The sequence below is a fragment of the Falco cherrug genome, chromosome 6 (assembly GCF_023634085.1).
Source record: "Falco cherrug isolate bFalChe1 chromosome 6, bFalChe1.pri, whole genome shotgun sequence".
Lineage (NCBI taxonomy): Eukaryota > Metazoa > Chordata > Aves > Falconiformes > Falconidae > Falco > Falco cherrug.
Window position 1 is genome coordinate 28,854,857 of NC_073702.1, and position 144,179 is coordinate 28,999,035.

The 144,179-nt window shown below is 41.7% G+C and overlaps 3 protein-coding genes across 7 annotated transcripts; 1 reads left to right on the top strand and 2 right to left on the bottom strand.

Moving 5' to 3' along the window:
- Positions 1-29,232: 29,232 nt before the first annotated feature.
- Positions 29,233-82,617, bottom strand: NOL10 (nucleolar protein 10). Its single transcript, XM_055713931.1, has 21 exons — positions 82,465-82,617; positions 81,952-81,997; positions 81,131-81,229; positions 80,268-80,345; positions 78,360-78,397; positions 74,140-74,276; positions 73,312-73,377; positions 71,817-71,877; positions 71,224-71,309; positions 70,797-70,875; positions 69,437-69,586; positions 66,995-67,061; positions 60,784-60,836; positions 43,721-43,847; positions 41,968-42,047; positions 41,711-41,809; positions 40,975-41,061; positions 39,027-39,200; positions 38,381-38,628; positions 33,038-33,140; positions 29,233-29,668 (listed from the first exon to the last, which is right to left on the bottom strand). The coding sequence occupies exons 1-21, from the start codon at positions 82,528-82,530 to the stop codon at positions 29,549-29,551; spliced, it is 2,064 nt and encodes a 687-aa protein (XP_055569906.1). The 5' UTR covers positions 82,531-82,617; the 3' UTR covers positions 29,233-29,548.
- A 5,444-nt stretch (positions 82,618-88,061) lies between these two features.
- Positions 88,062-109,084, top strand: ATP6V1C2 (ATPase H+ transporting V1 subunit C2). 5 transcript variants are annotated; one of them, XM_055713820.1, is made up of 13 exons: positions 88,062-88,178; positions 89,121-89,279; positions 90,838-90,905; positions 96,166-96,251; positions 100,961-101,055; positions 101,725-101,816; positions 104,108-104,206; positions 105,263-105,331; positions 106,272-106,364; positions 106,761-106,854; positions 107,148-107,245; positions 107,643-107,772; positions 108,578-109,084. In XM_055713820.1, exons 2-13 carry the CDS (start codon positions 89,151-89,153, stop codon positions 108,671-108,673), a joined length of 1,149 nt encoding a protein of 382 aa, XP_055569795.1. In that variant the 5' UTR covers positions 88,062-88,178; positions 89,121-89,150; the 3' UTR covers positions 108,674-109,084. The 5 variants fall into 5 exon arrangements, with proteins under 5 accessions (XP_055569795.1, XP_055569797.1, XP_055569796.1 ...); XM_055713821.1 differs by having other exon boundaries at positions 88,133-88,267; XM_055713822.1 differs by lacking the exons at positions 90,838-90,905; positions 96,166-96,251.
- A 912-nt stretch (positions 109,085-109,996) lies between these two features.
- On the bottom strand, positions 109,997-124,586 carry PDIA6 (protein disulfide isomerase family A member 6). Its single transcript, XM_055713819.1, has 13 exons — positions 124,471-124,586; positions 121,503-121,644; positions 120,243-120,300; positions 119,423-119,549; positions 118,836-118,942; positions 117,308-117,441; positions 116,792-116,906; positions 115,836-115,976; positions 114,578-114,662; positions 114,410-114,482; positions 113,170-113,328; positions 111,190-111,286; positions 109,997-110,478 (listed from the first exon to the last, which is right to left on the bottom strand). The coding sequence occupies exons 1-13, from the start codon at positions 124,502-124,504 to the stop codon at positions 110,410-110,412; spliced, it is 1,341 nt and encodes a 446-aa protein (XP_055569794.1). The 5' UTR covers positions 124,505-124,586; the 3' UTR covers positions 109,997-110,409.
- Positions 124,587-144,179: the final 19,593 nt, after the last annotated feature.

Here is a 144,179-nt window from a genome sequence, read left to right on the forward strand (position 1 = left end):
GAGAGGGAAGCAGAGACACAGAGATGACATGACTACCCCAAGGCCAACCAGTAGGTGGTTGGTGGGGCAGAGGTTTTTCAGCACCACACTGCTCTCGAGCCTCAAGAGTCCTGGCTTTGTGCACCAGTGATTGGCAGTGGTCAACCACAAAGCCCTGCTTAGCGCCTGAAAGGCAAAAGTGTGCTTTTGCCTTACGTTCAAGTATCTTTTTGGAGGTGATAGGAGGGGGTTTTTTTGCTTTTCTCATTGATTCAACATTTTTTTTTTTTTGCTAAGAAGTTTTCTGTAACTGCTTACAGAGACAAAATAATTTGATAGTTGTCTGGCTCCATCTTCTTCACACAGTCGGGTGCACAGCCACCATGTGGCCAAAATACAGGTATTCCTCAAGAAGCAATGTATGTCTGCCCACTTCCAGAACGGGACACAAGAACCTCTGTCCTGTGTCTCAGTGCATAAGTACACTCCAGGCATATGGCTGGCTGCATACTGCTCACTAGGCAGAAGCACCTGAATTTTTTTATCTTTATCATAAGTGTGTAAGACCTTCTGGAAAAGAGAACATAAGAAGCAGACTTCAGGCCACCAAAAAGAATGGCAAATGGCTGCATACCCAGCTTCAAGAACCTGCTGGAAAACAGGTGAGCCAGGCCTTGGTGACTTGGAGACTGCCTAGCTCGTCCACCACAGTGTCCAGAGTTGCCTATGTGCTGGAACCATTGCACCAGCCACAGGCAGAACTGGAGGCAGAGGGGAGCAAGGAGCTGCCTTGAGAAACACAACATCGCGGCAGCATCCATCCCGCAGTCATTTCAGCTCATTGAATCATTTCACTTCTAGTAACCAACACTTAAGGAAGCCCGTTCTTGAAAAAACATTTCTACAGTTGTGGACCAGTGTCCTTTTAAGTATTCTTAGTCTACGGGTTCAGGGTCACGAGGCAGTGCCTCACATTACACTAGGCTCACTGCCAAGGCATCAACAGGGGACAAATTAAGGGTAATTGAAAAGCACTGGCTCAGCCGTTTGTAGATTTGTATGGCTTATGCCAGGATTTGGACAGCAAGAATCACCCCTCTGTGTGCAACATAAAATAAGCTGTAAGAGTGTGAGGATACATATTAGTGCCTCTTCACAGCTCAAACATGCCAAACAATTACTGGCTTTCTTGTGGACATAAGCAGTAAACCCAATTAATTGTTACTCCCTCAGTAGGTGCTAACAATACCCTTGGCTTTCTGGCCATGTTCTTTAGAGCATGTTATTAATCAACTACAATCAAAGTATTCATTATACTATGTGGAACCTGGCTGATGCTGCTGTTCATTTTAAATCAACTACAAAATGTGATTATTGCAGAACTTAGCAAGTCAAATGGGTTTCTAATGTAACATAAGGTAATTAAGTGCTCTTGCAAGATTTCTCTGTTCTTGCAATGTCCATATGGACAGCAAACGTGGAATTGCTTACACGAGGATGTGGATAAAAGACAGGTCTTTAGGACTCTAGCCGACAGCCCTCCACCTTAAATAACCCGTGAGTCTCATTATGCTGGACAGATTTATAGGGGTAAGATGCCAAAGTAGCTTGTAGAGTACCTTGCTAATACCAGCCATGACACTGGAGAAATGTCTCATGTGGTGCCTGTTTCAGCTTGCAGCAAGGCAGACCCATGTTTTTCTAGGTTGCAGAATTATAGTGATCAGTTAGAGGGTGACTTGAATTAAAAGAGGGCAAGTCTGCAGCTGCAGATGCCAAGGTAATAATCCCAAAGGGGACAAAGGAAAGAAAGAAAACTAAACAAAGATGGTGAAATTAAATTTTCCTCCCATTAACTACCTTACTTTGAACATGGAGTTGCTGAATATGATTGCTACTAGATAAGGAACAGCAGTTCTTTAGTGTGTTGGTCAAAATTCACTTCCAACACAGGCAGAAAATAGCACCAGTGACAACAGAGAAAAAAAATTAGATAAAATGACTGCTGCACGAATATAGTCTGAATAGTGAAAGCAAGCATTATAGGTTTATTCAACATAGGCATTTTCATAGCAGAATGCAATATGGCATATAAATCAACAACCATACTGAATGCTGGACAGTTGTGGGGTAAAATCCATATTGCCTTGACTCCTGTGATGGAGCCTACTTTACACAGGCAGACTGCCTGCACGAGGGTGACTGGGATCTCAGGCAGAATATTTCCTGGGAAAAGTTGTTTGCTCTACCCTGAATTCTTCACCACATTCAACAGACAACCAGGCTCAAAAACCGAGGAAGACTACTGTTCATTCTTTAAACCAGGGTTTGGTACTTCCCTGGTTCAAATCCACTCTTCGTCTCATTCAGCACAAGGCTTCAAACCGAGGGTCTGCCATCACAAGGCAAACTAGAGTTTGTTACAGGTACCCCTGGTGTAAGTAACCTGCAGTCCCTCCTGTCCACAGGAGCAGGAATCAGTGCCTGAAATTTGTTGTTCAAGGGCTAGAAGATTGTTTTATCTCCTGTGGATTAATCATTATTTAAGTTACCTTCTAGAAAGCAGAAGATCAAACGTGAGGGACTAAGGGTGCTTGCAATATTTTTCTCCAGCACCCTCGAGAGTACGTTACTTCACAGCTGGTGGCTAGGGCAACGTCCTCTCAGGTGGGAGGTGCAGCTTCAGATTCCCTCAGGCAGAGGAATCAGTCAAGCCCTACATCTCCCACAACCCAGCCCCAACCACCTACTCTACTCATTATAGCGAGCGACCATGTGCTGAGCTGTAATACCCGAGTGTAACCTTGCAAAGATCCTTTAGCTCCTCAAACAAAGAAGTTCTTTGTGGATGTCAAAGCATCAGCTTTTCCCGAAAGGTTAAATAGGGCCTTGACTCCTTCAATTACTTGGCTTGGAGACAATGAGCTTTAGCAGGCTAAGCAAGGCTCTGCATGTGAAAACAACTGAACTGACATGTATTTAGTATGTTGCTGGCTTCTCCTCCCAGGAGCTTTGATCAATGTTCAGAAAGCAGGTAAAATGTGCAGTGCATGCCCAGAACTAGGATGCCGGTGGCAGTTCCAACAAGACACACAGACAAAAAAACCCTCCTGATTGGACAAAAAGGGAGGTCCGTGATGCAGATAATGAATACCACACAAATCCTCCCATCTGCTGATCTACAGAACTCTGCTGATGGCTCCCCAATGAGTTTTGCAGCCACAATGGGAATAAAGTATTTTCTGCATTTTCAATGCCAAGAGACTGAAGCTTAGAGAAATTTGGCGAAAGCCAAAAAGCAAATCTGCCACGCCAGAAAAGAGCTCCAAACTTTCAGCTCCTGTTCATGTTTCAGCTCCTTTGGTCTTGCTACCTCTTGGTGCACTGGGAGCAGGGACTCCAGTGAAGCTACCTGTAAATATGACCACAGACCACATTACTCCAGTCCCGCCTGTCTAATCAAGTCCATCTCCTGTGTCTTTTGAGAACACTGGAATGACCGGGTGACCTCTGGGGTGTAGAAAACCCTAAGAGGTGTCTCTCTGGCTATTAAATGACCACTCTTATTTGAGGTCATGCCTTTGTATTACAATGACAGCTTTAGGATTTAGAAAAACTGGGTACAAACAGTGAGGCACGGAGGGGACAGTAATACCATCAAATAAAATGAGCCTAGAGCCATCCTCTGATCCTGAGGTCAATGGCCCACCAAATCACATCTGTCCAGCTTAGCTTTCTGCAGCAGGATGGCCACACCTGAACTGCTTAAGGAGACTGGGTCCAAGCTGATCCCCAAGCCATGGGCTGGATGTTGCCTGAAGATCCAAACTGATTCAGGTACAAACCATGCTAGGCACAGCAGCAGCAGGTCAAAAGGACTCCACAGACACCCCAAGAGCTCCAGCAGAAAACCTCCTCCATCTTTGGAGAAGGAGCCCAGTCCAGTGCTGAGTGCACACACAGGCTGTGCACAGACTTTTAGGGTTATCTCTGCCAGCAAAAGGCATTTTCATTGCCAGGGGCACAACAGTGCCTTTCTACTCACAGTGACCACCCCTGTGATCTACCAGCAGGAGAGAGCCTCCACAGCAGGGCTCACCAACCTGCTGTTGTCAAAATCCGTCAGATTGTTTTAATGTACCAGTGCTGACTGTTCAAACCCATGCAGCTCACTGAAGCTGACCAGAAGTTGTTTGTATGATCTTGTCCAGCATCAGAGCTTTGGAAATGGTCACCCCCAGCAAAGGGACGGTCACCTGCACCCTGAAAAGGCAGTAACAGTTTCAAAGGGCACAGCTGACAGCAAAGGGAGGGTCTGCTCATGCCCTTACTGCTGGGGCACTGACTTGCCTTTTCCAGTTGATGAAAAGCACTGGGTCAATTTTTCTGAAAAAAAAAAAGAACTGTTGCAGCTACAACACAAGCAACAACACCACGAGGAGAAAGTCCAGACGGGGCAGATGCATTCAAAGGCTCACACTATCTTGGTGGTGATTCACCATCCTCAGTGGAGAGCAGGTTAAGCTCAGTTGTGGTGCTGATTTGTGACATATGGGATTGGATTGATATGAACATGAATAAATCATATCAAACAGACCACTAGAAAGCTACCGAAGAACAGCCTATTTCAGTCATGACCGATCCAATTCATAGCCAAATTAGCAACCCAGACAGTGAAAGGCTCGATATCGCATTACCCATCCAGCCCAGAAGCTATCTTTAGACACAGAAGGAGCTCTGTCTTGCCTTCAAATCATCCCAGATCTCTAGGGGTGAGTATGAGGAGGCAAGAACAGGAAGGGGGAAATGTACCATGAAAAAAATAAAGCATGTGGGCTGGAAGGGGAAGAGATCATAAAGAAGCATAAACAAAGTGCACTCACAAAAAGGAAGCCTTGGACCCTGAAAAGATTAACATAGATTTAATGGTGTTGTGAAAGTAATTCTAACTTACGAGGTCTTTCTGCTGCTTTACAGTATTTGAAGAAGGGTGGATATTTTTTGGTTTTACTTCCTGCCTTTTTTAAAGCTCATCTTCCCCAGTTTTATTTGGCATATTCTTAAACAGAACGGACAAGATCTGAGATTTTACCAAATTAATTTTCAAAGTACCAAAGAAGTATTTTGTCTTCTGATTTGAACTGCCACTGTCGTACAAGTAAAAGCTGGTCTAACGCAATGCAAAGAAACAAAAAAATGTATGTATCCTCAGATTTCTGCACCAATGCAGTGACATGCTTTGAAGACTCATTTAGAAAATGGCTTAAGCAAAACCATGTTCAAACTGACTTCAGCAACCTGAGCAACCAATTTGACAATATTAATTAACAAGCTTTAAACTGTAGTAGCTAAATCAGTGCTAAACTGCCTGCAGAAGATGCTTCAGAGTGCCTACAAAAATCTTCCCTGGTTTATCAGCAGGCTGTTGCCATTTACACATGTAGAAGAGCCCTTGAAAACATGGTTTGAGCAAAGCCAAAGCAGAACTGTCAACAGCTAAAACAGAGCAGCTACCTCATTTTAACTATTAACTGCAAAAATTTGTGTTCCCTTTGGAAACAGGAGAAGCAGTTTCAGAAGTGGTTGCCCCTTGCAGCTGGCCACCTCTCTGCCTGTTGGTGAATTCAGCACATTTGTGTCCTCAAAGCACAGAGGAGGCTGCTGCAGCTTGGTCTGCTTGCAGAGGGAGTCCGAGCTAGGATGCCAAACCACCTGCTGAAGCAGCTAACGGGTGTAACATGTAATGCTGGATGGGGCTGATGCTTGGGGAGTGAAGCACCTTGAATTTCTCAGTCAAGATTCACTGGAATACAGCTGCCAGTTCAAACGGAAGGGCCACCTTCATAAATCACACTGAAGTGTCCTCCAGTCTAACTTCTTAGTTATAATGCTTACACTTTAGGAGCCCACTCTAAAGAAAAAAACCCACCACAGTAATTTAGCTTGTTTTCTCAATTCCTAGCAAGTTTCAGAAGAAAATAAAAGTTTTTAAGCTGTTGGCTCCCTCTCCTTAGAGAGACACTTGCAGTCTGCAGAAGAGCTGACTTGAACAGAGCACCAACAACCATGACTGGATGAGAGTATGGCTTTGTAGCAGCTCACTGCTGGTCCCAAGGGTTTTGTGATCCCCCAGCCAAAGCTGCTTACACGCCTTCCTTTCTGGCTTTTTGTTCTGAGGCTCAAACCCTGTCTCTGCAGCAAAGCTCTTCCCCACCCCAGTTTGGTCAGCACCATTTTATCGAACAGGACAGAGGTTCCTGCTTAAAAACCGTTCACTGAGCTAAAAACATGAATGAGAAAATCCTGATCAAACCCACTAATCGTGAAATTCAAATCCCGTCCGAGGCTGCCGGGCAATACTCTGAGGTGCATCCTTGTCTTCTCACCATGTCCTCAGCGGTGGAGCAAATCGGAGCAGACACAAACCAATTGGTCTCCAGCCTGATCATGCTGCAGTTCTGGAGGTCTGTTCCTGAGAGCAGTGTGACCCCAAATAGGTGCTTTTAAACTGATTAGCAAGTGCTGGGCCCATCTGTTGGTGATGGCAACACTGCAGGAACATACTGTGACAGCAGCCTTGCACTAACCACGAGGGACTTTTCTTCATGGGCAAATTTGCCTACACACAGATCACTGAAAGTTATATGCAGCAGGGTAAAGTCGCTTCTTGTTTTTATGCCGTACACTTCAAAGATCTTCCTAACTACAAAAAGTTGGACTTCAGGTGCCTGCAGGAGACACCAAGAAAAACAAGAAATACTAAATTCGCAGTACTCCTGCCACTGTGATGCCTTTACCACCATCAAACAGGATCTTTGAGTGCTACAGCCTACCAGCTTTTTCTCCTTTCTCACACTTATTAGGCTCTCATGACCATGTTCTCCAGATAAGCCACAAACTTTCATGACTGTTTCTCCTCTGAAACAGGAAATCGCTCCTGTTCCTAAAATGCAACAAAATCAAGCAGTTTAACTGACTTTCAAAATCACACGGGAAAGTGCAGGTAGAAACCACAACTGCAGTTCAGTCCTACCAGCCCAGTGTCCTAATTGCGAGACCATCCTTCCTTCCAGATGCTCAGCTTTAACAGGAAGCCAAGATTTAAAAAAAAAAAAGGTTTCCAGTGCTGCTGTGCCCCACCGCTGCCTGCTCTGCAGGGCAGGAAGCACCATTGTTCTGTGCTGGGCAATCCCCACAGATCCATCTCTGCAGTGAAAACACAGCCAGTAGCAGCAGCCACAGCCAAGGACACTATTGATGAAGATGCCACATTGAAACAGATGTCCGGGATGTTTGTGATTATCAGGGTTCGGGGGGGTGTCTCTGCATCTGGACCTATTCCAACACAGAGTTTTACAGTCTTCAGCTGCCCAGATCAGAGCTTGCTCCCTTTCCTGGCTCTCAGCTGCTCTGTAGTTGAGGGTGGCAACATTTCTGCTTGTGTGAGGAAAAGCAGGGACACAGAGGAATGTCCTTTGCAATGCATCACATGAACGGGAACACTCTGCCTTTGTTACCACCTTCCTCAATTGACTTAAATGACATAAATCCTACAGCAACTAAAAAGACACGAGGGCCCTATCTGCTGCTGCAGCCTTGGGAACAGGGAAGGTCTGGGGACTCCAGGATGAGATATGGAAAGCGAGAAAACATCCTGTGCCTGGATGCACATTCATGGTGGCTTCTTGAAGACTGTCGCTGGGGTGCCAAGACTATCCTGAACTTCAGGACTGTCCCAGGCCAGCTTGCGACTGTTTGCACATTTGAGCTCGCACAGGTAGAAATTCTGCTGCCTTCCAGCGCCAGTTGAATTTTTACAGCACGCAAAACAAACAGATCCCCATCTGAATGAACAAGCCTTTCTGCCAAAAGGCTCAATCATACAAGCAGTCTCATCAACCTTGCGGGGGCCGATCCGATGAGTAAGGACTAGTCCCATGAGTAAGACCCACGGGACTGGACGCAGCTTGCCATTTTTTTTTTTTCAAGTGCATGCAGGTCTGGTAAAGCTGACCTGCAAATTGGGAAAGAAAGCAAACATTAAAGGTTGCACTGTCCTTTCTTCTAAGGCAAACCCCGGGATGCCCAAGACACTCTTCTTTCCCATCATACTTCCTTGGTCTCTCCAGACAGTTCCAAACTTGGGGTTACAATCCCCTTGCCTGAAATTAGAACACCGTCTGACAATTTAGACAAGCCCCACCAAATTCCCAAACCTCATTTGCTCTCCTTGCTTTACTTGGAGTCCCTCCAGTGCAGTAGTCAACATGCTAAATCCCCAGCATGTACTTAGGAACAATCTTCTTCCAAAAAATGCATGCAAAAGTGTTGATGCCCGCATGGTGAGAAGGGCCAGAGCAGGGCCTGCGGGCAGGGAATACCACTGACTTTCCTCTGGTCAGATACTCCCCTCCCTTTTCTGGAGTGGGTCTGAACAGAGCTGACCTCTTACTAGAGCTCCTTGGATGACTCATTTTTCCTTTAGAAATGTTTTTACTGATCCTACAGCAACTGAATAAACCCAGACCATGAAAGTTTCCTGGAGGCAGGTGTGCAATTCACATTCCCTTCTAATTCAATAACTCATTCATACAAGTACCTTTACAACAATGTGCATGCATTGCGTGTGACAAGAAACTTTAACTGTAACTTCTGCAGTGTTGGCAGCATCATTAGTTTCCGGGAACAGAGCAAACAAAAGCACATTGTAAATGGTGATTTAGTAGGGAATGCCCCAAGATAGGAGTCACTGGAATTTGCCATGTGCTACATCACAGCAAAGATATATTTGCATTCTTCCTACTCATCTTTGCGTGCTATTCTCAGGTTTGCTAATACCAAATAGCATATGATTGCGAGAAATGTATTAACAGCTGCTGTGTATACACACGATCATTTAATTTCCTGATCTCTCTGAAAACACCTCCTGCTACATAGCTGACACAGGACAAAAGAGAAGAGAGAAAATATCAGTGGTGACAGTGACCTAGTAAAAGGGTTGCTGCAACCTGTCTGTTTATGGGGAATTACTACAGCATGCTGATTTATAAAGAGATTAAGATTATCTCTTTATAAGAGATTTATCTGCTGTGGTTGTGCGTACATAAATACCTCACTGCAATAGGTGGCGGAAAAGCTATAGTCAGATAATACCAGATCCAAGACCAAAGCATCTGGGATGAGTAACAGAAAATCTCTCAGAAAGCAAAGACTGTCTAGCCAAATGACACTAAATCTTGGCTGGGTAATATTTCATCTGACAAAGCCAGTGCCTAATCCCTATATGGCAAGATATAGCAAAGCTCCAGTGACCAGTGACCAGCTGAGGAGTGGGCCTATATCCAACAGAAACCCATCTTTCACTTCTGCTTCCGAAATAAACCAGGCAGAAAGTCAGGAAACCTAGCAAAGTGTCAGAAGTGAGCTAATGGCTGTTACAGGTTGCGGTAGGTTGCCATAAATCAGCTTTCGGATTAGCCTCTGAGAGCCCATCTGGAGCTGTAATGACGTGTTTGCAGTGCAAGCAACATGGCTGTGGTGGGTCATATCAGATCTATAAAGTTGCAGACATGAAGCAGGGTGAAAATCCAGACCCATACCTTTTTACAGCATTATTAGTCCATGTATTATTTCATTTTTAAAATAAATGCTGTTAGAAGATTAAAAGTCACACGAAGGTGATGTCAAGCTCACCTCCAAATAAAAATCACAAGAGATCAATTTGCACCATTGCCAACCACAAAGTGACGGAAGGGCCATCCCAGGTGATGCAGGTGCAGGGAGCCAGAGCAGATTTTGGCAGCAGCTGTGCTGTTCTGTGCTGCCCTGACGAAGCAGCTACAGCTCCGACACGCAAGTCCCTCCTGCAAAGCTTTCCCTGTAAGCAGGACACTTTGCCTGGTTGATTGGTACCCTTAGAGTCACTGGGGGATGAAACTGTTTAAACTAGAGTGTTGCAAACACTGGGACTGCAGACCAGATCAGTGGCAGCCAGTTGTTTGTGATCGTCTCTTCTGGCATGACTACATGGGAAAAGGCCCCTTTTAACTCTGGGCTCTGGCAGAGCAGCTCTAAACAAAACTTGCCACAGTGACTTAAGACATTCCCTTTATCTTGCAGCGCATGCAGACAGATGGGGCTCCAGCTGCACCCTGGCTACCCAGCTCAGGGCACAGGGAATTAGCCTGTCCACCACACAGGCACCGAGGCCAGCCAAAGGCACCTGCACCACTCTGCTACCACGTCACCTCACCCATCGTCTGGGCCAGCATGACGATTCAGGGGGTGACAACGGGGAAGACGGCACTGCAAAGCAATTCAATGACAAAATCACCCTGGCCAAGCCAAGAGCCATGGAACACACTTCTTGCCATTTAAGTTTTGCTAACACAGTGTTGTGGTACCCACAGCTTCTGAAAAGTCCCACTCAGGAGACGTTACCCACAACGGAGATCAGCGATGGCCATAAAAGCAGCAGCCGTGTTCATTACAGAAGAGAAGCATCCAGAGAAAATGCCTCTGAGCACCTTCTGTGCAGCAGTCCTGAGGGTAGCTCACACCTCAGAAGAGACACAAAGACGGATCCTGGGCTCTCACAGCTTCTAGGCTTTGCTCCCATGCTTGTGTCTTTTATCTTTAACACTCCTCACCTCCCGTGTAGCCACATCCAACAGCCCCGGGGACAGGCTCCTCTTAGGCTATGAATCTTGCTGGCAAGAGCAGTCCTACTCCAGCCTTGACCTGAGCACTGGGGTACAAGTCAGACAGGGTGGATTCAGACACAGTCCTCTCGTCACTGCCGATTTGCCTGTCTGCTTGTGTTAACTGGTACAAATGTCAAGCTTAGGTGACCCGCACCACAGAGGGAATTAATGCTCACCTTTCCCTCGGAAGACCCTTTCTGCAGCCTATGCTTTGGACTTCTGGGTCCCCACAGTAAATCCAGCTTTTGCCTCCTTTCATGCTTGTTTCCAGTTACAAGGGTATGAGCAGAAGATGGGAGTGTCCCAAGACAGGCTTGTAGAACCAGGGATCCCTTGGATACGTGCTGGCAGCTCCCTGTGCCGCTGCCCTGGCTGAGCTCCTGGGGTGGGCTGAGGCAGGGCTCGGCTGGCAGACTCTGCTGCAGACCTTCGTCTTCATCAGAGCCCCTGAGCTAGCAGAGGGTCCGGGTAGAGGCCTCGGGCCTGATCACAGCACTGTACCTTATAGACAGCTGCTCAGTCCAGATTTGAAGGCCATCAGGTTTCTTTACCAGAACTGGGAGCTGAAAGGGTCTATGTTTTCTCCAGGAAGCAGGGCTGTAATAGTTTAAAAGATGCTTTAAAAGAAAGCAGTTATTCTTATCTTCTAGCTCAGCGAAGGCAAATGATTTACGGTTGCCTTTGTCTCCTGTATTAATGAGACATGTAATTCCCTATCCCCTTAATTCTTTCCACTTTCCATGTCCAGCGCTCCTCAATTCTGGAATATGGCAACTCTCCCTTGGGCTCCTCCAAATCTGCTGTCCGGAAGACTGAACTGTGGCACTTCCTTTTCCTCTTGCTTACACCGATATAAAACAAATCAACACCTGCCAAGAAACCTTGTGATAAAAGGAGACCCTTACAAAAAGAGTCCCCAAGACTGAATGCAGAATTTTATTAAAGTAAGAAAAAACAAATTATTAACGCTATTCTGCCTTTCTCCATGCTCCAGCCAGGGACATACCCAAATTACTCCCATCTGCCATCCTGCTGCAAATTTAAAAGCAGCAGTAATCCATAGATCCTTGCAACTATGATTAATTCTATCTGGGAAGGAAGAATACCTCAGAATTCAATGAAGAAGTTACCACATCCAAAAGAGATGTTGCCTAATAGTGGCCTGCTTTTATTTTATTAGAACTATAACACTGAAATTAGTTGCTAATGTTTTGAGGTCTGCCTTTGATCTTAATAATATATGTGGTGAGAATTGGACAAATCGGTAATTGTCTCCAGCTGGAGACAAAGCCATTTCGGGATCCTCTGTAGTTGCTTAAGTAAATCCCAGGATTAGGAACATGCAGATTTTACTGGGGAAGGGAACAGAGTTGGGGCTTGCAGTGTTGAACAGAAAAAACAAAAACTGAAAAAGCTTGATTTTCATTAATTTCAAGAAAACAAAAAACTTAGTTTTGGCCTGCTCTACCTGCAGTGAAGCCAATGGCTGAGTTCACAGCTGCAGGTGACAAACCTATCCAAAAGGTCTGCCAGAGCTAATGCAGAGAAGAAGAGACACAACGGAGAACTGGTTTTGGAGGTTTCCTGTGGTATGTGAGAGCAAGCGTGTGGATGGAGAGCTCCTTCTGAACAGTGTTTGTTAATCACTTCCATACACCATTCTGAGTGGAGTTATCCCAGCCTCATCTGATGAGAACATCCCTGGGATCTGCAAAATATTTAGATATTTAATTTGGGTGCAAATGAGTAACGCTTCATAGAGGAATGTTTTTAACCATAGGCTATAGACTACTTGTTTCCTTCTGCAGTCCAAGCTAAAATTCTGCGTAAAGGACACCTGTGCTGCTTGCTGAGCAAGGGGAGCCCTACCCTCAAAATGCCTTGCTCCAGAGGTGAAGACTTCTCTAGTCAGCTTGTGTAAGAGATCCCAGTTAACTTGCCCCTGTTGTGAGTGGTGCCCAAATCCTTCAAGAGTCCTGCCAAAAAAATATGGGAATTCAGATCAGGGTTTAAACAAGCCAAAACTGCACCACTTAACAAAAAAATTGCTCCCTATAAGCACTCATTAGGATCGTGGTTATTATGTTGCAACGAAATCTTTGATTTCCTTAATGCTGGGAGCTAATAAGGACACACAAACAGTAATGGGCTGATACCACATCAACTCCCTCCTGCAACTATCACGCAATGGCTCCAGAATGTGCCTAGCTAAAATAGACGTGATTCCTTTGGTTTATCTATGTTAAATACAGAAGTACTTTTGGAATATCAGAGGTTGTGTCCTGTCAGGCTCTATTTTCCAGCAGAATTGTAGAAATGCCACCTTCAAGACTGGTAGCAATCAGACTGGCATTCTTCCAAACAGATTTTATTTCCACAAACAGCCCTTATGCTTTAACTTTTTGTGTTATGCCTGCATTTAATGAATGCAAATAACATAACAAAAGATAAACAAATGAAAGAAACACCTTCTCTAATCACTTCAGAAGTTGTCAGCAACAGTTAAAAAAACCCTGGAAATATTTACATTTGTCGCTCTGGTTTCAAAAGCATTAGGGAATGATCTTGCCCCATGGGAAAAAAGAGAGGGATTGTGGAGGTGGAAGGCATTTATGGACTGCACAGAGCTGTTTGCAATTATTATCTGTAGGACATACCTTAATGGAAATGGAACTACACTGAAGTGGTTTACTTGTGGTTCAAAGACTGGGTGTTACTCATACTTTATATGTAGTAGACACTATGAGGTTGACTTGGGCAGGAGCCATCAAACACATCTGACTGCTCAGCCTCATAACATACATGATACAGCCATGGAAGGCATCTTCAGGTTACTTCACAATAGCTACTCAGAGCCTGGAAGCTGTTTTCCCTCTAAGGAGGGATTTCCAGGCTTGGGTATTAGCGGTTAGACACAGCTCCAGTTTCTTGGACTGAGGGCTGACGAGCTGGACTGGAAATCAGCAGTTCAGCTATCTTCCTGGCCATACCACTTGTCTGTTAACAACAGAGGACCTCAGAGTCAGTCATTGGGGGGGGAAAAAAAAAGCAAAAAAAAAAAAATGACTGAAGATTTATGTGAGCTACAGCTTTTAAAAAGGACAGAGAGGAATATATACTAATTCACCATTTGTTTATACCTTTTCTTGCATGGTGTGACTTTCAAATGCCAGTTCTTGCTATGTTCTCTGAGTTCCTTCGGAGCTCAATTGATCTCTGTAACTGCAAGTACAAAACTTTGGAATTTTTTTCATGTTTTTGTCCCAGCATAATCTGTTAGCTCTTAAAGTCTATTGCTGTCCATTTTCAATGCTCTCTGCAAGGACTGGTTTTGTTGGGAGAGAAGGAGTAGGACGGAGACTCAGTCAGTGGTAACTTCCACATGGTACTGCCTTGAAGAATGTGCATTCTGAAACGCACGAGCATCAGCATCTGCTGTAGCTGCCCTCCCTACCATCAGCATCACCCTACATCTGGCAATGGAGTCCTGCAGGTCAGATTACGGTCCAAAACCACAATCACCAAAAGGAGAAACTAAAAGCAGTAGGTAGGAATGATACTGCTGTCTGTCCACATTGCCATTCTGTCCTTTTTTCCATGGAAAAGTCATGGGCCAGATGTGCTGTGAAACTGCTCCTTAGATGCTTCATCTGTATCTTCACCCCCTCTGCTGCAATGTTATAACAACAGCTCACACCCACAGGCTCAGCGGCTGCAATTCCTTTCTCCCAGGGCTTGAAACAACCTCATTCTGCCACCGGCACTCCTCCGTAGGCAGGCTGCCAGTGACACAGCAGACTGACACTATGTTGGTTCCAGCACCTACAGACCTGGCTTATGGCTTAGCCTGGCCTTTGAGTCACATCCTGGCGTGTCTTCTCTGCTGCAACTTCAGAGGTGTAACTCACCCTCAGCCTCCACAGTGATTGCAGCAGTGGGAAGACCACATGCTGGCTGCAGGCTCTGCCTTTTTCAGCCTGCCTTTCCCTTTACACACAGGACACCTTTCTGCCGTGTCCTGACGACAGCCCAGAGGTGGGAAGTAGAGAAGTAGACATGTTTATTCACCACTTCCACAGAATTGCAGGAAATGGGATCAAAGCAACGTTTGGAGATCCCCAGAGTCTAGCTTCCTTTCTGAAGCCAGATAAGCTCTACCCACCCCACATCAGAGAGACATTTAGCTGATCTGCTCCTGTGATGGAAACCTCACAGCTTTCAGTATGCTCGCAGCAACATACAAATACAGGCAGACCAAAGTTACCTGCCCCTTTGCATATATGTAAGGAAGGGTACAAGGCACAGGACAAGTACAGAGTGATCTTTTTCCCCAGTGTGTGCTTCCAGCTTCAGGCAATCTCCGATTTAAGGATTTCTTGAGCTAGAGGCAGCATCCAGGTTCTGAGGTACAGTAAATCTCAGTAGATTTATCACCTGCAAGCACATCTCACTCCTTTTAGGACTAGTACCTACATTTGGCCTCCATAATAGCTGAAGATAATTAGCTTCACAAGGTACCTATACAACATATACATAAATACTCCATATGTCTGTCTTAAAGCTGCTACCTGATAATTTCATTAGATGGCACCTGGATCTTACATTATGAAGAATAATGAATAGTAGTTTTGTAATCTTCCTCTCCACACCATTCCAACTATTTTATAGGCTTCTATAATATGGCTGCTCAGCTGTCTTTGTTTCCAGGCCAAAAAGTCCCACACTTTTTAATCTTCATTCACAAGGAAACTCTTCATGTCTCTTATAAAAAATGCTAGAATGCCGTTTCACTTCAGTGCAGTTATACCACACCCTTTCTTAAAGTGAGGTGATAAGAACTAAGCATAACAGCCGTAGTATGGTACTCTGGGGGTTTATGTATAGCACAGATATTTCCCGCCCCCCCTTCCTCTCATTTCCAGTAACATTTGACGATTGCTGAACACTGAATCAATGTTTTCAGAGAACATTCTCCAGTGACAAAGTCTTTCCTACATACCAGTAACAAGCCGAGAGCTCACCGTTCTGTCGCTGCAGCTGACTGGATTTTCCTGCCTCCCTCTATTACTTCGTGCAGCTGATGTGCCACTGCCACATCACACCATGCCACAGTGACAGCCATCGCTTTGTGTTCTACCCAGGTTTACTGAACTCTCCTACAGCTCTTTGCAGTCTTCCTTATTTATTTTCCTGGGTGATGATTTACCTTTCCAAAACGCACATAAATACATGGATGGGCACAGGGTTCCTCAGAGGTCCCTGGGAAACCCCACTGCTACCTTCCTCCTGTCAGGGGAACTGCCCATTCACTGCCACCCTTTCTTTCCTATCTATAACAACATACTAATCCACAGGAGGACCTCTCCTGTTAACGCATGACAATGGACAGAAACCAAGCCTAGTTTCCAAGCAAACCGTAAAATATATCATTAACAGAGTAGCAGAAGCCCAAGTGTTCTGAATTGTTTGCATGTTTATGGAAAACCCAAACAAGGGGCAGCTTCCATACAAGGAGTGACTCAATGGTTCAGGGCTTCGGTCTCGAAAAGAGATGACTTAAAGAGGATCACAAAAGAAGTCTACAACATCAAGAGTGTTGTCGCAAAGAGGACAAGAAGGCAACATCTGTCTCACTGTTTCCTCAAAGCCAAGAATGGGAATGAAGCTCAAGTGAAGCCACAGAGCCAGGTGTAGCACTAGCAATAGGAAGTGTCTCACCACACAGTAGCAGTAGATGTCATGGATGCTAAAATCTGGCGGCTTCAAGGGCAGGCACAAGGAGTACACAGAAACTAAGGTACCATACCAAGGTAGGGAGGTAAGAAGCCAAGGTACTAAGGACACAGAAATCAGATGCAGCTAAGGCTGTCCTCAACCTAAATATTGCTGATAGCAGGGTGACTATTAGGGAGAAGCTGCTACTGTAGAACTGTGTGTCACATCTCCTAGTACACATGGGTTACACTGTAACTATGCACTGCTCAAAGTTTGCAAAAGAAGTACTACTCACCTAAAGCTGCAAATATTCATAGGGTTTCTGTCCCTCCCCAAGTACTCTGACTGCAATCCCACTGCCCTTGCCTAATCCTATAACCACGTAAGAAACCTGTGCAGTTACCTACAGATACGGAACCTGTTCTCCAGGGGAAACTTCAAAGTCTTCTACATACAACACCCAACCAAAAATGGCATTTAAGACTTGAACTGTTCCTGATTGTGGCTGCAGACACCTTTGTGAGCAGGATCCATAAAGTTTCAAGGGCACAAACCACACAAAAGTAGACTCTTCTGGTCTCCCTTAGGTCATCGGAAGTAAAACAGAAGAAGAAAAAAAGGAAATAAAGTGAAATCCTTTATTTAAAAATATTTTTTTAAAGATTTCCACCACCACCACCCCCAATTGCATCTGAAAAAGGGTGTCTTTGGTTTAAATCCTTAGCAACAGCAACTGGGGACAGAGAGGCTTTGAGAAATACTGTCTCTAAGTTACCGATTTCAGAGCAGGGAACGCACCTTTTATCCCTGCCCTCTGTGCAAGGCAGAACTCATCTGCATTTAACCACCTTCCTGGTGTATGATCTGCCATACTGTCAGGAAACCAAACCAAAGCAAAGACGTAAAAGGTCTTGTCCATCAGGGCAGACCAAAACTTTAGCTCCTTCTCGTGCCAGTTAAGACAGTGCTCTGACAGAACCACTCAGTGGATTCAGAAACCTTCATCTTACTCTTCTGAGACACGGTCATCTCCTCACCCCTTCTAATTTTGAGATCCATTACAGCACATATATTAGGAATGGGTGCAAAATGAGGGAGCAGCAGAAATTTTACAGAGCTTCCAGTGTTTTACCACATCCTCCTTCCACTTTGGGAAATTATTGGGCAACTAGGAACTGGGTTTATGCAAAGCGGATCCGACTCCCAGAGGAGGGCACCCTGCTAGAGTTGTGCGTGACTGAGCTTTGGCTTCTGCTGCAGAGCAGGAACCACAGACTACCCTGTGTGGCCACTGTTAGGGGTCAGGGCAGCAGCTGGTAAGAGCTAATTAACTCATTACACCTGAACAGCCACCTTCCCTTACCCCAATACAATATACTCCTTCCCCTCAACTCCACCCACCAGAACAACCCAAACCTGCAGGCGACCGGTAAGCCACACAGGCAGTACCTTGCAATCATCACAGTAAACATACAGCCAATATCACCCCAACACAGGCAAAACTCCTTTGATGTCAATGAGAGTGTGGCTTGTGTCAAGGCAGCAGGATTGACCCTGTTGTTCTGGAGGCTATGTAGGTGGAAAAGACAAGACCGGCAAGTGGAATAAAAGCCCAAAGAAAATGAATTGAGGAATTATTCAGTAACAGTTCAAAGCCCTGCATGTGGGATGAAAGCCAGCTTAATGCTTAATAAACCCAAGAAATGATTCAGTAATAGTTCATCCTGTGTGATGGGTTCTCTGTAATCAACGTAAGCCGTGTCTGTGAGAGCCAATACAAGTTAAGTACCGGTTGTTCAGATTACCTCTCTGCCTTTGGACTGCTTTAGTTATGTACCAAAGAAAGAACTTTTAATTGAGAGAAAAGTAAGGCTTTCTCAACAATCACATGCTCGTCAACCCAAGACCTCTTGTTAAGGGATTTGGAGCATGGTCACCATAACTAGCTCTCACAGTATCACTGCTTCTCCAGTTAAAACACAAGAGATCCCATTGATATAACAGAATTTCTCTCTTGCAATGCCTGAAATCAACATGCAAAATGATGTTCAAAGAAAACTGTTCCAGTAGCTTTCCAATTTCTTGCTTTGAGGCATCAGATGCTCTGAGACACCAACACTGAAATCCCTCAGAACTGTTATTGTCCCTTGTGTATTTATGTCCTTCTGCCTTAGGGCTTAGTCCTCCTTTCTTGGAACCCTGTAGCCAGCTTTGCTTTACTTTCAGAGACTTAATATTCATGGAAGAAAACAGACTCTATGGACAGTTTTGGCTCTACTGCTTTTCAAATTGGCAGTGAGGAACGTTGCGCAGGCCCCACAGGGAGCTTGTGGTACCTTTCTGAAACACCAAAGACATTTCTGGATACATTGGCCTCAAAATGCACTGACACACTGAAGGCTTTCAATAAGGAGCAGGAAGATTGCTCAGAGAATGCAAGGTAGAAAGGAAAGCTAGAAGCATGGCTGTTGCCAAGCTCTCAGGACAGCCTTGCACTGAAGATTTCCGAGCTGTGGTCAAAGCGGTGATAGGCCTATATTCTTAGATTCAAGCACCTTTGAATTCTGAGCAAGCCTGGAGGCCAGTCCAAATTCTTGCCTCAGCCAAAAGGCAGAAATTTTAACCTGTGGGAGTCACACAGCCTAATACAGTACAAGTTTGCTGGCTGTACGGGTACCTTATGCACTGACAGATTCTCAAGCCCATCTGGTTCTTCAGGCTGGTTTGTACCTCGATGTATTTAGCTTAGATGCCCTAAAATGCTTTACTCTGTGCAGTGAGACAAATGAAGTGATGCATGAAGCCAGAAGTAGGGCTGTCTCGAAGTCAGAACCTCCAAAGCTTCTGGTGATTAAGATATTATTTCCACTTAGCTCCTATCAGTTAGTTGTCACCAAATCCCAGCTACACTAGGAAAAGAACCATTAGCACCAATAATAATTTTCATTCCCAATTAGTGCAGAAATTGTTTTGTTGGTTTAACAGCTAAAGACAGCGTGAAGCAATAAAGAGGTTGTCTATCTGTGGTGGGTTGACCCCAGCTGGATGCCAGGTGCCCACCAAAGCCGCTCTGTCACTGTCCTCCCCGGCTGGGCAGGGGAGGCCCAGCTGGCCCTAGCACGGGTCCCCGCGGGGCCACGGGCCCTGCCCGGAGCTGCTCCAGCGCGGGCTGCCCGCGGGTCACAGCCTCCTTCGGGCATCCCCCTTCTCCTCCATGGGCTGCAGGTGGCAAACTGCTCCACCGTGGACCTCCACGGGCTGGGGACACAGCCTGCCTCGCCAGGGGCTGCACCACGGGCTGGAGGGCACCTAGAGCACCTCCTCCCCCTCCTTGTTCACAGAACTGCGTGTGTGCAAAGTTTTTCTTTTCACGTACTCTCAGTTCTCTCTCTGGCTGTAATCTGCTGCACAGGTTTCTTCCCCTTCTGAAATCTGCTGTCGCAGGGGCGCTGCCACCGTCACTGACGGGCTGGGCCTTGGCCAGCGGCGGGTCCCTCTCGGAGCCGGCTGGCGCTGGCTCCGTTGGACATGGGGGCAGCTCCTGCCAGCTTCTCACAGAAGCCACCCCCATGGCCCCTGGCTACCAAAACCTTGCCACGCAAACCCAATACGCTATCAAACTTCCCCTAACTGTTTTGTCTTCTGATTAGTATTCACTAAACCAATTTTCCATCGCTGAAAGGAGCCTGGGAAACCTGTTGCTGACAGCTGCTGTGGGTCGCTTTCTTGATGTTGTCAGTGTCAGAACATGCCCCCCGAAGGGAGGGAAGACAGAAGGGGTTCAGACAGCTCAGCTCTTCAGCAGTCACAAGCTGCGGGCACTTCAGCCTGCTGCTCCACACAGGCACTCACCGATCCAGGCCTTGCGGTTAGACAGTGCCCAATAACTCCAGATGCTGGGGGGTGCAGAACAAAAAAAAAAAAAAAAAAAAAAAAAAAAAAAAAAAAAAAAAAAAAAATGATGGGAAGAGTTTACTTTGCCGTTTCTACCTGATCAGCTCTAGTAACCTTGTCATGCTGGCTGGAGGAATCCAGTTTTTAAAAGGCACTGAAGTGCAAGAAACTAGAGCAGGTCAGGACAGGACTGTACCCTCTAGGAGAAAATTGCAGTAAGATTAAAAGCTAGAAAGTCTTCACTGAAACCCCCAAACCAGAACAGATTAGTTCCAGCTCTTGAAAATTTGACATTTACATTGATCAGCTCTTTTCTCTGTTGGAAAGTGTTTCAAGAGAAACATTTGGCCAGATCTCAAATGATTTTCCACCTCTCCTCTCTCCCATCCTTTCCAGCTGCATTATTGACTGCCTTACTAGACAGTTACCCTTTTTCCAAATTATCTCTATGAGAAATTCCTCTAATTTCATGGGGAGTGGTGGCCTCCTTGAAGGAAGGAGCTCTGCTTCCCCAGATCTTCAGAGGCAAGGGGAAACAGTACATCTAGAAAAAGAAAGGTCAATCACCCTTCTGTGATTAAGGGGAAGCATTTAAGAGATAAAGACAGACATCCACCCTTGGCCATTACTCTCTAGAATTGCTTCAGTAGACATCACGTACACATCACATAACCAGGCAAAGTAAAAAGAGATCCTCTGGCAAAACAGCGGAGAGAAGGAGCTGCCTGCCTCGGCTGTTTGGTTATTTCATCCTCCAGTCCTTGAGGCACAGCGCAGCATACACCCACTCAGGTGTAAAATCTCCCTTGCATTGGTCACATTGAATTTCCACCATATACTAGCAGCCCTGTCCTCACATCTGTCCAAAATGCCACCAGTGAAGGCAGCTTTCATTCCCGCCACTCCGGGGAGGTCAAGCAATACCTGAAATAGCTCCATGCCTCATCTTTGCTCTGGAGAAGATTCCACTTTCCTGCAGTTTTGAATGGACCACTCATTATTTGAGAGACTGACCACAGAAATAAAGGATCATGGCCTTCAAAGTCTCCTACAATAACTTTCACTTATCAGCACATCTAACGTCTTTCCTTAACTGGCTAAACCACAGTTAATTTAGAAAGACTAGTCCCCAGCTACCTGCACATTTTGGGTATTGCACACGATGTTCTTGCTCATGTCTACACTGAATAGTGTCAGGCCGCATCCTGAGTACCGCAGCACAATCATCTATGCTCTGCTTCTAGTAATATTTAAATTGCAGCACTGTAGCTACCATGGCACTGTGCAAAAGTGTTTTGTTGTAACCTGTCTAAAATATCTCAGGTAGAGGATATTTATTTGCTGTGGAGATCTGTTTAAAATATTGCCTCATACTTACAGTGCAAGTGTCATAGTCCCATTAGGCAATCTCCCGTTTACATCTGGGAAAGAAGAAAAACACTGTAGCTATGACGGGAGTGTTGCAAACTTCCCTTTTGATTCAGTTTACAAGAATATTCAGCAAAATCCTAAGAGACAAGATAATTACTTCTCAACATTCTCATTTGCATAAGATGATTAAATCCTTACAGGTAAGCATGGGGTCTCTTACGACTTTTATGTACGCACTCCACAGAAGATCTGTTGGTAAATAAAATGGACATAATATTCATTAGTGAGATGATACATAATCTGAATGCATTTGAATGTTGAAACTTTTGTGTAATTGCACATTATGTAACATAATCATGCATGTATGTAATTGTACACAGCAATTGTACTAATGCAGTAGTAAGATCTTTAAAAAAAATTACAGAACACAACTCCACCCAAAACACCCAGACCCTTACTGAAGCAGAGCTAGCACAGCGGCACAGGCATACAGAACAGTAAGAGGGGAATTTTTGGGGGTTAAAGCAACATTTGCCCCTGCATATCGCCAAGAGCACACGCCAGCTCTCCAAACCCCCACCGTGCACTTTGATGTCACGGCTCTTCACATCTCCAAGTTCATATAGATCTACTCTGCTCAACAGCTGCCTATAAACAACCCGTTACTATTATCATTTTAGTGGTCATTTTCAAAGCCCTGCTACATCTGTACAAATCTGTACTATAGATCCAGATATTAATCGAAAAACTGGAGCATAGAGATAGGCACCCCACAAGAAATAGCCAGATGTTAAAAGAAGAGATAATGAGTAGGAGAGACAGAGCAGCTTTGGCAGAAACTGCTGTAGGGAAGGGAAGGGTGGTTCCAGGAATTGGGAGTATAACTTCTGATTAGGGCTGGGCCGGTATTTCCCACTTCAACTGCCTAGTTTTCTCTTTAATGAGGAAATGGGATTTTCACTTTTGCCCCACTCTGAAGAATTAAATGGGAACAAGGACCTGCCTTCATAGGTAAGCTGACCCTAATGTCACTCATAAAGCATGACCACACTGGGAACAACAGTGTTTTAAACTCATACCTGATTTTGCTGTAACATTATTGTACTTCAACTCTAATTGAATGTAACCATCAAAGGAAATGCAGCACTTCTCTCTGCAATTATTTCTTTCAAATGGTAAGAGAAAAATTACTCCCTTCTGAACATGCTCAGGGTTGATCTTCACTCCTTGCAAATGCACCACAGTCTAAACCACTAAGCAAACAAAGAACAGAAGATGAGATCCTGAAAGAGTCAGCAACAGATACATTTCTGAATTTACACTGTTACAGATGATACACAGTCATTGCAGTTTTCATTCACTTGCACAGAAATCAGCTTACTTCACCTCAACTGATGTGTGATCGTGTAAACTAGTCTGTACCACAGGATGCTCACAAGCATTTCATACAGAAAAGCCACTTACAGTACAAACACAGGGTAACGTGTGATGTATTATCAATAAAAATTTGCCACTAAGCCCCATGTGGGTGAAGGATCTGGGCAAAATTGGAAAACAAGAGGAAGGAACGCAGTTAACGCAAGCAGAGTCATCAGAGAGAGGAATGGGGCAGAGAATGCCTAAATTATAGGTGGGGGAACGGGTGTAGAAATCAGCGATACCCAGTTTTACAGACAGTATGACACAAACCCCAGTGCTAGGTTTATGGTTATCCATCTACAGAGTCTTTAAAATGTGGGAATTCTTTTTCGTCCGGCTGTGTAAACTACAAGCTCTGCTAAATCTGATTGTTTTCTGCAGGCTATACTATAAATTGTTCGTTTTGCTGATAGAATAGGACTACTTCTTCATGTTCATCACAAAGAGTCAGTTGTTGAGTATTATGGGCTTTGAAACACAGTGATAACAATCAAGAGCTAAAGTTTATTAATAGATTTATGTGCTTTCATTCAGCTTAAAAACTCCATACTTCCCAAGATCAGACAAAATATATTAGCTATGGAAACAAGCCAAAAAAGTATTTAATCTTTATGAAAGAGATAAAAAGATAAAGCTCGTGAGTGATTCACTTGAAGGATGGGATAAAGGGGGAAAATTACTCCAGTCAATTAACGCTGCATGCCTCTTCCTTACGCCCTACAAGATTCATAGAGTAATCGGGCTGGAGAGGTTTTCTAAAGTTCATTAATCCATTCCTCCTCCTCAAAGCCGGCTCCACTATACCTGGGGGGCTCCTGCGGATGGTTAATCTGACATTGCAAGCCTTTCAGGGGATGTTGCACAACCTCCCCAGGTATTACTAGTTTTCCCATCCGGAAACATGGAGAACGCAGAGATAAAAGGCTGCTGCAAAGCAAGATGGAGTAATTTGGAAACCGTTGCACCCTCCCTCACAACTCTTCCTGAAGCTGGTTATTTCAAATCATGCCCACTTTTTAAGCTCCATACATAAATGGACCCCATGACCATAAAAATGTGTATAAACATCTCACACACGCCTGCTATTTATGGAGGGGAATATTTTAAATCATACTTCACCCTTTTGTTCAGATATTAAAAACCAGCACTGTGGTACGGTAAATTCGTTCATTGTTTTGTATAATCTGATGGATGCTCTCCATTTCAGACAATTATACAAGCCACAGGAACACAGCATGCTTCTTGGCTTGGTAATAGCATTTTGGAAAGAACATTACATAAATAGTTTTGGTTCAATGTTTGTTCAGTGACTAATAGCCTATCCAAAGTAAGCCATATAGTGGTGGAGCAAGAAAGTACTGAAGCATAGGTGATACATCAGGTCCAGGTCTTTTCTTTATCTTGCTAGTACTTCACTCCCATTTAACCACTATCTGTATATTTATTTATAGGCAGTTTATAAACTGATTCTCACCACTAAATTCACATACATATGAAACAATCAGGGTTTCCACAAGGCTACAGCATCTCACCACTCACCTTAGAGTATGAACTTTAAATGTCGAAAAGGATCCCATCAGCTGCTCAGCTTTTAGGAATGGTAATACTGGATCGATACTGATGCCTGCAGTATGGAAAATGAAGTACTGTTGACTGAAAAAAGGTTGATATAATCAGGCTGATACCCAAGAAATGCCTGCTTTGGTTGCATTATGAAGTTAATTGGTTGCAAGGACGTTGCATGCATGTCAGCTTCTACCAAAACTTCAAATCTTCCCCCAGACAGCTGTTCAAGGACATTAACCTGCTTTATCAGTCTCAAGAATCTAAACATGTTTCACACCCGGTCCCTCCATGGGACTTTAAGGCTCTGCTACCTCTCCCCCACCTTGCCAAGGTTTGGCTGGCTGTGCTGAAAGCCAGCTCTGGTAACAGTACAGCCAGACAGCCGGGGACCAGGCTGCTACGAGAAGAGCTGTGTGCCAAAGAGCTCTGAACAGCCTTGCCAGAGACCTGCCCCTGCTTTGCTAGGGAGCTGCATCAGCCCTGGTCCCTGCCTAAGCTACGCTGCAGGTGTGCCCACGCCCGCCAAAGCACCTCACGGACCCTGACCTGCTCACTTGACCTTGGGCCTGCCTTGTAGTTATGAACTTGCCTGTATTGTGTGCTGGCTGAATCTCACTGCTGTCACCCTACTGCTCTTGTCGTTTGCTAACTGCAGGACTGCACCTCCTGTCAGAGAGGTCACTGCCCCCACCTGCCTTGTCGCTAAGCTCCCAGCCCGCTGAGCTGCCCACTCCTGCTGCTCCCCGATCCCTCAAAAGCCAGGCTTGCAAGGAGCCTTCATCCCTATTTCACCAAAAAGCTCTTGGGTTCACATGCACGCCAGGCAGACTGGCACAGGCCACCCACTATAGCTCACCTGTGTTCAGAGTTCCAGCGCTGGACACCCTGAAGAGCCATGCTTCGCTGTTAGCAAAATGCAAACATCAAACACTTCTCCTGACCGAAGCAAGCAACATGCGAAGAACACCACCTTCTTTCAAGCACTTAATGGTCAGATCAAGGCCAGGAAATACACTTTGCTGGCTACTGCTGGTTCATGGGAAAAAGTAGTATGAAATTAAAAATTAGTTCCACTTCTTGATTTTAAAATTATATACTATCTTTCTGGTTTAGAGACATGCTGAGCATCCATCTCCCTGTATTAGAATGACATGTGCTTCCTTCAGGAATATAGCCAACAGGAGGAAAACACCTTTGGCACCACAGGCCTGTTCCTAGTTAATTCTCTCTGGTCTTTCAAAATCTGCATCAGCCACTGGTTATCTAGTAAAGCACGAATTCAGTTATAGTAAGATGGAGACTGCATAGAGCTTTGCCTCTTCTTCACCTTACACAAATCACGACCTCATGCAAGCCCTCAGCAATCCAGAGCATAAATGAAGAAACTGTAGAATGAAGAACTGGCCCCAGGCAGGTGTTCCCTATCAAAGACAAGCAAATGAATTTACAATCCAGCACAGCCTCCCTCTCCTCAAAGGGGCACATCACAACCAGTCAAGTTACATATGCTGTTCATGAATATTCAGATTCTTGAGCCAACTCTTTAATGTTCTCCTTCACAAATGCTATCTGTGACCTCCAGTTTTCTAGGATTCTTCTCTGCAATGGCTGGTATCTATTACTTGCACTTCTATCTCTAATTTGCCTTACTCTAGGCAGCGGGTGCTGGGGGGTGGGGGTGCTTATATACATCGCACATAAAAATACAGTGCACTGACAGGCAAAGCCTGCAGTGCTTTGGAAACCTCAAGCAGTAGGAACTATCTTCTAAAGACCATAAACTACTAGGTGTACATCAAACCTGTCTTCCAGTTTCCACATTTGCTTCCTATAATATTCAGATTACAGTCACAGTCCTATCTTTCCAGGCATTTCACTGGTTACGCCTAGTATGTTTAAACACTAAAGTGTATCCCAGCTATCTTTTATGCAAAATAAATTGTGTGCTAAGGACAGTTTGCATGTGCCTTCTCTCTAACAGTACAAACTATATTCCTTTAATCATATTACAGGCTCCAACCTAAATACGTGATCAGTATTATCATAATGAGGTACTCTTAAGTGCATAAAAAGCAAAAAAACTGACCTAAACCAGTGTCAGTCAAGAATCTCAAAACAGAATACACTTTTTTTAAGCTGAAAGTTAACATTTCAAACTCAGTTCACTACTACCCTGCAGATCAACCACATTAGTTTTTTTACTGCTCTTGACAGCCAAACAAAATCACTGCTAAAATAAGGATGCCTCAAAACCATAAATGCACCTCTAGCTCTTGATCAAACATAATGGGGTTTAGACCTGCCATGAGAAGGAACAAACTCATCCAAATTCCTGTTCTTACAGTGCCAATTCTGTCCACTTAATCCCCAATTCTCCCTGTATCAGCCAGAACGTGTTAAGTTTCCACCATCAACTTTTCCATGTTCAGTATAGCCCTGTGTATGAAGCAAACACACCTGAACTGCATGCAGAAAATTTCTAAGAGATAACACAATGCTCCAGGGGAAAGATGCTGCACTAGTACAAACTTTAACTTGTCACTGCACTTGGATTTCAAAGGTTTGAATGCTACCAGAAGACAAGACTCCAAAGAAGGACATACCCTGGGGCAACCACAACTGCATTACATTTGGCTAAATGCATTACATGTGGCTGAAGTAGTAATAATGGTACTTCTTGATATACAGCATGGGCAAGACTGACACTGGAATACGGGATAGCTCTGTGTTAAACAGAAAGCATGAGAAACTTATGGACAATGCAGAAATTTGACAGCTAGAGGTAAAAAATAAAAAGGTATTGAGAGACTCATCTTTTAGCTGACTGCAAATGACAGCAACATGATGATTACAATGTATGTTTTGAAGATGAAGATACCAGGTGCAAAAGGCATTTTTAAAGGAAACAAAATAATTGAAAACAGAAGCAAAGAATTAAAGCAGGTAAAATTAAATTGGGGAGAAGAAAATCAGCTTAATCATGTGACTGATTATTCTGCCATCTAAACAAAACAAAAATAAGCATCAGGCAATGAGAAACCAAGGTTTTTACTGAAATAACTACAAAAATTCTATGGTAAATACTGTCCAGGAGACATGATCAGATTATTAATATGTCTGGTTTATAAAGCAAAATGCTGTCCTGATTTTGGCTGGGATAGAATTGATTTTCTTCCTAGCAGCTGGTACAATGCTGTGTTTTGGATTTAGTGTGAGAATACTGTTGATAACACGCCGATGTTTTAGCTGTTGCCAAGTTGTTGCTTGCTCTAAGTCAAGGACTTCTCAGTTCCCCGTGCTCTGCCAGTGAGCGGGTGCGCAAGAAGCCGGGAGGGAGCAGAGCCAGGACAGCTGACCCGAACCGGCCAAAGGGATATTCCATACCATAGAGCATCACGCTCCGTATATAACTGGGGGGAGTTGGTCGGGAGGGGCCGATGGCTGCTCGGGGACTGGCTGGGCATCGGTCAGCAAGCATTGTGCATCACTTGATTTTTCTCCTTTCTTTCCCTCTCTTCTTCATTAACATTATCATTGTTGTTATTATTACCATCATTGTCATCTTTTACTTTATTTCAATTATTAAACTGTTCTTACATCAACCCATGAGTTTTACCTTTTTCCAACCATGCTCCCTGCCCCTCTGTGGGTGGGAAAGTGGGGGAGTGAGTGAGCGGCTGCACAGTACTTAGCTGCCAACTGGGGTTAAACCATGACAAACATCTAAGAACCTCCAAGTCTCTTAAGATTTACAGTGATGAAGGAATTCACTCATTCTTCTTGGATCCAAAATTCAAAGTTTCTTGGAGTTAGCAAAAAGACAATTTATGAAGACATTTAAAAGCAATAAACAAAGTTTCTATAGGATCAAAAGTAAAAATTAATTTAAGTAGTGAACTACTTATGTAAATGATGGGTTTGCAAGATTAAAATAATTTTAAAAAAATCAAGACAACATGCTGTATCCTGGTTAGCAACAAGCATTCTTTTGAGAATCAAACAAAATGACACAGAAAAGAATCCATAATTTCCTTAACGTAGGTTCTAGTTTCTTATATTAAAACTAAACCAACTTTTTGAAGAATAGCAGGCTACTGGCATGGCCTTAAAGTGCTTCTTACATGAACATATACCCTTGGTCTATGTCGAGCCTGGCTTACCAAAACATATTAAATGTGGTCCTAAGGATTCTAAGTAAAGGCAATATTCACAAAATTTAACTTAGTAAGACTAACCTTCTGAGATTCCCCCTTGTACATCGGTGTGGCAAGAGAGGTTTCCTTCCAGAGTGATTTAGAGGAACTTAAATCAGGCATTTTCAATTGCCCTCATGACAACTATTTATACCTCCTCCTGGGTACTAAGGCAACCCAAGAATATAAATCCAAAGTCAGTTTTTGAAAAAACACAATTGTGTGTCATCCTTCAAGAACCATAAAAGAAAAATCTGTTGTGCCCTTGTAAAGATAAGTTTTTGGACAAAATAACTTACCCTTGATCTTTTATCTAAGCAGTCACAAACAAAGATTTCAGAAAGCAAAAACCCACAGCTCTTAAGTTAAATAAAAGACAGGCAGCCTTGCTGTATACATAAATTCTTAAATTCTTCTGTAGAAAACACCCAGAGTTACACAATAACCAGTTGCTGGTGATTCTTGCACAAATACAGTTCACACTGGAGTTCAGAAACACAGCACACTTGTAGTGTCCTTTGGTCAATACTTACACTTTCATAAACTTTTCAATAATTAACACAGGGTTTAGCAAATTCTGGGTTTTGTGTTCATCAATGAATCAAAATACAAATATACCGGTACCATGTCCCAATTTGAAAAAGTTTTTTTCCATTTGAAAAAGGAAAAGAGATAAACAAGTTTCTTTAAAAAAAACCATAAAATAAATCAACGAAACAGTCGTCCTCTTCCACGTTTGCTCTTGAGATGATTAGCAGAACGCCTAAGAGTTTTCCTCTCTTGACGATGTTGTTTCTCAGCTTCCTGCTGTTTCTTTTGCTGCTCTGACTGGAATAATAAAACAAAAATAGTCAGGTTCTTGTAAACTTACGCATCACCTCATTGTTCAAGTACCTATATATCAAGTCAGAATTCCATTAGGAAATTTTACTGTAAATGGTCCCAGGCTATCTTGTCTTATACCATATGTCTTATAACGTACTTGTTAATTCTGGGTATCCCTAGGCACTATCATTCCAAGCAATTCAGAGCAAACATTTAAGACAAAGCTATCGAAAACCAGTTCATAAAATCATGTATTTCAGATCAAAACCGATGTCTAACAATAGACTGTAAAATTACACTCTAGAATTTACGATTTAATGCCCTTAAGAAGGCAGAGCACAATTTGAAGCTATTTAGTTTCCACTTTGGTAAACGAGTACTACCACATTTAATATTTGCACACAAATGGATTTAATGAAGACAAAACAGTTAAGTTTGCTGAAACATACAGGTTTTTTAAAAAGTGTTCTTAAAAGTTCCTGAACATGTTTGATATGCTGTATGCAGTTCTAGAAAAACTTTCCACATGAAAATAATTTAAAATCTCTGCTCACGTGGCACATGTTCTATTAATGTTTTTTCTCTTCATCAAAAAGACGCTGAAAGGGTTTAACTTACATACCACAAGATGAAATGGCTCTTACAGCCATAAACTACTGTTTTCTTTGGAAGACTAAGGCTTGTCTTAGAACTAAGCATAAACGGGAACTAGCAGACTTGAACTAGCCAAGCTCAGGCAACTGTCTATGCTATAAAATACTCCAGCAATTAAAGTAATTTCAACAGCAGCACAGATAACTGCATTAACAGTGTGACAGAATTACTTGATATGCAGCTGCATCCCCACTGCATCTAATTCTGTAATCAGTAGCATTCATATATTAGCCTGTCTCTCCCTGAACCTCCCATTAAAGTACAATTTAAACTTGAGCTAGAGATTTGTATGCATAGACAGCATTTTGGCTGAGGTGAGATATGAAACAATTTACCAAATGTAACAATAAGCTCATACTAGTATTGTAGTAATAAAAGCTAGTGGTCTTTAGACTTCGCTGAAACGTACTGACTCCCGATTCCACTGCAAGTAGGGTAAAAAGAAACCCACTATTTGAAAACTGAGTAGTTTCTCTGTCTCCAGACCTCATCTGAAATGGTCTTAAGAAATCTTAATTTAATTTTGACTGCTACTGCTAGTATGCTGTAACTAAATGATCTTGATTTGCATTTGAAGCTTCGTTGGGTTTTTATTTGGGTTTTTTTTGTTGTTGTTTTTTTAAATGTCCTTCCATACCTCCCTAGTAATGTAAAGCATTTCAGTATTCTAGAAACCCTGCTATTTTGTTACATCTATTTGCTATGATAAAGCATGCTGAAACTGAGAAACAGGACACACTGCGGGAACCATACTAAAATCTCCTGAAAACGGAACTGTGAAATATCAATGCCAAACAATTTCATCACTGGACCTGTCAGTGGCTGCTGGGCATCTGGGAGGCTGCTAACATACCCCAAATGCAGCAGCCAAGCACAGTCTCAATTCCACCGAGTTACAAGGTCAAGTGATAACAATCCTATGGGAGCACAATTCTCTCCCCGCCACTGAGTCTTTCTACCTACTCCTAAATACACCTGTGCTTTAAGGAAAGCGCGTCACAAAGCGGAAGTTGACGATCACAGTAACACTAAAACAAAATCCCTTTTTTGGCTTGCCAACCTCATCTCTTCATCCTCTGAAAAGGAGCGTCAAGACACAGCATACTGCATAGAATGACTTCTCCCTAGCTCTCCCTGCTCCTTTCCCTGGGACTTCAGAATATATGTGCAGGATCTGTTTATTTGAGAGAAGACTTCCAAGTCTCATTTTGCTATTTTGTTGATAGGACAAAAGATCTCCAACTGCAGACGCCTTATTTTTCTTTTAATTACACCTTAAAAAGTATTGTTCATGCAAATGAGCACAACATATGTATTTCAATAAAGCAACATCAGTTAACAGAAAAAAAAAATCCATATATGTTAGCAGCAATGTAATTAAAAAAAACGCAAAGCTATAGCATATCTACTGAAATCAAGTAAAAATGGCTTTCTGAACAATTGCTATGTCTTCTTCTGCCTTACTCCCAAATCTTCACAATACTTTTAGTAAAAGGCGATACTTCATTGTTCACCACCGACTAGAAAAAACTTTGTGGCTTTGCATCTTCTAAGTTAAAGCTACTATAAAAAAGACTGTGCTTTTGAAGCCCTACAAAACCCACTTAATTACAGATGCAAGACACTAACATACCAGCTATAGCAGCTGGTAAAATCTCCAGAATGTTTATCCTAAACAGCACTGCAAAGGAATCTGTGACTTACTCCTCAGTCAACACATTTTAAATTCAATCAGTGGAATCAAAAACAGATGAAAAAGGACATCTGCAAACAGACAGTAGTTAGGTAAAACAAGTAAGGTAAAAACAGTCCCATAAATCTGGTTATTCAAAGAATTTTTTCAGGCATACCCGCATACCCAATGTGATCAAATAACTACTTAGCCATTCTTAGCAGTTTTACCAGTGAGAATAGTATTTGACTGCTGATAAGGAGAAATGTATTATACGAAAGAGGCTTACCTGAAGAAAACCAGTTTCAACTGAAGTACTTTTTGACAGCTCAAGTATCAATATGGGTCTTCAGCATTTATAAAGTGTCCTTTCCTCAGTTGTAAAGCAATTTTCTAGCAAAAAATCCCTAAGTGTTCTATAATAGTAGCAGATGCACATATGCATTTAACTCTGCCCACAATATAATCACCTGTATGCGATCTACAAATTCCTTAGGATAGGAAATCAAAACCCTTTGGGAAAGGCAGCAGTCAACTACACACTTCCAATGGAATTTGGCAAGTAGAAAAGGTCCAGAGCTCATTCTTGTGATGTGTTACACGAGTTCAACGACAAAAGGCGGCTAGGAGCTCTGTTTTTATCATGCTGAGGTCTAGCAACATTATCAACCAAGAGAAAGCCTGTCACCTATGGCATCCTGACTACATTTGGACCTGCAGACCAAGCAAGATCTGATCAGTCCTGGCACAGAAGTCAGGTAAGGTCACGAGCTTCTGATGGTATGTCTGCAAATAAACTATTAAAAAATGGAAGCCAGTATTTTCCACTGGAACATAAGATTTTATGAGTGCTGCCTAAGTTATAAGGGTATAAACACACAGAGTACTACCGGAGGCTTTTATTCTCTTGGCAAGAAGCAGAAGAGTTGGCAGCTTATAAAGAAACGAAGAAGGACATTAGATCGACGGTTTTAAAGTTCCTGTTCTTTCATGCAAAAACTAAAGTTACTTGTATATTATCTTAAAAAATTATATATATAGCTCACCTTCTTTAATTTGAAAGTTGCCTGTTTGCTGCCTACTGTGGTATCAGACACATTGAGTGTGCCAAGTTTTTCTTCAAGCTTTAAACGATCTCCAAGAGTTTTCCTGCAGAGAATAATTAACATTAGTCCCTATTCTTGACATCTTTTTACTGTAATAAAGGCTGATAATGCAGTCAAGGCTAATCTCAGTTTCTCTGAAACTCTGACATGCCATAACTCTAAAAAATAAACATTCAGTAAACAGAAAAGTTCAAATCATTCACTCCAGATACTGCTTTCAGTAGAAACACTTTTAAAATTTAAGTTCATCATTCTTCCGCTAAAAAAGCAACAGGACTCTAGCTGAAAAAGAAACCACACCCTTCTATTGATGTAGTTTTCTATGAAATGTCAGAGAAAGTCATGAGTATTCAGCTGCAGCAACATACATGGACAAATAAAAAATACACAGTTTTCTTGAAATCTTATCACTTCTGAGTTGGAAACGCTTTTAAGGGAAGGAAATAATCTTGCCTATACATCAGAATGAATTCATCCTCAAATGAATCACTTCACTGATGGAGACAAACTACTTAGTCCAAATACAAATGACTCTTCAGACACTGTTCCCACAACAGCCTAATGCAAATAGTGTTCCAAATAAAAGACCAATGCAAACAAACGAATGTGGTAACTAAGTCAGACCCTGACCCCAGAGAGGAGCTCCACCTGAGCATATGCCTTCAAGCACACTGCGCTCATCAGTTTCTGTAAGCAAGCTGGTATAGAGCCTCTCCCTCAGGCACTGTAAGTCTAACAGTTCTATGGAGCAGGTAGCCGTTGTGGCCAAAACTGATGCTGCTTTCAGCTCTCCTCCACTGGAAGTTAATGCCCCTATACAAAGGCAACTCATGTGGACGTGCCCTAGTTGCTCCAGGTCGTGATCTGATATTTAACATCACCATTTCTGAATTCATTTAAGTTGGGTTGTAAACTGGAACAGTTGGGGACTGGAAATATACCTTGTTCCCGCATAGCCGCCAGCACAGGAGTGAGGCCGGCAGGTAGGGATGGCACCAGCTTCAGCCAGCCTCCCTAAAGGCACCTGTGAGTCCTAACATGGCTTGTCCTTTTTCTGTAACGTGGGTTCTACAAGTAGGTAGTGCCACCTGAGAATATGACATGGCTTGTACAATCAAACAAGCTCACTCTGCGATGCACTTAGGAAACATTCCCCTAACTGTAAACTAAATTAGTTTCTGCAATTTGAGATGCTACTGTTAGTGCCTCACTAGATCTCTCTGAAGAGGGAGGGCTAAGAGACATTTTCTGTACAAGTTTTAAAGTGGAAAATAAGTCATCATAAAAATACAGACTATTAGCAGCCACCAGTCAATGCCATTTACTATGGATGAAGGGCTCATGGATCGTGACCTATGCATGAAGTCTCTGAAGTCCGCTGAATTTTGGTTAATAAGCCATTTTATGTAACAAAGACTCTTCAGATTAACAATAAAAAAATTACTGTCAAGAATTACTTTATTTCTCATGACTAGGTACTTTGTACTTTTTTCTGTAGTATATTTTTCATTGAGTACATGTAAAAACTTGTTCCATCTGTGCAAATCGGGAAGACATGCTAAGCCTTAGAGCTAACTATGGCAGAAGATCAGTCACCGACATTGTGGTGGGATTTCTACATTCAAGTGAAGTCCCATTTTTCTCCCCTTTGAAAGTGAACTGGAGAAATATGGCTACTACCCAGCAATTATTTAGCATGACTGCCTAGATACTGCTTCAGTCAGGAGAAAAACGAAAATGAGGCGATATTAGCAAAATGCTGTGGGGTTGCAATTTTACTGAATAAACGCAGGTATGGCTATATCTACCTGAAAATGTGCAGACCTCAAATGATAGTGAACTGCACATGCTGACACACACAACAGCTGGGTTGTTTGGGTTAGTTGTTTTTTTTTTTTTTAAATCATCCTCAACAAATTGAATCAAGAGTTACATTAACAGTGTTATTAAAGGCAACTTCCCCTGCCCTACCATAAAAAAGAAACAAAAAAAATCACACCCAGGCACCTCTTTTTTTCCTCATTATAAAGAGAACAGTTTTTCAGGACTTTTCCTGCTGTTTTACTTCAGCAATACCTAGTAACATCAACCGTGCTTTTCTTGGCTTAGTCATCTCTGAAGATACACATATTGACTGCTGTACTACCAACTACTGTAGTTTTTAATTTTGACATGCTCTAACTCCAATACGAAACTTTTTAAAGGGACATCAAGAAAATCAAAAGAGCTCTTAGCACATTTCCTTTTATGCATTCCTTTTAAGTAACTATGTCAGGAACTTATGCAGTAGCTAAACAAAGCACAAGTTTTGCATGTTTTCATGTGTAAGCATAGGAGTGCAAAAGGGGGAAATGAAATGTAGACAAATTTGAGACAAAATGTTTACAACCATGAATAAATTCTGCAGCTTTCCTGTGCAAAGAATGCATAGACTGTTGGTCTATGAAGAAATTTATAGTACACATCACTGCTTTAGAAGTTGGGCTTGGAGCCGTGCTGAGTCAGGAACATGTCAAAAGAAACACCCAGTTTTATATAAGTCATAAACTGTTTCCTCAGGTAGAACATTATATGATTAGAGAAAAAAAGAACACCTAGCCATTAAACGCATAGTGAAGGTATTAAGGTACTTAATTATATTGGTCACAGACCATCATTCCATAACTTGGATAAATCAAATCAAAGACAAACATGCCAGCCTCACCAGATTGTACATGCCACTACAGTCTTTCCAATTTTCAGTACATTACTTGAATTAATTATTTTTATGCTGACTACTTATCACTGAATAAGGCCAGCAGAAAACATATTTAAATATTTTCTTCATAAAATTCAAATATGTAAAAATGATCATTAACCAAACAAGTTAGCTCACAACACAGACTAATTCATTATGATTACAGAATCATATTAGCTGTATGTTAGAAGAAACAGATACCAGTTGTTAATTTTTAAATTTCTTCTAAGAATTTGAGGCATATCAGACTCTATACTAAGAACAATGCTTGGATGAACACAAATGGGACCAGTAAGTAGAGCGCTAACTTCTTAAACAAAAATAAAAAAAGACATGGAAAGACAGTTCAATGACAGCAACTCAGAAAAACTTAAAGGATGTAATGCTGTCACATGCATTTTTTTATCCTTCTATCCTATCCTCCATTTTCTCTCTCCTTTTCCTTTTTTTTTTTTAAAACATATTACATTCCATTCCACCAGCGCACCTACCACACAGAGGTTATCTAACCTAAGCCACCCTAATTACGCATCACACTTTGCAAAATATTCTGCAGAGAATTAGCAGCAAATCTTAAGACAGATTCTCTTCTCTAAAAGCAGTCAAGTCTTTCCATGGTTTATGTCATCACTGATTATTCCTCCATCCACTGGACAGGTCTGTGGTATTTGCTTTTGTTTTTCCTGAGTTCGAAGCAATGATTTTTCTCCCTCAATACACCAGATGAAAGAATTTACTTTGTCCTGTGTCACACTACTATTTTTTTCTAAATGTTTCTCTTCCTTACACCTGCCTTGGCTTATTTACTTAACTTTCAGTATCCTTGTTCACATTTAAGCCTTCCATGCTTTGAACATAATGAAATCTTAATACTTGAAATTGAGCGTCCTTGAGAATTTCCTTCAGAGGTCAGCAGCTGAATTTGTGTAGAACAATGTACGAGTCTGCTGCAGTCATTCTGCATTTTAGGGAAGTGTTTCAATGGCAATGGGAATACACTGCCATTCGACCGGTGTCTCCAGCTCCTTTTAAGTCACTTGTTAACATGACTATAAATCTAAGTACAATGTAAAAAAAATTCTTAACCTACAACACTCTGTTAGTGTCCAGAGTAGATTTTCTCCTGACAAAGAAGAAAAACTGACAAAAGTAAAAAGTTGCTTCATCTTCTGGAAGAAAGAAAGAAAATAAATCAGAAGAAAGCTGACAGAGATGACTAAGACCGTTAAGAGTCCAGAATGAGTGGGTATATTGAAAATAAAGAACAAAGAAAAAACCCATGTGAAAACAATTGCTGATAAAAAACACCTCAGGAAAACATGGGAATCAGTTCTGCAGAAGTGCTATAAATCCCGATTTATAAAAACCACTACTGCTATTTAACGAGGTCTTATAGGTACAGCATGGAAATCCCAGACTACTAGACTACTGTAGAAACACTGTCTCAGTAATACTTAAAAACCATTTTACATGGTAATTCTAGTTATAAACTTGCAAATTTAATGGACAGGCTGCATTTTTATCAAATGTTTCTTTACGTATCTCCAGAAAATTTCCATCATGAAACAACTAGGTTGTAGAGTCAGTCATTAGTGACATAAAGAAACAGCTCCATTATATACATTATTCACTTCCTTTTCTTTGACTATATCATTTCATTTTAAGTAAAAATGTAACGGCTATTATGAGATCCCTCTGGCCCAGCAACTTGTTTCCAACATTAGTCAGAATTCTGTTCTGCATCCAGCGTGCTTCAAGAACTTTGAAGCTATTGTCTTTAATATTAGTGTCTGCACTTCAAATACTAAAAGGCTATTAAATCTCATTTTCTGAAGGGCTTAACTCACCTCTGAAAAAAAAAAAAAATCAATGAGATTTGCAGGCATTAAGCACCTCAAAGCCAAGTCCTTCAGTTTGATGTGCTCTTTATACACTACTCAATTACTTCAGTTGTGTGCTCTTTATACACTACTCAATTACTTCAGTTGATTATCAGTTTAAGGCAATTCAAATTAATAAAAAGAGAGGGGGTTTTGTATTGCAAAAAGAAAACCAGAAATAGTAAGACCTGACAATATCAGGACAGCATAAGTTTCTGGATGCCATAGAAGTACACAAACAAAACAATTTTTCTCGATCCTATCCCCAGAATAGGGACTAGCCATGCAGTGTTCTACATTCTTTTAGAGGGTCAGATGAAAAACATCTAGACTGTCAACGTCATATTGATACTGGGGGAGAAATTTAACCAGTCTCACAGACACCAGTGTTATTTGTGAGAGCAGCAATTCACCAACACCGAGTAATGGATCCTCATATGTTTTACTAATCTCATTTGTGTTGCGCTCTGCTATACTGTAAACATTACAGTTGTTAAACTAGAAAACAATGTTTTCAACAACTATGTCACTAAGTTATATCCCTGAATCGCCAGATGTGGCTTTACTTGTAAGTGCTTCCAAGCCAAAATGCCACTGGCCTACATTGTAGAGAAATGCTTGAGAATCATCCACCCCCAGCTATTAAAATAGGAACATTAGTCTTACTTCATTAATTTTTGTTTTTTGGCAGAGTCTTTGAAGCTTCTGAATTCCTCTCCTTCTTTAATCTCAAAAAACTGAGGTTTCAGTAATGTTTGCTGATCCTCCTTGAACCTTTCCTGCCGCTTTACTTTTTCCTCTTGGCGTAGGAGCTTGCGCTGTTTCCTGACCTCTTCAACCCAGCCTTTTTCATCATCTGAACTCTCAGAACTTTCTGCATCACTTGCTTTTCCTTCTGGTTCTTCCTCCTCTTCCTGCAGACAAAAATAGTACAAAATAAGAAATCATCAACTCATTTTGTTTTCAAACCATTCCTGCAATTAGAGTATGTGACAGCTTTTACATACATACAGTCAAAGAAAACTAAAATTTCAATAGAAGTAATAACAGCAAATGAAGCAGAAGACATTTTATAGAATTGTTTCCACCTACATATTTCATGTTTTTCAAACCTATATTCATGTAGACACAATATTGTTCACATCTAAAAAACCCTAGGATAACATAAATTACACTTAATTACTTTAGCTGATAAGACATTCCTGCATTGCCTCCATTCTTCCTTCTTTCTAATGTGAAAACTCTGAATGCTTGAAGCCAAGAAAACAAATAAACTATGGATTTTTCCTAACGCAAACGGAAAATATTTTACCTGTTCTTGTGCTTCCAGTTCCTCTAAGATCTTTAGTTTCCTCTTTCTTTTCTCACTTATTTTAGAAACAAGTGGGTTAAGTAGCCTAAATTCTTCACTCTGCTCATCCACCTGGAAATCGGGATTCTCAAACATGACCTTAAAACGATCATCTTTGAGAAGACTAGGCAGATTCTGGAAAAGAAGCAAAGCATGAGTGAGTTATAAGACTCTGAAACAGACATTGGTAAAGTAAGTAACACCTTTTTAATTAAACACACCTCAAAACCAGCATGTGAAATGCCAGTTGCTTTATCCTTCCAGGTCATATAAAAATCAAGATTTATGCTTATTATATTTTATTACTTTCACAAAGATCAAATATCATTCTAAGCTACCTCTAAGCAAGACAGGTTTTCTTAGGCACACTATAGACACCTTAAATACACAATTACTAATATTTTTGAATTAATGTTTCTCATACATTCAGCCAGCTAGTCTGGAGACATGTTGATATCTATTGGCTAATCAGCAGTACCTCCGAGGCAAATACTCTGCCTGACAGGGATGATTCTGCAACATGTGCAACAAATTATCAGGGTAAACATGTCTTTATGCAATGCTACTACTGTTTTACTGTAAATACCTAAGAGCAAGTGTTTCTATACATCTTATGACACTTTTTCCTCACTGCCCTCACATACAGCATGAAAAAGGCAGTTTCATTCATGTCAAAGTAAAATGATCTCTGTGTAAATTATGCTACTGCTGAATTAGGTACAGGTCAAGCTACAGTTCCAGCTTGTGCGAATACTTGCTGTTGTCACTTAAAAAAAACACTGAATACATAGGATTTTTATTATAAAAAGCAGATCTTTGAACATTGCCAAATTTATAGGAGTATATTTGTCCCAACCCAGCACTACATTTCAATTGCTACCAAAGAAGGGGTGTGTGTGTGTGTGTGTGTGTGTGTGTGTGGTACAGAATACTGTAAATTTCAAACACAGGAACTGTTGCAAATGTATGACTTCCACTCACAGCCATCACACAGTCAACAATAAACCCCAAAGCCTAAAAAATACTGCTCTTCATAAGCCTCTAATGCCATTTCAGGAAAATAGCCAGGACATGCCTTTTTATGTATATACTTCTTAGTTCTCTTAACACAATCTATATGTACTCCTACACAAATCAGCCCCCAATTATTGAACTCAGATTTCCATCATAACACTGGCTAATACACTCTGCATTTAAGATTTTACCACCATCGACTTTTTCGGTAGTTCATGCTTCCTACTAACTGTAACACATAGGATTTCATCAGATGCCACATGAAACCAATGTCTACTTTTCAAGAATGCCATAGTCCTGTGAGAATGAGCACCTATGAAGTGCAACCCATAGAAAGTCCCCCCCAACTCGATATTAAACATTAATCATTTTTTCCTTTAGACTTTGCTTAGGATAAAAATGGATTATTTTCAACATCAGGAAGAATTGCTGTTGCATAAGAGCAAACCATTTCGGCTATTTTATAAAATGTAGTTAACTGTATATACAAAGAAAGGCAATTGTATCTTCAGTTTTACAGATAACATCTATATTGTCATGGTCACCACCAAAATAACAACAAATGCAAACAACAGGTCTTATTTGAACAACTTTGGTATTCACTCTGCATTTAGCCAGCTTCTGGAGCCCTGTGAAGCCCCTACCATCTTCACAGTAAGTATTTCATTTTAAGCTTTAAGTTACTACATGGCCATCTTGCTGCTGCAGCTACAGTGAAGTCCACTTTAAAGCCACCGACTAGAGTATGTTATTTATGAGAAACAGACAATGGAATTTTGGATCTGTTTGGACACATAAAAAACCCAAAACCAACCACACCCAACAACAACAAAATTAGTGTTGTAAGCATTACTATTTCTGTGCTCCCAGAGAAGTCTCCAAAACAAAAGCTCACCTTCTGTTTCCTTTTTCTAGTAACCTGTTGCTCCTCCTCTTCTTCAATCAGTTTGAGTGCAAGCTCTTTATTGACTTTTGGAAGTTTCTAAAGAGAGGAAAGCAATTCATCAGTAAATTACTCTTTTACACACGCAAAAACCTACATGTTTTACATATAGGTATGGTGAAGAGAGAATTCTTACTCCTTCCTATAACTCTTAATGAAAAGCTCCTTGATGAGTTCCAAACATTTCTTGGTACTAGTAAAGCAATAGTGCTTACAGAAAATTTAAGCAGAACTTATGTATCATTTTTTCCTTGTAATACACCAGCTTTAGTACTTTAAAAGCAATTATTTATCCTTGTATGTTGAGCAAATTCAATCTAGAAAGCTACTAGTTGTAAACATGATACTTTTTTTATATATCTCCTTCCACAGTATTCTGTTCTAATGGCTTAAATCATTTAGTTTAAAGAGAGAAGTAGAAACTATTAAGTTTTACCAGTAGGTTATCTGCTCAAGTGGCAGATGTGATGAGATCTGCTCTTTACAGCTTGGTATCAGTCTCTCTCATCTGTGGGAATCACATGCATGGGAATTTTACAGTTCCATTCAAAAAGTTCTATACTTTGTGTCTCTGAAGATAAACAGAATCAAATCCTAAGTCACTACATCTCCAGGATACACTTAAGAATATATTACTCTCTGTATGAAAAGTTTTCCCAGAGGTATACTCATTGTTTACGGGATTTACCTTTAGTTGAACTCTCTGGGCACGTGTTTCTTCTATCTTCTGCCTTATTTTCTCTCTTCTATATTCTTCATAGGCAAATGGGTTGGCCATCATTTTTGCCTTTGAACAAGCAGGAGGAAGTAAAAAGAAGATACCATTAATACAGGATACAGTCCATTATTTGGAGTAACAAAACACAAAGCACGTAAAAACACCCCTCAAACACACACACATTTTATTGTTAAAAGCAAAAATTGACAAGAATCAGACTTATTTACCTTATGATAAAGTCTTATGTCCATGAAAAAGCCATGCATATATGCTCTGAGCAATGACGATCCAATGAGATGAGCAAGGCCTGGGAAAAAAGTTACAGAGGATTTCAAAGATCTTTCATATATAAAGAACTCCTATTCCAAGTTGGCCACTTCACTTACCCGATTCAAGACAAGCAAGCACTGCCAACGCAACACATCAAACAGTCACATCTATTACATCAAGACTAAAGTAAAACCACAAAAAGAAAAAGTTTGGCCAGCAAGAAATTCGAGCTTCTTCAGAGCAACAAAATCCATTTTCATTGTCATAATACATGTTACTGTGCACTTTTTAAAAATGCCCCCATGCACTACATTCCATAAAAGTTTACAAGGAAAAATTCAAGACTATTTTTTTGAAAGTCCATAGACGTTTGACAGTCACTTTTTTAGTGTGGTATAGAGATGCTTTTAATTAAAGAGTTTTGCCTTGGGTCATATCTTTGAAGAATCAACATGTTGAAAAAAAATACAGTACCACATCACATCATAAAACTGTCACCCTAGGCCCTAACCTAAGTAAGAATGAAAATACTTAAGAGTTCTCTGATTTTCCTCCCATGTATCTTCACAAAATTCCAAGACTGAGAAAAGGAAAAGCTTTTTGATAGCAAAATATCCTCTACAGACCCCAAATCTTTAGAAATGAAGAATTAACAAACTTCTTCTAAAACTAAATAGAGAAGAAAAAAAAAACCCAAACCAAAAAACAGAACCACTGAACCTCTCAGAAAGTAATGTCCCTAAAAATTGTTTTAACTGTTTCCAGGAAACAATCTTCCTGCACACTCCAAAACGAGAATACTCCAGCTAATGGCTAGTAATACAAAGAATTCATTGACATATGAAATACGAAATACCCTTAAGCTGGTTCTTCATTTGAAAGCTTGCTTGTATGGGGAAATGAATTTGACTAGGTCATAGTTAATTTAAAGCAGAGCTAAGTATTCCAAGTCAAGTCTCTGTGTAGATACTACTACATTGCCTTATTCCCTTACTAGTGGGATAGGGGTCTGGCAGGCTACATCGAGGCCATCATCTACTCTAGAACTCCTAATGCTGAAGATGCAGGTGCTTTGGATGACCTCCTCCTTGTATGGCCTCCTGCCAGGCCAAACCAAACTCCCATACTCTGAGGTAAATTAATTAAACTGGAGCAACACATTGCAATCAAAACATGTAACAGATGGAAAAGGACTACCTACCTTGTGAGAAGCATGCCTACCTTCTCTGCTGTAACTTTCAGCATTCCATTTCCTTGAAACTGTTTCTATTAGCCCTAGAATGATCTGTATTTTCTGGAAATTACTACATTCAAATAGGGTAGCCTTTGGCAGATTTTGCTATGAGTTCCAACGTACTATTTGAAGACCCCAAAAGTATTTTGAAAACTAAAACAACTTCTCTTCCTATGCCTTCCACTTAGTGTCTGAAAGTACACACACATTTCTAGACATATTACATCAGCAAATATCAATCACCTCCTTAGGATAAAAGTCTGAGAAACACAACTATCTACTGTTGCACTGGTTGGGAACCAAAGAACATAAAGCCATCAGTCTGGTATATTAATAACAAAGATGACTGGAATGAACTATTGTCAGTGAACTTCTAACTGTCCCCATACGTCACACTGGAATCACAAAACTTACATGTGTAGATGATCAAAAAATGAACAAGTAAGTCAGATGAAGAGGGTATTCAACTCTTTTACCTAAATTTTCAAGGTCTTTTCTGGTAACGAATTTGTAATCATCATAAACTGTGCTCTCTGGACTCTCTTCCAGCTCTTCAGTCAAGTTGTCTAAGAAGGAACACCATTTTGGGGCAGGTCCTAAAACCTGTGGGTATTATAAAAAGTTATTATATTTTATATCCTTACAGAAAAAAAAAACCAACCCTACAGTTAGGCTCTCTGCTACTGTGCTGTAATGGAATAACAAATGAACCCTTCTGAAATCAAACAGACCTTAAGAGCAACAGCCGTTAGAGAACACAATTAAACCTACTGCTTGCATTAACAATAAGGGGTACTATAGATTATTTAAGCATTTTAATTTAGGTCATTTATTTGAGACCAACAAGCTAGAGGTTTGAAGTTTAACTGTTTCAAGTTGTCCCAGTTCAATTGATTAATTTATCAAAAGCTCAGAGCCAAACATTATAGATGAAATTAACAGCACTAAAAAGCAACTAATCTGTAAAGCGCTATTGAATCTTGGAACTCATTAGGTTCACTATGCAATCACGTTAAATCCTATTCTGCCCTATTTGTTACAACTAAAACACCACAGGCATATTTAATGTATTTTTATTCAAGAATAAACACAGAGTGTATGAACAGACAATGAGAAATACTAAAAAACTTGCATATTTCCACCATGAGGCAAAGGATTTATTTGAACAATATTATGTTGCACTACTAATGTTCTTTTCCATATAAGCTTCCTCCAATTTCCCAAGTTAACAAATTAGCTCCCTTCACTCTTCCCTCCCGCTGTTCGGATTGAAATTCCTCTCTATCCTGATGCATGCACCCGTACTCAACTGTTCCAGTACTATTATTTTAGTAGGCGAGTTAGCTGAACGGAAAAATCCAACACTATAGTTTTCCCTCTAGAGCCAATCAGCTGATGTTTTAGAATGTGAAGTGGCCAGTTAACCCTAAGGCTTCTAACTTGTTTGCCAGAAACACACATTAAAAACTCTGCAGTCAACATGACCATAGGAATGGTTGTGATTCAACAACATTTTAAGATCTTCTTTGATTACAGAGGCAAGTAGAAGTGATTTCATATATATATAAAATACATAAAATTTGTTTTAACATAATAGCGTGGTAACAGTACAAGACAGTGCTGTTCATTTAAAAAGCAGTGTGTTACTACTCATTCAAAAGTCTTCTTTTGAAGACAACTACACATAAAAATTGTAAAATTCTATTCTTGACCATAGTTATTCCACTAATAATCTAGACTGTAACACTCCAGAAATAATATTGTATTCTAGACCACTACCGTCTCTATATCAAGTATGACTTATCTTCACAAGGTATCAGCCCCACCTGAGAACTGTAACATGCCAAATGAAAAACCACACTTTTTCCACATTGCTGCCTTTTTTATTCCAATCAGTAAGAGCTTTCAAGGAAAGACGCAAGATGTCACTAACAGTACAGACTTTACCTACTTAATGAATCAACCAAATCCCTGTGTCTGCTCCAGTAATACACAGTTTAAACCCTATGTAACATTCAGATTGATTTCTTGTCAACACTGCAGAAGCTTGTGTCTTCATCTTATCTCCACCCAGATTTTTTTCAGTTATTTCCCCTAAAACCATTTTTTCAAATCTAAATGCCAAACTTTAATATTAATAAGAAAGCGGTCTAGACATATTAAATGTACCACTGGGTTTCATGCCATTCAATAAATCAGTTATCTGTGCTCCCTTACCAGACCATCAAAGTATAACTGGGATGGAGGAATCTTCTCTAAAGTTTACCTATAGTTTTGTTTTGGATGAAGCAGTTTCTCCTTTTTATAAAAAAACAAGTTGCTTGACTCACATCCATTCCCATTAAATAAAAAGTTCCCCTTCATTCCATCTTGCTGACACATCATGTAAAGATCCCTATCACTTCAATAAACCTTTTTCATCACTTCCATGTCTACGACACTCTCTGCTCCAGCCTTGCAAAGTGCTCATTACTCATCAGAACTCAGGCCAGTCCAACCAATTAGGGTAATCCCCCTATGGGATCTTGACTGGTGTAAATATTTGAACGAGTAACTAAAGCACAAGTCTCACAAATAAGAGAAAACAGTTTATCTGATCTTCAACTGTACCTCCACTCACTGTTCCAAGTATCCCTGCACTCAAAACTTGATATTGGGAGTAAAACCCTTCATGGCACTTAATCAGTGCCGTAAAATACAAAGCCAAAAGATCCGATTATTCACTATACTCTGTGGAGTGAGTTGGATGACCGGCTGATAGAAAAGAAGGGGGGGGGGGGGGGGGGGGGGGGGGCGGGAAATGAGATAATTGACAGAAAAAAGCAGAATACCAGGGAAAAATAGGAAGCCCAACCATTATTCAAATTTCACATGTAAACTGACAAAAAGGAAAATCCTACAGACATGTCTGTGTATGTTTTATTGCCTTATTTCCCGCTCTCCCACCCTACTGAAACCACTTGTCTACCTATTCTAAGGACACCTTAGAAGCTTTGTATACTAAAATGGAACATTTTTTAAACCTTAGCAAGAAATTTTAAAATAGAAAAGGCAAACAACACCAGCCACAACAACAAAAATATAAACAAGAAATGTCCTTCTCTTGCAATAGTAACTCTTCACAGAATTTAATTGCCACTGCATTTTAGCTGCAGAGCCTAATGCTCCTGTCATTCACTGCCAACAACAGACACCCCAGGGTGGTGCCAAGAGCACTGTGAAATGGCAGGCTCTGCCACTGCCGTGCTCGGGTACAAATGCAACAGTTCAGAGAGCTGGTCTGCACCAGATTACTAAGGCTGAGGCAAATGGGTGAAACCTGTCTGTCCCTCCCAGTTCACGGGTTTCCATACAGCGGGTGCGCAGCAGCCAGGTAGGACCCCTCAGAGCTCCTGCCACCACCTCAGCCTGGAGTGCAGTCCCCACCAAAACCAGCAAAAATGCTGTGGAGTTGGGTGAGCTAATTAATACATTTATATATATATATAAAAATATATTGCCAATTTAGATTGGGAACATACAATTCTACCATATCCAAGGGAGAAAAATGCACTGGAATTCACAGCAAGAATAAGAAAATATTGTCGAGGTAGGTAATTGCATGCAACTAAACTGACAGATCTCATTTTTGCAATATGTAGCTATCTCTGAAAGTTTTACAAAAGTTGCACACAGGTAATGGGGAAAACCATTATTAAATGAGTGCACATCTACACTCTGCTTTTACTCAAATATTTCTTAGGATAAGAAACCAGACACCATCACCAACAGTGACTGAACCAGTATTTTTTTCTTTCTTTCACTATTCTACTCTCTCCTCCCCACCCAGCGCTCTCCTCCTTAACTGACTGGACAAAGGACCAAAACACAGTTAACTTACATCGTGTCCCACCACCACACTGCAAGACAGAGCAGCGGCTGGGTCACACCAGGCAGGAGATGTACAGCCAGGGAGCATGGCTCTCTCCCCCCCACAGGTGGGGGGGCTTATCGCAGGGGGCTTCCTGCTGCAATACACAGGTAACAGAGACATCTCACCATTGCCTTTTGAGTCTTATACCAAACCACAAGAAGATTTGGACATTTTAATCATTAGTATCATGCCATCTTAATGCCATACTTCTGTTAGTACACATTAGAATTTCTTTTTTTAAAACTTTACACACAGAAAACACAAAATATGATGAGTAATCTAGCATGCAACTGAGCAGACAGAAGTGCAAGGCCAAACTGTTAAGGAAAAGGAAGAGAAAAACATTGGCAGAAAAATATTTTTTTAATATTGTAAAATAACTTCAAAAAACACAGTTCTTTGTATTCCATTTTATAAGACGTTTAACTGAATAGTCTCGTAGCATCAGAAATCTTGTATGGCACAGCTCTGCAATGCCCAATTCCTGAGCACTTCTGTAGAAAATATCATCCTGCCATTGGTCTGTAATGCCCCTGAAATTAATGAAGGCTAGGACAGAGTAGGTATTATTCTTAACCCAAAACAGATGTTCCTTATCTTCAATCTGGAACATCCGACCACACTTGCATTTTTAAAAGCCACTCAACAATTTGACAGCCAGCTCTGCAGAGTCCTTAGAGCCACAGACAAACTGTGTCTAATCCTAACTAGTATTAAACATGCTCAACAACTTAAAAAGAAGCCCAGGATGTGTAGAAGCTGTCTAGGGAGATGTCATGAGATTTAAATTAAACCTTTGAATGCGCATACAGACAAGTACTGTTAAGTATGTGTTTGAAGGTTTCAGGGACCATTTTTAGACGAGTGAACTGAACAGTTGCTCTTTTCTTCTCAGGGAGTCAAAACGGGTTGCAAAATGTATTTTTCAGGATGTTAAATAGTAAGTCCTTGGAAGATTTCATACAAAGCAGCGATAAACTCTTCAGCTGTAAATAAGATACACACCCAGCAGAAACTCCTCCCAACCTTCATTAATGTATTTTAGCAATGAAAAACATGCAAATGTTCACAGACAGTGTAAATCAGATTTTAAAATTATTAACTAGAATTTGCAAGGTTTACACTGCATGAATTCACTCTAGAAGACTAACAATGTATGTGGACATCATTCAACAAAACACTTCCAGAGGCTTTGGAAAGCATAAGTATTAACAGCCGTGGCTGTACAAAACTGCAACATGTGGTTTCACAGAAACTTCATTTTCACAAAAATTAACACTGTAATGCCGTATCACGCATATCATAGTGTTGACCGAAATCAGGACACATAGTAATACAGTTAGTAACAAGTACAAAAATACATCATATCACTGCTCTTTCATAACATATTTTAGAAGTAAAGCCTTCTTTAAGAAACTTAAAAAGTACCTCTTTACAGATTTTGTTAGACAGTAAGACCTTTACCAGGTAACAAAAATGTATTAGTTAAATAATTCACTGCCATGCTATTGGAATAACGCTGACTACAACAAAAATAACATATTTTTAAAAGCCTTCAACAGAGCTCTGGGTACAGTGTATTGTGTAAAAATAAGGTAAGCGTGTTAATAACTGTAAGGCAAGATCGGAACTGGCTAATGAAAACCTTATGCTGAAAGGAGTGTTACTGCACAAAAAGAAGTTTACAAGTGAAGCTCCAAGGCCTATCCTAGGAAATATTTTCAGTAACGACTGCCACATATGGTAGGAGAATGCCAGTAAAATTTGCTGATGACAAACTGTCAGATAAGAAGGGTCAAATTCTCTCAGGGAAAAAAAGCTACCTTGAAAACCAAAATGCTGGAAACGGGATGAAACGTATAGCTGACCACTATGAGCTGTAAAGAACAGAATAAGAAAAAAAGATAAAAACTGATCATAAGACAACAAAACAGTCATGTAAGGCCAGAATGACGACTCAGTGGAGTCATCTCGTACAACTCCAGGCAATAACGTTCAGGATACATGAATGCAAACTGTAGCAAGTACAGAGAAAGGCTGCTAGGGTGATTTCTGAAATGTTAATGCTTGCATAAGAATAAATACATGCAAAGTTTTCACAGTGACACTGTAAATTTGAAAAGTTAGCTAAGGTTCAGAGGAATGTGACTAAACTAACAGCCTTTTAATGGAGATGAGGAAGAAACAAACAACTAATTTTGATGAAATATGACACATTCATGGAAAAGATTATAGAATGTGATTGCCTGCAATAAGATGGGCCTGAACACCATGATCCCAGGAAGCTCCTCCATTCCTCTGTTCCCATTTAAAAAGAAAGAAAAACAAACCAAAGACTCCCACACTTAAAGCACTTCAAAGAGAGATTCTTTTGTAGATTATAATGTCTTTAAATATATTTTATACATATGAGTCAATGACTTCACATACATATTATTACTATTATTTGTCTCCTACAGATAAATAAAATCTTAGGGTTTTTTTTTTGGGGGGGGTAATAAAATGGCACAATAAAAAGCATTTTAAACTTAACAGGACACATTTGCTGGAGAAAGCAAATGCACATCTACGCATGCATATTCTCAGCTTCAATCACATCATTTAACAGGAGGAGAATACAGAAGGTCTAATGAGGGAGGAGAAAAAAAAATGAGTGATCCCCAGGGTGTGGACAGTGATTGAAATGTGCAATTGTGTTTTAAACATAATTGGCTCCCTAATTGCATAGTCAAGTTTAATTAATGCAATTACATGAGTAATTAATTACTATTCATTTTAAGAGTACTGTTTTCAATGTTTTGTTCTCTAATTTTAAGAATTAGACAGATCTCAATATGTAATAACTTTGAATAGTTTCCATCTATACGCATTGAAAAGGCACCTTGTTAACAGTCAAGGTTACATCAATTGTAACTGGTAACTCTCAAAAAACAGATGGATTATTTCTAGCTTGTAGACATGAAAAGCTGTGGCTCTCCGTTCTTGTTTCTATGCTTTTGGGCTTCAGTCATACCCAGCCCAAGAGATCAGCTGGTGTTAGAAGGGAGCTTTGGGATCGCATTACCTTGTTATGTTTCTATCTACAACATTTCCATATACAGTGTTTCCCTTAGCAACCAACGTGCTCCAAACAGTTTGTGATTTTGAGTTTCATTCTGCCATTTCCTTTCTCATCTACTTTCTTGCTATGAAAACTCTACAATCAACTTCAGTTGTGCCCTGTTAATCAGTAATTCCATTCAATTTACTGAATTCTTTACAATTTTTAGATTATCTAAATTAATGGGTGTTTGGAACAAACTTCAAACGAGACTGCCATGTATTTTCATTTTTCATAGTTTCACGCTTTTGTTCACCCTATGTTATATCGTGTAGATTTTATGCTTTTACAACCATCAAGTAGCTTACTGGAGTACAGCTATGAACAGGAGAGACTGAATAGCTTATTTTTCCTTCTCAGCATACTACTGACAGCAGTATTGCATTTGGTTTTAAGCCCACACACTCATAAATTTCACTGAACTATACAACGAATTGGCTCTTTCTTTCATCCTAACTCCAGCACATCCAGACAGTTTTGGCAGATTCATTAATCAGAGAGGTTGGTTTTCCTACCTTTCACTATGCTATGGAAGCTGCCAAATCAACAATTTGGAGGTTTTACTCCTTAGAGAGCATGTTAAAGGAAATGTTGCTTTTAAGATCTTCCCAGTGTTAAACAAAAAACTGCTGCAGGAACTTGCACACATCTTCTAGGAATGAGATACTAAATCTTTCAGCCCTAGTAGTTATCAGATAGTGAGTACTACTTTTTCTAATCCTAAGCAGTCTGGCTTTATAGTGTTGTTTTCTTAAAAATCTCATATTCTCTGATCTGACAGGTATTAGAGTCAGTTAACCAGTCACGGGTCTAAGCTCACTGTGTCTTCCTGGTGAAGCCACAATCTTTTGAAGGAGACAACAATCCCGTTGCTCAGAGTGTTGGGAAAAAAATGCCCTCTAATCGGAACAGCAAATAATTTTTCAGCAAAGAAAGTTACCTCTTAAAATTGTTAATAGAATTAGAATAGTTCTCTTCTTCAGGAAACATGAAGAAAAAGGGATACTTCTCACAAGACATCTGTAACTTAGCAGCTGTGGCATCAAAAGTAAGGAGTCCGATGCTTTCACCAATGTCCCTGTCATGTTCTGACATGCTGACATATATAAATGATAAACACTTGACACTATTGCTGTGGATCTTCTAATTTAGCAGACTCCCTACACATTTTGGTACATTAATGGTACTCCCTACACATTAATGGTCTTTAGACCATTGGAGCTGAGACAATTTGAGGTCAGAAAAATTGGTAGAAACTTAAGTACAAGAACTCACTACTTTCACACTAAATCAATTAATCAAATGAAGCTCAAGAGGCAAGAAGAGAGTGGCATCTCAAAGTATGTGTTATAAGCATGACAAGCTTCAAGCACTTTCCTGTAAATACAGCTGGAAGTGAATGAAAAGTTCCTGGAAGTCTCTTCTTACTCTCTACAGCTTCTATAGCATATCTGCTGTAATAACAGAGGCACTTAGGCGTTACTTAAATACGGTGCAGTAAGTTCAGCTGAGACTGACTTCACAGGATTTATTTACCTGTGAACATCTGCTGATGGTCTGTTTCTTTATCCATGGAAACAAGGGAGCAGATCAGCAACCACATTTTACTTCAACCATCCACACCTCCCACTCCCTACCACATCTGACTGTGCCCTTACCAGTTCCTTCACATAGGCTCTGGTATTCGTTAAAACCTTCATAAGGCAAATTTACTGTCCAGTGACAATGCCACACAACCCACCCCTCACAAACCAAACACCTCCACACTTCGTATGAAGTCTAACAAGAAGAAAAAAAAACAACCCTATCCTATCATGATACTCTTCAAAGAATAAATCCCTCACGAAGCTTTCCCCCTGCATTTACAATTGTGACTGCAGGGGAGACCGACAAGGCAATGGCAAGTGGGTGCCTTCCCAGCCGCCTTGGCCTTTTTCTTACACAATGAGAGATCTCCTACACAGCTTGTACTTGTTCCAACATGGTCAGAAATCTGTGTCTCAAAACCTAATGGCATCTCTTGCAATACTAAGGCCATGGGCCATCAATGGACAAAACTTCCACTACTAATAGATATAAGAGTAATATGTGCATCGATTTTAGTATATACATAATAGCCTCTGACTGCAACCTAAATCACCAAGTAAGAAGAAGCAAGAATAAGACAGAAATGCAAAATCCCAGCTAGTCCCCTTCTCCATTTCTCTGATGGAACAGGAAAATTCCCAACTGTCACACCGTGTTGGGACTGACTTGTCTCTCATGCTGTTAAGTGGCCAGGAGCAACAGGGCTGTCACAGTACAAGCCAGGGGCCAAGGAACATTCAGAGCATAAATATCTTTACAGCCGTGAAAACTAAACTTACTGGAGTTCAGAGCATGACCTGCATTTTAGGGAAGTTTGAAGTATGCTACAGACATAAAGGTAACAGCAAATCCAGCTGTACGTCTGCCTTACATAACTGACAAGCTACCGGAAATCTAGGAACGTGTGAGCTTCTAGTAACTCCCTGCCATGGCAGCTTAATTGCTGTTTGCAAAGCTGGGAGGAAGGCTGCTCTGGGAGTTTATGCAACTACTGCCAGACAACACAAAGGGAAGGAAAGGCAACTACCTGTTGGGAACGTGCAACTCCTCCAGACAGATAACAAAGATAACCTCAGCATAAACCAATTTACTCTTTACAGAGCATGATGCTAAAGAGAAGAAATTTTATATAACTTATGACACAATTTTCTTTAAGTAGGAAACTTCTTTCAAATATATATTTGAAAGCTTTCACATATTTGATGGTTTTATTTATCTCTCAGGGTTGTGTGACAGAAATCTTAAATCCTCACAACTTTGTTACTGTTGTTGTATAAAACACTCGTAACTCACACTTCGTCCTCACAACGTTGAGTGCAGCACAGAAGATGACAACACAGATAAGCCACAAGAGTCACTTGCCTCTACTTTCAAATACAATGAAATAAAGACTTAGTTGAAATTATCACAGAGAAAATTCTCATGTGCTTTGTCTTTTCTGATCCAAAAGCTAAAAGACACACTAATTCTTATAACATGCTGATAGACCACAGTATAGTACAAAACTTCCTTTCAGCAATTACATCTTTCCGTTATCTGTGACTGCTTCTCTCTTCACTGACTGAAGTTGAGCAGCTGCACCTCTAAATTTTCAGAAATCAAGTGAAGAATAGATGGCCCAAAGGAAGGAACAAGTGCAACTTTAATAATAATAATAAAAAATATCTTTCAGATACTCAAGGCTTAATTTTTCCACCACTTAAAAAGGGGAGCATACTTCTCCCTCAAAACCTGTTTTGAGGGCCCCATACTACCAAGTGCTTAAGATACAGTCACAATGCTAAAAAAACATGTGAGTCTCAAATAGCAGAGCAATTACCTGGTATAATTCGGTAGAACTGCTTTTAAGAGTTTTCTCCTTTGGTCTATGAAAGGTATGATGCGAACTATAAGGAAGTATGGACTTAACAGTCAGCATACTGATATCTATTAAAAAACCAAAAAAATAAATGAAGAAGTGATGCCTATCATACTATCAGCCACAACAGCAGTAAGCAGGGATAATACATCTTCATAATCTATACATGAGGTTGAACTCCTACATCATCTGCACCAAAAAACATCTAAACCAAGTTTTACAGGAAGATCAGAAATTGTTTCCTGATTATCGCACGTTGTGTTTTCCTTCTATGTATGTGTGATAAGCGGTACAGTGTCTCTTAGCCAGTGCATGGGAAATGAAGGATATCCTTTGTTGGGAATAAGCCCAGCATGTTATTTTTCAATTTGAAAGTGTTTAGGTTAAAAGTAGGAAGCTCACATTTCTGTTTGTGAAGATAAACAATTTTTTTTCCTATGCTTGTAAATACTGTGAGACAGGTAAAGTTATCATTCACAACATACTTTTTATATTGTTTGCGCAGTTTTCTGTGTAAAGGCTTGGACTGTTCTGGCTAGAAAACACAGCTCTAAAAGACTGATATACCAAAACTGAGAATTAGCTTAAAGGCCAAAGATGCCCTCAAGCATCTCTTTGTTAATGGGAAGTTTTTTTCTTACAACACTTGGCAGCCCCAAAGCACAACTATGCTAGTTAACAACCCTGCTTTCCACTCATTTCACAGTTCTCAAAAACTGAGCAAACGAAGGCTAAGACCAACGTTTCCCATTCTACATCATAACTACTGTATTTTTATTTTACAACATTTTTTTCCCAGGGAATGAAGCATTTTTCTACACCATATATTGCTTCAGGATAGAAAAGCTCTTAACACAATTCAGTTTCATGGCTGCTTTCCACTTGACCTAAAACTTCTTAGGTCAGGGCTGTACTGAATGAGATTAATAACTGTCTTCTAAAAAATACAGCCTCATCTTACTATCTTCCAGAAGACAGCTGAGGCAGCATTAATCCAGAATGACCAAATACTGCCAATAGGAAGACATGAAAACATCCCAAAAGAAATAAAAATCTCATGCTCTAGTCCTAATCTGTTCTATTATGCCAGCCATAAATACGAAAAGAATTGCATCATTTGCTTCATAGCTTTTGCCACGCAGAAGCCAAAAAACAGTTGAGAAGATCTTGCTTTAACTCCAACGGCACCTGTAAACAACATGAAGAGCACTGACTATACAGAACATTGGTCTTAAAGGTATGAACTATAAGGTGTGGATAGCTGTTTTTCTCCAATCATATCCCCACCACAAAAACTCGAGAGAAAAAAAGACAATTAGTAGAACCCAAAATAAAGAAAGGATAAGAAAGTCAGTCTTAAGAGTGATAAAACTGTTCTAAAAAGCTACGACCATAGAGCTAAGCGTGTCACACGTGAGAAACCACCCACATCTTTTCAAATTAAAAGTGACAGACTAATGACAGATATCTGGTCATCATAACTCCCTGTACAGAACTAGTGAGAGCAGTCACCAGGCTGAGAGAAAACACTAACCTATTTCAGATAAATGCTTATTCTGTCTGAGTGAACTGAACACAACCCTTTGGTCAATTCAGTCAGATGTAGGTTTAGAAGCAGCTAACCTGGAAGCCTACAATCAAACCAAAAGCATGTTCATCATTGATTTACAATCCAGAACTGTTCCAGACTAGTATCAAGAAATAAATACAGGGGGTGAACTAAGGTATTAAAAAACTGTCTTCACTTGTATTTCCTTCAGTACAAGTTCCCTCTACAGATTTGTTTCATCAAATACCCAGTGCATTAAATGAAAACATATAAGCTAGTAGAATTTGGTGCCTTAATCTCTGATTACATTATTTCAGGGTGAGCAACTAAAGAAAAAGTAGTTTGTTCTAAGTTTTTCTAAGAATTTTTTTCCAAATCTAAGGGAAGCATTTTTTTTATTTTTTTTTTTTTTTTAAAGAATGAGCATTTCTGAGGCATATTCAAAACAAAAAGTACCAGGAATGTCTGGTTTAGTTGAAAAGCCACTCAATTTGAAGAGGATAAAATTCATAAATATTTCTAGCAATAAAGAGATCCAAATATCTGAAGCGGGTATTGTATTAGAAACCAGACCCATTATAAAGATATTCTTGGAGAAACTGAATCATTGAGTAGGCAAGAAATACTTGCCCTTGAAACATTTCCAGTTTATAACTCCAACAACCATGAACTAGGAGAGCGCTAGGATATCAAATTATTTTCCAAAACCACCTGAAATGAAGCCAGAGACGCTCCAGGATTTATTTTTTCTTAAAGAGCTTAATATCTTCGCTACACCAAAAGTACATTGCTTCTAGCCTCAACAGGGACTTTTCTGCCAAGACTGCAGGAAAGTAAAAAAATACAGAACACAGAATATTACACTCAATTAATTACACGCTTAATTGCTCTCTTCTTCCAACAGCCTAATGAACAGAGCAAGTTTCAGTTTCAGTATGTATATGCAGCCCAGAGTTTCAAGCCCAATAAAGGAGATGTGACTGATTTGAAATGTCTGTGCTAGGATCAGACATGTTCATATAACCAGTAGTAAACACTCAGAATAAATAACACCTCTGCCCCTTGCCTTCCACTCAGAGCATCCAGGAGCTAATACGTAGGGGGTTTTCTGTACAACCTGAAAAGAGAACACTGTATGTCATGGAAGCTGACAGACAGCCTCAATTAAACTTAAGAGAATCTGGTTCATCTTAGGTCCCAGGCCAGCAGACCACCAGGTTATCAGTGGAGCTTCTTCCTCTCCTTACTTCTTTGGCCAGGACCTAGCTGCGCTACTGACTCAACTTAGTTTAAGCCAGTAGTCTGAAAAGTATCCCAAGGCACACAACAACTTTCATTTCAACCTTCCCGAGGCACACATCAAAGTGATATACTAGGAAGCCAGCTGGCAAGAAGCAGGTTCCAAATGTTTGCATAAACTTCAAGTTAACTATTAAACTGTTGGCAAACAGCCCTATTCCAGTCAGAGGCACTTGCCCTCATTAAAGCCCAACAAAATAAAACAAAAACAAAGTCTCTAAGCTAAGACACTCAAGATGTTACCTATGTAAAACAAACATTTCATTTCAACAGTCAGATTCAATTTGGCTTTTACTCACTGTCTGCACTGTGTACCTGCATAAGGCATCTTCTTGCCATTTAAAAGCAAACCTACCTGTCCTCTCTAGTAAACAAAAAACACCTTCTTTTCCCTGGTGGTGATTTATTTTTTTTTTAAGAAATACATAGTTCTCTCAGACATTCCTAATCTCAAATGTCATACCTATCTTGCTGAAAATTCTGCAGGAAAAGCTGACGCATGCCAATTCATTTACAGACAATATTATGATACCCGTTGTCAACTCTTTTATAATCCTGAAGTTCAAGAGACAGTCATTTTTTGGTTTTGCAATGGAAATTTAGCTTTGGCATTAACAATGGAGAGAATGGGCACATGTACACAGATAATTCAGTCAGACATGAGCTCAGTCAGACCCTACTCCAAGCTGGCCGGACATGAGCCAGCTCCAGTTCACAAGTCATGTAGCTGTGTTAGCACAGCACTGTGCCCACACTAATAAAACCTGCTGAGAGGCAAGGTATATTAGGCTGGGCACAGTCCTACACTGTCTGGCCAACTTCAATCAAGGACAGAGGATGCTGGGTCTGTCTGCACCCATCCGTGTACACAGGCACTCCTGCTCTGTTAGACTGACTTCTGTGCATCTCTTCTTCTGAAGAATTTTTTTCTTATGTTGTAAACTATAAGGCTAGAGCACAGCACGTTTGAGGTACATTTGAGATCTGAAGTACCTGCCTTGACCATAGCTATGGTAATTTCTTGTAGCTGTTCCAATGAAGACTTAAAAAAAAAAAAGAGAATAATTACTAGCACTACAGGGCAATGAGGGGCTAGGGCAATCAAATGGATTCTATTTACACAAAAATACTTCCAAGAGCTCTGAAACACAACTGTCCTTTATAGTAGCAGCACTTCCCCCAGGCATTTATTCTGTTGTGGAATTCAAGAATTATAACTCAATTCTTGTCGACATCTCAAAAACAGAGGGCACATTTTAAGTAGCATTCACATCTATCTCAAAGTAAACAAACAAATAGAAAATTAAGCTATTCATTGGAAAAAACAGTGAATCCAAGTTCTTAGAAAAAGCCAGAAAACAAGACTATGAAAAGGGATCATAATACAGCAAATCACTAGCTCTTTAAAGTTTTGCTCCAAAGATACATGCAACTAAACTCATCTTCGCCTGTGCAAGGAAATTACTCAGTGTTCCAAGGATGGAAAAACCCCATGCCTTAATAACCTACTGACACAGAAACCAAAGGACAGGTGTGCATCTCTGAGCTCAAATAACTAGCCCAAAAGATCAAGGAATAGAACTGTAACATGAACAGGTTAATAACATTGAGTTTTCCTTAATAACAAATACCCTAGAGCAGCTTAAGTCTAACACGACTTCTCCATTTTGTATTCTCTTCATTTAAAAAGAAGATTAAAAAAGCCTAGAACAGCCAACCAAAACAGATTTAGTGAGCTACATACTTGATTTTTAGGAAGTGCAGTAAAAAATACTGCAATTATACAACAGTATCTGTGCCAGCCCTTCAGTCTTGCCCATAAAAAGGCAGACAAGGTAAAAAGGCCAGTTACTACAGTGTGATACTCCTGTCTGTTTCAAAGAAACTTAACTTTTCTATTGTCTAAAATAGGCATTTCATGTTTTTAAATGAACTATAGATTTCTGACTAAAAAAAGTCATGCCAGTATATTTAAGATATCTTCAGCAGCCTTCAAACCCAAAGCCATTGATGCTAACTGGAGTTTAGCTTATTCAAAAACCGAATTTGATCTGGACAGTAGCCTTTGAATGAAATTTTAAGTCTTCTTACACACAACAGTATTTCAAAAATAGAACTCCTATTTGGATTTATGCTCTAACATTCATCATTTGCGTCCATTTTATGATCTAAACATGTTCAGGCAGACTCAGGTACTAACAGTCAAAGAACAGTGGCAAAGGAAGATGGCTTAAGGAAAGATTTAGTGCTAATTTTCATTGGAATAGCCTGCATGCTGCAAAAATACTAGATAATATCAGTCAATATTTGGGTTTGCAATAATGTCTGTTAAGTATGACCTGAGATCTAATATAGTGATTGTATTTCTTAGCTAAAAATTACATATCTGACTTCAGAAATATTAACTCAGTATTCAAAGATGATTCTATAAGAGCGAGATTTTTGAAAGAGTAAAAAATATTTTTCATTTTGTTTTACAATATATGCAAGAATACTCAAAATAATACTGGCTAGAACAAGTTCTAACAAACATTAATTACTAGTGACAATCAAGACAAATAGTATTTTGGATAAGTAGCAATGCTGGATATGCACCTCTAATGTACTATAGCTGTGAAGTTCATACATCATAAACACCTGCATAAAAAAAAAATGTCAGTGCACAATTTTCAGAGAGAAGTTGAACTTTAGCCTTAGTGACAAAAATAATGCTTTTTCCACCTGAACTTAAGGAATTGAGTAACTAGCCCATTCAAGTTTTAAAAACTCAGACTAAAAATATGGGAGTTTGCCTTCCCCATTCCATTAAATAGAAAGACAACAGACAAAAAAAAATAAAATTGAGAGCTACTCTCTAAACCTTACAAAGAACAAGGTAAAGAGAAATAAAGCGTTCCACTTCTAACTACAGCTAATAGTTTTTCTTAAATACAAAAACATTTTTTGTCCCCCTCCCATTTGTTACCCAAGCATGGAATAGCTCCAGTTAATAAAATACAAGTTGGCTAGAGCTGAATTATAGAAATGGATATTTACATCCAAAGAACACAGACATAAATGACACACAAAACACGTGTATACAACTTTTCCTTTCCTTAAATGCAAAAATCTAGTAACAGAAGTAAATACAACCAGAGTACAGAATTGTTGACAGGAATATACTTTTGTGGTTCGACATGTACATACAACCGGTATATAGTGTCTATTCCACAAAGAAAAATGTGAACTGATGAATCTCCATGTTAAACTTAATCAAGATCATGGGGGGGGGATGGGGGGGACATGATGACATGACACAACACACATGTACAGACACAACCCAGAAATAAGCTAAAGAAAATTAAATTTACATTAATTTCAAATTCATTATCTGCATGCAGACTTCTCGGCTGATTTAAAAGACAGTTAAAAATGTATTTTAAAATCAGCAGCTTAGAGTTTGTCCAGAACGTCAATAAAATTACTTCAGAGAAAGTGCACATATTTTTAGAGTCTGGTCAGCTAATCTGTATATATCATCCGCATATATATCCTACTATTTGTCTCCTACGAGGCAAAAAAAACCCTAGTAATTTCAGTGTAGAATCAAAAACAACAGTGAAAAGCAAGTGTAATTTTCTGCATCATTCCCTAACACCGGAAGGCTTGCTTTTGTCTCCCTAAAACCAACCTGCAAAGATACAACCTACAGTTAATTCTTTCAAGCGAAGAGCTTCTCAAGTGAAAAGCACAATTCAAGTAGGACATTGAACATAAGCCAGAGCCAAGAGCCATACCTGAAGCCACACAGTAACATCTTTGTCAGAACAGAGAATAATAATTACTGCCATTACTATGTCACTATATACACCACATATTAAAGACAGTAATGAAATATTTCACAACAAATCAAAATTATTATCTTGGAAGTAAGCTACATAGCTTCTATCTAGGAATTCTTTTCTGGTCAGATATCAAAAAATTACTATTTCCAGCGAAGCTCCACTTGAATTTCCTACTGCCACTAGCCAGTTTTGGAGTCAACAGCAAAAGGAAAATTACAAACTGTTTTTTAGTAATTCAATACATTACATTAATAAATTATGGTTAGCTTAAATTTACTTCATCATGAAAAGTCAGAGAAAGTATAGGTGAATTTGCAGAAGTAATTTTCCAACATGAATACCTGAACAGCACCAAACAACTGATATATATACAATATATCAACAATACAAAACAATTTGTATTACTTACTGGTATATAATAGATATTCATTTTAGGGGCTTCATTGGCAGTCATTAGCATTCCTAAAAAGAGATTTCCATATTTAAAAATACTGCTCACAAGAGGATAACATTACTTTAATAAAAAGTATATATATATACACACTTGAAGCATTTAATTCACATGCAGTAGATTTGTACTTACAATTTAAAATAATCTTTCCAAAAAATAAATGAAAAAAATGGAAAATTTGCTGGCACAAAATGGCAACCTGAGTATTTGTAGGGAAAGAATCCTTCATAGGTTAGGGGAGGAGGGCTGAAATCACATTACTTGTAGCTTATACAGTCCATATTCCTGGCCTGCAATAGAACAGCTATTTGGGATCTATAATAAATTGTTGTGTCAAATGCTAAGGAAAGAAAGGTCTGATAGCAGCACAATTAACAAAGCTTCATTTCCTACATATTCATCCTCTGTCCTCTAACTTAACTGCTTGGCACCACTTCAAGCAACACCGACTCCTGACAACCGTGGGCTGCCATATTTCATAACAAACTTAAACAGTTCATCCCATAATACTATTTAGAACAAATCCAGTCAGTATTGCACTTAAAAGCTACCTTGGGTATAAACTTGTATTATTAATACAAGGGGTTTTGGGGGTTTTGTTTTTGAACACACAACTATAGCCTAATTTATATTTTATACATATATATAACACATATATAATATATAACATATATATATAATTTACATATATAACAAAGTCATAAATCATACATGGCTTACACCTTTACTTGTATTTTATCTTGGGCAATCAAAACAACAGTAGCTTCTCAACACAAAATGAGTGACGGGATATTGTGGCTTCAAGTGCTGTAATATTAGTGATACTAGCCAACCTGGGCAAACTGGAAATTTGAAATATCTACGAATATACCTAAGAAATACCATGATTAAAGCTTGTAAATACTCTGAATATAAAAAAATACTGTAGAAGTATTAAAATCCATGGAAAAATCTCCTACTGCCACAAGACTTCATGTAAGTTCAAAATGAGAAATGCTCTCAATTTCCTTCTACATGAGAGTAATAAGGACATTTGGCATACACTTTTACATTTATCTCAATTTTGTCTTTCCAACATAGCTGTTCACCAGGAATACAAGAGATGGAATATGAAGAAGAAAAGAGCAATCAAGTTAGATAACATTCTGATCTAAAAGCACTGTAACATATGCCACTGAGACTATGAATAATTGGGTCAATTACTATACACCCAGAGGGCAGAAATATAATTTACACCCAACTAGAGGAACGCAATTAACATGGGTGGAGTAATCCTTTCTACCTAATCCTTTTATTAAAAAATACACAATGCAGCTGGACTTATAATGTCAGAAAAAAAAGGGGGCTTGCTTCCTTGGCAAAGCAAGATATTTGTGAAAGCTTAGTCAGCAAACTGAGGCTGAAAACCCTACCTGAAAAGGTTTGCAGGCAATTATAGTACATACATATACACACAATGTACTATAGTGTATAGATTACACACTCTTAACATATCAGTATGCTTACTACTAGTTCAGGAGACAAAGCATTTCTCCATTGACTAAACGTGAATCACTAGAGACAAGAGGACAGAAATAAATTCTGCAGGTGCTTCAAAGATGACAGTAAAAGGAAAACCTCTTTGAGTCTTCCACCAATAATTAAAGGAGGGAAAACAGACTTTGGAACAGCACATGGGCATATACTACAGGGGAAATGAAAGAATACAAAAAAGGAACAAGTCTGTGAAAGGAGAAGTCTACTCCACACATTTTCATAGTTTCAGCTTGTTAGTTTTAACCACTTTTTATGGGGAGACCACACCCTAACAAACTACACAGCAGCCTAGTTTGATCACTTTAAAAGGGAAATAAATTAGGACTCTTTTTCCAGAGAAAAGGTTTTAATAAGACTCATCTTTGGAAAATGGTCCGAAAAACAGGAGTATGAAGCAGTAGTAAATAGGAGAAGCAGTTTGAGAAAATGCAAATTTTTAACTTAAATTTGGGGTTTTTTACAGTAACTGAAACAAATTAGACAGCTTTCTACACAATGAAGATGCTGTTCAACTTCATTTATGTCCTACAACTTAACTGGAGTGAAGGCTACTTCAGTAACTGGCAAGCCTTTTTTCCCCTAGCCCCATTCTGTGCACATATGATCAGCGAAAAGAAACTCATAGCTAGTTTAAGAGATCCACTGAATTTTGTCACCATGTAGTTTGGTCAAAGATACACAAGGATTTGCTTCCTATGAAAGGCAGTAATACTGAAGCTGGTTGGTAAAATAATTTAATTTTTAAAAAAACCCAACTTCAAAAAAATTCAAAAAATACTCTTGAAAAAGAATAATTCACATTATACTGATACACAGTTTACCATAAATGACAGAATCCTAGAATATTTTGGGTTGGAAGAGGTCTTTAAAGATCATCTAGTCCAATCCCCCCCTTCAATGAGCAGGGATGTCTTCAACAAGACCAGGTTGCTCAGAGCCACATCCAGCCTGGCCTTGAATGTTTCCAGGGATGGGGCATCTACCACCACTCTGTGCAAACTGTGCCAGTTTCACCACCCACATTGTAAAACATTTCTTTCTTACATTTAGTCTAAATCTACCCTCTTTCAGTTTAAAACTATTACCCCTATTCCTAGCTCAACAAGCCCTGGTAAAAAGTCTGTCCCAGTCTTTCTTATAGGCCCCCTTTAAGTGCCGAAAGGCCGCTGTAAGGTCTCCCCGCAGCCTTCTCTTCTCCAGGCCGAACAGCCCCAACTCCCTCAGCCTGTGCTCACAGGAGAGCTGCTCCAGCCCCCTGACCATGTCTGTGGCCTCCTCCGGACCCGCTCCGACAGGTCCATGTCTCCCCTGTGCCGAGGGCCCCAGAGCTGGACCCGGCGCTGCAGGGGGGTCTCGCCGGAGCGGAGTGGAGGGGCGGAATGCCCTCCCTCGCCCTGCTGCCCACGCTGCTTCTTGTGCAGCCCACAACAACTGGCTTCCTGGGCTGTGAGTGCACATTGCCAGGTCATGTCCAGCTTCTCATCCACCAGTACCCCCAAGTCCTTCTCTGCAGGGCTGCTCTCAATCCCTTCATCCCCCAACCTATGTACATACTGGGGATTGTGCCAACCCTGGTGCAGCACCTGGTACTTGGCCTTGCTGAACTTCATCAGGTTCACATGGACCCCCTTCTCAAGCTTACCCGGGTCCCTCTAGATGGCATCCCATCCCTCAGGTGTGCCAGCCACACCACTCAGCTTGGTGCCCTCTGCAAACTCGCAAAGCGTGCATTCAATCTCACTATGTCATTGCTGAAGATATCAAACAGTATTGGTCCCAATATGAACCCCTGAGGAACACCACTTGTCACTGATCTCCACCTGTTGACCACTCCCCTCTGAATGCAATCATCTAACCAGTTCCTCCACTGAACAGTTCACGCATCAAATCCATCTCTCCAATTTAAAGAGAAGGATGTTGTGGAGGATTGTGTCAAAAGATCTTACAGACGTCCACATAGTTGAAATTCGTAGCTCTTCCCTTATCCACTGATGCAGTCACTATTTCAGAATATTTTATGTTACAGTGTAGTTTCTCTTTTCCAATTCTTTATTTGTATTTTGTAATTGTGACAATGAAGTGTTAAAACTATTTCATAAGGGTGAGATTAAGGTATGGGCTTTCTGAGCAGCCGTTTCTCATGAAATGTTAAAACACAAGCTAGGCAAAAATCTCTTGGGTTTCCTCAGCTGTGCTGGCTTCATGAACATCCAGGATGCCCTGAGCATGCTGAGGGGCACCAATGAGAGCACTGAGCCATAGCCATACTGGTACTTAAATGATATTTTATTTGCAGATTTCCACAACTGCAAGCTCATATTACTGAAAGTATTTCCTTATTTTCAGATGTTCAATTATTATTATTATTTAGATTCTCAATGAGCATGAGGTGGTGCTAGGTATCTTAAACTCTGGAGCAACAGTATTTATGACGAACATGCAAGGCATCACTCCTACCTTAAACCTCTTAACTTCCACTGCAGCATGTTCTAGGATTCCCCGTCTGCCTCCATATAATCATAAAATACAACCCGGTTTTCATCCCACAACAGTTCTTACCAAAAGACATTAACCTGCCCCCCACCAGACATAGTAAAGAAATAATAAGAAGAAAAGCAGAACTGACTCGAGAAGAGATGAGACACAGGACTGGAACACACTATCTAGATCACAGAAACCTGAAAAGGCAATATCCAATAAGCAACACTGGGGAGATACATGCATTCAAATCTCTGTGCTGCAAGATTCTTCCTTCAGTCTCACGAAAATAATTTCTGCAAAAGTACTTGAGGCACGTCTACACACCCGAGGCTATACAGCATCCACAGCTGAGTGATGTCCACCCCTGTAGGTATTCAAACTTGACTGCTTATGACCTGAGCAACCTGATCAGACTTCAAAGCTGGATTAACCTCAAGTCTGGCCCTGCTTTGAGCAGGAAATACGTGACACCCAAAGCTCCCTTCCAACCTAAATTACGCTAAGATTCTACATTGTCAAATAGCTTGCTTCTGTTTCACTCCCTGTCATGAGCCCTTCATTATCAATGCTGCATGGATGTTAATTCACTCCTGGATTCTCTTTTGGATCAAATCAATAAGCTCAAAGACGAAACCTCAACGAAATACTAAAGATAATTCATTCCAATTATCTCTCTCTGTAACCACTATGGATAAGAGCAGATCAGGTTTGTCCACCTCCACGTTGCACAGTCCACAGTGTTACCACACAGTTATTCTCAAATACACCTAAATGAATTCATACACACAACCAGGGCACATGAGATGTACCCTCAGTGCCATGCCATAAAGTCCTTGTTTTGGCAAGCTTCAATACTCTGCTTGCATTATTTCTGGCACATGGATCTGGCAAAAACAAATATATGGAACATAGATTAAAACGCTATCAATGTCTTTCTGAGGGCTCAGAAAAACCTAGCCCAATTCCTAAGTATTGGAATTCTGTTTCAGAGGGGGCTAAACCTGAGAAGCAAGTTAATATTTTCATCAGCGAGGTCCTGCAGACCACTGCAGTTTTGCTGCTGCATAAGGTCAAAAATGCCTACCATCTCAGCAGGAATCAGTATTTAAGTGCTCATCTTACAGGGAAAAAAAAAAAGACAAAAAAAAAAAAAGACAAAAAAAGACACATTCTTAACTGAAGCTGGCAGAAAAGACAAGATAAGTTTTAACTCGTTAAAAATCTCAAACTCGCTTATCTACAATCTTGAATTTGAGCTGCTAGTATGAAGCAAAGTCCAAGTCGCTCTGTCTTCACTGCTAACTTTCTCCAAAATTAAAATAGCAGCAGAGTTTGCAACACAGGCATTCTCTGGTTCAAGAATTTTACCCTGTGCCATTCTAGTGGCCCTAGTTTTATTACATCTTCTTCAGTACTGCTTTCTAAAAAGGAAAAAGGTGTCACATAGTAAAGAACTAAGCAACTCAGATCAAGCAGGGAAGATTAAGGCCAGTTGCAATCTAAGGTACAGCCAAAGCACATGTGCACACACAACCACCATTTTGTAAAGTATCTTACTTGTAAGGTAGGATCTGGAAACTGGTTAAAAGCGACCCTCGGTTTTGACCTCTGAACATAACGTTATAGGAAATGACAAATTTGAAAACAGTCACAAAAAGCATGCAAATCTGTGCACTACAGAATCTACACTTAAAACCAAAGTCCTCAATCTAAGGGAGGGCACAGTAAATGCTGTATCTAAAACACAGACAGACCACATAGTTGTAAACACTTGTAAAAATACGTAAACTTGTTGTAAAGAGATTTTTCCTAGTTCTAGAAAGCAAGCTCCAATTCATCTGGGACTTAGCTGAGACAAAAGGCCAAAATTCCTATTCTTATGAAATGAAACACTTCAGCTATTTGAAAGAGCAAAAGAGGTCAGTCACTCAACTGACAGCACAGCAACTTCTAACTGCAGAGAGGCTCCGATTTAATACAGATGCAGAGGAAACAATGACACTAACTGACAAGTAACCATTTACTCCTAACTCTGTCATAAGGAGGAAAGTAGAGTTAACTTGTATCACCTAAACAGAAAAAACAAGACCACAGCTTGGGTTAAGTTCAATGAGGGAAAGCTTGTGTTAAGGCATTAATATATCTAACCTACCTGAGTTTGGATACAGGCAGACATCATTGATATCATGTTCTGGCTCCATTGAAGTAAATATCTTCCCCTGAAATTACAGGAAGAAAACATAAAGAACTCCAAACAATATAATTAAATTTAGGAAATCTAAACATTAAGAATAGCCATTATAGAATCTAAGAAATAGATGGAATAAAGATGGAACAGATTTTGCTGTTTATGTATATATTTTTATATAATGTCACATATATATATGTAATAACATTAATAAAATGTTATTAAAGGATCTGAACACAACACAAAGAACTCAATGTTGTATTTTGCCTCTGATCTGATCTCTTAGAAGGAAGCGTAGCCTACTATTTATTGAAGACACAGCAATGTACAGTGGCACCTCTAACTTTTCAACTCACTTCTGTGTTGAAAATATATGTGCTAGATTTACTTTATTTTATGCAAAAGGTGGGGGGTAAGGTCCATAGGTTCTGGGCACATTGGCAGTGTAACCCTCAGTTTGTTCAACTCAAAATTATTTAAAACTACCAAATTCAATTTTAGTAAGTACCATTAGCTGAAATGATGGACTGGAAGTAGAACTTTATTCTGGAGCTCGGTTCCTCCACCTTGCTCACATCTACATGAAAGGAAATATAGCTCAGCACTTTGTTTATAATTTATAAACTCAGTATTAAAGAGGTCTAAATATAAAAGTAGTAAAAGCATCCAGTGGTATCTAGCTTAGATCAGAATTGAAGTTATAAAGGTTATTTAAGAAAGAGGTAAAAGCAGGAAACAACATTCTGAAAAAAATAAGAATTGGAACAGAGTCTGAAAAACCCAGACAAAATACAGGTGCTCTTATAAGCCAACACACAAGACAGCCAGTAAAGGAAGAGTCTCTAAGAACTGGGCCACAGAATCCAAAGCATGAGAGTACATGTCTACACTGTTCTAAATGAGGGACAGGAACAGAGCAAATTTTGATCCTATTCCTCTTCTTTCTTTCCCTGCAGCAATCCCACCTACCTTTCTGGGCCCTTCCTTTCCCTCCCAGTTACATGCTGTTACCCCACCCACCTCTGGTCTCTCCCCGATGATTAATAAGAGTCCTCCCCCACCCCGGTCTTAGCAGACAAAAGCCTCATGCTCCCCACCCCAAGGCACGTCTCAGCATGGGGCTATTCTGGTATCAAAGCCATATGCTCTCCACCCCACAGTCTGCCTCTGCAGTTGGTTCCCAGCCAGAGATAGTCAGGAACCAACATCTGGGAGAGGTGGAGCCAGCTGGAACATACTCTAGGAAAGAGTCCAAAGCTATCTTTGCCTTCCAGCAGTAAGAAACCCTCCCTTTTCCCACTGCAGAGGCCACCTGACAAACCTTACAGTGTTTCACTCTCAATGAGGGAAATATATATACACCTAGGAAAAATGGAGAGCAGCCACTGCAGATGTTTTAAATAATAACCAATAATGTATTTGTTCTTTTAAACAATAAAAAATAACTGCAGAGGAGCTTGCAAAAAACCGCTTGCGATCACAGAAAAAATAAAAGAGGCTGTTGAAAGTTTATGAAGAAGCAAAACAATAGAGAAATGACTGCCTGAAATAGTCAGAAAAAAGGGCCTCTGAACTACTACAACTGTTCTTGGTATGTTTCACTATAAAGCTAGAAAAGTACAGATGGTGCACGTTTTTCAGTCCTTCTAAAATACAATGACTAAAGTTAGCCCCTCAAACCAAACCAAGTTACAGCAGTATTACTATGAACCTATGGGGTAACATTTTGTGCAAGCTTCACTGACAGAAAGATAAGAAAAAGAACTGTATAATGTAATGAAAGGAAGTGTTACGAAAATTAGAGATTTCCATTTCACACAAAGGTGCAAAAGGCAGAGATAAGCCATTGCCTACTGCAACATAACCCATTACAGCATAATACACATTTTGATTTGGATCTAGGCATAGTATCTGCTTCAATCTCCAAATAGGTTTCTATGAAAATAGGAAGCACCTGATTTTAATAGGTCATAAACTAACTGACCTACCTTTCAAGTTAGCCCTGCTTTGAGCAGGGAATTGGAATGACCATTTTTTCTCTGATGAAAATTTGCAAATGGATGTATTCAAGCATACTGTGAGAAATACACAAACCAGGGCAATGGCTAAGGTAGTACCTTTCATGTTTAAACCCTTCTATTGAAAGGAGCATCTGAGGCAGACATGTACAAACAGCTAAAAAAAAATAACTGACATTGTATCTTTTACCTGACAGGCGGTTGAATAACTTCCCAGATGCTGGTTTATTTAGTCAGACTGGACAAAGTGTTATGTAAATTAGGACATATTAAAAATTCAACTTCCTACACTGAATTTCAGCTTTGTTATTCAAGCTGCATGAAAAAAACGTAACAAAAAGGAAGTAAAAATTAGAAAATTTGAATGCAGCAACAAAAAAACACTTACCGTATCTTTGTTCCACATTTTTATGATTCGAGAATCTGCAGAGATAATTAAATCCAACTGATGCTGAAACTGAATTGACTTAATAGGCAGGCCATAGTGGTGATCTTTGACTATTAATGGATTACTAGACCGGAGATCATATAATAAAACCTTGAAGAATAAAAGGGATTAAATTTACAATATTGTAATGCTAAGAGGAAGTCATGCACATCAGATCTTCACTGAAGACTTAACTAAACTTGAGATGTTTTACTGAAATACACGGACAGAATTTACATAAAAGAAATCATTTTAATTTCTGAAAATAGTTTATTAAGTGAGCCTAGTTTAATCTGGCAGTATATTTTAACCTCAGCATGCTTCAGCCTAGAAAAATTAAGAGCAAATTTAAGAGCTTCTAAAGTATTTTTTATTCCTATTGGGAAAATGAGCCATTTTAAAGGCTGTTAGCATTTTTTAATTACTAATATTTCACTTTCAGGTCCTTGTGCTGTTCTCACAAGATTTGAATTTTCAGACCCCCTTCCACATTCAGTAACACTTCCACTCAATGAAACCCCACAGAATGTAATTTTTTATGTTAAAGAAGGTAGAAAATACAGGCCCTGTCTTCCAGAAACCTGCATTTTTATCTCCAGAGTTTCCTATGGAACTTAAGAGACCTTGCTTGAATCTTTCATACACAAAGTGTGAATACTAATAATTTTGGGGAAAAAAATATTACTGGTTTGTTTAATAAAAAAGTATAATCTCCAATAAAACTTGCCTGGTACGTATGCTAACATTATTGTAAATACAACTCTTACATACATACTTGCTCTTGACAGGCTAGTTTTCCAAACCCATGAAAAGACTGATGAAGGCAGAACCCCCCACCCCCCACCATCATTTTATAAATATGATGGCAACAATGAATAAATGAATATAAGTGCTGCTTTATAGAAAGATAAGACAGTAAAAACAATAGTTGAAAGACAATCACTTCTGCTTCTCTGGCCACCATCAAGATAACTGAGAGCATATGTTGCATTGAGATGGTACTGATAGTCTCAAAAAGCAGCAACATCCCCGCATACTTGACTGAAGTCATAAGGAAACTACAGAATTGGAAGTTATCTAGTTATGTAGGTTGTGATGACTTTAAGTGGTCCCTATAGTGTTCTAAAGAGCAAGACCATTTGACAAAATTAATTTGCAGTTTAAGAATGACTATTACTTCTCTATACATATAATTTACACTCTTAATAATAATTTGTGTTAATAGATATTAACATTACAATAAGTGCACTCAATGTATGATATACTTGGACTGGCAATTGCAAGAACTCCTAAGAACTGCTGTAGATGAAGTTAAGCCTACCTGCCCAGTAGTTGTTCCAACAGCCATATTCAAAGCTCCATCAAACTTCAGGGCTGAAACAGATGGTAAACCATCTATCCTGCAAAGCATGATGCTTATAGTTAGACATTCTTTCAATAAAGGCTGCAAATAATTTTGAAATGTTAAAAATAGCTAATTAATTAAAATTAATTTATAGATATCACTCAGAAATACTACTTCAAAAAGCTGCATTGTTTACATCCACAACTTGTGGTTGTATAGAGAAGTAGCCACTAGTACTCAGATCAGTAAGAGACTCCTTTATGACTAAGAAAACCCTTTATTCACACCAGCAACAAGACCAGACCTTGGGCAGGCCGTTTTAATGCAAAGTGGGATCTGTTCCTAAATGCAAAACTTCTGAAAGAAACAGAAGAACACACTTTGAAAGGTAGCCTTTACTCACTCTGCATCTGCTGTCACACTGCTTAAAGCACAGTCCAACACACCAACTCGATTTCTAGTTCTAGGATCCCAGCATTCCACTTTACCCTAAACAGTTTAAAAAAAAAAGTATTTCAAGCTTATCCAACAGAAGTCTGGTATTCTGAAAGTGTTTAAAGAAAATTATGAATTAATCTATGAAAAATTAACCAAGTTCCCCAAGTTGACATGAATTGTTCTAATAGCATACAAGCTCCACAGATTTCACTGGTATTTTTAAAAAACTGACCTCAATCAAAATCACTAACACTAAATTTCTGAAGATAATAGGGTACACATGCTAGCTAATTTCTACAGACAGCTGTACTGCATAGCAAGGTAACATTATTTTCTCTCCTACCTGCTACATCTCAAGCATCTCAGCAACCAAGGTAGCTCAGAAATTGTATTTGCACTATTCTCTAAAAAGTCACCTTATTTAATGGATCTATACTTAGCAGATGAGATCAAATTGATTAAGTTCCTGTCATGATTTCTTCTTATCCTCAGGCAAACTAATATAAAAAAAGAAACACACAATACTGCCCTTTTTATATAAGGAATGCAAACATTTACCTCAGCCGTCCCCATAGCGAACAAGAAGTGTACAGGATTTATGTCACAGACATTACTCTCTCTAAAACAGAAAAAAGAGTAAGTTTAATGACCTCAGAATAATTTAACACAACTAAAAAGATTCCTGTAATCATGTACCCTAATGCTCAGCCTGGAAAAGCAAAAGCTGGCCCTAGGGAGGGACTGGTTGCTTTAATAGCACCCTCCTATACTCTGAGAGGCTGACCAAAAATTTGGAGCCATCAGAGACAGCGCTGGTTACTTGAAACAGGTAAGGTTCCAACCAGATGCAAGGAAAGTATTTTAATGTTATGCAAATAATTAAGCACTGGAACAGGTTGCCCACAGAAGATGTGGAATTTCCATCCTTGGAGTTTTTAAGACCCCCCCTGGGAAAACTCATCAGAATTCAGTGTGATTACGTCTTCAGCAGGAAGCTGGGCTCTGAGGTTCTCTCCAACCTGAATGCTTCTGCATTTCTCTGCCCACACCTACCACCAAGCCTTGCCATATTGCTCTGTTCCATTATATTCTTAAACAACTCAATTATGGCAAAAGGTCTTCCCAAACACTTATGTTCTCAAGCTTACATCTACCACATACTCTGATGAATGGCCTGTCTTCCCCTCCCTCACTCAAGTACCATATTTCTCAACAGAGTCCTGTATTTCTCCAACAGTTCTTCCAAAGTATAAATATTTGCCCTTACACACCACTCGTCCCAGTACTCTCCAACTTCTTCCATTCAAAGCCCTCCACCTCTAATTCTGTAACTCATCCAACTCCCCACCTCACAACTTTTCCCAACTTCAAGTCTCACTTCTGTAATTCAGATTTTACACTACACCTTTAGCTCTTCCACTCCAGGATTTTCCCACCTTTTTTTATTTTTTTCCTGCTGCTCAGTTTCTGTATTGTGCCTTCCCAAATACTGCTTTGTCCATTAAGCTATCCTACCCACTGAACACCAGCTGTTGCCCACCAACTAGACATTTTATCGAGGTGAGTCTGTTCTTCTCATCTGCTTCTCCCCACATTAAAGCAGCCCAGCTCCTGCTCTGGTAGGGTTTTCAAAAGAATCAGACGCATGCTGGAGATATAAAAATTCTGTTTGGGCTACTCCAAGAGCAGAAGGACAAAGACATGTCTGGGAAAGTACATACCCTGTGGGTAGATCTCTATATGATGGCTAAATTGAGCAATAATGGCAAAGTTTTAATGAAATGCTCTTAAGATCAAGTTATATAATACCTATTACAAGTCCATATTAAGTAATTTTAAAATATCCACAAAAGAAAACTCAATTAAAACATAAAAACTAGAACAAAGAATTACAGAACATAAAATGAGGCTCAGGCTCGGCGTATGCTCCTTTTTAACACAACAAGATGTTTGGGCAGCATTGAGATACAGTACTGATGGAGAGCATGCTAGTCGTTTGCTTCCACCTGGTGGAAAGACGACAGATAGACGTCATGCATTACAGATAACTTACGAAGCGTCAGTTTGCAGGGAGTTCAGAAACCTTCCTTGTTCCAGATTCAGCCTGTATACTTCAGAACTACAATGGAAAAATTCAAAATTACTCTTTTCTCTTACAAATACTGAAAAATACTGCTGCAAATTTAGAGAAGTTATAGTAAAATCAGGCTGTCAACAGGAGTTTTTAAATATAAAATTTTCAGGTTTCACAACCTAAAAACTAAGACAAATCTGTCCTTCAGTGTTAAAAATACAGAGAAAAATGTGCATGTTCACCAAAGATATTTATTACACTGCAATATCCTACCAATTATTCTTTTTCCAGGGAAAAGAAGCATTAATTCCTTTTTTAGGATCTTTCAGTTTCCTATGATTTATGTTACATCTTAAATTGCTACTTACTTTGTATGAAATCCTGAAGACCTCATTTTATTTTTACTATGATTTCTCACAAACTCAACTAATTATATGTGATTTGACTCACATTTTAACAGCAACAAAACACCAACCAGGATAGAAAAAGTTACTTAACTTCCCTCACTTAGATGCTAATCACTTTTTAGAACAGTACACTGAATTGAGATTTTTTTGTAACAAATTTGCTAACATATAATGTACCCAGTTTAAGAATCAAAGGGAAAAAAAGTATTAAAACAGTACAAGCAACTGAATTTATATTAGTCTTCCCATATTTTCTACTCTTCACAAACAGTCTCAGTTATTAAATTGGAAGGAACTGCCATTTCTTCCAATTTTTAACTTTTCTGGTACTTCATTGTTCATTTTATTCCTGGAAAACGTTGCTAAAAAAGTGAAACAAAGTAATGCACTTGATCAATACCTTGCTCCTACAAAATACAGGTCACATGATGGATAGTGATAAGAGAAATCTCTACCAAATTTTGGTATTCTTGTCTTGTAGTAATGGCCATGTTGCGAATGAAACTCCACAAATCTACCACACTGCAAGAAGACAATCTGAAAAGAAAATAGAAAGCACTGAAACATACAGAAGCTGACAAGCTCCGCAATTTGTCTTTGTCTTACAGTGATTTTTTTCAAGTTCACAGACAAGTTTATCACAACTCATTCAAACCATTTCTATTAAAAAGACAGAATCGACTAGTGCTTCATCATTCTCATTAGCCACAGCAAAAAGCTTTATTAATAAACATTAAATGAATATTCACAAGAGTATATGCGACATCCTGAAAGTGACTCTGCAACCAGAAGCAGTATAGCCATCTCAGTGTTCTGCTGCACCAGAATTAACACCTATACTTCTGACAGTTAACTTCTTCCAGGTACAATGCCACGCAGACATCAATATGTTCATAGGTACTAAGCACATGAATGTCCTGACGCATGGCAGCATTCCAATAATGACACCAACGACCTCTGTGCTTTTTTTGTTGTTGTTGTTTGCCAACTGAATAAGCACGTTGTTTCTTTCTGAAACTGAGACAAACATCTCAGTCCTGCAAAACCCCGCAGGGAGGAATTACTAGGCTAACTAGTAGTAAATAAAATAGGCCAGAACCTGCCCCTATAGTCCTGATGGCAAGTTAACATGGCACAACTCAAATCATATGAAGGAATTCTTCCCACTCCAGAGACAGCATCATCCACACCATCCGTTACACTCATGCTGTACCTCAAACCACACCCAAGCACTGTGTGATGAAGAAACAGGTGGCCTGATCCAAACTCATGCCACGATGCATACAAACTGAAACTGTATAGATAATCTCAGGCTAACTCTTGACTCTGAGCCCCATCTCTATTTAGCTTAGATTAGAAAAGAGTGCTAGTTTAGTTTCAAATCTGTATAGTCCATGCATCTTCTAGAAGTAGTAGACCATTGAAGACTCTACATTTCCTACTGCTGGACTATATTGTTACCAATGCAAATATGGATGAGAACCTCAAGAAATGCGAGGTACAAAAGTTATTTTAAATCTGTTGTCTTTATTTACATATCTGTATATTCCTCCCTTACAAGACACAGACTGACCTTGGCTAGTACTTCATGCCTATATACCATTAAGTCCTCCCTTAATTCTGCTTTTTCTAATACCAGAAACCCTAGTGTTTCAACATTTATCCACGGACTCACTCACCTTAGTCCAAGACCAAGTAGAGTATCATCTTTCAGAATTACAGAATAGTTTTCTGTAAAGAAACCCCCTGCCATGGGCAGGGTCACCTTCCACTAGACCAGGCTGCTCAGAGCTCCATCCAGCCTGGCCTTGGACACTTCCAGGGATGGGGCATCCACAGCTTCTCTGGGCAACCTGTCCCCGTAACTATGATTTCATACGAGATTACCGATGCAGCTGCACAGTTGGCGTTGTACAATGATCTTTTTAATTTGCATCCCAATCAATCCTTTGCATGCTTAATGCCTTTACGCTTTTAACTGGAGATTTACAACAAGCAAAGCTCTTTACTTACTTGTTTGAAACAATGCCCAGATCAAATCTTTTCTCTGTCATCATTATAGAAGAAATGCCTGCATCTTCATGCAGTACAGAAGCTACATGAACTATGAGAACACAAAATTAAATCATATCACATTCTCTTAGTTCACTACCAGTAAGCCACCAAAAACTTAGTACCAGGAAAGAGAGAAGATGCAGTTTGCTTTCAAGGACAAAAGTGAATTTTCTTCTCACCTGCTCTAGCTCCAAAGATATTTTACAAAGTTTTTGATAGCTGCCAAAACCAACCAGATGTTCTGCTTGTGATCGCTTTACCTCTAGTAATTTTCAACTTTAAGATAAATTTCTACAATATTGAACTTGAAGAGATTTGTGTCCTCTGTCATTAGCAGTGCATACAACTTACTGTAAATCATGTTTGTCTTTCCTTCATACTAAATTGATTTTGGTCACTGCCAGAAAACTTCAACCTGAGGGTAGCAAAAGCATAGCCGCCAGTGTGTGGCAAAAATACCAATCAGAAATACAGGTCTTTTTGCAAAAGGCTGTGAAAGAAAAAAAAGATACCACTCTCTCCTAAGTCTGAAGCTCAGTCCAAGACTACAACTTATGAGAGAAGTGTAACTGGCTTTATGGATACCAGTATAACCAAAAGCTAACAGTGTGCTCTCACTGTGAAGATGCAAATAAGCCTCAAAAGGCAACATTACAGAGACAGTGGGAGCAAACTGGAGAGAAGCTGTTTTCCTTGTGCTACCAAAGCATGAGGCAGTGTGTCCAGTTTTGGGGCCCCCAATTCAAGAGAGATGTTGAGAGCATCAAAAGGGCTACCAAGACAAACAAATGTTTTGTTTGGGGCAGAACACAAAATGTACAAAAGAAGGAGAGGCTGGGAGAACCTTAGCTTGTTTAGTCAGGCAAAGAGCACCCTGCAGGATAACCTAATAGCAGCCAGCAAATGAGGTGCAGTTACAAGAATGACAAGTCAAACCCTTTGCCATAGCAACAGTGAAAATTTCAGATTTTCACGGGCAGGTTGGACAGGAAGGAAAAATTCTTTACAACGAGGTAGTACAGCATTACAACAAGTTATTCAGTGAATTTGTGGAACCACCATATGCCTGCAGTTTTTGACAGTCCTGTTCAAGCATTAAAGGACGCCTGAAGATCCCCTTCCAATCAATATTTTTATGATTCTAAGAATTTCAAATGTAATTCCTCAATGTTCCCTTTTTCTAACATGATCAAAACATTATGACAGCTTCCTGAAATTAAGTTTTCTTTCTAATGATTTGTAAGTTTTCGGAAAATCAAATTAAACATAAGGTTGTATTAAGGACTGAAAGCAGGGCTTCAGTCCGAAATAGAGTACCAATTTCAGCTGAACACACACACAAGCCTTACTGTTTGTAACCAGTCAGAAACAAATTTGTGAACACAATGTGTTCCTCAGTCTCCCAAATAACTGTTTGGCCTGTATTACCAGAAACAACCTCCCTCAGACAGCTAAGTGGGAGGCTATTATACTGTCCCAGTTACTGCCTTCTGCTACTTGAATTCAGACACATTCTTGGAAGTCTCACTGGAAAATTTTTTGAAAAGACTAAAGACAGAAGGCTAGATGATAATGTCTCTCATCAAACAGTAAAATTTATTGAAACAAACCTGTACCAGAAATGATAAGGTCTCTTCTCAGAAAAAAGTATTAAAATAAATACTTAACAAAACAAACAAAAAAAACCCCACACACCAAAAAACAACAGCTTGTCCTAATGAAATCAGCAAAATTGTATGCTTAAATTTAATGTTTAATTTGAAACAATACTTTGATGAATCAGAAAAGCAAAATTTACAGAAAGAAGTAACACCTTTTATTACACCAACTGTTACAGCTGAAGAAACAAGCTAGGTGTTAAATAGCATTAGAAGCAGTAACTGAATTGGGCCTGAAAAAGAGCTGATGGTCCTAAGAACTCAACTGTTTCCTCCAGGTACAGCTATTCATTTAAAAAAAAAAAACAAACACGAACAAAACAACACACAAACAAAACCCCAAAATATGATGGTCCTAAGAACTCAACTGTTTCCTCCAGGTACAGCTATTCATTTAAAAAAAAAAACAAACACGAACAAAACAACACACAAACAAAACCCCAAAATATTTACTCCCCTCCACAATCTTTGCCTCATTCATATACTTATGCTAATCACAGCTACAATAACACTGACAAATCAGGCTACTGACTTACCTATAGCTATCCCACCTCTCAAAAATGGTGTAACAGCTTATGACTTGTCACAAAGGATTACGACTTAACATTACCCTAGAAAAAACACCTAATTCCGTTTTTCACATTATTTTGTTTGTAGGCCAGATCATTATTTGAAGTTTTTCCCTACAGACAGAAGACTTTAAAAGTGGTAAGGCAAATTATAATACAAAGAGACACAGAAACAACATTTTGAATGTACAAAAAATGTTTATCCTGTTAACAATTCCTGAAACAAAAATTCTTCTACTCTGAAAGTTGTGTTGACTGCCTTTACTATATATGAAAATGCATTTTAATATACATATTAAACAATTTTTTCATTTATACACTGAAAACATTAAACATACCTTTGAGTAATCATCTGATAAAATCTCAAACGTAACCACTAGAGGAGAGAGCAAGAGAATTTTAAGTCAACTAGGTCAGCAAACTTATTTGCAAACATTGGCGTAAATCCCGAAAATATTTACATTGGTGCTAACCTTTAGTCATATAAGTATTCCCCACAGGTGTCAATGCATAATGCAGACATTGTGATAAAATCTTTAATTATATAACTTTATTTGCAAAATAGTGTAGTTTTCTAAAACTTTAGAAACATATGAAGCATCCTGTAATCTTTTTATCATTCTTGTGTACTTGACATGTTCCTCAACACAACGCTCGACCATGTATTTATTGGCTGGGGAAGACCTAATCAAATGGTTTTCAGTGAGTGTGTGGTCCATGGACCACATCATGTAATCCATCAAACATGATTAAAAAAAATGACACTAGTTTAGACACACTATGCACAAACCTGCATGTACAATCCTTCTAAGGGGTCAGCACTTTCTCACAAGTTTTAAGGCTCAAAAAATATCACAGATTTGGAAGCTACTATCCCTGCTAAACACTACAACATATTGAACTTTGCCTAGTTTTAAATGAGCTGGGTTGGGAACATTAGGGAGTAGCTGCTTCATCTAAATTGGTTCCATTTAAATGAAGTAGCTCATTTAAACGTTACCTGAAGTGACTCTTTGCTACATTTCAAATTAAACATACTTTCGCAATCTAGTAAGATGCCAGTTCCAAAAAATGTTCTTTAAGCTCTAATCACCAGCAAGCATTTACTATTACAATGATTCCTACTCTTCTAAAGTGGGTCTCACTCTTGCCATACCTTCCTCTCTGCAGCCTCTCTGAACCCTGCCCACACCACCTCCCCTCTTGCTATGTTGTAGCACTGTCCCTTCACCTTATGTTACTCCTTGTAGTCCTGACACACAGGGTAAAGAAACACCATCATGCTCTACTGCACTTTTCCTGACCTAATTTAGCCGTTCTTAATTTTTATTTTTCACATCACTTTCACATACACCACAGTTAAACCCGTTTCATTCTTCCATGATGATTTAGGACTTCTGCCACTCTGTGCTCATACCCTCATTGCTTTGGTCACCCCTGTATCCCAGTTTTCACCCATCAGACTTCTAACAAAAACCAAACCAAAACAACCAAACCACCACCACCACCCAAAAAAACCCCACTGCTCTCCAAATCTATGCACCTCAAAACTCAGAGCCACAGCAGCTCTGACCTCCTCCCCTCATCTAACTGCCAGCAGATTCTCCCTTTCTCATTGTCTAGATGGCTCCTTGGTTGCCTCACTACAGTTGTTCTCCCTCCAAATGAGTAGCAAACAAGTTGTAATTAGGGCCTTGGTGATGATGCCACCTACCCTTAAGTATCTTGTTTCCAAGAAAACAAACAAAAAACCAAACCAAACAAACAAAGCAACCCATTCTCAGGGAATTCTCTTTACCCTGTAATTCACCTACTGAGCTTGGGCTACAGAGAGAAAAGAGTGAGAACTCATTTCAGTAACGACAATGCAAGCACAGTACCTTCTCCCACCTTACTGCTTCACAGAAGGGGAAAGAAGGGAGATCTGGCCACTACCCAGCCATCATACCCACATCACATTCCCTGCACAGAGGACAGACTTCAGCCACGCTCACTCTGAGCCCCACACTTACTGGCTCAAGGTAAATCTTACATTCTTCACACCACTCCAACAGAGTAAAGAATGGTGAAGGAGGAGGAGAAGGGAAAAACAGAGATAAAAGACCAGGTGATGTTTTAATCTAGATTCTTGTGTTCTCCCAAAATACATTCTGTCTCCTCAGCGCAGCGAGGGAGATTTCTACTTGAGTCCGAACTGAATTATATATGAAAGATATCTTGTGCTAACAGCCATAGCTTATACTAACCTTCAGAATCTAAGCACCTTTCAAATTTCTGGGATAACTGATAGGTATCATAACAGCGGACCCTTGGCTTGTAAGTTCCTGAAAGAATAATTCGATCTTTAGTAAAAACAATAAACAAAAAGATAACATTAAAGCTCTTTTTTTTTTTTTTAATATAATGTCTTACATATACAGGCTTTACTGCATTTCACTGTAATTATTCTGATCTTACCAAAGTCTCTGTGACTGGAAAAACATGACCCTCAGTAACATAACCTTACGGCCTGAGTTTTGTCTTTGGTGCCTGAAAGCACCCTGCTTGTACATAGGTTCTTCTGATTACCAGATACATCATACAGATTTTAATAATACCTTCCAGTCAGTCTGAAAGAGCAAGTCTCCTTATGCTATTAACACCTACTAAAGTATTCATGGTTAGATCCTCCTTTCACAGTTATAAAGCGTAGCATTATCCTCCATCCTTTAAAACAATACTCGAACAATGACGTTCAAAAGTTATTTAAAGCAAATTTCTGTACGTACAATAAAAATAATTAAGAAATTAGTTTTAAACTGTATTATAAACAATTTCGTTTTTAATTGAATTACAAACCCCTGGTGGTAGAGTGGTTGGACTAGGTGATTGTCAACAGTCCGTTCCAACCCAAACTGTTTCATGATTTAAGAACATCTGTATTCTAAAAGGAAGTATTTCACAATACTGCTACCAAGACAACCACTGTATCACATCTTAAGCTTCCAAAACTCTGTTCAATGCTCCACTTATAAATGAACCCATCAATTCTATTTGAAATACTGTCATTCTGCAATCAAGATTTTCTAGCATTTTTGACCTCTGCTAGAGACTCACTTCATTAACTCACCAGCTGCCATAATATACTGTCCATCTCTTGATACCTTAATCTTTGTGCTGACCGTGGGCATTTCAAAGTCTTGAATAAGTTCAATTCTTCTACGAATATCTAGAAAGAAAAAAAAAAGTTTTGCAATGGTAGCACAACTGTATCGGTCCAAAAAAATGTAATAGTTTCTTACGGAAGCATGTTGAGTTAATTGAGTATAGGAAATATCTCTTAATATCTTTTCAAGTATAAAGATTTTTTCAAGTATAATTGACATGTTTCAAGCAGATTAATACAGTCTGTTAATCCTGAAAAGCACACTACCTCCACGCGAAATAAATGCCTATTCAGAGATAACTACGCAACCAGCTATTACATAACGTAGTAGCAAATATTCATCATATATTTCACACAACTAAGATGTTGTATGATGTACTACATCCTCCTACTAACTCTATGCACTTATTCTTTGGTTGAGTTCCTTGTACAACGCATCCTATGGTACATATATATTTTGTATAACAAGTTTAAGCTAAAATGACAATGCTCTTGCACTGTAGGATTAGCATATATATATGAGGAGTTTATAGTCAGACTTTACCATAAGCTATACATGGAATTCATCATCTACAACCCTGATATTTAATGTCTGAATTTAAAACAATACTGGTAATACTTTATTCACATAAAGCTATACAGAAAGCTGAAGTAACTATTTATATCTTTAATTTTGTAGCTTTTAAAATACGAGCTATCAGTTACTAAAGCTGTCTCCCTGTGGGTTTGCATGTTGCATATGTGCAGCAGAATATTACTGAGGACTCTGAGACAGGAAAACTCACCCACATCTTTCTTCTGTAATGCTCTTTTCTTCCTGTCAGAGAGCCACTGTAAGAAAATATATAAATCAGTCTTGAGCAGATTATTCATGCAAGAACCAGAGAATCACTTACAAGTTTATCCAACTTGGAAGCATAAGTCCATTAGGCCGCTAATAATATTTTTCTTTATTATTTTAAAATTTCTGCTGATGAGTTTAACCACGCCACACCGAGAAAACTTACAGTCCTGGTTTTTAAGGGTCCGTAGAATAACACACCTACAAGTTAGACATACACGCATTCAAACCGCATGTTTAGCTTAAGAAATCCTTACGGATGGTTTTAGTTACACTCAACACAAGCCCGCAGGGAGAAGAGGCAGCTCAGCCAGCCGCCGGGCCCCGCACGCCCCCGGAGCCTCCTGCCGCCGGCGGGCAGCCCGGGACCCCGCCACTCGGCCGCAGGGGAGCCCGGCCCGGCAGCGCGTCCCCTCGCCCCGCTCGGCGGCCCTCTCCCGGCCGCCCGGCCGCTCACCTCCGGGAGGCTCCTGCCGGCGCTGAGGCTGTAGATCTTCACCTCGTTGAGGCTGGAGACCTGCATGGCCGCGACTCGGCCCGCCTCTTCCCGGGCGGAGGGGAAGCGGAAGGCGGCTGGCTTCCGGCTGGCGGCGGCGGCGGGGCCGGGCGCGGCCCGGCTGCTGGTGGGTCAGGCCCGATCCGCCGCACAGGGAAGTGGCCGCCCCTGGCCAGCGCCGCCGCTCGCCGCGGAACAGCTTCGCTGCGGCCCGTCTCCCCGCCCGTCCGTTCCTAGCGCGGGAAGCGCCTGTGGCAGGCGCGGCGGGCGGCGGCGGCGTCCCCCCTCGGCGGGCCGGAGCCATCTTGTGCCGCCCGAGGGCAGGGGCCGCCGCCTGGCGGGGCTGTGGCGGGTCTGTGGTGCCCTGCCGGCCGCCGCCGGGTCACCACGGAGCAGGAGGTGCTTTTGCAGGCCTGGTGGGGGAGGGTTAATGTTCTCGCCCTACAGCAAACCGTGTCCGTTACCTGTGGAAAACGGTGAATCCGGGGTTTAGTTGGTCAGCAGACGGAAAAAGACACGGGTTTATTGCTTTGTAGCATCACTGGTTTTAGAGCAGAAGGGACATGCAAAATTCCTGACCGTTCCATTTCTAACTTAGAACAGCAACAACAAGGACTGAAATGATACATATGCCATCTATGTACATCTTCAAGGACCAGTTAAAATCACAACGGCATATAACCAGTACAGGATGCAAACTGAAGCTGTTACAAATAATCACGGAGCCATAGAATCATTTAGCCTGGAAAAGACCTTTAAGATCATCGAATCCAACCATAAGTAAGCCTTACGTATGGTATTCCCTGGATGATATATCGCAACAAAGATGATACCAATATCGTGACTAGCAGGGATTCTACCCTAGTTCGTGTTACAGGGCGTTACAGCTGAGGGAGATCGCCGTACCCGAGTACAGGTGCCTATGTGGGTCTTAGATGTCCGAGCCCCCATTTCAGAGACCTAAGGCTTCACTTGCTTAAATGTAGGTTGTCTAGTGGCGTTCGAGATGCCATATGGTATCCATGGCACATAGATGGAGCTGACACAAGACCTATGGAAAACCCATGGTCTCCTGAGAAAAGGAGGGTCAGGAAGGACCTTATCGCTCTCTACAGCTACCCGAGAGGCTGTGGGCAGGTGGGGGTCGGTCTCTTCTCCCAGGTAACAAGCGACAGGACAAGAAGAAACGGCCTCAAGTTGAGCCTGGGAGGTTTAGATTGGATATGAGGAAAAGTTTCTTCACTGCAAGGGTTGTCAAGCATTGGAACAGGCTGCTCAGGGAGGTGGTGGAATCACCATCCGTGGAAGTGTTGAGAAAACGCGTAGATGCGGTACTTAGGGACATGGTTTAGTGGTGGACTTGGCAGTGCTGGGTTAACAGCTGGAGTCGATCTTTTAGGTCTCTTCCAACCTAAACGATTTTATGATTCTCCAGCTCAGAGGCCAGGCAGGGTGTGCAAGGACACCTCAAGTGGCGCTAGAAGCTCAGGCCGCTGAATCTCACCCCTAGTAAATGCAGCTAACGAAGCCTGAGGAGCAATGTAGGGCAGCAGCCACCAGGTGACGCCTTCGGGGAGAGCCCAACCCTCCCTAGGTTCCACTGCCTGATCACTTAGGCCACCCCTAACTGTTAATAGGTATTTAAAGTTGAATTCGCGTGTCCGCACATCGAGGTCTTGTGCTCTTCGGGGTGCCCTAAGGATTTCCAGACATCTGCAGGGGGTTGGTTGGTGTGATGCAAGCCGTGCAGAAGGCCAGTGCCATCCTGGAACAGCAGCTGAAGGACCACTAGGATGCTCCAGGGCACCTCGAAAGGCATTACGAAGGGTCAGGAGGACTGAACCTACAATTAATTCCTAGATGTGTAAAACACTGGAGATTCTTACAGACTGGAGAATTCTATAACTTTCTTTAGATGAGACTGCACAAGGATTCCTGACCTTCTTGTCCATTCTGTAGATGCATTTAACTGATCACAGTGCAAACAAAGAAGGGCAGAACTCAGAGGTTCTGGCTGCACAGCGGTAAACAGTGCTTTATTTCAAGTTGCTTGAAATTAACTTTTTGTTCTTTTCAGTCAAATTTAGTTTTCAGGAAGAGCTGATATATCTGAGCCTGGGCAGTCATACATTTAAGACTTCTTAGAAAATCAAAGGAGAAAAGATCAACTAGAATGTGAACTACTAACATTTCAATCCAGATAACTTAAGAGCAGCCAAATCTGCCTGATACACTTGCTACAGAGTTAAATAAGTCGGGATCTAAATAATGCAGGAGAAGCTTTGACAAAGCATTTTGCTTCCATATATAATGAATCTTTGTTGTGTGTAGTAATGATATGCTTTCAGATTTTCCATCCAGATGAACATAGATGAGGAGGTAAGTATACTGACTGAAAACAGGTGTGATACAGGATGCTTTCAACCAAGAGCAAATCATTTTGCTTGCTTTTTCTTTCATTCTTTTGTCAGAATTTGCTATGTGCATTACCTGGTGACAGACATGGTGGTGCAGTGTTGTGCAACAATGTGGTGATAAGCAACCTGCATGTTACCTTTACTGATTCTGATGACGACTGCACAGTGCCCCTTCAGCACATACATACATTATGTTAAGTACAAGTTGCCACGTACATTCACATTGAAACAGCATTTCATGTTCAGTGTACAAAAGCAATTCATCAGGGAGGTTCTGCTGCACTTAATGTACAGAGACAGTGATTAACCAGTAGTCCAAATAACACATTTAAGAAATAGATACACCGCTACAGAATTATAATAAAGAAGTCGTTTGCACACTGATCTTAAAAGTACACAGAAAAATATTTCCATTCAAATAATAATTTATTACCCATTATCAACTTAGTTAATAGTTCCTTCACTGAAATATATTAGACTGTAATTTTAAATACATTGCTACAATAATAATAAAACACACAGAACTAGGAAATAGGATTTAAAAGATTCTTTCTAAGCAGAGGAAAAAACCCATACACATTACTAGAGGACTAAATAGGTAATGCACATGATAGATGTATAAATTGTTTTATAGAGAACTACAGCTCTGTGGTTGCTGATTTGCAAGCTTAAAACATAAACTTAACATTCCCATTAGTGTCAATGTCATAATTGTCTAGGTAAATAATTTTGGTTATCCATTAGAGAAATTTGCCTTGGGAGATACTTCAAGTAGGATATTTCAGGACTCTTAATGACTGTTTGGAGACAGAGTTTTGCTCCTTAGTGTGGCATCTGAGGAAGTGCTCATAAACAGAGAGAGAGGCAAAGCCAGAGAAAGGTTCAGTGTCTTGATGGATCAAAGGGAGCAGAAAGACACATGATGATCATGGGGGAATTAGACAGCTTTGAGATCACATGGCATCACAAGGATCAGTCAGGGAAATGGCAGGGGAGATATGAGCTGTCACAGCTGTGTTACCGCCAAAGTGTGTGGCGCACTCTCCATATCCCATGGCATGTGGTGCTGCATGCTCCTTCCCTCCTCCACCTTCACTGCTGCTTCATACAGCCTAAAAAAATGTATAATGGGGGGAAAAAACCGTTTAAAAGTCACAGTGAAACCAGAAAATGTGATAATAGAAAACATTCAGTCAGACATTGCTTAGGTATTAATATAATGTTTCTTTGATAATTTTCTATTAAACCAATAAATTAAGTAGCATAATATTTTCCACTGTAATAACAGTAACCAAAAGCAAATGATTCCATATGAAAAAATAAGAAAAGTGACATTGCTGCAATAAAAACACTTAGGAAGGAAATAGCATATATTGTAGTATCTAGAAATCTGACAACCCCTTCAGCTTGGATTTTACCTTATTCACTATAATATCTGTGTGTACAGAAGCATCCCCAACAGCTAGCGCTACTGCAGCAAGTAACATTTCCCGTCTGTTAACTCTAGTGTCAACTGACAGAATTCTAAATTTAAGAAGCTTATGAGAATGTAACATTTCTAAAATTAATCACGCAAAGCATCTCCATGGCTTGAGACTGCAGCAAGGATCCAGTGAAAACTGTACTTGGTTTGAGATAGGAAAGAACTGCCTTATCTAGGTGATGATGTTTACTATACCTTTCAGACCCTTCTTATAGGTAGAAATACATGATGTACGTACTGAAACATCAGCTAATTCTGTTTTCATTGTTAAAACATATAGTCTAAAGAAACAAAAAAAATAGAAGATTAGACAATCACTATTTCTATGAATGCCATCACACACATCAATATGTTAGGGTTTTTGCACAACTTCTGCAAAGTCCTTTGTTGTGCCCTAGGGAACACCATGGTTGAAAAGAACCAGAATAATCACGGTTATAAGCACTGGATATTTAATTAGCCTAAAAAGGAGAAAGAATAAATGGAAAAAAAACAGGGGGGGAAGACAAAACCAAAAACCAGAGAGAATAGTTATTTCAGCCACAAATCGTTTTGGTGTCTTTTTCTGGAGAGCTTTCAGTAGAGACTTTCCTCCTCCACACATGACATATAAAAAATTGCTTTTTTTATATATCACTAAAAACGTTAAAGAGAAGCAAGGGAAGATGAATCCTGGGCCAGTCTAAAGAGTCTATCAATTTAGAGTCTGAGCCTTTGGCCTGCATGTTAGCTACCTAAAGTACGATTTAGATGGAACAGTCCAGGTCCAAGGCTATGATTCAGGATGTCTTACATCAGCTGCTTTTGCCTAGTGCTGGAGGTACAGAAGCCTGTTAGGGGCCTTCATTTAACGTTCTTGGAAGTGTCAAGAGCTCTGCTTCTGTGCATGACCAGACCTGCCTGGCCCCAGCATCTCAAATCCTCTCAGTTCAGGACAGATCACATGGAAAGCCAAGAGCATCTTTCTGTTTACTTCCTTGTGGGGCTTCATTTACATTTGATATGCAGAGACATGAGAAAAAAAATTCAGTCTTTTGAAGAAAACCCCAGTAACGGGAGAGATTGCCCGAGCGCTGTAAGACAGCATGGTGATTATATCACCCAACTGGAAAATGAGAACGGGATGCACCGTGTACTGTCTGAGGGGGTTAAATTCCTGCTTGCAAAGATGCCGCTCAAAGGTACCTGAAGCGTTCAGACGTTTGTTTCCTTCGGGGCTCTGGTGTGGAAGGCTCAGCAGAACAGGACTCCACAAGACCTAGGACACAGTCCCAGTATCTTAAGGAGGTTTAAGGCAACGTAAGGCAAACTCAAGACTTCGTAAGGACTAAAAGCCACAGGGAAGAAGCATCACCAGGGGAGGAAGCACCGCTACCTTGCAGACTCTGCACCGCGTATTTGTGAAATACCGGGAACTCCCGGCAACGAAGGTATCCTAAGAGTTTCTTGAATTATTCCAGAACCTTCAGACTTGCTAAGGGCAGTCAGCGTCTGATAACAACAAACGGCCGCTGCGCTATTTTGCGCGAGTTTAAAGGGCAGCAAAAGAAGCAAAAAAGACAGCTGCCAGAGCCGCTGCCGGCTGCGAAGGCGCTGCCGCGCCCCTACAGCCCTGCCCGCCGGGCGGGAGCCTCCCCCGCACCCCCGCCCCTCGGCGGCGGCCATCCAGCGCCCGCCCGGCCCCCGCCGCCCCGCTCCGCCCCGGCCGCCTCACCGGGCACGTCCGCCCCGGCAGCCGGGCTGGCAGCGGGGGGCAGCGCGGGCGGAGCGCGCAGGTAGGGGCGGCGGGCGGGATCCCACCGCGGCAGCCCCCCAGTCTCCCCGCCGGCCGGCAGCCCCCAGCCGCCCTCCGTACCGGCAGCCGGTGCGTACCGGGCAGCGGCCGCGCCTCCGGGCCCCGCGGCGGAGAGAGGGTCCGGCCCCGGGCAGCAGCCGCGCACAGTCCCGCGGGGGGGGGCGGCGGCCGCGCCGTCTCCCCACGCACCGGGGGGCAGAGGCGGGCGAGCGGGCGGGGGGCTCCGCGGGGAAGGGGGCGCGGCGCGGGGGTCTGCCGCTCGCTGGCTGCCCTGATGCCTGCGGCTAACGCCGGTGGGGTTGGCCCCCGTGGCTTCTCGCCGCCGTTGTAGCTCTGTGGGTCTGCCGGTGCCTGGGCGCCGCCGCTCGCCTTCCTCCAGCGCCTACCTATCCAGCCTGGGGAGGAAAACACGGGGAAAGAAGCAGTATCGCTTCCCGCCGGCGGCATCTTCGCAGCCTGTGTGCTCGACAGGGGTCTTTTTCCGTCTTGCTTTCACTTTTGCTTACAAGTATCCAAAAATTTGAAAGGGACCATTTATCAAGCAGAAAGCCTTATTTATGTTCAGATAATTTAGTGAGGTCCCCGAACTCCACAGCGGAGACTGGACTTAAGGGTGCAAGGGGAATGGGAGAGGCTGGGAGGGAAAAGGGGAGGAGGAAGCTTCATTTCTTCATTCAGAAACTGGATGGAACAACCCTGGGAAAGGAGGAACAGACGCACTCTTTCCGTGACATTCTGGAGAAGGTCACGTTCCATTTCAGTCTCAGATGTAGGACTGACTTGCTCTCCTGGTGTTTCTGGAAAAAAAAAAGAAGAGAAAAAAAAAACCCTCCGTGATCCATTCTGACTCCTTCTGTTCTTAGGGAAGAGAACGTTTTGTCTGGTGCTTTTTTAGCCACTTACCTGCTTTCTCTTTCCACAGTAACCGGGAGCAAAAGGAAAATACTAGATCATGTCGGAGTTCTGGCTAATTTCTGCCCCGGGAGATAAAACAAATCTGCAAGCATGGGAGAGAATGAACACGGTGACATTGAAATCCAACCTGTCCAGCAACAGCAAATTCCATATTCCAGACTTAAAGGTAAATGAGGAAGAGGTTTGTGTATGGGTAATACAGCAGCATTAGCCAGGGCTAAAGACTTTTGGGGTAAATGTGGGTTTTACCTTTTGGTGTAATATGCAGAGAGTAGAAGAAGATTGCAGTTGGGGGATGAGTTCTGTTCAGTCAACTGAAAATTGATCAGAGAGAAAAGCAGTCATTGTGCTCGAAGCTGACCTTCACATTGGAAAGATACACATACAAGGAGTGAAGATGAGTGGGATGAGTTAAATAACTAATCTGTTGCATTTGTTCTACCCTTTACTTCCAGTCATGAAAGTCATATGGCATACATCTTGGGTCACTAATGCAAAGCGAGTAGCTAAGTATCTAGAACCGTGCCAGTAAGACGGCTGACAGAGAGAACTGTGCTATAATGCACATTACTCCTTGGGAAATGGATGTGTATGTTTATTCAGCTACATTACCCAGCTTCATCTCATCATATAAATAGGAAGATTATTAATCTGTGATTTCTTTAGTATCTTTGCATTATTTAATCCTTATTTTATAAGACCTGCACCTTATTTTTATTTTACCTGTGGCTATGAAAAATCCAAATACGCTACGTTAAAGTCAACAGAGCTACCGCAGATGTAGAACTCGGTTCTTTGGGGCATTCCCATCACCCATCGCTTAATGAAGTTACACTTTGTGCATCCAGGGTCTGGCTTTAATCCAAAAAGATTAACAGTTATAACGCGAGGTATTCCGATTACATAAGGATGCAAGTAAAAGGGGAACATAGCCTGTTGTCAAGTAAGAACCTACTGAATTGTCACGTTAATGTTTCAGTCTGAGAGTGTTGCTTTTTGCATGTACACCTAGTATTTTTGCTGTCTACGGGCCTTATGCAGCTGGTGTTGGTGTGGGTCTGCTAATGTTAAAGGAAATAAAGCATTTGCAGTATCTGAAGATACAACCAGCCCGTTAATATTCTGTTAATTGTTCCATATAAAATTTGTTTCTTCTCCTTCAGCTTGACCCTTCATAATGTTGAGCTGGCAACATTACAAGAAAAGGTTCAGCAATGTATTGCAATACCATAAACATGGGGTTATGACTGTGACAGTCACAAAAAGCAGATGTTGGTCTTGGAGGAAATGGCTTTGTGAGAGTCTTAGTCTTTGGCAATAGCAAAGAACGCAGACAGAGACCCCCTTTTGAATAAGTGCTGCTTCCCTTGGTTCTCTCAGTACATCTGATTTGTTTGTATGTATATTGTGTGCATTTCTAGTCACTATTTTATCAGGTTAAAGACTAGTTTATGCAACCTGATGGTACAGGAAGGAAAATGGGAAGGAAGTCACTGATGTGTAATCTTGAGGCTATACATACTTTTTTCCTTTACTGGAAAAGGCTTTTTATGCCCTAGGTCTCCGGTAAAGGAATTGCTTCTATTTTCCACCAAGGAAATATAAGTTTTGCCAAATTGTTGAATTCACAAGTGCTAAACACAAGTCGGTGTCCCTAAGACTCTGCCAACAGAAGCCTTAGACAGACTTGTGCATCTTTCACCTACTTCTCATCTTTTGCACAGGTGGGGACACTGGATGCTCTTGTTGGTCTGTCAGATGAGTTGGGAAAACTTGATAGCTTTGCTGAAAGGTAAAATAGATCTTATTTACTACCTACAAATGAGAAACAGACATTGTTTTTATGGGACGGTATGTCCTTGTGTTCACCTTGGTCTGACTCTGTTCAGCCCAGACTATTACCGGACTGAAGTGGATAGGCTTTGTTTAACCCTTGTGTTGATTGTCATGGAGTCATCATGAAGAAAGGATCATTCCTTAAAATTTAGCTGAAATAAGTCCATGATAGCTTTGCCTGCACAGCAGTCTGTTTGAGTGGCAGTGCTAGGGAGGCTGCTTCTTGAAAGTAAACTGCTTACAAAGGTTCTTTTTTTTTTTTTTTTTTTTTTAAACAACATCCTCCCATCCAGAAACTTTAATTATAAGAAAAGCATTTAGAGAATATGAAGCCCTCCCTGATCTTATTTTCCCCAGCATATTCCTATGAAGCTTTCTGCCCCTTTTCTACCAGATACAGGAGTTCCAAGGAGTAAGTTGTGAATGAAATCTCTCAGGCTTTTAAACTCCTTGAAAACTACAATATTGACTTACATTGTATCAAACCTACTTAGGCAAAGACTCACTCGTTGGTGATCATTGCCTAGTTCGCCTTTTGGGCCAAACTGACCTGGGTGTACAGAGAACAATACAGTACAACAAGCTGAGAACATGCCAAGTTGTAAGATTGTTCATGGCACAAGGTAGACTTTGTTGTTGAGGCAATGAAAGTATAAGCTGGTCTGTGTCTGTGTGTGTGCATGCGTGCGTGTGTGTGTGTGGTTTTTTGTGAGGTTTTTTGCTTTGGAAGCATACCTCCCATGTAGCTGTGGTCTTGGTCACAGAGGCATGTGTTAACTCTGAAGCTTTTTGCCTTTTTTCCCCCCCAGCCAGGACTGATACGGATTTGCTTGCCTAAATATGCTTGATACTTTAACAGATTTTGTCTGGCAATTGCCAACACATACAGAAACACCTATATAAACTGTTTACATCCATGCTAGACAGTCTAGGTAAAAGTAAGTCTGCTAGAGTACCTTTCTCTGTAGGATTCTTTTAAATTTATTTTATTGTACTGGTGCTACAGCAGGGCTGTATTAGGATGATTGCATTTAATCACTCTGGGTTGCACACAACATTGATATTTTTACAATTTTTTTAATGATTCATATCTTGAGTTGGAAGAGACCTGTAAGAATCATTGACTCCAACTCCGTGCTCCTCACAGTACTACCTAACACTAAACCATATTAGTTTTTTCAGGATCTTTAGCAGGACAGAGCAACTTAATTCATCAAGAAAACCTTCTCCATTGAGACTCTGCCAAAATATCTGCCCCAAATTCTTTGTAAACATGTTCAGGCCTCTGTTTTGCACTGCAGAGATTCTTCATGAAGTGGGAGCGAGGGCAAATTCGGGAAGAGATAGTGCCGATACCTGCTATCTGTTCTAATGGAAAGTGTGTCTAGCCAGCACAGCAGGCAAACAACTGTGTGATCGGAGTTTGAGGGCTGCCAAAAATCATGCAGAATTGATTTTCAGAAGGGCTTCACTAATTCCCAGCTTTGTGAAGAACTAGGGCTTCTGAAAATCTGACTGTAGGATCCATGTAAGATCATGGAGGGTAGTTTTAAGTGCAATGTCACCATGAGCTGCCTAGGCTCACTGGCTCCTTCTTTTACCTTTGTCTTAATTTGATGACATGGTACAGCTCCTTGTTCAAGCCGAATGCTACTTTACTCCACTAATCGTCCCTTTAATGACAGTAATTACTTTTATTGCATGACATGCTATAGGCATCAAGCAAGGGGGTCAGTGAGGCCCTTCCACCATAACCTGCTGGGGTAAGGACTCTTCTTATTTGTCTCGTTTGCTTATTGAGCTAGGTAACCAAGAAAGATCAACAAGATTTAAAAAATAAGAAAAAAATGTGAAAAAGAAGAAAAATGCATTAGAGTAAAACACAGTAAGTGTATTAACAGATCAACTCCCACAAGAATAAGATCATCAAAAGCATTTTGTGTTAAATAAATGCCCATGGTTTTTAGTCTAAATTGTGATTCAAGGGTTAAAATGCCAAGCACCGTGCTTCATTGAAGTAAACTGCATCCAGAGGGTTACGAGCCTGTTCAAATGACCTGAACGTTTAAGTTCCTGCTCCTCTGAAACAGCTACCTGCTAAAGTGTTGCTAGATAAACACAACTGCGGTAAAGTCAGGCAGTGCAAACCTGTCAGCGCTGCCTTCTGCCAGGACAGCAGAGAAGGGGCAAGAGTTTGCAGGATCTATTGTTTCCACATACTTTTATTATTTATTTACACAGGGAGGTGGAGTGTTTTTCCGTCTCACCGTGTGGCAGCATGAAGCTCTCTCAAGCTGACAGTCCCCTCAGTCACTCTTACCTGGGGGCTCTCCGGGGTCCTCGGTCGGCAGAGCATTCTGCGATGGCCTTAGATTGTGGGGCTTCTGCTCTCCGCAGTGTTTCAGAGGCCTAGCTGGTAGGCCTTTTAATACACACTATAATTTAAAATTTTAGACTTTTTTTTTTTTTTAATGAAAGTAATGACATTGCAGCAATTTTGGAAACAAAATGTGAGAGTCTTCCAAGCCATAATAATAGGCTTAAATGGAGTTACTCTCTTTACATGTTTTTATTACTGCTTCTTGAGCCAGTTTAGCTGAAACCCTCTCCTATTATAACGCATCATTTGAGCGTGGTATTTGCTCAAGGTGGGATTCATATCATCTCAGCCAGAGGTTTAAGAGTTGAATATGAAGCTGCTTGCGGCTGGATGTCGCTATGGTCCGTGGGGCAGCTCCGAAGGTCTGATTCCTCTCGCTTGCTTCAGATATCAGTGGTGCACAGGGTGCGAGTTCTGTCTTTGCATGGGGAATGTATCAGATGGGTGAATCCCACTTGCATTTCACAGGTGGCAAGGCAAGGCACAGAGACTAAGCCAGGACTGGAGAGCATTTCTCTGACTCATATATCCTGGTCATACCCTGCTGCAGAGACCTTGGGGCATGTGGGCTGGAAAGGAGCCAAGTTTCGCCTGGGCAGCTGGGTCTGCCAGGTGCGTGGGAGCACATCCCTGTCCCACCATCTATACCTAGGGAGAGAGACCAGAGCTAACTGTCTCCCAGCTGTCAGGTTAGCTGCCAGCTGCACTGAACAGTAATAAAAGCAGCTCAGGCCCCTTGGAAAAGCTACTGGTTTATACACTTCCCTGTTGCCTGCTTTCTCTGTAACATCTGTAGGCTTCTGCGGTACTGGTCTTACCAACTGGGCTGGAGTTGTGTCTTGTTCCAAGTTCCTTTGGACTCCCAGAGCATCGTGAAGGAGCCAAAAACCAGCTGTGTCTACAAGCTGAAAATTGCAGAAGTGTTTGGCAAGTTCACAGCTGACGGGGAACGGCTGTGTGCATCCCTGCACTGTCCCTGCAGCCCAAGTGTGGGCAACGTGCTGTATTCCAGCAGCGCTGAGCTCGCACTGGGTCCCTAAGTGGCTGCAGCCAAATGGTGAAAAACTGCAGCAGCCCTGAGGGAAGGATGTGAACCGGAGTGCAATGGTGTATATTCCTCCTACAGGCACTCCAAACTGCGCCTGTTCAGGGTCATGAGAAGAATGGTTTGGGTTGGAAAGAACTTTCATAAAGATCATCTACTCCACACCACCTGCCATGGGCAGGGACATCTTTCACTAGACCAGGCTGCTCAGAGCCCCATCCAGCCTGGCCTTGGACACTTCCAGGGATGGGGCATCCACAGCTTCTCCGGGCAACCTGTGCCACTGCCTCACCACCCTCGCAGTGAAGAATTTCTTCCTAATGTCCAACCTAAATGTACCCTCTTTTGGTTTACCAAAACTGTTACCTCTTGTCCTGTCACTACAGGTGCTGGTAAAAAAGTCTCTCTCCATCTTTCTTATAAGCCCTCTTCATATACTGAAAGGCCACAACAAGGTCTCCCTGGGGCCTTCCCTTCTCCAGGCTGAATGATCCCAAGTAGCAGGAATTCTGACTACTCCATTCTTGGCAGCATCAGCGATCTCAGATTTTTCCTCCCTGTTGCAGGACTGGAAAACCTTTCCAAAGATTAAGTTTCTTAACAGGAATGGAGATAGAGGAAATCTTTACCTCCATGAATTACTGCTTTTAAATGGCCCATATAACTGCTTTGCAGTACATCAAAGAAAATACTTTTCTCTGATGCTTCCATGTTATCTGCACCTGGCCTGAAGCCCCTTTCCTGAGCTCTTGAAAGCCAGAGGATGTCACAACACACATTGACCTGCAGCTGTAGTAATCTCCCCTCTGTAAGGAAAGAAAGAACCCTGCCATTAAGCTCGGCTCCCTGTCCCTATGCCAAGGATTATGTCCACTTCATGTCTCTGCTGTTTTCATCATTATGCAGTTACTGTTGAGGTGTTGCTTTTTTTTTTTACAAAGAGTAGTCAACCTGAAATGGTTAGGGACCTGAAGGCCGAATTCTGTGAGTATTTCTGACTACTGTAACAGTATAGTACTCGGTACTTGCTATAATGAACTGAGGCTATTAGAACAGCTGGAAAGGCTCTTGGCCTGTATGAGATAGGTACTTCGACTACAGCCAGGGGGATCTACTTCTGGAAGGATTTAATAAATCTTCTTTTTAAAATAAGCAAAGAATAAGTAACTCGGTTGATATAATGTTCTCCAGGAGGTGCTCTGTTCAAATCACTGCTCTAAGTCAGGCAGAATGAAGGTTTGAATCTAGCTCTCCCACACCTTAAAGGAGTTTCTTGTCCACCATGCTAAAGAGAAGAGAGAAAGAGCACCCTAAAGAAGAGGAATAAGAAGGAAATTCTTTCTGTCAATCAAGCAAACATTGTCATTTTCCCCGGAGTACTTTGTAAGAAACTTGTCTCAGCAAGCCCTAAGGGTTTATTTAGCATCCTGTGGAACAGATTTTCAGTCTTGTCCTCCATCACTTTTGGAGTTTTAAACATGGGTTTGTTCCCTTCTTGTTTCTGCTATAAGTATCATCAGTGTAGAGAAGACTGAATCTTGGTCTTCTGAAAGTCTAGAGCATTGGGGAGATGATATTACCTATATGTTTGTAGAGATCAGTGTATTTAGAAGTAAGGCGTTTAGTTCTGCAGTATGCCATAGATAGTTTATCATCATTTGAATTGCAGATCAACCTGCTTGCTTCAGAAGTGTTTTGTTTGGGCATCTCCATGTTTATCAGATCATTGTGGAAACTGTTCTATATTCAATTTGTTTCTTCACTAACAAAGCCTCTCTTGTTACATCTAAGCGTAATAAAGAAAATAGCCCAGTACATAGGAGAAGTTATGGAGGACTCAAAAGATAAAGTCCAGGAAAATCTTCTGGCCAATGGAGGTAGGTGCTGTGAATGTGTTTTTTTTTTTTAATGCATTGATGCTGCTTTTGTTTGCTTCAGAATATAAACATGTGGAATTGAAACACACGTTAGAAAGGACATCCATCAGCAAAGTTTTTTAAGAACACACCTAGCCTGCTTCCATTTTTCTCAAAGTTAGCAGAAGCTATATCCAGCACCAGTTTCACTTCCAGGACAGTGTTTAGCATCTAGTACTGGGCTAGTTTCTAATGTCAGAGCTGAGGAGTGGAGAGGAAAGCAGGAGACATCCTTCTTCACTCCTAAAATGCTCTAGCACCTTTTTGTGCCCTGTATGGGCTTGGTATTTTACAGGCAGCTAAATCTCATTCAGTGTGGCTGCATGACGTCCGTCAGTGATCTGTTAGTGATTTGCCTTCCCTCCTACTGGGCTGGGATGGATCACGTTGTTAACTGCAGATTTCTGACGTTACAGGTGGATGTGTCAGGCACCAGCTCCAAGATGTGAAGCTAGGGCTGCACTCACAGGTTGCGCCAGGGGCTGGCAGGACATGCACATGCTACCCCTGTTAAGAGGACGTGTCCTCCAGTGGTGTCCTGCCCTGGCTGGCAGCAGTTGTGTAGCAAAGAAGAGCAGGCAGTGACAACAGGGACACTTCTGATATGCCAAAGGGCTGTGAGAGCCCACTACCTGTGTGCTCCCCAACATCATCTCTAAGCAGTCAGCGTGGTGGTTTTATAACCTCCATGAACTAAATGTCCCCCTTTATTATCTGCTATGGTACTCAAGGCCCTAAAGGGACCCTGTGTCAAGGACAAAATTAACGTTTAGAAACTGATTGCCCCTAGATCTCCACATGTTTTGTTAGACCCTGAGTGTGTTTCAAAGCAAATTCCTCCCCAGCTATCCTGGAAAAGTACAACAAAATTGGATGTGTTACACATGCTAATTACAGGCTTGTAGAATGATGCTTTTAATTAAGAGTGCACACTCCATCCCTCTTTGACTGTTTGCAATGTTGTATTTCAGATCTGTATGAGTAAAGGATGAGGAGGAAGTTCTTCTAGAAATGTCCTCCTTGCATGACATAAGGCTGATATTGGATGAGGGCAACTGCTTGACAAGTACAATAATCCCACTTATTGTGTTTCAGGACTAAAGGATAAAATGAAATGTCTCAAAAGTATGTTGAGGATTGATGATTGCTGTGTTGTTACAAGCATGCATTTGTGTGCATTAGTGCTAGAGACAAGTCTTGGTCTGGTTGTAGAGATACAGTGATCAGGTTACGATGGATTTCTCAAGTAACAACCTCGTAGCTTGATCACGATATCCCTATGACTTGAGAAACAACAGGTTTCACTTATTTCCATTGATTCCTCTTTATACACCGTTTTCCTTTCCTATCAGCTCTGCATATGTTGTAATAGAAGGATGTGGAAATAACTTGTATGTGTTACTAATTTCTGTCCTCTGGATTTTGTCATCCAAACAAATCATATTAAACTAAGACATTAACCTTTCCAAGATTATTGACTACATCTTAAAAAATTGAGGATTCCCCTAATATATTGCAGTGTTGTGCTTCATAAGCAGAAGCAGCTTTGCTGTATGAATTTTTCCTCCTTCCCTTTCCGTTTAGCAAAAGGACCCTGAAATTGAAGACTTCCTTGAGGTCATGAAATCAGAAACAAAATATAAGAACAACTTCTTGCTGCATGGTCCCATTTCAGACTATTAGACCATCCCAACTCACATTTTGTTATGTTACACAAGTTTTCTGATTTTAGCTCAATTGTATATAATCCTGACAACAGTTTGGTGCACAAACTGATGAAGATGTTGGCTGTGTGTCTACCAAATTTTTGGTTAAGTTTTTGTGAAGAAAAATGCAAAATACTAGAAAATCAAGCACTTTTAGTTACATGAACACACACACTGCTTTCCAGTGGACAACAGTCAGAAGCAGCCATGCGGAGATGTCTCTCAAAGAGGGAAATATGTGTTTGTGTAATAAAGGGAGTTTTAGTATATCACAACAGCAGGAGATGCTTTCTTGCTTATGGCAGAATAAAAAATGTGAAATGTAAGTAAAGTTTTTCTTCAAAGATTTGGACCAAATTCTCTTCCATTTATAGCAATGTTAAACCCAAATGAATTTTAAAATTTGGTAGGTGGTGGAATAACTCCATTCTTTATAAGCTCAAAACAAAGCAAAACAGGAAGCATAACAATTTTGAAGAATTAAGTGTTTTGAAGGGAAGGTATTTAACATTGTCTCTTAGAGCTGAGTTAGTAAATTAGAATTACAAGAGATTCAGGCTGTGGGGTTCCTGGGCAGCTGTGAGTGCATTGGGGTAGGTAGGAAGCATCTGGGCTGGATAGGCAGCTATGTGAAGTCTTTGAGAAGTGACTTGACAGGTTCCATAAGTGAAGGGTGCTGTTCCAGGAACATCAGGGTGTTTGGACTGCTTGGCATTTTAAGCTCAGTTCTGCTAGTGTGTTCACAGTAGTTTGTGCCATCCCCAAGATCAGGCTGCTTAACTAAACTGTACCAGTGCCAGAGCGCTGCTCAGGAGTGAACCTGTAAAACAGGCTGAGAACTCCTGCTGTGCTTCACTGCCTAACACTTGAATTCTGCTGAGATTCCAGGAATGCAAGGATAGAAAGGGCATGTGTAGGTCTTCAGGGAACTTTCATATCTCTTCAGCTATAAATAGGTCAGTGTCTGTCTTTAAAGAGCCTGTTCCTCCATGCAACCCAGTGATACCGTGCCCTCTTGCAGGTGTTATTCCCATTGAATTTAGCAAAGCCTAAGCAAGAAAGCTTGAAAGAGGGGCAGCAGGATGAAATCCTTGTGTCGCGTACCTCATGCTGAAAATGCTCGGTGAAATTTGCCGCTCAAGTATTTTTGACTTCCCTGCCTTCCCCCTGGAGATCATGAGCAAGCAGTGCCGGAGAACTGCACACCAGGAGCTGTGGGGTAGCTGTCCCTGCCTTCTGCAGTTTCGCCCACTTTCTGCACCCTCCCAGTGCAGCAGCATTTATTGATTCCCAATCAGGCCCTAGCAGGAAAGGTTAGATCTTTGCCTCGTGACTCCTGTCCGTGGGATGTGAGGGAGTTTTACACAGCTGCGGTTTTGGAAAGAGGGGGAGAACACCATCATGCTGGTGCTCTCTGCCTCCCAGGCAGTTTAGCCCTTGCTAAGAAGCCTGATTCCTCCTAACATGAGACTTTCCATACTTTGGAAATCTAATAGGGTAAACTGACTCTGTTGTGGGGTGAGAGAAGCCCATGGAAAGGATAGCGCTCACCTGCCAAAGGTATTCAGTATCACACAAGACTGGGTAGTACCCTCAGCCTGGTCATATGGCAACAACTTTTCACACTCCTTCTCATGCATCTCAGTTCATTAAGTTTTCCCCACATCCTGGAAGTCCAGCCCAAAGAAATTGTGCTCAGACCTTGCTATGGGACTGAATTAACTCTGGACAAGGCAGCAAGGAGCACTGAATGCAGCACGCCCCTCATTTTACTTGGCACCTTGAACTTGTTCTGCTCCCCATCTCCCCAGAGCCACTTCCCAGATACTCTCCATGTTTACCCTCCTGGTCTGGAAGGAAGCCCACCCTGCAGGTGACAGTGCCTCTGGCTTCTTTGTCTAGACATTGAGACCCTGCCTGCTGCCTTCCTCTAGCTTCCCTAACCCACAGGGAGACAGCCCCAGTTCCTCTGCTTGTTGTGGCAGGATGTGTGATTTCATCCCATCCCATAAAGCTGCCCAAGAACACTATGTAGGGGTGTGTTTGGCATCCTGAAGGCTCTCAGACTCAGGCAAAGAGCTGTCTGATTTCATGAGCTGCTAGAGGAGAACTTCTGATTTGGTACTGTAGGGTACCAAGCCTTAATGTTTTCTAATGTTAAGGAGCTTTGGTTTTCAGAGTGAAACAGCATGATCCCGTTCTGGGAGCTGGGTGTTGTACGTGTTGTCATCCCTCGATCCTGGGGAGCAGCCTTGGCTCCCCATGGTCCAAGGGTACCTTGTTATGGGAGGCTGCATGCTCAGGGTCTTGCTGTGAATTTCTGTTACTGGATGCTGTGACTGGATGTATCCATTTAGGGAACTGTGATATAGCTTTGTGCAAGATGGAGAGCTTTGTGTGCAAGGTCAGTGAGGAACTCCTCATTGCACCTGAATTTGTTTGATTTCTAGTGAGTGCTTGACTGAATCACAGAGAAGTGACATCAGCTATGCTCTTAATACTTTTGATTAAACTCAACAACCCTGAGTATTACTGCTGGTCCTGGGAATAAAGTATTTTTCTGATAGCTCTTGCTGGGATTAAATTCAGGCATATTGCAATAATCAAGACTGAAGTTACATGAAGCTGTTTCTGCTGGGAAGAGGAATGGCTGCATGTTGCTGTGTTCTGCTGATACAGCTAATTTTACAGTTAACACTTGTTCTGTACTGTTGAGTATAATGCAGAGAAGATTTCTGGTTCAAAGTTTGCAAATGTTTAGAAAGATAATTAGATTTGGCATATGATCTGTGTGGATTTGATCTTGATCAAATTTCTATGAGGATTCAGAGGTAGGCTTCTGGTTCACTCTTGTCTCTAATGTTAATCAAAGTTATGCCTAGGCTATAGCTGGGGACTAATACCCAAACTTTGACCTGCCATCTGGTGAGCTATCTGCTTTCATGCATCTCTTTGCATTTTCAGTTGACCTAATTAGCTACCTGACACGGTTTGAGTGGGACATGGCCAAATATCCCATAAAGCAGCCACTGAAGAATATATCGGATGCATTAGCAAAGGTAAATTGTACTCAACATTTTAAGATGTCAGCATGTCCTTTGGCAGTTTTTGGTCTCTCCTCTCATGCCAGTCAGTGAGAGCTTTGTGGTTTGGGCAGGCAGAAACACACACTTTGCACTGAAACAGTTGATGCTATTTTAATTTCTACTGTAATAATAATGGTACATGTATTTAAACCTATCCAGTCTGTAAGTATATGGCCCTTTATCAGATTTACCGGATTACATTGACATGCTTTCTGCTCTTTAATCCCCCTTCATTGTAATATTTGTCTTTCCTATGCTGCCTTATTATTCTCCATTTTGGAGTTCTTTTGTAAAATTGTTGGCCTGACATTAAATCAAATGCATTGCAGGCTGGATGAATTATTTAGATTGTCAGTCCTTTCAGAAAGATGTGATGTGTTGCTCAAAACAAGTAAGAAATTAAACCGTGAACTTGCTCCTTAGTCACAGCTGTAACGCAGGCAGCAGCAGCTCCCTGAACCCTGCTTTCTGCAGACGCCTTTGCCACAGGGGAGCTCTGACACCGGCTCCCTCTGGGCCACGATCAGGTTGTTTTACAAGGGGCTGGCAGCTGTGACCTTGTCTTAAGGTGCAGAGGTAGTGGGAGGGGGTGAGGACAACACCTCAAGCATTGAGTCACTTTGGTTTTTTGCTCTGTTTTAGCAAGTGACTCAAATAGAAACAGACCTAAAGACCCGATCAGCTGCATACAACAACATTAAAGGAAATTTGCAAAGCCTGGAGAAAAAAACTGTGTAAGTATAGCACATGCCTGTTTGCATCTGGAAGGCTGCAGGGCTCAACTGAGGACAGTGCACGCTCACACCCATTGCTGTGCAGTGGACCACGTGTGTTCTGGTGGGAGCAAATCTTTCTGCCTTTGGGGCATGCTAAGCATCTGTAGACCCAGAAAAGCTGGAGACAGGGAGCTGGTGTGATCAGCATATCTCAAAATCAAGAATAATAGCATCAGCAAATCTCAAATCATCACAGCTGCAGATCCTAATAAGATTTTATTGGCGGTGTGAGCAGACAGTCTTGGAAAGAGTCAAAACCAAATGCACCATACTGTTCTGGTGAGATTTTAGGGCATTAGAAATTAGATGAGCTGGGTCAGCTGATGTGTTCCTTTGCAAGATGGAGCTGTTTCCTATGTTCTGAACAGCATTTGCAAAACTCCCATAGGAAAGAGCTCTGTCTTGCTTGTTCCCGTACCTCACCAGCATCCCACTTACATTTTTCTTTTTTTATTCTGTTGGTTCAGGTAATGGCCTGTCAGGGCTTCCCGGGCATTTTCTCTCTTGTATTCAACTGCTTATGGTCTTTACCTGTCAGTACTGATACTTGGATTTTTTTCCATGGTATCACTGGGGAGAATATTAAATCCCAGTAAGTAGTAAATTTAAAGCAACTTAGATGATGCTATGCAAGCCCCCAGCCAGCACGTGCTCATGTGGGCTGCTCTTTCCTACTCCAGCCCCTTGCTCTGGGTGCAGGACACAGGTCCTCACCTTCCTGGCACCGCAGCCAGCCAGGCTGGCAGCCGGCCCAGAAACCAGCCTTTACTCAAGGAAGATACTCACAGGGGCTCAAACCAGACTCAAGGGTAGTTGGAATTTTGTCCTGAATGTGGAGCTAAAATGAGCATGCCTGGCACCAACGCCACCAAACCCAACCAGAAGCCACAGAAAAAATACTTCCAGGTGGTGGTTCAGAATGAGTTTGTCAAAAAGATGCTATCCCTCACGGAGACCTGCTCAACATGGGGACTGCAGCGCCCAAGAGGGTCGGTCAGCAGAGCCATTTCACAGTTACATCTCCCCCTCTCTCTGCTAAGTTCCTGTGGCCATGCCTCACCACCACCCCCCAGCACCACTGGCCTTTGCTTCCAGCTTGGTATAGACAAGCGTAAGACACATTTGTCTCAGGCTGTGTGCATGTGGATAACCACGGGTAGGAGGGACAAGGGGACATTAGATCCCATTTCCCCTTTTTTGATGCCGTTCAGATTCCCAGCCCACTCTTGCAGCATCTCTCCAGCTTCCACATCAGCTGGAGAGAGGCGGGAGCTCTGGGTGGGGAACATGAGCAGTGCCAGACCTCCAGCAAGGCAATGAGGGAGAATGGAGACCTCGTGGTCCAGGCCTATCTTCCTCTCACTATCCCATCCACATTTAAATGCTGGCATCTCTGGTTGTCTACCGGTGCCGGATAGCTTGGGTCGAACAAACATCTAGTAACGTGTTACTTGCCAGTTAATTAACGTTTAGACTGGCCCAGCAAACCTCAAACCAAAACCTACTGATTCAGGTCATTCTTCACTCCTGCCCAGCGACAGGGAAGGTGGCTGCTTTCTGCCCATACACACCTAGTGCCTCCCAGCCGTGCCCGGCCAGTCCCAGCCATCTATACTTCCTAGGTGTGCGGCATGAGTGGGACTCAATGTGATCAAGTGGGCTTAGGCTGTGAAAAGACCCCCCCCCCGACAGGTCCCACCTGCATATGAACGCTGCTCCCGCTGTCCTTCAGCTGGAGGTGTCTCCGTGTGCTTGTGCACGGCAGTCCAGGTGTGCCAGGGTTGCTTTGATGGCTTAGGTCCATACTAACATTGCTTACATGGACTGAAGCATGGTCCCACAGGCAGCTCAACAGGCAGCCTGAGAAAGCAGGTGCCTCCCACAAGGTGCAGCAAGGACTGGGAGCGGGCTGGTAACCTCAGATGTGCAGTTCCCAAGGATCTGTACCCTCAGTGTAGAAACAATAGCAGCAGAATGGTGCGATTTCACATAAAGGGCATAAACTAGCCTAATGCTAGTCACCAATATCCTGCCGTTAGTATTACTTGGTTTTTTATTCTTTTTAGTTGCAGTAAAAATAACTAAATGGCCATTTTAGAAGTATAGGTGTGTCCTTTAGAAATCTCTTTCCTAGCCTGCTTTTACCCCAGTATATGCTATTAGCAGCTATACCTGCAGCACAATACCTCTCATGTGCCGCTGCTAGCTTCCTGCTAGTGTCATATTATTCTTTGACTTCTTCACCACAGGGGAAATCTGCTGACCCGGACCCTAGCAGACATTGTGCATAAAGAAGACTTTGTTCTGAATTCCGAGTATCTTATCACGCTGCTCGTCGTGGTGCCAAAGTAAGGCTATAGTGCGTGCACATGCGCTCAGCGTGGCGTGGAGTTTCAGGCCCGAGCACCGGATCCAGGTGGTGCTGGGTCAGGTTGGGGCAGCTCATCAGCACCGTGGCTGGGGCATGGGTGGAGCTGTTAGCGAGGGGGAAAGCACGGTTTCTGCCAAGGGTGGTCCTGGCATAAAAGCAAGAGACAGACTGCTCCAAACCTGGACCAGGATAGAAGTGGGATGTAGGTTTTTAATGGCTACAGAGTGGGTTCTCAAACAGCCTCTTGATAGGATTAGTACAAGTTAAAAAAAAAGAGAAAAATAGATTCTTGATGAACCTTAGCCAGTTTATAAAAGGGATTAGACCTGTCAAACTCAGAAGGCCTTTGCTGGCTGTGTATTTGTAAGTGCCTGCACAGAAGTCACACGATGTCTTTCTCAGAAGCCCCCACAAAACTTTTCCCCTCCCTATAGCCCTGTCCCAACACACACATGCAGTATGTACCATCACTTTCCTGTCTATGAAAACCATGTTACAAAAAGCTATCTGAGGTGAGTTTGTTGAGTTTGTTATCTACATTCTTTCAGATTCCCCTTGTAAACAGCGTTCTCACTTTGCAAACTCTTACCATCCCCCTGGCCCCTCTCCCCAGCGGTGGCAGTTGCGGTGTTTGCAGTGTAGCACCAGATCAGCTCTGATGTTGCACACAGCAGATGTACCCTGTGGATCGGGGGCAGCTTGTGCAGGCTCCTGGAGCATGGGATGCTGTGTGGCAGCCTGGAAGTATGTGCCAAAAGCCACGCTCTTACCACCATCAGCTTCCTGCTCTGGCTCCTTCCTCATGCCAAGACCCAAAGTGAGGACTGAGGGTGCATCGTTGCGGGAAGTGTCTCCCTGGCTGGTGACTAGGAGAGGAAAGGTCAGGAGAGGCTTAAAATACCTCAGTCATATAACCCAGCATGAAGGGCTCTAACCTTTCTACCCTAAGCCATTAGCTTAACTGCATTTATCAACACATTCGCTTCTAAGATATAGTATTTATTTACTGTGCTTTGTCTTGTGTTGCTTAAAGGTCAAGCTACGTACAGTGGCAGAAGACCTATGAATCCCTCTCCGATATGGTAGTGCCTCGCTCCACCAAGTAAGTGAAATCCCAAATTAGGCTCCCTGTATGTTTCAGACATCCCTGCCATATTTCAGCCCCTCAAACGGCTGGATCCTGAAAGGAATCACTTGCCTAATGCATGGGCTCCTTGTTAACATACAGATTTACCCAATCTCATTCTCAACTGAAATCAGAAGTTACTCTGTTGAAGAGAAGTGCAGATGAAAGAAAAAAAAAATATTAGTCTTTTTTTACAGGTAGCTTGTTGTTCTCTTTATCTAGTTGTTTCTGCTTTCAACAAGGCCCTTTGCTTTTTGTGTAAAACATACAATTTTTTACAGTTATTCAGGCATAATTCAGACACGTGCAGTCACATACAACTTCACGGAAACTACTTTTTACAAAGATCAAATGCTGTCTTTGCATCTTTAATTGCTTTCTGCTGTAGAATAGGATATTTCAGCGTACTGTCATTTGCATTAGAAAATGCTGTATTAAATTGTCTTTTTGCCTGGAGTAAGAAAATCCTTCCTAGGAATTAAATATCTCACTGTTCAGCTCACACAGACCATGGGGTGCATTCCAGGGCACAAGAGGTGACAGCGCTGTTACCTGAAATGGAAGAAGTGGAAAGCACAGAGAAAGAAGCAAGCTGTTTGCTGCTGCCCGTCACCAAAACACAAGTGCATGGCAAGTGGGGGAATATTACCAGGAATCACAGAAAAATCAGGCAGGCAGAACGTGTGTGTACTAGGATGCGTTCAGGAACTTAACTCATGGGAGTTTTACATTGGAGATAGCGTGGCCAGTGCTAGTAAAGTCTTGGTTTCCCATTTCAGTCACAGCAGTTCTTGAAAAGCAGGATGTTGTTCAGTATCGTGAATGAAAAAAAAAAAAAGAATTGCAAAAGAGGAACGTAAAGAAGGCATGAGGGATTTGCCATGTCAAATCACAGCAGTGGATTTCTCTCCCACAGAATGATTGCTGAGGATGCAGAGGGAGGACTCTTCACTGTGACCCTATTTAGGAAAGTGATGGATGACTTCAAGGCTAAAGCCAGAGAGAACAGGTAAGAAGCAGATTGCTAGGTGGGGTGAGCCAGCAAGCAGATGATAAAGGTGAGGCTTGTTGCAGGCTGTACAGTTGCATCCATCACTGGTTTTTAGGACTTCACTGTTCCGGCTGCTGCTTGCCCTTAAGCCACTGAGAAGGCAGAGTGGGAAGGAGCTCTGGCAGCAGATGCAGTGATCTTGTTCTTTAAGCACCAAACTACAGATTCTGGAATTGTTCCTCCTGCTCTTGTGCTTTCTGGGGGTGACTTCAACTCCCACCCTCCACATACTTTAGTTGGTTAAACGGCTAGGAACTTTGAAACATCCTGTACCTGCTTCTTCAGAGGCAAAAGAAATAAGCATGCATATTGCTTGGACTGCAGCTTTTGAGAGCAAATGTCATTCAATTGTAGGTTCATGGTTCGAGAATTTTATTTTGATGAGAAGGAACTGAAATGTGAAAAGGAAGAGCTGATGAAACTAGCTTCCGATAAGAAACAACAATACGTAAGTAGCACGTAAAGTTGATGGCCCACACAGTGACAGCCTTTGCTACTGGCATGCCTAAGCACCTCTCACTCATAGCCTTATGGTTCCAACAGACCATTTAGCCCAGAAAACACAGGCACAGGATAGAGAACACAATTTTTCCAAGGTCGCTCGAGTTTCTGATAAACTGGGAGCCACTAACAGGCTGCCTGAGAATTATCTCAGCAGCCTGTGATGGCCTCAGTGGTGCTAGCTGCAGAACTGCTTCGCACCGGGAGCGGATCACAACGATGGGGTGTCTCCTCTCCTAGGGCCCGTTACTGCGCTGGCTGAAGGTGAACTTCAGTGAAGCATTTGTGGCTTGGATCCATGTAAAAGCCTTGAGAGTTTTTGTTGAATCTGTTCTGAGGTAAGTGGCTAAACACGCAGTGCTGTCAGACACCTGCAGAAGTCAAAATGTACAGAGCTCTTCCTGTGGCAGTTACTTTGTGGAACATCCCTTACACACCTCGTTCCAGGAGCTCATGGGAGACAATTCTGATGATCACAAAAGAGGTGACACAAAAAGCTGATGAAAACCAGTTCTTTGGGGAAAGTTATGGGGACGTGGGAAAGAAAGATGCTGTTTAGTTGACTTTCAGCTTCAAAAAGAAAATGCTTTCAGATGAGGCAGCACACCACCGCTGCAACTGTTTCTGCAAACACACCGCCAGCTAGCATGCCAGAAGACTGAAGAGGGAGAGGGGCAGGAGTAGAAAGGTGTGTCCCTTCCCAGCAGATGATCGTGTACGTTGATGTATTTCAAGGTATGGCCTCCCAGTGAATTTCCAAGCGATGCTGCTGCAGCCAAATAGGAAGTCTGTAAAACGCCTCAGGGACGTCCTCAATGTGGTCTTCAAACACCTGGATGAAGTTGCAGCAGCAAGTATAATGGATGTATGTATTTGGACTGCACGTGCTGTAGCCTGTCTCCACTTAGCCACGTGGGCACTTCCAGCATCCAGGTGCTAGAGCACGCATCTCCTCACACCTTGCAGTGCTAGGAGCCCTGGATGCAGCGCTAATCGCTGGAGGTTAGGGGTTGGATTAGGGTAACAGTCAGGCTCAGATCATGATGGAGATGCATAAAGATGGCTTATGTTTTCTGTTGAAGGAGCTGATGCTTGCAGCTATCAGACTGAAACAGGTCTGCTCAATTATGGCAGTTCCTCTAGGTAAAAAGCTTCAGTTCTATAAATGTTCAGATACACACAAGGAAATTGACTTCAGAACTAAATGCTAGGACTGGGATGCCTCTGTCCCCCTTAAAAAAGCGTCACTGACTTCAGCAGGCAGCAGTGCTTGCTTTCTCCCTCCCCGTATCTTGAGTGCACAAACAATTTAGGATAATCATGATAAACCAGTAGGGTGTTAAAGTAGCCTAAAACTAGCAAGTGTAAAGATTCCCAGTGAACAAAGGGAGGAGGAAATAAATGAGATGCTCTAGAGCTGAAGCACACAAGAACGCTACAATACGTGCTCATAAAGTTGCAGCCAAGCATGACATCTCAATGTTAACTGCATGAGGCAGCCTGAAAGCACCAAACACCACATTCTCAGTGGTGAGTCCCCTATCCTAAGCAGAGCAAATACAAAACTCTATTCCACCTGTGGAAGAAGAGTGCAAGAGCAATCCACTGTAGCTTGGCACTGTGCAACAGTTTGTTTACCTGTACTAAAGTCATATTGTTTTCTTTTGCAGCCTGGCATGGACATCCCTGGTTTACAACTGAGTAATCAAGAATACTATCCTTATGTCTATTTCAAGATCGACCTTAGTCTTCTTGACTGCAGTTAAAAGAAAAATTGCTCGAGGTTTATCTATTAGTTTTCAAGACCCTTATGTTACAGTAAAACAATCTTTAGCTACTGAAAGTCAAATTAAAACGCAGATCCTGTAGCAGGGTAATTGCTTAAGATCTTCCTACCGCTTTCAGTAATTTCTGTGGTGGCTTCTATATAAATATCTTTTTCATAGTTTTACAAAAACATTTCAGAGGCAGGAGGTACTATAGTAGTATTTATTTTTTTTTTTGTAAATTACAAAGATGGAATATCTACTGGACTTGAAATAAAGCAATTTAAAAAGTATGGTGGCTAATGGATCTACTAGATGTATACAGTCCTGTTTTTCTAACAAAGCAAAAAAATCCCAACCAAACAAAAACCTCAGAAAAAGTAGAAAGCATCAGAACAAAACCTAAATTTTTTTTTAATTTAAAAAACGCTTAAGAAGAAAGATCCTCAAAATTGCTATGGAACTTACTGTAGCATGACTTACAGCCCCAGGCACTCACAAGTTTAGTTTTTGCCAAGGCATTTCAGTTCGAACAGTTCCATTAGATTTCATCTGCGGGGATGGCTTAGAGCTGGAGCACATTTCCCACACCAGAGCACTGGTCAGGTTACTGGGGCCACCTGTCGTTATTAACACTGCCCTTCAGAGGGGTGAGCTACAGGCAATCTCTTACAGACACTAGATGACAAATATCCATAGTAAGTTATTTCCTTGAAAGGAGGGAAACTTTCAGCTCTTACAGTTCCTTACCTAGAAACAAGCTGATCACATCAGGGTCACTTCACTAGACACCAAATACACAAGACATAGAAAGCAACAGAATATAGTAGTATTTCTATTAAAAAAGCAGCAGTAGTAGCCCATTCCCAGTTCTGACTCCTCTTCCAAGGAAACAGTAATTTCAAATCAAACTGGAGACAGCACCATGGTGTTTTTCCTGTTAGCACCTGGAAATCCTCAAGCCCCAAAAAACGGGGATTAGCTACACCACTAATCCTGGGGAAGAGACCAACAGCTCCCAGTGTCTCCCACTGCAGCAGCAACCCCACTTCCATTGTTATTAATGATCTCACCAAGTCTGGCACAAAGAAAGAGAAAGCCCCTGAGAAGGAGTAGGAAAAGGAAGACTGAAAGAGCATTTAAAATGAGATTGTCCGTCTAATTAGGCTTTAGGCCAACTGTCAAGACTGTTCGCAGCAAGGGGGTGATTTAGGACTCCGCTCTACACCAGCCTCTCTATTCTACAGTTCTTTTTTCAAGAGTCATCCAAAAAGGGATAGCTTTTCTCATGTGCACCTTTGTTACTCTATACAAGACTAACACTGTGTGTCAAAAATATTGTTTTATTCTTTAATTGAAACAGAAGCTGACCAGGTTCCACCTCCATGGAAAAAAAAAATAAATCACATTTAAAATTGGTTACACTAACAGCCTCCAGTATAACACTCAAGCAGTACACTATCAACAAAATGAAAACCAAGATGTTCCAAAGATATCCATGTTGTCCTCAAAATATTTGTTACACAATACAATCAAGTTTACTGGTTATGACAATTCATAGAATTTCTGCAATGTTTTCTTGAGATGCGTACAGTTCACTGCTGCAGTGCATCAAATAGCACAGTGTGTCATGTGCTGTGTCTCCGTAAAAAGGCCACTGGAATATCCATCTGATTGTGATCCAGGTTGCAAACTGCTGCACAAACTGTCCCAAGAAAAGAAGTTTCCTGAAGATCTCACAGCTCATCTTTATCCCAGTCATCCAGATCCACATCGCTGAGATCAATATCATCTTCAACTGGAAGCTGTGAAAAAGGGAATGTTTTGAGCATATGTTTAGAAGCGCTTAATACCAGGACATTATCACAGACTTCGAAAGATGCTTACTCCTCCCTGAGAGTAAAGCTCCCTCCTGTCCTCTCTTTCATTCATAAAAATCTGTGTATTAAGCACAGCACAAGCACTCGAAGTTTAGATTACAAGGATGTTTCCTACTAATAAAAACAGTCCAGACAAACTATGCAGCAAAAATACTACCATATTCTGCATTTTAATTCCACCTGAAGTAGATCAAAGGATTGCAGTAACTTTGTTTTTTTACAGCGATGTTGAACCTTAAGAACACGCTTAGTCACAGTGTTGTTGGTTACACAGGCTCTACCTTACAAACTTCGATGGTAAGGTCAGCATATTGCAGAACCCAAGCCTCCACAACATTCAGATCTTGTACATGTACACTACCACCTCCCTTTACTCATCATAGGTAAACACACGATTTAGCCTCAAAGGGGTTCAACTTTCAGATTACATCCTAACAGTGAGGCAGGAATATCTGCCCACAGTGTCAGACTATGAATCTGGTGTTCGATCTGGTGACAGGATTTACAGTGGGAAACCATCAGCACAACTTGCCAGTCTTTGGAGAAGACTTTTCACACTGCCAGTTCTTAGTTACTCTATCCAGTCACTTCTGAACCCAGCAAATCAGCACTTTTAAGAGATGGAGCACCTCTTACCTCACCATCTTTGCCATCCCAAGGTTCAACTGAATGAATTTTAGGAAAAGCTCCACCGCCCACTGGTGCTGTAGAGCCACGACCAACAGATAGTTCCCTGTGAAAAACCAAGTTAAATTTAAGAAGTTTCTCCAGTTTCCATCCACCTGGAACAGTGCCTGCTTCAGAAAAAAGCAAGTCAACTTTGAGATCTTCATCACTTGAAACAAATCTAAACTGTCTATCACTTTCTGCTTCTCAATTTGAAAAGCTTTTGTTTCCAAAGCCCTTAAAGCAGCATTACTAATTTACAATTAGATCCAAGGAGAACAAGTAAGTGAGCTACACTTCCGTATTTCAGCAGCATTAACAACCATGGACAAACACAGGCCTTTAACATTATGCTGTTTATCACTTAAGGCAACTCCAGGAGTCTATAATCCTACCTTTGAAAGTCACCTGTAACTGGTACTTGAAATCAGTAGTAATCTTTTTTTTAGTGGAGACTGAGCCTCCATGGGTTACAATGGGTATAAGGTAACCAGCTTCTGCTGGTTTGCTCAAAGAGCCTAACATTAAAATCCTGAAGAGCTAATCCCTTTGCATTCTTTCAGAGACAAGACTGAATAAGCATTCCTCCCTGGGTGGAATATACAGTTCCTATGCTATTCTCCCTATTTCCTTACTTTTTGTCAACACTGTTGAGACTGCCTATTAGATTACAAAAGCTGCACACAGCAAGATGAGTTAACAGCCAGCTACACCAACTGTGATTGTATTGCTTTCTCTAGGCAGTACAGCTGAGCCGAAGTGTCAAGAGATTATTGTAACAAGTATTGCTCTGCAGTAAGACAATACGTAACAGCTTATATTGCATTAAGTAATTGGTTAAGTCAGCTGTTGTATCCTGCAAGCACCATCCACACTCACCAGGAGAGGCTTCACCAAGATGGATTTTATAGACTGAGAATTTGCCACACAAGGGGCAGACATTTCTTTCACATGCGTTAATACAGACTGTTTGGTATTACTCTTCCTGCACCCAAATCCTAATTTTTACTTGATCCTCTAAGAACGTTCCCTTTTTGACATTAAGAAAGCCTGGTCACTTACACAGGTTAAGAGAATGTAGTACTGTTCCACTAGTCCAGCTGGAACAAGGTTCAGTTAATGTGCTTCTTACGGCAAGGTGGGGAAAGACTTGCAATTCTGACTGTCTGCCATTCTCCAGGCAAGGACATGGAAATAGCTGCTAATGTAAGCTCTCAGAGGCTCTCACGTAGCTTACGCAGTTTAGTGTTTTACCTATAGAAGCAGAATTCCCACTTCACTTTGACCATGCTTATGTAACAGTTAAGCTTAGCTACTGTTTCAGTGTTGTTGCTGCCTTCCCTCCTCCTCTTTGTTGCCTTTCACCACTCAGTTCTTCTCAGCACTGGCTCTTGCCCAACTACACGAGAGGCAGTTTCAGGGAACCTGCGCTAAGAAGTCAGTAGCTTAGATTGATTGCTTCAGCTTCCCCCACTTAGTTTCAGATGCCATGGAATGGGGAAGGCAGAATCAGACCAAACCAGAAAAATGAACAGCAACATACAGAACCTCAAGAACCTTAAGCAGCACCCGCTTAAGATTCCCAAACTGGGAACTTTCCAATTACTAATTAGAATGCACCATTTGAATTTAGTATTGATTACCAAGTCCCATTAATTTCTTAGGCTACCAGAACCAGAATTTCTCAAGATCAAAACTACTTCTGTTTCAAAGCGGTTTTAAAAGGCTTGTGCTGAAACTACCATGTTAAGTCTAAACGGCCAACTTTTTAATTCTGTCCACCACAAAAAAGCAGCAGCTGCTTTACTAGTTGCAATTCCCACTGAAATCATTCCATTACTCCAGTTCTCTTACCTGTGCAAGTTTTGCCTGCTCCAGGAGAGCCTGATTTTGGTCTAGAGAGTTCACAGCCCCTGTTACAGAAAGGTTTAAGTCACTTAAATTTCATACCTGAGAAACTCATTAATCCCTTGCTCGCTGAATGATCCTTTCAGAAGGGCAAATTTCATCTTCCGAGCATTAACAGCTGCCATTGCTGGATAGCCAAAGCCTCCAATCCCTAAAGAGCTCTCAAGATCTGACTGAGCACCTGCTTCTGCCCACAGCCACCTTGAGGAAAAGACAAAATAGAAAATGCATAATTAGGATACACACTACAATCATTTGAAGTCACACATACCCTGCAATTCTGCAGAGGTCAAGTTGGGCTCTGAACTGCCCGTGACTGTGTCAACAGTTACCGAAGCCAGCAGGGAATAGCAGCGGAGTCTCAATCTTGAACAATTCAACAGAAGAAAGCCCCTCCCTCAACAGCACCTCTAGGCCAGCCCCACAGCCACTGAAAGCTGGATCAGAAGAACAGCCATGGAAGACAGTCCAGGGGAAGAAGTTACCAATCTGAACAAATTGCTACGCTTATGCCTATATCAGCCATTTTAAACCTTGCTTAAAGTCACAGAACTGAACATGACAAAGTACTGCCCAAATCCCACTGTAGAGGATTCCTGGCCTAAGACTGCAAGACCTGTATTTCACTCTGTATTTGTTCCTCATTGGTCAGGTCTCAGTTCCTCTAATGCTTAGAAAGTCCCCTGAGGAACCTCTGGAATCAGCCAGTCTCATAGCTTCCCCCCACTCCCGGCAGGCTTTCATGCCATTTTGACCCCTTTTCACAGCAGTGTGTCAGAACAGCTTTTACTTCCCAGAGATCCTAACCTCAATACTTGAGTAGAGGGGGAGAAGAGGCAAAGCCTGCTGGCCTGTTTCTTTGACAGCATGAAACTTGTTAATAAACTGCATGTAGGTCCCACCCCCCCCCCCCCCCCCCCCCGAGAATTCAGTCATAATGGCAGACCCACCTACCAGCAAGGCTCTAAAAAAACTGGATAAACACTGCCTTAAAATATTTTAGCATTCAGGACAAAAGACTGTTAATCTGACCTCATTAATGCTTAGTTATCACTTGTAAATGCATGATTTGAAAGGTGGATGAAAAGAAAACAAATCAACAGTTTATTATAAAACCACAGCACCCCCTCCCACAGCACAGTTAGTGAAATACCAAGATACACTAACCTGAACAAGGAACAGCTCTTACCTGCAGTTAAATCGTTATCATACAAATTCCATCCTGTTACCTCTAAACATGCTCACATCTTTCCTAAGACAACCACTCTGCAATGACACTTACCCCCACATCTTCTTTTTGTATTTTTCAGCCATTTTTAACATGACATCCAGGTAAGAATTCCTCCCCAAAGCTCCTGTTTGTTAGACAATTGGACAAGTTAAAACACACAACTACATGCTCTAAGTGACAAATTCATATAGAAGTCTGTCTGCTGGCTTGCATGTCTACCTGTGTCAAGAATATGAGGCAGAACAGAAATGATGCAGAGCTGATGAGCATCACAGGTACTCTTCAGAACATCTTCACTAATTATCTAGAAGAAAGTAGCAGAAAGTCAATGAGACTAAGACCTGGTTAACCAGCTATGACTGCAGTTCCCTCCGACAGCCTATCAACTTCATCCTAGAAGGCAGTAAGTGCTGAAGCAATTTGACACAGAAGCTTACAAGCCTCTCCCACTTCACTCGTCCCCCCTCAAAACACAAAACTAATTAGAAAGTTCACAATGTCTTCTGTTAAGACTTGCAGCAACAAGTAAGCAAGCAGTACCAAATACGGCTTAGAGAGAGCACAGTAAGATGCCATTTCTTGCTCAAAATCACACCATCTGTGGACCAGGGCTAGAAACAGCACACAGACCTATGCATGTGCCTGTAGGTTTCATTCACGGCACTGCTAGCCTGAGGTCAGCCAGCACGGTGTAGCATTTGCTGAAGATCGGGACACTTCATCACCATTAATAGATCAGTAACAGTTTTGTGTTATCTACCTTAAAAAATGATCAACCTGTTTATTAACATCAGTCATCTGCAAAATTTGTGTACCCCTGCCAGTAAAAATTTCAAAGCAGGCAGCCCCAATATATCAGTTGTATACAAGTACTACTGTACTAACATTATGTACATTATAAAGAATACAGAAGAAATTTTAAAATTATGACATATGAAATAAACACCATTTTAAAATATCTGTAAGTTCATTAATGGGCAAACATTTTCTTCCTCCTGCACCTCAGTGGGCTGTCTTGCATGCACCCCACTTTGTGGGCAACTGATCACCATTTTAAACCTGCCAACATCAACCTGAGACTAGAAGTCACCATAGAGAGGGTGCAATTTTTGGACCACAAGCACCTCCCAATGATGGGTTCAAATGACAACACCCTGCCCTCTTGTAAGAAAAAAGGATGGGGCACAGAATCCTACTTTTTCACTTATTCCTCAAGAGAGAATCCCTGGTACCGTACCACCCTGTCAGTGCCTTCACTGTGACTGAAAGATGATCAGAATTGATAATCACAAATTCACAGTAAAAGTTAGACAACAGAAAGCTGAATGATCAGACTCGTCATCCTTGACTTTCTGCTGTAAAACAGTGCACAAGCACCACACCTAGGCTGTTTTATTTACAGTTAACAGTCCTGTAAAAACTGCTTCAAAGGACATGATGGAAAGAAAAGCAGTTTGAGAGAATGATGTAGAGGTACCTCCAGGAGCTCAGGTGGTGGTGCATTATCAGAAAACAGATCCAGAGCACGAGCAATGATATCAGATCTAGTTCTTCCACCATCATAATCAACAGGGTCTTCTCCTTTCTGGAAGATTTTAATGGTAGGAAATCCACGAATCTGCAAGGCAATTTTAAGTCATCAGCTCAAATAAGTCTGAATATTTATGACAGAAGTTATCTGCTACTCTGACATGTTCTAGATTGAAAGAGAGGGAAGACATTTAACATCTACGTGAAGACTCACATAGCCTTATGACATAACTTGAACATTTTGTAGCTTCCAACTTGTGCAAACAATTCAAAACAAGGTTAACATGCTGAAACACTGTTTCAAGTTTCAGGCCTGATGAATCAGCCATGGTCTCATCTCGGTTTAGGTCCACCAAACACTGCAGGTTTAAGTACCATGAGGACTATCTTCGTACTTTGCATTTATTAGACATTAGTTTCCCCATTTGGGGTGTGTGTAGGGGTGGTCAGCACACCTTCAGCTCCCTTACTGTATTACAGAGTATCTGTTCACTTTGGGCACGCAGCATAGCTGACCTGGGCAGCTAATATTGTTGGAACGATCCCAAATAACTGGCTCCCAGATGTACAGGTATGCGTGGGTTCTGCAGATGCCCAGCCAGCATACCAGCAGTCTGAAAGGAGACACCTCTCACTTCAGATGATAAAGCCATACAAGATCTTATGAAATAAACAGCCTTTTTAATCAGCATTATCCAGATTTATTTCTTTTCTCTTACCATTTATATTGTTACTAACATTCAGGAATGATTGATTTGTGGAAAAATGGTATGTGTCACGTAAGTGTTTTGTGCTAAAAGTAACGTTAAGTGGTACTACATTAAGGAACAGTTCAGTAACTAAAGGGAAATACGACTTACTAGAGATGGAAGGGAAACTGCAACCACTGCAGAGCACACTCACCCCGTATCGGCTTGCCAGCATCTGATTGACTGTTGCATCTACTGCAGCCAGCTTTACTTTTCCCTTTGTTTGTTCCTTCACCTCAGTGGCAGCAGCTGCCCATTCTGGCTCCAGACTGAAAAAAACAAAGAGTATGAGCACTCTGAGCTCTCTCCGAGCTAGCAAATGCATAACACATGCCAACATTATGTAGCATACTCCACTCAGGAAAAAAATAAAATCTCTGTAAAGAATGACAGCTGGGAGGGTTATTCCAAATGAGACTGAAAACCTCCATCTGAAGGAATGAAAAGGTTAATATAACTTCTGGTTCTTATTTCCATTGGTAACTAGGAATTTTAGTAAGGAAGAATGCAGCCAGAGCAGCACCAAGGTGCCCCGAGCAGAAGCCCATGTATTTTTGAAAACCCCACTTCTGATATACCAGAGATGCAAGGTGTCTTTTAGGGGATTAAGGCTATTGCACAAACACAAGCATTAATGGGAACTGAACTGCCAAAGAAAAGCCTCATTTACTTTTTGCAGTGCCCACACCACGGGGCATAAAACTCCACCATCCACACATCATCGCTATTTATGACGTTCTTATCAAAGCTGTCATCAGTCAACTCAATCACATCCTTCTTATCTCCACCTCCACTCTCTCGGCTCTGCAAGAAACAAACAGACCCTCACATAAGTAACCAAAAATAAGCTCGCTTGTGTGTCACGTCATACCAAATGGCTTTTATTTGAATAAGATACAAACCAGGCAGTATTAGGTCATACAACTTTTCCATTTCAGAACTGACAATACACACTGTCTACTCCCACAGCACTTTCAGAAAACAGCAAGTGAACCTTCTCTTAAAGGGAAATCAGGTCAAACTGACAAACAAGAAGATACAGGAACACTTCCCCAGTTCTTCATGCTCTATCTATCCAAGAACAAAGTGCTCTCCAACCCTCAAAATCTACTGTGCCCTGGTTTCCAGGCAAAAGAAACATGAGAGTGCAATACACACTACAGGGTACTGTCCACGCAGGTCTTCCATCTGGCCAACCTGAGGACGTCAGAGTACTTGCTCCCTTATTTAGAAACAGCAGTAGGAGCTAGAAGCTTCTCTATTTAACTTCAGGGAGAACTCCAGCAAGCCAACTTCAGAAGAACACTACCAAATTAAAAAAAACCTTCATCCATCTACCTTAGACTAGGCAAACGGTACTTCAACCAGCTGGAGAACGGGGCTAACAGGGACCTCAGAGTTCAAAGGGACACACACCTGGGGAATAAAAACCCCATGTACTAGTACATGCCGAGGACTGACTAGCCAGAAATCAGCTTTACAGAGGGAACCTTGGGGGACCTGGTGGACAAGTTGGACATGAGCCAGCAATGCACCCCTGTGGCAAAGGCAGCCAACAGCCTCCTGAGCTGCACTAGGCAGAGTTGCCAGCAGGTCTGAGGAGGCGATCTTTCCCCTCTGCTCAGCACTGTGAAACACCTGGAGTGCTGGCACTCCCCAGTATAAGAGACATGCAAACACTGGTGAAAGTCCAGCCAAGGGTCAAAGCTGATTAAGGGCTCTGAGCATCTGACATGTATGTTGAGAAAATTGCAATTGCTCAGCTGGAAAAAGAAGGCTCAGCATGGATCCTATTCATGTATATGAATACCTGGGTGGAGGTGACAAAAAACCAAAGGCAGACTCTTCTCTGCAACACCCAGTGACAGGACAAAGAGGACATAAATTAAATTCATGTATTTCAACTGAAAAGTAAGAGAAATCTTTTCTACTGCGAGGGCAGTCAAACACCAGAACAGGTTGCCCTAAGAGTACAGTCCATGTGGAGTCTCAGTCTTTGCAGATACTCACAACTTGCTGGGACACAGCCCTGAGCAATCTGCTCTAGTTGATCCTGCAGCCAGTAGGGGGTCTGGACTAGACAACCTCCAGAAGTCCCTTCCAACTTCAACTATTCTGTAACCCAAGTCTGCAACACAAACTCTGATCTCCTGTACAAGACAGTCTCCAGTTGAAAACACACACGTTCACTCAAATACCTGTTTGCCAGAACTATATCCTCCACTCCTGCCACTAAGACGCTCTTTCACCAGGGACCGAACAGCACTTAAAGCAGCATCAACAATAGCATCACTTGTCCTGCCACCTGCAACATAGAAAAATGAGTTATTAAAGCATCAAAAGGACAGTTTAAGGTAGGCCCCTGACCTAATTACAAACTTAATACTCCCTCATCCTAAGGATTCTTCAGAAAAAGCAGAACTAAGCTATGAGTGATATGGTACTAGTGGTAGAACATCACTGACTTAAAACACGAGCAGCAGGACTGACTTCACTTTTTAACTACCCACCTTATTCAATGGTGGTGGCTGTGCTAAGCTCCCAGTAATTAGAAGAGAGGAATAATTTGGAACTGCCTATTAACCTCCACCCAGTACAGACTGGGGATAGGACTGTTAGCCCATGCTAAGACACAAAATTTGGTCAGACCAGTCCCACCCATCTGTGTCTCAGTTACTACATGCACTAGACAGAAACACCACACAAGACAGCATAACAGCCACCATAATTACTGTATTCAGGGAAGTTTTCAGGCATGCAACATGTGAAAGGGCATCACGCTTACCCTGATAATCCTCTGCTTTGTTTTTGTTGGCTCCAAATATCTTGATGGTTGGAAACCCTCTGACTCCATACTGTCCACCCAAGGATTGATGTTTATCTGCATCTACTGCACCTACTTTCACTACACCCTGTGGAAATAAAAACAAGAACCAAGATAAGACTTCTACAGTGTTTTAATACATTTTATACTCTGTGCATTCTAAAGTGAGTTATTAGAAGAGTAAGAAAAGTCACCACAAGAGAGGCGTTATCCCCCCAGAAGCACTGAACTACAGACCAGCATATCTTTCTTCACCCTGACAAACTAAAGTTTGTTTGGGGTTTTAGTTTGGGGTTTGTTTTTTTTTTAAAGGGGAATACATTTTACATAGTTCAGCAAATCGCCACATGACCAAGTTTTCTGTAATTAAAGAAATGTTAATCATGAACAGCTTACAGAACTGTTTTCAAATATTCAGTTCCTGCTGTTCCTGTACTTCAGAGGCAGGTAACAGGACAGCAAGGAAGAAAAGCGGAACATGCTATTTTGGGGGATGGCTGGATTGTAGCATCATCTGGTGCTGTTAAAAGCAGCCCTGGAAAACAGTAGTTGGAATTCACAGGGACAGAACTGATTTGCTTCCTCTACAATTCAATGGCTTCTTTAAAAAAAACCAACACAAACACAAAATCCTGACTTTTTAAATGCCTTTGACTGGCTGAACAAATATAATCGACACAGTTTTGGAGACCAAATGCCACCTTCATGTTCCCAAGCCAGATGACAAACAGCCAAACTCCTCCATCTACTGCCACAAGCACATTTGAAAGACTGAACTTACTTTTAATGCTGTTGCTGCTTTCTTCCACTCAGGGGTTAGTCTCTGACAATGACCACACCTTTTAGAAAGAAAAAAGGAAAAACCACCAAACCATTAACTGTCATTCAGATCTGACAACTATTTCACAAATAACACTGATCTTTTTGGGTCTGCAATTACAAAACAGTCAACTCACAGCAAGCTGTAGGAGACTTAAGACCTACTCATGAAGAGGGGATGTTGTGGCATAGCCTCTTCACATCTTTCATGATCACCATGATCACATGAGTGATGAAAAACCCCCACAAGTATTATGCAAATGCATACACATATGCCCATATCTCAAAAGCTGCCTGGCTTCCCCAACACAGAAGCAAACACGAGCACCAAAATCCAGATTCACACACTAGTCTGCCTGTTGTGAACTAAAATGGGCCTGTGATGAGGCCTGAAAAAAAATATTCTAGAGGTTTCTTAATTAGCGAGAGTTTGTGGCACACGATTTCCTAGAGGTGTCTGGGCGAGAAAAGCAACAGTTGACTGGCAACTAGTGTACCATCACAGGTCTGTAGGGAAAGAAACTGCCAATTTATTTACACCTGTTCCACACTATTGCCATTATTCAATAAAGCTTTCCATTCCCCATAAAGCTGCAAAAACTCTAGAAGCAGCACAGCATCCTTTCCCCTAAACTTCTCAGTTCGGACCCAGCTAGGCTGTTGCAATGAAAGGCCTCTTCCTCCAGAATGCGGAGCTTTGGACAGCAATAGCATTGAGAATTTGTGCAAAGATGGAATATACATCACAAGAATTTACATGGAAGACACTCCATGCTCTGCATGCGAGCAGAAGAGGAGACAGAGGTGCTATATTAAGATTCACAAAGCCATTATTTTTCAATGAAAATTGGAAATACTAAGTGTGAATTTAGATTTGTGCTTTCACTTCAGAATCAAGTTAAGACAGACGTGAGGGGACTTCTCACTCTCCTACTGCACTTCAATCAGTCATTTTTAATACTAGTTTCAGGGGAAAAACTGAAGTAGTAAAATAGCATATAAGGTTTTTTTATTAGACCTTATTTGCCAACTTGAAACCAGTTCCTGCCTTTTTCCCTCATGAGGATATTTAAAATAGGAATCCCAACCACAGCTATATTGCTAGTCATGAGGCTATCAAACCAGAACTGTACTGCCAACAACTGAATGAAACCCTGAACAGCAGATTCCTACGCTGCTCTTTCATGACAAGCAGCAGCAAGTAGGCAGCTGTAATTCTTACCATGGGGCGTAGAACTCCACAAGCCACACGCTCTCACTCTGAATGACCTCTTTGTTGAAGTTAGTTGGTGTTAGCTCTATCACATCATCACTGGCCGAATATAAACCATTAACTGCCAGGAACAACGTGCAGCTCACTATGCCTAGAACAAAAAGTAAAGAAATCAGCATTCCTGCAGAACATTTATGATTTTCCTGTTGCCATAGCTAAATCATCTCCCCACTCCCTGCAACTGGTGGGAGGCATTTCTATTTGACCGGAAAAAAGAGGGAAATTACAGCAAGATATAAAATTTCCCTCCTCACTTAAATCATGATTCCACAGGATCATGCAATATATTCTCTATGCCTAAAGCTAGATGGAGTTATGCCACTCCTACTATGGCCCTCCAGAGAGGATTTTGTCAAAGCTCCTTACCCTAAATACTAGTGGTACCAGACCAACAGAACTTCTACACAATCAGCCACATTTTATTTCAGGTCCTTCTCACAAAAACTCCTAAGTTAGCTGCTCACAGCTCTTGCACAGCAGGAGCTCAAACACATCTTTCACAGAAGCACATAATGCAGGACCACCCCAACTAATCTTCGTACAGTCACACTTATTTTAGTACCAGCACTTGACACACTGGTAGTATAAGGAGCTCCTTCGTTCTCACTCATGAAGATCTTTGTCTACCATTGATTTATCTCTCCAGCAACAGACTGAAGAACAATAGCTAAATCTCTCTGGTTAACAACTCAAGCGCTCATAGAAAGCTAAAAAAATTTAAAAAGCTGCAAGGATATTGCTTTCTCTTAAGACAGACTTCATGCTTCTGGATTTTACTATTGCCTGAGACTTTGCACATAAAACCTCAGAACCCTTTCTTCTACCTCATCAGAGACTGAGAGATAACTTGATGAAAGATGACAAGCATCTCTAACAAAAAAATCACATAGCAAAAGACTCTTCTTAATCCACCAAAGACGGGGGGTGGGGGTGGGAATAAGAGCTCAGACACTGAAGTCACAATTAGGCAAAACCCAGCTTTGCTGTCACTAGTTAATAACTTGCATAGGAAGCTGTTAACTTGCATAGGAAGCTGCACATTCTCAAGACTGAATGCGACGGGAAGATACAGTTGAGTGATGCAGAAACACCACAGCACACGGTACACAGACTGCACAGCATCACCTACACTTTATCAGTCCCACTCAAGAAAAGCCAGTTTCATTATACCTATTCTGCAGACGAGAGCAGCTGACAGAAATATCTTCCAGGTTATTCAACCAGAGATCAGGACTGAGTTGCCAAGCTGCAACACAGCGCCCTATCTGCTACACCACTCCCCCTCCTAATGGCTTCTTATAACCCTAGGACCCAACCCTTTTCTTTTGGGGTTATCACCACCAGAATCTGGTGTTTCCACCACCAGACTTACACCTTAGAGCGACTCTCCCTTCAGTATGCCCACACGCAAACAGAACTTCGTCCACACTGATCAACTGACTTCCAAGGCCATCCGTAGCTGTCACAGCATGTTACAGTGACCTACAGTAGCAGCTGCTGCTGGGGCAGAGTAAGAAAATAAGGATAGAAAAAGCTACTTGACCCTTACAGTCACTCTCAAGAGAAAAAAGCCTTGTCTAGACAGAATGAGACCATTAAGTTGAAATCAGCATATTTTGGCACAACCTAACGACATCTCTGGCAGAACACATTCAGAAGCTGAAGAGTTCACTCAGCCATTTCTGCCACTTCAAATAGAGAAGTTCTAGCTTATGCAAAAACACCTGCTAAAGAGAACTCACATACGAAAGAACATGGTTAAATCCACCTAGTCACGTATCACTGCTTTCCCCCCCCCCAAGACTATGACTCATGAAATGGCGGCATTCCTTCATATAGTGAAATATTCAAGGTTTAATTCATCATACAAAAAGATCCATTTCCTACAAGCATCTAAGCCAGGAAGATGCAGATCCATCCTTGATATTGAGGCAAAAAAGAAAAATCTCAGATAAACTGATTTCAGAAGTCGTTTTCTGATGTAAGCATGTTACCTAGACAAAGGCATTGTTAAACCAACTAAGGCAACTCCACACTGGTATTACTAGCCCTCATCGAAAAACCAAGTTGTAACTGAAGACCTGGGGAAAAAGCTTTTGCTATGGGACGATGATGATGATTCTGTGACCTCCTCCTTAGCACACGCACCCCTGCTGCAGCAAAGCTGGGCGTACAGAAGCTCACCCCCCACACACGTGCGCTGGGTGAGAGCCCCTCGGCCCTGTGCAGCGCGACCAGCACCCTCGGTACTGCCATAAAGGGGTCCGAGGGGCACTACCCAAGAGGTTTACCCATGTATTCGGCACGGAAGACCCAGCAGCAGGGGGAGGGGAAGAGGAAGTACCGTTCCCCACGGGCTCCCCTTTTAATCATCAGTTATTACTTTCTTACTGCCCTTACAGCACTGGATCGCAGGCGAGGGCAGCCAGGCAAGCGGAACTTCACCGCTTGCTGGAAATCAAAGCGGTTAAGGAGAGATAAGCACCGTCCCGGCTTTTTTGTTGTTGTTACTGGTATCTTCAGGCCATCTGCCCGCGACCCGGTAACCCACCGAGCGTCCCCCGCTCCCCCGCGGGCGGCACAGCGGCTCGGGCCGGCAAGGACCCGGACGCTACCGCGGGCGCGGCCACCGCGGGCGCTGCCCCCACTCCACAAGTCTCCCGCCCCGCCGAGAGCGGCCCGCACAGCCCAGGGCCCTCGCTGCTCCCCGAGCGGGAGACGGGCGCACGGCGGCTCCAAGCCCGTCCCCGGCGCCCTCCTGCCGCGACAGGCCCACACCCCCGGCGGGGTCCGACAGGCCCAGGAGGAAGGAAGCCGCGGCCCGCCGCTCCCTCTGCTTGCGGGCCTGCCGGCCCACCGCCCCCGCGGCGCGGCGCGGCCGGCCCATCCGCCCCCTGAGCGCCCCTACGGCTCCTACCCCACCAGAGCCGGCCGGCTGCGCACACCCCCATGGCTGCCTCCAGCTCCCGCAGCCGCCGCCGATGGAGCCTGCCCGCCCCGCCCCGCCGCCCACGCGCCGCGCGTTCCCCGCCGTGGCCGCCGCCCATTGGCGGAGCTGGCGCAGGCGCACTAGCGCAGCCAATGGGGAGCAGCCGCGTCAGTCGCTGCGGGGCGCGGGTGGCCGGAGGAGGCTCTGAGGGGCGGGGCAGGAGGTGAAGGTGGGCGGTGGGGCCGGGCCGCGCTTGGGCTGGGCCCGGGCGGCCGCCGAAAGCAGGGAGGAGGCAGCGGGGGGCCTTGGGGAGCGCTGTCAGCAGGGTGCCGCGGGGACAAGCGGTCCCAGCCTGCTTCTGGCAGCTTCCCAGTATCCTGCTACAGCCAGAGCGCCGTCAGCCGCTTCCCGCCTTGCAGCGCTGGATGGGGCCTGGGGGCCCAGGACTCTGGGCCTGGGCTGGAACACACGCAGGCCTTCAAGGAGAAGGCAGGCGTGCCAGTGTTCAGGCCGAGCTTCACTTGTACCACCTCTAAATGCAAACATAAGCCTCAAGGACTTGACAGTCGAAATGGTGTCACAGTGAAGAGCAAGGCAGGCATCTAAGTTGGAAGAGAAATGGTTTGCAAGTCACAAGCTTGCATGCAAAAGTAGGAAGTAGCCCAGCTGCATGTGCTGTAGGCCGAGGAAATAAAAGTGGCCAAGGAAATAAAAGTAGGGGCAGGGGAGGGCTGGTGCATGCTCATACAAGCAGTTAAAACCTGGATAACCTGCTTTCATCCAACAGAGACTTGGAAAGTTTGGGTCCAGCAGCATGATTTCCCATGAAAAATCATTCCAATTCAAAAGCTTCGGAAATGGATTCAAAAAGCTGGGGTTTTTTTCTCCTTCTATTGATTGCACACTGCAGGAGGGTACTAGAGCTCGGCACTCTGCTGTTGATGGGCATAGATCTAGACAAAGGTTTTTTGCAGAGCTAGGATTCAACGACTTAAGTGAGCTGTGAAATTTTTAGTGTAGTGGTAGTAGCGGTAGCTGGACTTAATGTACTATTGACACAGCATTTTTCAGCAGCTGGATCTGAAGTGGTCTAAATTGCGCCCCCATCCACACACGTGTTGCTTCCCGCTCACAGCTAGAACTTTTCAGTGTGATCAAGTCCTGCTTTTTAAGAGTATGAAATTGTTAGCACAGTAGTGAGAACAGGCAGCCCTTTTCACCCTCAAGTTGTTTCAGAAATGAACAGGGATGCATGAAATAAAATTTTAATTAGGATGGCTACAAAATACTGGCATCTTGGCATTTCCATCCATAAAAGGGCAGCCTGCTGAGCAGGCAGGTTCAAATTTGTGGTGCTTCCTACATCTGAAGATGAAACATACCTCACCTCTTATTTTACTGACTTCTAGAGCAAACAGGACCTGCTTTGCAGACCATCTTTCCCAAGGGAATGTGCATTTCTCTTTAAGTTCCACCAGTAGGATGAAAAAAGTAAACATGACACCTTGGGGCACTATTGAGCAGTTAGCATGACATTAGACATTAGCTCCAGGTAAAATCCTCAAAACCAGAGGTAATTAAAGGATAGTTTTATGGCACGTAAATTAGCAGAGAAATTTGATAATTTGGGGGAGGTGGCATGGTTGGCTAATAGAAGGAGCTGCATAGAGGTAGCGTATTTTATTTTTCATCAGTACCATGCAACAGTAAGTTGAATGGCTGTGTTTAGCATTTCTGTAGCACCAAGAAGTATGTGTTGAAGTACTTATTGCTGAATAGGAAGCTTTTAACACAGCTCTTTACGTACTGTAAATTCCTAGTGAGTTTCTACAGGAAGCAGTTCTGCACAGGAACAATTCAACATTTTCATGTGTGTTCTGGAAATACGCATAAGATAGCGCTGATAAAACCTGCACCAAGACAAATATAAAAACAGTGATAAAGGGTGATTAAAAACAGGGAAACGATACAGGGTATTTGATAAATGAACTGCCTTCAGATAAAGACGTTAAGGGTTTTAATGAGTTCGCATGTGGCATTACTATCTTAGCAAAGACAGTACTTGAGTGGAGTCTCTGAAGGAGACTTAGATGCTGTTTCTCCATTGCAGCATGAATGTCTGTGATATCACTGGCAAAAAACCTCATGTGACTCATTGCTGCATAAAAAGGGGAAAAATGGAAAGATACTTTGTCTGCAGAGGTTAATGAGACAAGTTCTTGAGTCTATATTTACAAATGTGTGCGTAGTTGCAGGGACAGGATTAGAAGGGGCATTGCAGATTTCCGAGGTCAGCACACTGATACAGCAGATATCATTCCACATATAAGTCTGTGAGACCTCGTGGATGCGTGCAGGTGAGACGGCTGATAAAGAAGCTGAAATCAGTTACCACAGGAAGGAAATGCAGTGTTTGAAGAACGCTTGTACAGGTAGCGAGAGGATTAATGTTATAAATATGAGGACTATTCTTGTATTCCGGGGATCTTGCCTGGTTCCCGCCCTGGCAGATGAGTAGGAGGAGTGTAACGCACAGGGATTCTGGCTTTACAAGTTCTGGGTACTTTCTGGCTCCAAAACTGAGATGTGGTTGGGTGTTCCTGGAATGCAAGTTCATGGTAAAGCAAGCTTTGCCTGAAGGAGCACTTTTCATTTGTGTTTTTAACATGCATTTCATCTTAGTGGCCTGTAATTACCAGAAAGTAGTGGACAGAAGCTTTTACTGGAGACAGAAAAAACAGGGGAAGCCTCAGAGGCAGTAAAAAGCGGTGGGGATGAGGATTGCTCCCTGGAACAACTGGCTTTGTTTCTAGCAGAGGGGAGCCAGCTGCTGCACAGCTTCAGAAGGAATGATGGATGGAGCTTAAGACAAGCTATTCTCTGCCTAATGAGGCTTATTATCTGCTTAGGATGAGACTGGGGTGAAGGTGTGGAAGCTGTAAAAATGCCTTTTGCTAGCTCATTTGATACATGTGACCAGAACTTACGGTGTTTGAAGAAGAAGGGGAAGACTTGGAGGCAGAAAAAGTTTTGAGAGGCCTTCACTAACTGGCAGATGTAGCCCTACAAATATTCCAGGCTTAAGATACCATAGACTGAACCCTCAGATTTCAACAGCAAAAAGAAAATGGGTAATAAGGGTCTAATTTGTTGAGGATTCCTCTGTGCTGATTGGAAACTTGTGAGCAGCAAGGGAGTGGATGATGCGGGAGGTCTCAGATCAGATACCAGGACATCAGAGAGGTTGCAACCCTTCTCTATTGCAAAGTCCTTACGAGAGGAAGAGGATTATAGAAGATGAACATCCAGCTTGGAATATCAGAGGCATGACAGCTTTTCAAATTCAGTCAGTTAACACATGAGAGTTTCCAAAATTTGTCCAGAAGAGTACATGATGACAATGCTTCCCATGCTTGCATTTCCAGAGAGTAGGAGAAGAATGGAAAAATAAATTGTTTTGCTGAAAAACATTGGAGGTGCTTCTGGGTCCATTTCTTTGTTTTCTTCAGCTGGACCAAGCTACTTGTAAATACAGCAAGTCTCAAACCTTCTAGCTTGAAGTACCTAACAAGACTTGGCAGCACAGAAACAGCATTTTCAGCAGCTAAATAAAACATTTAACCTCTTCCTGACAGATGGCCCAGAACATTCTGGACTAAAAGAAGAAATTACACTAAACGATTTCAACTAAACTAGGAAGTTTTTTAGAGTAACATGATGCTTGGTGGTCAGGAGACCATACTCCAGACCACTAGGTCCTTTAGGAATACCTCCAGGTGATTAACATTACTGCAGTTGGGCATAATTTTTGTGCTAAACATGGAAGCTCAGTCTCCATGAATCTCAGGGCTGACTAAATCATATATAGTTGTATAGAAGGCCAGACTGTCTGTTGCTTTGCAAGTCACCTTGGGATTGTCAAGAAAAGTCAAGTGTAATAGATACCTAATGTTATGGAAGCCCAGTAAGCTTCTTGTCGTTTTTGGTTTAATGGCTGGCTTCTTTTGTTTGACTGTTATGGCAAGAAGAAAAATGTATTGTAATAAAGCAAGCATAGCTGTCTTCAGAAAAAAATAGGTTTGATTTGAGTGTATCACTGTCCTGGTTTCAGCTGGGATAGAGTTAATTTTCTTCTTAGTAGTTAGTACAGTGCTGTGTTTTGGCTCTGATGTGAGAACAATGTAGATAGCACACTGATGGTTTTAGTTGTTGCTGGGTGATGTTTATACTAAATCAAGGACTTTTCAGTTCCTTGGGCCCTGCCAGCCAGAGGGCTGGGGAGAGGGGGCAAAGAAAATTGGGAGGGGACAGAGCCAGGACAGGTGACCCAAGCTAGCCAAAGGGATATTCCATACCATATGACGTCATGCTGAGTATATAAACTGGGGGAAGAATAAGGAAGGGGGGGACATCTGGCATTATGGCCTTTGTCGTCCTGAGTAACCGTTACGTGTGATGGAGCCCGGCTTTCCTGGGGATGGCTGAACACCTGCCTGCCCGTGGGGAGTGGTGAATGAATTCCTTGTTTTGCTTTGCTTGAGTGCGCACGGCTTTTGCTTTACCTATTAAATTGTTCTTATCTCAGCTCCTGAGTTTTACATTCTTTCTGATCGTCCTTCCCATCCCTCTGGGTCGGGGGGAGTGAGCAAGCGGCTGCATGGTGCTGGGTTGCCGGCCAGGGTTAAACCACATCACATATAGGTTGACCTGTTGTATAGAAAAGCCTCACATGAGCACAGCTTGTTCTCCTCCGTGAGGAGAACCTCAGTTCTGCAGCTTGATTTCCCACTCTGCCTGTCCTGAGAAAGAACCAAGGGAAATATTGCAGCCAAAGAAAATTGCAACAAAGGAAAATCTGGTTAGAAGTTGGGAAAACATTTTTCACTTTGAGAGTGACTGAGCACTGGAGCACAGAGATTTTGGAATGTCCATCCCTGGAGGTATTAGAACTCAGCTGAATGTGACCCTGAGCAACCAGACTTAACTTTGGCTCTGGAGATCACCTCCAGTGGTCCTAACTAATTCTCAGAAGGTACATCCCTGCCATCTGCCCTATGCAGGGAACACAGCATTACTAGCATAGTTAAAGCTTTTTTTTTGGCGTGAACAAACTGTTTCTGTGCAAAGCTTTCTGGTAAGGTAAGTTTTTATAAGGGGTTTTGCTTAATAGCTGTACATAATTCTACACATCTAATCACTGTAACTCTGCTAGACAAACACTGCATGTGTATGCACAGCATCTCTATGGCCACTTAACATCTCCACTGGGTAAAGTCAAAGCATCAGCCCATTGAAAAGCCAAGGGCCAGCACAACAGACTTGAGTTAAAATACCTGTCAGATTGTATTAGATGGAATGTAAGTACGTTAAAAAATTGAAGTGATTTCTAGTTGTCCCTGATGGGCTGAAGCTACGTAAATCTTGTTACAAACATGTATTTCCACAGAAATCTGCATTCTCAGAACTCTCATGTGCAGCTGATGAATCTGCCTCAGCTCCCCCTCTTGGTGTCTTGCTTAATAAGTCATTCAACATAGAAACCTGATTCCTTCAGCTCTTCTGGGCTATACTGATTCTCTTCTACCCCTAAACAGGAGAGTTTACCTTATACCCCAATAAACACATCTCACAAGGCCAGCCTGGCTTTGCCTGTGTTATAGTGGAGCTTTCAGAAGTGTTGATTTTAAAGGTTGATTGGGAAGAGTAAAGAACTGGGTGGAACAAGACTAAGAGAAAGCAGATACTGAGGGAGTTGAAAAATACAGCAGTGTATGTACACCAATGGAAACTGTAAAAAAAAAAGAGAAACTATCAAACATGGCAGTGAAGGGGAGTATCTCAGAGGTTTTACAGATGTAGATTTCTACAAGCCTGTTTGTGTTGGGCGGACAGAAGCCCAGTCTGGCTGGGAAGGCTAAGCCTGCACACCCAGCTAGCCCTAATGGTACCAGTATCTTTGGAGGTGCTGGCTGATGAGGCGGGTGCTATAGCCCCATCCTACTCCTCTTCTTTCAGCTGGGTCAGTCCAGGATGACAGTACACTCCACCAGAGTATTTCTGCACAATGGCGGGCTGTATTTTTGGCTGGTCAGCAGGCTGAGTGTTTACTGTGATCGACTGCTCTGCGTTGTCTTGTCCTGAAGGCACAGGCTCTTCCACATGGCTCATCTACTGCACCGGCAGGAATGCCTGTAGGACACTGTAAAAAATGATAAAAGACAGTGAAGGGAAAGTCAGACTCAAAAACATGGTATCAGGACTAAACTATGTGAGACATTATTTTGAAAGCATGGCCTGAATATGGGCCATCAGGCTGTAGACCTTATTGCAAGGTTGCAATAAAATAAAAATATGTCCTGTTAGAACCAGGATCAGGAACTCAAGGAAGAAAGTGCATCAGTGAGATCCACAGGCAGTATTATTCTGGAAGAAGCTGCTAAGTACAAAGTAGATCAAAGGCTTATGAGAATGATCAGCAAGATCAGTGAGATTGAATCTGGAGAACTGCAGGCCAGTCTTCCTGGGAGACTGGCTCGAACCTCTGGCACTCTGAGCCATCAAAGCCTAGAAATACCTAGAGGTATCTACAGACCATGGCTTCAACAGAGGAAGGATTTTTATTCCGTTAGTTCTGGTAAGTGGCAGACATAAAGCAAAGGTAAAGGCACTTTATGAATTGGAAAAGCTGAGCTAGTTTCTGTTCCCATGTAACTCCAAAGGAGATATGACTGAGGTGAGGAATAAGTAATTGAAAGTTGTAATTTTCTGCCTCGCTAGCAACACGTTGATAGATTAAATATTAATGTGGTGGTAAGAAGCTGTTCTGTGTAACCTTGTGAAGTTTTATTTTAACTTATAGTAGAAGTGAAGGAGTTAATTTGTGAGTGACATGGAGACAGTGGAATGGGAACAGCTGCTTATTGTGTAGTACAAGAACTAGAGTTAGTCATTAAGGATGGAAATGAAAATAATAGGTGCTTGGTTCAAAGCCAAAAATATAGATACTTTTTTCCTGTGGGTAGTTAAACTCTTTAAGTCCTTGCTTTTTTTTTTTTTTTTTTAATAGTAAAAATTTAAATGGATTAAAAAAGTGACTGGACAAAATCATGGAAGGAAAAGCCACTCATAGCTGGTTAGCCATGAACCTTGTCTTGGGAAGTCTGCTAGCCACATAAAGGTGGGAGCTGACACTGTGCTGGGAGATGGTTTTTGTTTTGCTGTTATTAGCTCCTTCCAAGGTACAGTGCTGGATGACTCCTTGGCCTCATATTGCTGTTTTATGTTGTCAAATGCTTATCTATCTTTCATTAAGAAGCTGATTATTTTGGGGATTGGGTTGGAGAAAGCTTGTGTAGAGCAGTTACCACCAGCCTTGTTTGCTCTTCTGTAGTTTTTTAATGTGAGTTGCTAATGGGCTACAGAAATTCCCCCATTAGCGGAACAATATATAAGCCTGCGTTTATTTGCACCATAAAAGAAAAAAATTATTGCACCATAAAAGAAATATAAAAGAAACAGTTTTGCTAAAATAAATCACCAATAGATGGAAATTGTTTTAGAAAAGGTCATCAAGGTGACAGAGATTTATAAAGATGAACTGGAATGACCTATTTCCTAAGTAATGAGTAAATTCTGAGTAGGTAGATGAAAATAGATGACAAATATCTGTATAGTACAAATATCAAGGTGATCAAGGAAGCTTTTTACTAGAGTATGTGGAAGCAGAAGGAGAGGTGGCAAGAAATTAAGGTTGAGCTCACGAAAGGTGTTTTTTGTAAGGGTTACTGAGAATAGCCAAGTCTGGGGGGTGGCCCCTGATGCCGGAGGTTTTCTCTGCAGTGAAGAGGGAGGCAGAAGGGCAGATCTCTGGATTTCCCTTGCCCTTTAGCTGTTTTTATACTCCTCTGTCTCACCACTGGTGCAGGGTATGGCCCTAATGAATCATGAGTTATTGCTAGGTATCAGCTAATGCAATGAATACCCATGAGATGCCACTGTGCCACTTCTCAGTCTGTGTAAGACTATGTGCCCTTTGCAGATTGGAGCAGAATATGTTCCTTTCAGTGGCAGCTCTGATGTTTTTAGCTGACAGCAGAACATTTGAAGTTATGAGTGGTTTTGTGTGCATATAATCCAACAGAGACTTATGACAACACTGTCATAGAAAACAACAGGATAGGTTATTCATTAGTGAGATAATGCTAATGAGACTACTTATTATACAACAGGAAGCAGAAGTGGCCATTACTTTATAAAAAGTTTGTAATATTTTTCTATAAGCTCTTATTTGTGCTCAGCCTGAGTTGCCATGTGCCGGTGCCCATAAGCTTGGGGACAGTCAGTGAAATCCTCACTCAGGGCTACTGCATAGGAGCACAGATGTACAAGAACTCCATAACGCACCTAAGCATTATTAAAAAAACCCTCCTATAGTTGACAACTTCTGTGTTCCAGCAAATTGTCACCTATTTAACATTGTTTCATGTTGCCTCTGTTGTGACATGTTACCTCCTTGAGATGTTACTGGCGCTGTTGTATGCAACCTCTTTAATTACTATTAAATCAGGAGATTTTAAGGAGGTGTAGAAAGTTCTGGTGGGCATAAACCACACTATCCCCAAGATAAGAGCTTCCTCTGGGCTAAATATTGCTTAGAGATTAGCCCTTTGTTTGCTTTGAATATACTTTCCTGTCCCCCTACAGCTGTAGCTTTGTGCTGACTTTTTCTCTCGGCCTGACTGTAAGCTTAATCCTAGAGTGTCCATCTGACAGGGCACCCCAAACCTTCTCCCAGTTATACCATGTCCAAGGCAAGATACTTTTTGCAGCCCTCTCTGTCTTCTTCCAGCACTGCTCCAACGGTGGTTTTGCTCTTGCTCTCAGACCTAATCCTGGCCCTAGCAAAAAGCTAAGCCATAGACCAGAGACGCTGCTCAATCCAGGGACAAATTATTCCTCAGATAAGAGCTCTAGTAAAGCCAATGCTTTACTTCAGTGTTGGGCTGAGTGAAAGAGAAAGCACAGAGCTGTAGGAGCAGGGCTGATGGCCTTCTTCCAAAGTGACTTCTGGCATCAGCCCTTAATTTACTTGGAAAGACACTTTTCAGCCCCTAACAACTGTAGCTTTGAGTTTGTCTCTTGGCTCTGAACTGAACTGTAGTCCTTGGCTGGACCTTAGGCAAGGTACCCAAGCCTTTCTTCCAGCTAAATTTTCTATGGGAGAGATCTTTCTGCAGCTCCGAGCTTTCTTTGGCAGCCACTGCCCAGCTCCACCCCAGCTGAGCTTGGGGCTGTCTCTGTCTCTCAGCACCCAACACCAGGCTGAGCCATCAGCCAACAATCACTTAGATATGGGGATGAAATCAGCACCTCTAATTCGCTTCAGCTAGTGGATCTCTGACAACAAAACTTTGTAACAGACTTGTGTGGGTGTGCAGGTTTGTTGAGTTCCAGAGAATTTGAAAAACATAACAAACTTGCAAAAAGACCCCCCCAACAACCCCAAACACTTGAACAGTACAGGTTGCTCATTATCAAGCTAATAATAAAATAAGAGTATGTAAATGTTATACATTGGAAAACAGAAAAAATGGCTTTTATCTTTTAAAGGGTCTTGTAACTTTCTCCTATGCATTCTGTTTTGCTCTTGGCCTTGTTTGCCAGATGCAAATCTTTGTAAGTGTATGGATAGTGAAGGCTACCAGTGCAGGCACATGTCTGTATGGCAGCTCCGTGTATGTCTGATACTGTGACAAAGACAAGATGTGAAAAATCCAGAATTTCTCAGGAAAGATGCTAAAATGAAAAGCAGCCAGTTTCACTGGAGTCCTTCCAGTACAAAACCTTTAAATATAGTCAATTCAGTGTTAAAAACAGTGCAATTTGCAGAAGACCCATGGAAAGAGAGGCTGAGCATGAGCAAATTTACAACAGAATGTATAACCACCGTGAAAGCTACAGGCGTCCCTTTTGTCTGGCAGCTAGCCAGCCTGGCCAGGCCAGTCGTGTAACAAGCCAGAAGCTGGTCATCCCAGATGCCTATGTGTATTTTTTGCTACTCTGTTTTATTTAGTATTCCAGTAACTTGATGTATGCTATATGACTAGAACCATCTGGGGTCCTAACTCAGTGCTGCTCCTCTGCCTACACTTGTTGGTTTAACAGGTGGAATCCATACTTTCTCTGGAGTGATGCCCTTTATTTTTCAAATATTGGTTCAGTTGTCTTGTGAGTTCTGCATTTTTTCATTTGAGTGATTGACAAATGAGTGACGAACAAGAAATCAAAGCACCTTATCTCCAGACACCAGCTGGTACTCTGTCTGGACTCAACTGATGGCATTTAGAAGTATGTGAAATCTGTATTAAGCATCTGAAAAGGCATCTGTTTTGCTTGTGTTAATGTTTGGATCCTGCTGGATTCTAGTTCTTGCTGTGCCACATGTTTTCTGTGCCAGAATTTACAAGTCTGCAGACTAACTTTTCTTCTCACTCAATCTGCTATTGTAACTAATTAAAACATGTCATCCATGAGAAAGCTAATTATCACTACTGTACAGAGGAGCAGGCGGAGGAAAGGGTATTGCTAGGAGATCAAAGCTGTGGCACATATTTATTCTTTGGAAGCTAAAGGTCTGGGGGACTGTCTCACTTTTGCCTTTTGAAAAAAAATATTATTAATTAGGGAGGATGACTTGGAACAAGTCCTCAGAGGGGTCTAGGAGGCTCTTTTCCTAACTAACCTGCTTGTGTACTACCAGAAAATGAATTGCTTCTCAAAAGTTTTTAAAAAGTGTATTTGGAAAGTCTCTAGCCATCTGTTCCTGTGCAGGGAGGCATGTTCATTCAGATTCTCACACATCTGGAAGGGAGTGTGTCTGGGTGAATGGAGGGAGTGAAGGAATAGGCATGGATGGACTAGAGACCCCCCCTGCCCTATTTTAGAGATTCTCTGGGAGAAAAATTGCAGGATTGTTTGGGATAAGAGAATATTGATTATCTGTGAATGCCTGCAGTCAGGTAAAGGCAAGGTCTCTCTTATCAGATACCCATCTTGGACCTTAGAAAACTTCCCCCCCAAGTCTTTAAATTAAACTAACATATTAATTTTAATGCTTTTTTATTGCAAGAAATCAAAATGTTTTGAAAAGTATGTTGTAGTTTGATGCATTTGAAAAATTATTAGTTTGAGTCATGAATTAAATTGATGGCACATGTACAGATATCTTTACTATGGGCCATTATCAGGGAGTGTGTGGGGAATATAATTTTTCCTTTTTTCACCCACTGCTACCACAGGATTGCTCAAGTTCCAACCTAAACGATTCTGTGATTCTAAGTTCAGTCTGAGCCTGCTGCTTCTTGCACTGCTCTGAAAGGGCTGGCAGATGGTGCTGCTTACCTTTGATATACAGCACATTTTATCATTGACTGTTGGTAATGTCAACACAGTTTGTCCATACAGCTGCTGTATGCTGGAGATCAGGGTGGGAGGAAAAGAGTAAAAAGGAATGAACAGGAGTGAGTCTTACAGTCTTTAAGATTTTGATTGAAAGTAACACAAGTAAGATTAGTCGGAGCCACTGTATTAACATGACAAGTTGCATTGTTTGCTAACATTACAATTGAAAATCATATGTGCAAAATTAGACATACTATGTCATATTTTTTAACTGAGTACTCATAAGTTGATGTAGCCGTCAACTTTTGGGCAAGAAGGGTTCATTCCACTAGTCTGAACTGACCTTGGTTAAAACAAAGGTCCTTGGACTTCCCCAGATTAATTCTTGTCTGAGCTAGTCCATGTCTTTTAGACAAGCAGACAACTGCAGTTTAAAAATGAACAAAGGTCGAGAGTTAGATCGGTATTAATTTATCTCAGCTGAGGAAATGATACATTACATTTTGTGCACTGAATTTTACAGTAGAGGAAAAAGCTCACATTGCCTCATATTGCATCACGCCATTGTAGGAAATAATGCTGCACCGTTGTAGAAACAATGCTATAAAACTCAAAGCCAGATGTTAAATGGAGGGAAAGGTTGTTTTATTTACAAAAAATCCAGTTTCTCCCATCCTCTTACCGGCATGATCTCAAGCACCAAGACACGTTTGTCCAAGAATCTTGCCCAGCATTCAGGCATCTAGAAGGTGATCTGGTGGATCAGGTGGACAAAGTGGTCTGGTCCATATTCCTTGTGATGAAAATATGTACAAAGGACTCTGATTACTGAGTACTGATCATGTCTTCTGGGTTCTCCTTAGGTTGATGACCATTTGATAGTTTGGGGTAAGCTTTTTTGTGCCCACAGAAGCTGATGGTGACTTTGATCTTTTGCCTCACCATCCTTGCATCTCACTCATTAGAATGTAGTCATGGTTCTTTGTCTCCTTATGAGGGGATTTTAAGGATCCAGCCCTGTTAGAATCACAGAATAGCTGAGGTTGAAAGTGGCCTCTGAAGATCATCTAGTCCAATACCCCTGCTCAAAGTAGGGTAAACCAAAGCACATTGCTTAGCTTTTTCTTATGTTTAAATGGAATTTCCTCTCCTCGTTTTCTCACCATCATCTTGTAATGTCTTGAGTCTTTGTTTTAGTCTTGATGTAGGCTGTCCTTTGGTTTATGCTCTTTTTTTCCCCAACCTGAGTGTGAAGCATGCAGAAGCTCTTGGTAGATATACTATGATCTTGATGATGTTCTAATCTATGTGCCATCAGCACATGCCATTCTTATACCTCCATTTCTTCCATGCATTCTGATTCATTCACATCCAGACATTTCCCTTCCTGAAGCTTCTGTTACAAATCTTATCATCAATGTCATATAGGGACACTCCATTTAAATCAGGCAAATGTTAGCACAGTTACCAGGTGTAACGGAAATTAATGTACCAGAGTAAGGCATTTTTCTTCTCACACAACTTAGAGAAATAAACTTAATTGCAGAAACAGGGAAATGTTTCAAATTAAAAACCATGAGCTCTCCTGTGAGTCTATGACGGGGAAATAAGATCTTAAATGTTAATTTAGGAGGCTGATAATGTGGTAATGAAGGGGGATGCAAGAACATGTCCTTGCAATGTTGCTAAAAGCTGCAACAAGTGGTTTCTTGAATGCTGATGGACATTTATTTAATGAGCAGAGTCCCATATGGATGCTAAGAGATTCAAAGGGAAGACTCATGAAACTGAGTGTATTTATCAGTGAGTGCTTCAGCACATCTTCACTTTATTCAAAGGGAACACTACCCATCTAGGAAGGTTCATGTACGTGTAATTATCAAAATTGGTCTGTATTACCATTGTGAAATGCGAAGTTTTAGGAACACAGCATTCTTCGTCTGTTATGAGAATTACTATGTGAGATGTAGACAATATTTATGTACTTACTTGATTTTTCCCGATACTGATTGAAGCACAGTCTTGAAAGAAAATTACGAGATGTTTTGCTCCTGGAGACCTGAGTGCCACAGTTGTTCACAAAATGCTGGTTTTGGTTTTATTGGCACATATTCACCTTTGGGCTTCAAAGAGCTTTGCAGCTACTATATTGGGCTGTCATGTGAGCAGCCACCAATATGCTGCCCTTCAACAGGGCAGGGGAGGAAAGGCTGCCTGATTTTATGTGCCACCAGATCTACTGTGCTCAGGTTGGGGTGGCTCGGATGCCAAGGCTTCAGTACATCAGGGAGAGGCCTGTTTTTCACAGCTCTTGCATAACTAAGGCTTCTTCTGAAATCATACTGACAGGACAGCAATACAGTAGACAGATTGGATAGATTTAAACGTCTGCCTTTTATCATCTTATTTCCACAATTATGTCCTTAGCCTCTGGAGGTGCCTCACGAGAAGCAAACAGTATGATCATACCAGCTGGTCACATATGGCAGAGTGATTAGTGAAAGGTCAGTATGCAGGTACACATTATTAGGAGGAAAGGTATAATTTGGGCAAGTATCACTGTTGTTAGAACATGAGTTTGAATGTGTGCAGCTTTGGTGTTACACTTTGGCTCTTTGCTCTTGCAGTAACCTGACCAGAATATTTCTGCTAAACCCCTCAAAAACCCCAGGTGCTTTCCTTATACTGCTGCATATGAAACAGTAACACCAACAGTGAATGCAAAATCCAGAATCTAGATTTCACAAATGGGAACAATTTATGGTTAGTTTTATGTTATATTTTTAGCCTTAAACATATAAGGCAACTTCTTTTTGCCACCGAATTGATCAAGTTCAATGTAATTCCAGCAGAACTGTTGAGGGGATAATATGACTCTTTTGGCTTCATGGCTTTGGGCTATTGATATACTGCAGTTATACCATTACTGGTAAACTAAGCAAAACCTGGGTCCCTTTTTGGCCTTGAGGCTAATTGGCCCGGTCTGACCATTACCACTGTATGGAGCTCTTTAGCTTCTGAAAAATATTGTGTGCATCTGGATTGATCCCCGGCTTGCATTAACACCAAAACTGTACCCAAGGATTATGTAGAAAGTGCTAGGTGGCCTGGGACAAAATTGTGCCATGGATTGTTCTAATGATGTAGGCACCCTAGAAAATCAAGTGTCCAGGCCTACACCTGTAGCTTAGTTTCTTAGTATACTGATACAATCAAACAGGTTTCAGCATAGCTGGGTTTTTTTCACAGTAGTAGGTCCTACATGAATTCTAGAGCCAGGAGACAAGAGGCAAAGCACAATTTCCATGTGACTTTTCCTTCCACAAAACCCAATAACTTTTATACTAAAAACAAGTAATTCATATTTTTAAAGCTGTTTGTTAAGTGAGTTTCTTTCTGATTAAAAAAGCTGAGGGGAGAAATGCAGAAAAAGAAGCATCTGGCATGGGAGTTGTCTGCTTGACTTCCATGTCAAAGAGTTACACAGATGATGAAGGGATCTTAGGCTGTCTTTGTAGTTAAGAAAGAGAGATAACTACTAATTTCATACCAAAACAGGTATCAAGATAGGTCAGGTGAGCTGCTTATTTCTATCCAGGGACTGTACCAAGAATCTGGGTGAATGCAATATCTAACCTTCAGACAGATGAAACATGAGCAAGTGGATTCCTGCCCATTAGGGCTAATATTAGTTCCTCCAGATACTTTGCCCACATATGGCAAAATCTTCAGTTGTTTTGGGAACCTTCTGTTGAAGAAAACCCAAATGATTTTGGTGGCTGTGAAACATGCTTGTGGAAGCATCTACCCCTGCTTCCTCAGGGCTGTTGCAGGCACCACCAGAGCTGTGCGGAGCTGCGGCTTTCCCCTTTGTTTTACATAAGCTGTGCAAAAAGAGACCTTAAACTTGCTTTAATCATCAGTGATTCATCTCCCCTAGTTTGTGTCAAAAAATAATTAACTTTGGTTTGCTAATCTGCATATCTCATTAATGCAGACTCTAAAGACAAGGAAATAAAGAGCTGTCATTCAAAATCACTTCATCCTGTCATGCTGTGAGTTGCTGGGGAGCAGAGCTCTACAGCTGGGACAGGTGAGCAAAGGGAGCTGGGCATGGGAGTCGGCATGGTGGCTTGGCTGAAATCACTGTCTCCATCCCCCTGCTCTAGTCTCATTTTCTGTTTCTTGTTCGTACCTCCTAGGACAGGTCAGTGCAAGTCTTGAATGCTGGTACAGGCTGAGGCTGCACCTGGAATAAGCCACAGAAGCAGGAGAACAAGTTGTTTCTAGTGAGGCAGAGGATACATCCTGACTTTTCACTCCTAAATCCCCCGAGGCCAAGCAGGAGGGCAGCATAGGAGAACTTCTGGATAGAGAGGTGTCAAAGTAACAAAAGCTATGAACTTCCTGCTGTGCTCTGTCGGAAAGGCAATGATTCCCCAATGTGAGCTTTTGCCGGCAGAGAAAAATTTGTCTAGTATTCATGTCAGGTAAACATACAGAGGTCACATTCTTGTGGATGAGTATTAAGCTGATCTTTATTTGAAGAAGTGGTCTAAAAATGCATCTAGGCTGGGCTGCAGATGATGTGAAGAAATCCTTAAAGCTGAGACTGAAATCCAGGATGGAGAAATTTAAATTGTTCCCTAGCAATAGTTGGGGGAATATTTTTCTAAAAATATGCTACAGACAATTTAATAGTCCCCTGAAGAGTTACTGCAGGAGTTATGGAGACAAAATTTAATCATAAAAATACGAACTAAAGGGATTTAGCGCTGCTTTAATTACATATTTCAGTGAAACATGTGCTCTGACTTTGCTACCAGGTCCTTCATCCTCAGCCATGACACCGTTCATTCTTTCAGGGCCAAAGCACATCTATTAAATTAACAAAGGACTTCACATAATTTGGAGAAGAATATTACTGTTTCCTAGAACAGATAGCCTTGGGCTTTCATAGTAATGGCAATAAAAGCCAAATAATGCAATAAATAATTATCAGCTGCTCCTGGCCTGAGATGAACCTGCATTTCTATGAGTAATGTACTTTGTTAGGACTGGAGGTCACTGACTGGACACTGGCCTGAGATGGGGCTGCCTGAGTGGGGTGTGGAAGACTGTGGGATGTGGCATGAGAAATCGTTGTATGTGGCAGTTAGCAGTGTGAGAGACTGCCAAAAGTTGCAGCTGGCACTGTGAGGCAAGGCTGGATATCACAGGTCCTTATGGGGGAGCTGTGTGAGGAATGGCCGAGCTTCACAGATAAATGGAGTTTTGTGGAGTACTGGGGACATCTTGGGGAGCAGAATCTTGCAAGTCCAGCAGTTCTTAGAGAAGCACGTCAACAGCATTATGTACATTCAAGGTGACCTAAACAATAGTATCAAAATACCAAATTTGGGTGCAGATGCAGCAAAACTGGGACACTAAGAAAGCATTTAGGGATGATTTTGTTGAGAAAAGGCTGAGGTAGAGAAAGGGACATACAATGGTGGTGAAAAGAAGTGTCAAAAAATGCGGAAAGGATTGACACGGGACACAAATCTTGTGAGTGGAGCTGTCTGGGAGTGCCCAATGGGCAGCCCTGTGCCTGACCACAGCTGGAGCAGGACGTTAAACCAGGCACGTTGCTCTGACCACATCACACCAGCCAGTTCTGCCTCTGTGATCAGGGGGATCAAGATGGGAGAGAGGAGGGATACTCTCCCAGCCAACAAGCAAACACCCAGATAGATGGATTGAGCGTCCTGGTATCTCCTTGTTAGTGCCTGTTCCAGACCTGATGACTTTGGCAGCTGTCTGCTGCTTCATAACACATTTACTGTGTTATCTGGAAGATGACATAGCTATAATACAGTCCCAGCCATACCAGCATAAAAGTTGAGTCACTTTGCCCATTTGAACACAGGTAGGATTTACCTAATCTGAGTAGGAACAGAACATCTTTTAAAATATTTAATTAAAGTTCACAATTTCGAGACAAAGCAAAGCAGTAAAACAAAGCAGCAGTACAGCTTTTTCCAGCCCTGCTTCACATCCTGACTGTGATCTGGAGGATATGTCTTTCAGGTCAGTTGGCTGCATTCTGAAACGCACAGTGAAGCTGCAGAAACTGTGCAAAGGTGATGGTGAAGTTGATGTTTCTGGCACCGTTCCCATATTTCACTGCACTGGCTGAGCATTAGGATAAGAATGCATCAGAATTCATGTCAAAAGAGTCTACAAATTTTTTGAAAGCATGGGAGATACCTCTTATTTTTTCAACTGCGACCCAGACTGTGGTACATGGCTTACGTACTGGTTTTAATGAACACTTTGGTTGCATCAGTGCTGCTTTAGAACACATGCAACAGTGACCTTTCCTTGAGCCCTGGAGCCTAGGACTTAGAACAGTGAATTATCTTTACAGATAGTTTCTGAACTCAGGGTTTATCATCATTTGAGGGGAAACTATGTCTGTACTGCACATGGCAAATATCCATCATAAGTAGAAATTTCTTTGTTTAAAGGAAAATAGGAAAACCTCTTTGTAGCATATAGTATGCTACTTGCACTAACCGACAAGCAGAGTACAAAGCATAAAAAAAAAGGAAGAAAAAACCCTCAACCAAGAAGAGCCCACTAGTAGAAAACACCACAATAACTTTATCCCTACAGAACTCTGAGGTTACCAGGACACATACTAGTGGCTGATACTCCACAGCTGAGCCAAGACCCAGAGGTATCGGTGTGGGTAGGAAGGTTTGAAAATTGAATGGTTTTGATTTAAGAGCACTGGTTTCTTTTTCAACCTTAAATGAAATATGTCTTTGCATCAAGATATCTGGTATGTTCAAATTATCTTGCTTGCAAACTTGCAAACTATAAAAATTAAAACCTCATTGTAAAGACTGTTCTGACGTGGACCTTTCTAACCAGTCTCGAGGCATAGCCAAGAAACTTGCTGGCAGACAGAGACCCCACGGTTATGAATATATCTTGAAGGTTTAGGGTGTCGCTGTGGGCCTTGCACACCACCATGAGGAAATGACATTTTTTGTGGTGGGCAAATGACTTGTACCCTTGAGCATGAAAACAACTTAAACTATATCTTGGGAATCAAAGATCTAAATCTTCAAAACTCCCATGTGGTTGCTACCAGAGATGCTTGAGCTTTGCAGGCAGCTCAGTTCTCTACGATAGTGTAACCAAGTGCTGGGACTTCTCCTGTGCATGCCTTGATTTCTCTAGGGCTGTGTGGAGTTGTTTATCTCACACCCACGGCCTGCCAAGACCCAACAATTCTGCAGATTTGGCAGATGCCCTACAGAGCTCAGTCCAACCAAAGCAATAAAACAGGATATGGGGAGATTATTTATTCTGTTATCTTCTTTGCCCGAGAAACTTCAAACCTACATCTCATGTAGGAAAAATAAGCATTGAACGATGTGGTTTTGGATGAAAAAGAGAGGGTGTTGAACCCCTTCTATTGAAGCTGTTCCTCCTTGCACAAGAGGCTAGGATTCATTGGTAAGTGGGCAGGGTAAGCAAGCAGCAAGTTAGTGCAGGCAGGAAAGCTCTGGTTCCAGTTCTGAAGAACAGTATCTGCTGTGGATGGGAGCTCTGTAATGATTTGGTCTTGTATGGAAACAGCATCACAGAATAATGCCTTTTGTCTATGTGTGTGTGGGCACCTCATTCCCTCCAGGGATAAAGAAACGTTTAATAACAGATGGAGATGTGTGCAGTCCTTTAAATTACCAGCTGATGGCATGTGATGCTAAACTGTGATTTGTCTAACAACAGCAGTTCAACAAAGCAATGTAGTCTATGAGAAGGTGTTGATTCTGAAAATTCCTTGATGTCCTGAGAAAAGAGAGAAATAATACATTTACCAAAATTTCCTGATCATGAGTCTATTTTAGCACTTAAAGCTGAGGGAGAAACACAGTATCAGGATTCTCTTAAAGAGTAACCGTGGCACTCTGGGTACATACATTAAGTAAAGCAACGAATGCCAAGACCTGGGCCAAGGACTGGGAACTTGGTTGCCCACATTGTTAACTTGCTAGAGAAGTCCTTAACATAGTTTTGGTCTCATTCAACTAGCACTCCCCCGAGGTGGTTGTGAGAACTGAGGACAATCCCGGGCTAGGGACTCTTCCCAGTGAGCAAGCTGCACATTGCCACCCTTTCCTGGAGGCTGAGAGAGCGTTTACCTGGCCTGCTCCTGCCAGCTGGCCCCAATACTGCTTACATTAGCATAGATATTACCTTTACAGGGGTTTGTTTGTTTGTAGTATGCATTTAAATCACTG

Excerpts from the sequence above, each read along its gene's own strand:
- NOL10 (XM_055713931.1), bottom strand. The coding sequence starts at position 82,530 with ATGCAGGTCTCCAGCCTCAACGAGGTGAAGATCTACAGCCTCAGCGCC. Across the intron at positions 80,346-81,130 it reads ACAGTATATTATGGCAGCTG|GAACTTACAAGCCAAGGGTC; the intron begins GTGAGTTAATGA and ends TTATTCTTTCAG. Across the intron at positions 71,310-71,816 it reads TCGCTATGGGGACGGCTGAG|GGTAAAGTGGAATGCTGGGA; the intron begins GTAAATGTTTGC and ends TAAACTGTTTAG.
- ATP6V1C2 (XM_055713820.1), top strand. The coding sequence starts at position 89,151 with ATGTCGGAGTTCTGGCTAATTTCTGCCCCGGGAGATAAAACAAATCTG. Across the intron at positions 101,056-101,724 it reads TATCGGATGCATTAGCAAAG|CAAGTGACTCAAATAGAAAC; the intron begins GTAAATTGTACT and ends GCTCTGTTTTAG. Across the intron at positions 105,332-106,271 it reads GTAGTGCCTCGCTCCACCAA|AATGATTGCTGAGGATGCAG; the intron begins GTAAGTGAAATC and ends TCTCTCCCACAG.
- PDIA6 (XM_055713819.1), bottom strand. The coding sequence starts at position 124,504 with ATGGGGGTGTGCGCAGCCGGCCGGCTCTGGTGGG. Across the intron at positions 118,943-119,422 it reads CAAAGCAGAGGATTATCAGG|GTGGCAGGACAAGTGATGCT; the intron begins GTAAGCGTGATG and ends TCTATGTTGCAG. Across the intron at positions 114,663-115,835 it reads CACCACCTGAGCTCCTGGAG|ATAATTAGTGAAGATGTTCT; the intron begins GTACCTCTACAT and ends ACTTTCTTCTAG.